At 49.8% G+C, this 111539-nt stretch overlaps 6 protein-coding genes across 8 annotated transcripts; 3 read left to right on the top strand and 3 right to left on the bottom strand.

Moving 5' to 3' along the window:
* The first annotated feature begins 648 nt into the window (after positions 1-648).
* Positions 649-51203, top strand: Itgae (integrin subunit alpha E). The gene is made up of 30 exons (XM_052758607.1): positions 649-1776; positions 11623-11720; positions 12489-12556; positions 12877-12994; positions 13204-13347; positions 14011-14126; positions 14682-14833; positions 15562-15715; positions 16181-16331; positions 16768-16835; positions 17533-17668; positions 18326-18465; positions 18774-18914; positions 19507-19731; positions 20698-20828; positions 22472-22602; positions 24568-24731; positions 26617-26745; positions 32183-32256; positions 35174-35306; positions 36813-36911; positions 37796-37875; positions 38628-38702; positions 40042-40105; positions 40185-40292; positions 44457-44513; positions 44797-44892; positions 46372-46467; positions 49874-49984; positions 50926-51203. The coding sequence occupies exons 1-30, from the start codon at positions 1655-1657 to the stop codon at positions 51016-51018; spliced, it is 3474 nt and encodes a 1157-aa protein (XP_052614567.1). The 5' UTR covers positions 649-1654; the 3' UTR covers positions 51019-51203.
* On the bottom strand, positions 40420-44507 carry Haspin (histone H3 associated protein kinase). The gene has a single exon (XM_052758606.1). The coding sequence runs from the start codon at positions 44265-44267 to the stop codon at positions 42000-42002; it is 2268 nt and encodes a 755-aa protein (XP_052614566.1). The 5' UTR covers positions 44268-44507; the 3' UTR covers positions 40420-41999.
* Positions 51204-65240: 14037 nt separating the features above from the next.
* Positions 65241-75486, top strand: P2rx5 (purinergic receptor P2X 5). 3 transcript variants are annotated; one of them, XM_052758604.1, is made up of 13 exons: positions 65241-65546; positions 68675-68825; positions 69258-69404; positions 69917-69992; positions 70081-70177; positions 70336-70416; positions 70711-70795; positions 71204-71337; positions 71604-71697; positions 71818-71883; positions 73897-73979; positions 74669-74836; positions 75150-75486. In XM_052758604.1, the coding sequence occupies exons 1-13, from the start codon at positions 65410-65412 to the stop codon at positions 75166-75168; spliced, it is 1338 nt and encodes a 445-aa protein (XP_052614564.1). In that variant the 5' UTR covers positions 65241-65409; the 3' UTR covers positions 75169-75486. The 3 variants fall into 3 exon arrangements, with proteins under 3 accessions (XP_052614564.1, XP_052614563.1, XP_052614565.1); XM_052758603.1 differs by having other exon boundaries at positions 70657-70795; XM_052758605.1 differs by having other exon boundaries at positions 65242-65546; positions 69333-69404; positions 70657-70795.
* Positions 75487-82045: 6559 nt separating this feature from the next.
* Positions 82046-82921, bottom strand: Emc6 (ER membrane protein complex subunit 6). The gene is made up of 2 exons (XM_052756157.1): positions 82800-82921; positions 82046-82618 (listed from the first exon to the last, which is right to left on the bottom strand). The coding sequence occupies exon 2, from the start codon at positions 82567-82569 to the stop codon at positions 82237-82239; it is 333 nt and encodes a 110-aa protein (XP_052612117.1). The 5' UTR covers positions 82570-82618; positions 82800-82921; the 3' UTR covers positions 82046-82236.
* Positions 82922-83037: 116 nt separating this feature from the next.
* Tax1bp3 (Tax1 binding protein 3) lies at positions 83038-88413 on the top strand. Its single transcript, XM_052756156.1, has 4 exons — positions 83038-83204; positions 86325-86444; positions 86837-86914; positions 87438-88413. Exons 1-4 carry the CDS (start codon positions 83166-83168, stop codon positions 87573-87575), a joined length of 375 nt encoding a protein of 124 aa, XP_052612116.1. The 5' UTR covers positions 83038-83165; the 3' UTR covers positions 87576-88413.
* A 1245-nt stretch (positions 88414-89658) lies between these two features.
* Ctns (cystinosin, lysosomal cystine transporter) lies at positions 89659-109926 on the bottom strand. Its single transcript, XM_052756158.1, is given in 13 exon segments — positions 89659-90635; positions 90982-91129; positions 91314-91431; positions 92901-93071; positions 94080-94199; positions 94295-94394; positions 95008-95138; position 95218; positions 95265-95368; positions 101731-101815; positions 102824-102902; positions 107796-107875; positions 109444-109926. Coding segments are annotated over 12 exon segments (1215 nt in total). The 5' UTR covers positions 107857-107875; positions 109444-109926; the 3' UTR covers positions 89659-90538.
* Positions 109927-111539: the final 1613 nt, after the last annotated feature.

The raw sequence follows: 111539 nt of genomic DNA, 5'->3' as shown, positions 1-111539 counted from the left end.
AACTGAATTCGGGGCCTCACACATGCTAGACAGGTCCTCTGCCATTGACATTCATCCCTGGTTGTGGACCGGGATGCTGGGATATGTTTTTCAAACAAAGCATAAAACATTGTGGGAAATAAACTTGTCCTGTTATTGGAGTGTGAGTTAGGATGGCCTGTGGGGAGGAATGATCAGTATCAATTTGTTCCACTATTTTTTTTTTTTGGTCTTTTGAGACAGGGTCTCACTATGTAGCTCTGCCTGTAGATCCACCACGCCTGGTTTATCTCCACAGACTTTAACGAAAAGTGTCATGCATATTGAAAAATTAAGAATTTACAAGCTGGGTGGTAGTGTCACGGGCCTTTAATCCCGGCACTCGGGAGGCAGAGGCAGACGGATCTCTGTGAGTTCGAGGCCAGCCTGGTCTACAGAATGAGTTCCAGGACAACCAGGACTGCTTCACAGAGAAACCGTGTCTTGAAAAACCAAAAATAATAATAATAATAATAAAAATTTAGGCATTATATTTATATTTTACAATTCTGAATATTTTTCTATGTGATTCTTCATTTCTTTTTTTTTTAATGTTCAGCCATATTTGATCATTTTTCTTTTTTTTTTTCAAAGATTTATTTATTTATTATGTATACAGCATATGTGACTGCAGGCCAGAAGAGGGCACCAGATCTCATTACAGGTGGTTGTGAGCCACCATGTGGTTGCTGGGAATTGAACTCAGGACCTCTGGAAGAGCAGTCAGTGCTCTTAACCTCTGAGCCATCTCTCCAGCCCCAGTGATTCTTCATTTCTATCTACCCATCCTAGCATGTATGAGAGAGACCCTCATACATAAGCATTCTTATGTGTGCTTAAACATTTCAGTACACATATGGACTAAAGTTCAAAATTTGTTTGTGTTTTTCTTTCTTTTTTGGGGGTGGTGGTTTGAGACAGAGTTTCTCTGTGTAGCCCTGGCTGTCCTAGACCTGGTTAGTCTCAAACTCAGAGATCTACCTGCCTCTGCCTCTCAAATGCTGGGATTAAAAATGTGCAACACCACTCCTGGCCTTTTTGTTTTTTTCTTTTTTTTGACAGGGTCTCACTTTGTAGAGCAGGCTGACCTTGAACTACATAGCACATAGCAATCCACTTGCCTCTGCCTCCCAAGTGCTGGTGTTCCATCATATGAACACACGGTCACTTCATCCACTCTCCCATTTGGCTTGTTTCCAGTTCAGGGTTGTTAAAGAACAAAACTCTATCATACATTCTTTGAAGGTATTTTTTAAGACATCGTGTGTCCTCTTGGATCACTTTGAAGGGGTAGAGGCCTTCTCTGGGGGCTCTAGATCCCTGTTGAGTCTGGTACAGGTCACAGTATGGGCCATGATTTTCACTGGTGTGAAAAATCACAAAGCAGAAAGTATAAGCAAGTAGGTGGTGTTCCTTAGAGGATGTCTTCCCTGAGACTGGAGCAGCTTGGTTTAGAATGGGGACCAGCGCCTGGGTCAGGACCCCCCCCCACCCCGACATCCATTCCCTCTCTAATGGGAAAGGCGTTTGTGGAAGCCTCCTCCGCAGGATCTGATGGGTTGATGGCAGGCACAGGTACAGCCCCAGCCTCAGTGGTGTGCCTGTTCCAGCAGATGTTTCTCTTTTGTTCACAGGCATGAGGCCACTGGGAGCCTTCAATGTGGATGTGGCCTGGCCCTGGGTCACAGCACTGAAGCCAGGCACACCTTCTGTGCTTGGCTCCCTTCTGCATCGAGACCCCAGCACCAATCAGACCTGGTGAGTGGGGCTACCACGGGGAAGGGTGAGGGCATCTTGGGGGCTCCCAAGATGCCTGAGGTGTACCCCAGAGAAGGCTGTCATATCCCACCCCAGAGCCCGGGCAGCACAGCTTTCACTTTGTGAATGAGACAGCCAAAGAGAGAAAGGTGGGGGCTGTGATCCCCAGACGAAACTGTGGGAGTCACAGAGCCCCTGTCCTCTGCTCGTGCAGTTTCCCCTACGCTGGTTAGGGAAGGGACCTTAAATACCACTTGAAAATGAAGTTCACTTAGGGTCTTTTCTGCCTTATAAATGTTACATGTGTTCAACATCAGAAAGCTGGAGGGTGACAATAAGTAAATAAATAACTGAAGGAAACGGAAGGAAAAATAGAAACTATGAGGCTCATCCATAGAGACTAAGAGTCCATCGTTCTGGGGGATCAAAGCTCAGAGGCACCTCACTGTGTTCACTGAGCAATCTTAGTGATGTGCTGAGCCCCGAGCCTCAGTTTCTCCCCTCCGACTGGTGATTTCCAGAACTCACAGGGTTGCTTGTAGGACTACTTGAGAAAATGGACCTGAAGGGCTTTCTTTATACAGGTTCTGGCCAAATTGAGCTATGATAAACATTGCCTCATGTCTTGAAAATATGGTCTGTATCCACCCCTGGCTGAGCAAGAACTGTCAGATCTGAGAGTGCTGTGCTGGTGAGGATGTGGGGAGACAGGAATGTGTAGGAGTGGGTTGCCACTGTTGCCTTGGAGAACAGCATGGTCATGCACAGTGGCCTTTGGCTCAGCAGTTCCACCCCAGGTACCAGCTCTGGAGAGACAGGCCCATGCAAAAGAAAAACAAATGTGTTGCTTGGATTCAACCCAGGATCTTACACATTCTAAGTACACACTCTACCCTGGGAACCCTGCCCCAGGCATGTAGTTGGTATGTTGGGGTGTGTGTGTGTGTGTGTGTGTGTGTGTGTGTGTGTGTGAGTTTGGTGTGTGTGTGTGTGTGTGTGTGTGTGATGTTGAAAATTGAATGCAAGGCCTCAGGAATGCTAAGCCACTACTACTGAGCTTTGCTCCTAGCCCTGACGTGGAGACATTGACAGTAGCGGTGCTTGTAATGTCAAAGACCAGAAGAATTAAACAAGGTGTGACTGTATGAAATCGAAAGCAGGTCATATCAGTGAAACTAGCATTGTGTCCAGCCTGGAAATGTGAGAAGAGAAGGCAGGTTATCATTCACTCCAAATACTGATGGAGCTCCTACTGTGTGCTAAGCCACACTGTGTGCTAGGCCCTGGGAATGGAGCAGTGAGCAGAGCAGACAGACACCCACCACCCACCGCCTTCCGCACCCCAGTCCCTTTGGGTTCAGGTAGCCTTCATGTTGGTCAGGGACATAACAGGTCAAATATGCCTTCTACAGATAGGGGTCATGCAGAGCGCTGAGGCAGGGGCAGATCTAGATAGAGGAGAAACTCTGTATGTACAGTCCTATCTGTGGTGGCCCATTTCAATTTCCTGTTTTTACTAGAGTAACTTTTATAGTTGAGTTGGTTTAACATAGGTTCTTTCTTTCATCCTTTCTTTTTCTTTCTCTCTCTCTTTCTTTCTTTTTTCTTTTTCTTTCTTTCTTTTTTTTTTCTTGAGACAGGGTTTCTCTGTGTTGCCCTGGCTGTCCTGGAATTCTCTCTGTAGACCAGGCTGGCCTAGAACTCACAGAGATCAGCCTTCCTCTGCCTCTCTAGTGCTGGGATTAAAGGTGTGAGTCACCACTGCCTGGCTACATTTGTGTTCTTTTTCATGTTTTGGGACTTGAACCCAGAACCTCTTGCATGCTAAGCAAATACTCTCTCTACCAATAAGCAACATGTCCTATAAGCAGTATTGCCTCATAGTCAGGACCCAGTTATGGTTCTTGGATAGTATATTGTGTCTTTTAATTTAAAGTAGTCATTCTTCCTTTCACTCTCCCCCTTCCACCCTCCCCCTTCCACCCTCCCCCTTCCAACCTCTCCCTTCCACCCTTGTAGGCAGAAGTTTCTCTCCCACCTGCCTGTTCCCAAATACATGCAGCCACTTCTTAAATAATTGACTCTGAGGCTTAATGTTACTTATAAATGCTCAGCTGGTAGCTCAGGCTTATTACTAACTAGCTCTTACACTTAAATTAACCCATAATTCTTGTCTATCTTTAGCCACATGGCTTGGTACATTTTCTCAATGTGACATTCTCATCTCACTTCCTCTGTGTCTAGCTGGCCGACTCCTGCCTCCGCCCTTCCTCTTCCCAGAATTCTAGTCTGGTCGCTCTGCCTATACTTCCCACCTGGCTACTGGCCAACCAGTGTTTTATTAAACCAGTTCGAGTGACAAATCTTTACAGTGTACAAGAGCATTATCCCACAGCACACCCCCTTTTTGGAGGGCGGGGGCTTTGAGACAAGGTCTCACATAGCTCAGGCTAACCTCAGACTCCCGATTCTACTGTTCTGGGATTATAGGTGTGTACCACCTTGGTTTTCCTCTACCTTTTTTTGAGACACAGTCTCTCTGTGTAGTCCGGGCTGTCCTGTAGCTCTCTATGTAGACCAGGCTAGCCTCAGACTCAAAGAGATCCTGCTATATCTGTCTTCCCAGTGTTGGGATAGGTGTATGCCACCAAGCCCAGCCCTCGGCCACTTTTCCCCACAAAGGTCACAGGGCTTGTTTCTGTGCTTGCTCTACCACAGAGCCGGGCTCAAGCCCAGCCTTGGGCCCCGCCCTCCACATTCCACCTCATCTGCTTTGCTGCTTCTCCGTAATCAAGGGTTTATTTATTTTTTATTATATTTTATTTATGTGTTTTATTTTGTGGGAGAGCATGTGCCATCACATGTGTGTAGAGGTCAAAGGACAGCTTGCCAGAGTCTGTTCTCTTGGTCCATCGTGGGAGTCCTGGGGATAGGACTCAGGTCATCAGGCATGGCAGTAGGTGACTTTATCTTGCCAGTCTGTTTTTTTTTTTTTTTAAGAGCAAAAGTGGGGGATGGGGAGCTGGAGAGATGGCTCAGTCATTAAAAGTGTTTAATTCTCTGTAGTTTAATTGACTCTAGTTTAATTCCCAGCCCCCGTGTCAGGTGACTCACCACCACCTGTAACTTCAGGTCCTAGGGGAACCAATTATCCTCTTTTGGTTTCTGAGGTAATTCACAAATACTTACGCATACACACACACACACACACACACACACACACACACACACACACACACACGCACACGCACACGCACGCACGCACGCACACACACACACACCACCACACCACAAATAAACAAGTAAATAATAAATACATCTTTTAAAAAGTAATTTGGAGGAGTGGTGTTGGGAATTAAACCCAGGGTCTCACATGTGCTAGGCAAGCTCTCTGCCACTGAACTCCACCCCCAGCCTGGGAGTTTTCTTTATACCTATTTGTGAAAGTGAGCCCAGGGTTGCAGCAGGCTTTGAACAGAGCCAGGGAAGAGCTCCTGGCTTAGTAGAACTGTTCTGCCTAGCAGGGAGTGCATGAAGATTAGCAGTTAGTGCAACAGTCCCCTCAGCCTTGGACGTTGCCCCGGCCACACCCACAAAGCAGGCTCAGACCCCTTTGTCAATGCTGGGTTTCTCATCACTACAGTGAAAGGACTTAATATCATTGTTTATATTGTCAGTGATAGATTTCTGTTGCTTATAGCCATGCACTCTTAACTGAAATATCAGTATTAAAGTCCAAAATAGCAGGTGGCTATTGGCAAGAATGGCTTTTAGTCGTAAGATCTCTGTTGGTGGAGTGGAGTTCATCAGTAGACTTAAGTGGTAAGGGCAGGTGCATTTCATTTATCCAACAGATATTTATACAGCATCTGTTTGATGCCAGACAAAATTTGTGGGTTAAAACAGAGAGGGGGGTTGGGGATTTAGCTCAGTGGTAGAGCACTTGCCTAGCAAGCACAAGGCCCTGGGTTCGATCCTCAGCTCCAAAAAAAAAAAAAAAAACACACAGAGAGGGAGTCAGGGTGGTGGCACACTTTTGAATCCCAGCACTCAAGCAGAGACAGGCAGAGCTCTGTGAGTTTGAAGCCAACCTGATCTACATAGTGAATTCCAGGCCCTCTAGGGCTACATAGTGAGACCCTGTCTCCCACATCCCCCCAAAAGAGAGTGAGATGTGGCTCCTGTCCTTGACAAGCTGATGGGCTCGTGAAGGATGCAGACAAGTCTCACAATGACAATACCAGCAGCTCTGGTGGGAGCCTGGGGCCTCCGGGAACTTGAACAAAGGTCATCTTCAGTGTCTGTGTCAGGACTGGGGGTGATCACAGTTAGCACCACAGGGTTGAGAGGAAAGAGTCCAGGCACAGAGAAGAGCTTGGCTAAAAGCCTGGGGGCTACCCTGAGCAAGGGAAATGCTCAGTGGCTGAGACTGAGAGCCATAAAGAGTAAGAGGAGAGGTGGGCGTAGTACCTTGTCACTATTGATGGAGGGTCTAGAAGAGCTAGAAAGGTTGGAGGCAGGAAGAGTGAGAATATTGTCAAAAGCTTTTGGCTTTAGGAAGAAGAATTGGAAGTTGATGTTTGGGTCAGGTGTGGTGGCACACGCCTTTAATCTCAGCACTTAGGAGTTAGAGGCAGGCAGATCTCTATGAGTTCAAGGCCAGCCTGGCCTACATAGCAAGTTCCAGGTCAGCTAGAATTGCATGGTGAGATTCTGTATCAAAAAACAAAACAAAATAAAAAAATTGATACTTATTGGGTTTTGGTAATTTTGTATTGCCATAACTCACATATGAAAGTTCACACATGTCAATGTACAGCTCAATGTACTTTTTTTTTTTTTTGGTTTTTCGAGACAGGGTTTCTCTGTGTAGCTTTGCACCTTTCCTGGAACTCACTCTGTAGCCCAGGCTGGCCTCGAACTCACAGAGATCCTCCTGGCTCTGCCTCCTGAGTGCCGGCATTAAAGGCATGCGCCACCACTGCCCGGATCAATGTATATTCTTAAAACAAGCCATCTGTATAAGCAGCATCTGGATAAAAAACACGAGGGCAGCCAGGTATGGCAGCACATGGACACTCTGGAGGCAGAGGCAGGTTTGAGGCCAGCCTGGTCTACATAGTGAGTACCAGGACAGCCGGGGCTATACAAAGAGACCATGTCTAAAAAAGCCAAATCAACAACAACAATAAAGAGCACCAGGAAAGTCTCCTGGGAGCCCTGTGTTCTGCACCAGACACCTCCCCGTCGACAGTCACCGGCCTGCCACCTTTGTGTCTCTGTCGGTTAGTTCTGCCTGGTTTTTAACTTGATATAAAATGAGACAAACAGAACCTACTCCACCCAGCAACCCTCCAACAGCATTGGGTCCTTCAGCCCCGTTGGTGGTGCTGTCTGAGCTGGAGTTTTGCATGGCGTGCACAGAACTGATGGGGAGCGTGTGGGCAATTTGTCGCTTCAACTCTGCAGACAGGTGTATTTATTTCATCAGGCCTACAAAGGGAGGTTGAGTTTGCATTTTGTTTTCCAAATTGTTCGCACTACATAGATGATTTCTAGTCAAGTTATCTATGACCATCTCCACCACCGCCTTCCACCACTACCCCAGCAGGTCCCTTACCAGTCCGCGGCTCACAGACTTAATTCCCCCTTCCTTAGAGACCCAAGGGCCAAGGTGGATGAGAAGGGAGTATTTGCATTTAAAGCCCCCAATGCCTAGAGTGCTGGGAGTTGTCAAGAGATTGGGGACCTAGTGGGGTTCATGGACACCTCCCTGAATACCTGCTAAGGCAGAGGGGTGCTAGGAGGTTTGCAATGTCAGTAGGAGGATGTGGTGGAGACAATTCTGGGTTTCAGTGCTTGCTGCAGGGGGGCAGGAAATGAGCCAATTGACTGGCCCAGCTTGCTGTAGAGAGAGGAACAGGCTGCTATCCACTCCCATCCCCACGGTGAGGGTAACATGTCCCTCTTAACTTTCTTGTACTTTCTAAAGTACGGCGGACTAAGTAACCCTGCCAGTACCCTCGTCTGGGACTGCTGCAGGAGGGTGGAGTGGGATGTCAGCAGGTCTTCCCCCAGAGGATTTGGGGATGGCTCTGGGAAGACAGACCATTAGATCTGAGAGCAGGCAGGAGCTGGATTAGATGTCCTGGGGCTGCAGCCAGTCCAGAGTGAAACAGTGAACCTGGGGCTCTCAGTAGATGGCTGGTCCTCGGCCACAGCTGGTCAGTCTGTGTTTAGCTGGTTGGCTAACCACTGAGTCAGCAAACCTGGAGGCCGCCAACCGTGAAAGGGGTGGGAGCAGCACAGACCGGGCCTCAGGCCACAGAATCGCACACTTGAAAGGTGACTGGCCATCTTGGGGATGTGCGGTATACAGCCTGCATAGCTGTGCGTGTGGTCTCTTGGGAGCTTGTAGCCAAGGTGGGAAGAAGGCTGGATATGGGAGTGGGTATCTAGGAGTTAGGGGCTATTAGAGGCTTGAAGGGGGTCGGGTTGTATCCTCCTTTGGGAAGGTTCCTGTGGAGCTGGTGCCTGGGAAGGTTGTTCTGCAGGAGAAGGGAGTAAAAGGCACCACAGATGGAGGGCTGAAGATGGGGGACAGCCATGCTTTCCAGGTGGTCTGAGAGGAAACACAGTTATGAACACACCTACCATTGGGAGCAGGGGGAAAGGTACAGGGGCCAGGATGGCCTGGGGAGAGAGGCGGAATTATTGAGCAGTGACCTGATTTGGAGACTCAGGCACACCTTGGTCTGCTACCCTTCTGTCCGACCCTTCAGATCAACCCCTCAGCTATTGCCTGTACTGTGTCATGTAAGTCATTCAACAAATGTCTACTGAACCCCTACACTGTGCAAGGCGTGTTCTAGGCCTCGGGAACTGCGTGATGGACAAGGTAGACAAGGCTGTTGGGGAACTCGCTTAGTGGACGAGACAGATGATAAGTAGGTAAATGAAGAGGCAAGCTGTTCTCTGGTGGTTCTGAGCAGGAAATCACGGGAAGCAGGGCTTCTAGGGTGTGAGGTGGGGCTACCTAGAGAAAGCAGTATGAGTGGGTGACAATTAAGCAGGGTACAGGGATGGGAATGAACCACTTTAGGGAGTGAGAGGCCAGAGTTCCAGGCAGAAAGGACAGCCCAGCCAGAGGGCCGGAGGCAGGAAGGGACCAGGACCTAAAGTTTGATAAAGGCCGCAGCACACATCTACAGGTCTTTCTCTGGAGGAGCAGGGCAGGTTGGAGAGGTAGAGATGGGGTCAGATCCTGCCTTGGCTATGGGCTGTGATGAGGGGTTTAAAAAAAAGAAAACAAGGAGGGGCTGGGGAGTGGGTCAGTGGCAGAGCACTTGCCTGGCATGCACAAGGCCCTGGGTTCAATCCTCAGCAACACCACAAAGGAAAAACAGATGCCTGGTCCTTATTCTAAGCTGGGTGTGGTGGTGCACCGCTTCAATCCTAGCACTCAGGAGACAGAGGCGGGTGGATCTCTATGTTTGAGGCTAGCCTGGTCTACAGAGTGAGTTCCAGGACAGCCAGGGCTACAGAGTGACCCTGTCTCAAATAAAAAAAAAAAAAAAGTGTCTAGTGGTAAGAGCTGAGAGAGCTGAGGAAGGAGAACAGCAGCCCAGTCTGCCCCTCCCCTGTGCTGACTTCTCCTCCAGCCCACCACAGCCACATCGTGACCTTTCCAAAGCACAGACTAGTCATGTGCTTCCCCTTTACAAAGCCCTCCAGAGCTTCCTGTCACCACCACGGAGTCCTTGGACTTGGCTCACAACTACCAGGGTAATCTTCAGATCCCCTTCCCTACCACTCTGTCACTCTGTTTCCAACCCCAGTGAGAAGAGCTCACTCACCCCTCCCACCCCCCACCCCCCATCTCAGGCCAGCCAAGCCCCAGGCCCCACGCAGCAATGTGGACAGTGAGAATGTTTAAGCGGACACTGTCCCCTCTGCCATCTGCTTGGACTTGGGTTGGGGGACAAGAGGTTATCTGCTCAGACTGTCTTCATGGGGTCCCCAAAACACTAGTTCTTAGTCAGGAAACACTAAGGCCAGATGGGTCAAATACCGCAGCCAGCTTTGTCCCTCAAGGGACCCGCAGTGTGACAAGTGACTTCCTGGTTCCCTCACTCCATCCCACGGGACAGCAATCTTTTCTAACCACCAAGTGTGCTCCAAACTCTGTCAGGTGTGTGGTAGGCAGACAGGGGTCATAGGCAGTCGGGGGTCACAGGCAGTCGGGGGTCACAGGCAGTCGGGGGTCACAGGCAGACAGGGGTCACAGGCAGTCGGGGGTCACAGGCAGTCGGGGGTCACAGGCAGACAGGGGTCATAGGCAGTCGGGGGTCACAGGCAGTCGGGGGTCACAGGCAGTCGGGGGTCACAGGCAGACGGGGGGTCACAGGCAGACGGGGGTTACAGGCAGTCGGGGGTTACAGGCAGACAGGGGTCACAGGCAGACAGGGGTCACAGGCAGTCGGGGGTCACAGGCAGTCGGGAGTTACAGGCAGACAGGGGTTACAGGCAGACGGGGGTCACAGGCAGTCGGGGGTCACAGGCAGTCGGGAGTCACAGGCAGTCGGGGGTCACAGGCAGACAGGGGTCACAGGCAGACAGGGGTCACAGGCAGTCGGGGGTCACAGGCAGTCGGGGGTCACAGGCAGACAGGGGTCACAGGCAGACAGGGGTCACAGGCAGTCGGGGGTCACAGGCAGTCGGGGGTCACAGGCAGTCGGGGGTCACAGGCAGTCGGGGGTCACAGGCAGTCGGGGGTAACAGGCAGTCGGGGGTCACAGGCAGTCGGGGGTCACAGGCAGTCGGGGGTCACAGGCAGTCGGGGGTCACAGGCAGACGGGGGTCACAGGCAGACGGGGGTCACAGGCAGACGGGGGTCACAGGCAGTCGGGGGTTACAGGCAGTCGGGGATTACAGGCAGACAGGGGTTACAGGCAGTCGGGAGTTACAGGCAGACAGGGGTCACAGGCAGACAGGGGTTACAGGCAGTCGGGGGTCACAGGCAGTCAGGGGTCACAGGCAGTCGGGGGTCACAGGCAGACGGGGGTTACAGGCAGTCGGGGGTTACAGGCAGACAGGGGTCACAGGCAGTCGGGGGTCACAGGCAGACGGGGGTCACAGGCAGACGGGGGTCACAGGCAGACGGGGGTCACAGGCAGTCGGGGGTCACAGGCAGTCGGGGGTTACAGGCAGTCGGGAGTTACAGGCAGACAGGGGTTACAGGCAGTCGGGAGTTACAGGCAGTCGGGGGTCACAGGCAGTCGGGAGTTACAGGCAGTCGGGGGTCACAGGCAGTTGGGAGTTACAGGCAGTCGGGGGTTACAGGCAGACAGGGGTTACAGGCAGTCGGGGGTTACAGGCAGTCGGGGGTCACAGGCAGTTGGAGGTTACAGGCAGTCGGGAGTTACAGGCAGTCGGGGGTTACAGGCAGACAGGGGTTACAGGCAGTCGGGGGTTACAGGCAGTCGGGAGTTACAGGCAGTTGGAGGTTACAGGCAGTCGGGGGTTACAGGCAGTCGGGGGTTACAGGCAGATGGGGGTTACAAGCAGTCGGGGGTCACAGGCAGTCGGGGGTCACAGGCAGTCGGGGGTCACAGGCAGACAGGGGTTACATTGAACTGTTTTCCTGCCTGGAGCCCTGTAGAAGTAGGGGCTGAGTAAGTGCCTTCTCCATAATGCCGAGTCTGGAATCCTGGGCTAGACAGCTGTCTGTCTTTCTCAGGTCTGGGCCTCCTCCTCAGGCAGGAATAGAAAGACAGGACCTGAGCAGGCAGGGAGGGGAAAGGAGCCCTCAGCCAGCCTGTCTTTACTGTCTGCCTTCCCACTCAGCCTCCTGGTCACCAGGCACAGCACCAAGAGGACGTCAGCACCCCTGCATCGATGTGCCATATCCATCACTCCAGGTGACATCGATTGCCATCCAGTAGGTAAGCTAACTCCACCTCCGTAGTATGCTCCTCAGGACACCCTCCTAGGAATCTCACATAGCTCAGCCCAAACCATTCCAATTCCAGTCCTGCTTGATCTAGCCCTACCACCCCTGGCCTCCAGCCCCACAGTGAGCTTCTCTCCCCAACGCCCAGGCCCATGCCACCCACCCACAGCCCAGCCTGCCTCTCCTCATACAGTCCTAATGACAGATCTGGAGCCAACACTCAGACTGTCGTTACATGCCTGACACTCTGTTAAGTAATATATTCCTGTTTTTATGTGTCCCTGTGTGTGTTCACATGTAGATGGGCATGCATATGTGCTGAGGCTTGAGGCTGACTTTGGGAATCTTCCTGGACCCCTCTCCCCATATATGCGTTCAGGTCCAGGTCCAGCAGTCAGCCCCACAACCTTAACTCAGAGCTCACAGGTGCCTTCAGCCTACTGCCCCCAAAACACACACACACACACACACACACACACACACACACACACACACACCCACCAGGAGCCCCTTGAGAAGCCCCAGGTGACAGTCATTTCTGAATCCCCATCCCTGCTATCAAGGCTGGGCACCGAGGTCTTTGCTGAGATGGTAAATAGGGCTGGGCGGGGACTGCATTCTGGCATGCCCAACATCTACTCTGGTCTGTGGAGCCCTCAACCCCAGTGTCTAGAGGCTGCTGACATCAGCAGCCCTGTGCCCCTGACCTTTGCCTGACCTCCCAGAATCCCTTCCTCCTTCCCTGCCTTAACTGTTTCAGAGCACATCCATATGCCGAAGGGCAAGTACCAGGGCGTGACGGTGGCCCGGAACCACCATGGTGTTTTGGTGAGTATGTAGGCAGGAGGACAAAGGGCCTCGGGGAGGCTGGTGTTGGCCCCTGTGGGTGATGATGGTTGTCAATCAGGTTGCTATGATGCCACCTATCTGGTTTGGCCATCTACACAGATGCCAAGTCTGACCCAGTGCCCACGGACTGCATTTTGGACCCTAGCAACTGACTCCTGACCCCGAGGAGGGAGGCAGCGGTTCCAGTGTCCTCTATCTAGTTCAGCCACTGCGTTCTGGAATGGGGGGTGACAGGGACTGTGACTAGGGAATATGGGGCTGACTCGGCCTGCCTGCTCCTTCTTTTTGCCTTCTCCCAGGTATGCATTCAGGTACAGGCCCGGCAGCTCAGCAGTCTTAACTCCGAGCTCACAGGTGCCTGCAGTCTACTGAGCCCCAGCTTGGACCTCCGGGCCCAAGCCAACTTCTCTGACCTCGGTAAGGAATGGAGCTTCTCTGGCCTTGGGCAGCCACAAAGGGATCCAGGAAGAACACTAGCTCACAGCAGAGGCAGCCAGACACTGAGACCCAGAATGGGACAAACAGGCTCAGGGTCCTTGTCAGGACAGAGCTAAGGATGCCTTGGGGGCAATCCTGGTGCGTGGAGGTTTCATCTGACTCTGGGTCTTCTCTGTATGTTCTTAAAGAAGGACTCCTGGATCCAGACACCCATGTGGACCCTGGCGACTACAGAAACAAAGGAGGCAGCATGGGGGAGGATAAGAAACTAGCCAGAGGACCCCGGGCAGTGGAAGAGGAAGAAGAGGAGGAGGATGAAGAGGAGGAAGCTGGTGAGAAGAGGCAGATCAGGTGCCTCCATAACGAACCTCCAGGCTAACGGTCTCTGGGATCAAGATGTGTTCAGATCTAGGAGATGGGGGACAGTGGCTGGGTCCTGAAGATGGGGAACAGTGGTTAGGTCCTACAGGTATGGCCAGTCCCAGCTCCATCTCCTTCTCTTTAAAAACATTTGTTTGTTTGCATGTTTGTTCATTGCGCATGGGCGTGGGTGTGCTCACACACCAAACACACACCTGTATCACAGCACACATTTGGAGGTTAGTGGACAACTTGCAGGAGTCGGTTCTCTCTCTTTACTACATAAGTCTCAGGGATCAAACTCAGGTCCTCGGGCTTGGCAGCAAGGTCCTTTACCAGCTGAGCCATCTCCCTGGCCCTGCTCATCTTAGAGGTGGGGAAACCGAGGCCTCCCAAATGGGAGTGAGTCCCATAGTAGTCAAGAGCCAGGGTCTGGATCTCTCTTTGTCTTTAAGGAAAGAACTCCCATGTTCAGGAGCTTCCCGGCTTCTTCCCTGAACTGAACCATAGGGACTGAGTACTTTATGTATGTGTGTGGGGGGGTGGGGGGGGTGCCTTACAGGGCAGAACATGTTGCCCTTCCTCCTGGCCCGCATCTCATACCCACTCCCCGCCTGCCCCTTTACCTTCACCAGGTACCGAGATTGCTATTGTTCTGGACGGCTCGGGAAGCATTGAGCCCGAAGACTTCCAGAGGGCCAAAGATTTCATCTCCAACATGATGAGGAACTTCTATGAGAAGTGTTTTGAGGTGGGCTCCCTGGAGGGCTGAGCTCTCATCACCTACCACTCATCTATGTCTATGGAACGGCTTCAGAACAACCACCCTTCATTTGCTCATAGCTCTTCAGGTGTTTGAGCTGAACTCAGCTGGGTGACTCTTCCGTCAGTTTTGCCTGGAGCTACCTTGCAGCCATAAGCATCTGTTTGCTTGACTGGGGATGGGTGGTCTGAGATGGCCCTACTCATTTGTGGTAGTTGTGAATCTCCAGAAGGCCAGCCCAACCTTTTAATGCACCAATGCCCCGATATATGCATTTGCTAATGTCCCACTGGACATTAAGAAAGCTACATGGCAGATCCTGTAGTCAATATAGAGGGGTTGTCATGGGGTCGTGGATTCAAGGGGAAATCACTCTCCTCTGCCTGTGCCTGACTACAGATTCCCTTTGCATTAGCAGCTCCTTCTGTCAGGGTTTACAGAGTAGAGGAGTGGCTTCTTCCTGCATTTCCAAGAGAAGCCCGTTGGGATAGGGGTGTCTGTAGTACAGTCTGATGACCCCCTCCATCTCACTCTGCTCTCCAGTGCAGCTTTGCCCTGGTGCAGTATGGGACCGTGATCCAGACTGAGTTTGATCTTCGAGACAGCCGGGATGTTATGGCCTCCCTTGCCAGAGTTCAGAGCATCGTTCAAGTGAAGAATGTCACTAAGACTGCCTCAGCCATGCAGCACGTCCTGTGAGTGGGATGCCTGCTGGAATTCTGTGGCATAGTGTCTGGAGGAGTGGCTGGGTGGAACTGTGGGAGGAAGAGGTCAGGATGCCGAGAAGTGCTGTCACTCCTAATGTGCTGTCGACAATACAAATCTTTGCTTCTTAGGATTTTGTGAGGATTAAAGAGCTAAAATATATACAATATTTATGAAAATGCCTGGTGCATATGTACCATAGAAACATAGATGATACATGTCTGTAACGCCAGCACTCAGGAGACTGAACAGATGTGCCTCAAAACCCCAAAAGTGAGTTTGAGGCTAGCTGACCTACAAAGCCAGGTCCAGGATAGCCAGGGCTGCATAGAGAAACCCCGTCTCAAAAAAACAAACAAAAACCAACCAAACAAACAAAAACAAAAAACAAAAAACCCAAAAGTACAAATTTTTATAGAAGTGAAATAATCATAAAATAAAAAAAATATTTGTTACTCTGTGGCTTGCTGTGAAGGAAAATAAAGAAAAAAAATATTGCCTGCTCTTTTAACCGAAAATTCCATACTGTGTACACATAAAAGGGGCAGCATCCATGCGGCTTATGCCTTGCTGTGTGAAATAAGGGCCAAACCCACCCTTTTCTAGGCCTTTATTCCCCATCTGGAGGGCTCTTTAATTCTCCAGTTCAGGCAGGTAAAAGCTTGCCCAGAGCCCAGACACCCCTTTGGAAGATTGTCTTTATTCTTTCTCTGTTAAGAGACAACGTCTTCATTCCAAGCCGCGGCTCCAGAAAGAAAGCATCGAAGATCATGGTGGTGATCACTGACGGTGACATATTTGAGGACCCTCTCAACCTTACAACTGTCATCAACTCCCCAAAAATGCAGGGAGTTGAGCGCTTTGCCATTGGGGTAAGAGCCAAGAGCTGAGAGGCAGCCCCTGGCTCTGTGTAACTCTGGAGGAGTCAGATGGAGACTTTTGGAAGCAGTATATCCAAACTCTCTCTGTTCATAGACATGCCTCTTCTCCTGACCACCTAGTCCTACATGCCCCCCTCCTTATTGGGTCCTACAGGAGGCTCATCCTGAGGTGGGCGTAGCTCACTGGCTGAGCAGGGTGGGGAAAGCCTGTACAAATGTTCATAGATGGTGCTGAGCTGAGTCCTGCCAGCTAACATGAACAGCTGGCCTTCTGCACAGGGGAGGGTCATCAGGCTCAGTAGGCTGAGGGGTTGGCCTGCATGAGGAGGCCAGGTGTGTCAGGAACACACTGCCCAAAGTGGAGCTTTGTTGGGGGTGAAGGGACAGTGAGCAGGGAAGGAAAGAAGAAGGGAGCAGATGGTGATGGATCTCTCACTGACTGGGGCCTCTGGACAGGTGGGCAATGCATTTGAGAAGGTTAAGACTGACAGAGAACTGAAGCTGATTGCCTCGGACCCCAAAGAGACCCACACTTTCAAGGTGACCAACTACACGGCTCTGGACGGGCTGCTGAGCAAGCTGCAGCAGAGCATCATCCATATGGAAGGTGAGGGCTCCCACAGGCCTTGTGAGAGCCTCCTCAGCATTCGGCAGGATATCCTCCCCCAGACCAACTCCCCCTGACCCTGACCACCTCCCTGAGCCATAGCTATTAATCTCTAAAATGGCAATGGCATCCCCAGTCCTCCTCACCTCCCTGAATCTATGAAAATATGTTGAAGCAATGGTAGAAAAATAATGAAGACCGAGACATAGTCCCAATAGGAGCTTACAGATGAGGAGGCTGAGGCCCAGGAAGAGAGCGTGGACTGCCCAGGCCTAGCCAGTCAGTACTTACTTAAGCATGATCCAGATCTCTGCTCTCAGCTCAGTGCACCAGTCTACCAAATACTCATCCCTTTGGGGGTCCAACTGGCCCCTCCTGGACATACCTCACCCCGCCCGTTGGCACAGAATGTCTCACCAGCCTCCTTGGCTTCCAGGCACAGTTGGAGATGCCCTTCAATACCAACTCGCACAGACTGGCTTCAGCGCCCAGATCCTGGACAAGGTTTGTGGCCCACTCAGCACAGTCTGAGTCCCCAAGATGTGCCACCACCAGGCAATGAGGGGCTCCCGGCTCATAGTTACCCTGTGGGGGTGTATCTAGAGGAGCCACTTTAGAAACAGAGAGACCGTCTGCTAGCTTTCCCTATCTGGACCATTGAGATAGACAAAAGGATGGTGGATTTATTCTAGGAGGTCACTTTGTGTGCCAAAAGGATCGGACCATTCTCTTAGCTATAAGTACTGAGATTTGGCCTTGATGGCAGGCCCACCAAGGTGTGTCAGGAAAGCATGTAGTTTGTGTGGGAGGAGAGGAAGCAGAGAAGGAAGAAGGAAGGGGACAACAGATGGAATGCTCACTACCTGGGACCTCTGTGCAGGTGAGAGCTGAAGTCAGTCACCGCAGTGCAAACGGGACCTCGTCCGCCGATAAGCACAGCACCTCCACACAGCACAGGGGACTAAGTGGGAGCTTCTGAGTACTATCATGCTCAATCATTCTTTTTAAAATGCTCAATATCTGGGTCCCACGGTACCTTCTGGAGCTATGACTACTCAGCAGACTCATGAAAACAGAGCAGAAACCCAGTCTTTGCCATCTCATCTTCCTGGCCACCGAGTGCCCTCTTTGTCCAGGAAGTCTTGCTTCGCTGGCCCCCGGATCACTCCCACTCATTTGATGCCCTCTGGGTCCTCTGCAGGGACAGGTGTTGCTTGGCTCTGTGGGAGCCTTTAACTGGTCCGGGGGTGCGCTGCTCTATGACACACAGCGTGGCCGGGGCTGCTTCCTAAACCAGACAGTCGAGGACTCCGGGGCCGCACAGTACAGCTACCTCGGTAAGGGCAGGGTCTGGTGGATGCAGATGGGGTGAGGGTGGGGCCTGGTGGTGGTTAGGAGGAGAGGCCTCTGGAGGATAGCAGGAGGGTGAAGGTGAAGCCTGTAGGCTGGGTGCGGGTCGAGGGCAGGGCCCAGATAAGGAAGGCGGGGCCTGGATAAGGAAGGCGGAGCCTGGAGTGCAGTGAAACCTAGCAAATGGGTATAGGGTGAGGGTGGGGCCTGGAGCTGGACACTTGGAAGCTGCATTGACCCAGGGACAATGTAATCTGGGACACCGAGGTTGCTTGCTGGTATGCATGTTAGGATTCCTGGAGGAAAGAAGCTATGGTCAGTCTCATGGGTCACACGCAATCAGGCGATCAGACCTCAGTTAGAGACCCTGAGATTGAGAATTAGGGATGGAGAGAGGGTGGCCTTGGGCCTCTGAATAAGAGGGAATTGGGACATCTCTGTTAATAACAGCAGGGGGTACTCCCCATCCTCCATCCTCACATACAGTGCTCGTGTGCTGAAGGGGTACGGTGTACCACACACGTATGGGGACATATGTGTCACTGTCAGTACAGAGGTGGGAACACATGGCTGGGAGGATAGAGTTGGAAGGAGGGACTGGAGGGAGGCAGCAATTGTTTGCAGTCATCCCACTCTGGCCCCAGGTTATTCAGTGGCAGTGCTACACAAGGCCCACGGCTTCTCCTACGTGGCCGGGGCTCCGCGGCACAAGCTCCGTGGGGCTGTGTATGAGCTCCAGAAGGACAGAGAATCCACCTTTGTGCGACGGATGGAGGGAGAGCAGGTACCTCCTGGAGAAGTCACCTTTCCATCAGTAGGAGCCCTGGGGCCCTAGGGAGATGGGTGGATGGGCCCACCCTGGGCAAGGTTCAGGCTTGAGTGTAATTTAGTGACCCTCATATCTGCTCAAATGTCTCCCTCTGTGGAGACTCGGCTGCTCACCCCTAATCCCCTGTGATACCAGAGATCAGATGGATCGGAAAGCCCCACCTGGTGTTCCAGGAAGACCATAAACAGTGGGTCTAGCTCTGATGAGGGTGGAAAGGGGGGTGTCCCCATCCTCAGGAGTGCTGAATTCCTTCTGGGCTGTAGATGGGGTCCTACTTTGGCTCTGAGCTGTGCCCTGTGGATATTGACGTGGATGGAACCACGGATTTTCTGCTGGTGGCTGCTCCGTTTTATCACATCCGTGGAGAAGAAGGCAGGGTCTATGTGTACCATGTGCACGGGCAGGTGAGTGTTCGGCCCCATGAGCTTGCCAAGGCTGTACCTGCTCAGGTAGCAGAGGTTGGATGAGCCCTGGCCTGACGTCTGTTTGGCAACAGTGGAGAGTGACAGTGGGTGTTCAGGGGGCATAGCTGTCCCCTTTTAGACAGCCAGGGAGCGTGGCTGTCTCTCTTTTTTTTTTACCTGGGTGGTTGTTGGTAGCATCTGTCGTAGTTGTCCAGTAGACAGAACACTTGCCCTGGTCTCCCTTGCGCCTCACAGTAACTATGGGAGTGGCTCTCACTCTCACATTACCCACGCGGAGTCTGGGGTTCAGTGAACTAGCTAGTGATGCTGGGTGTGGGAGAGCTGCAACTGGACCTTAGGCCTCTCTATTGCTAATATAGCAACGGGTGAGAACAGAAGGGGCAGGCTCCAGGTCCTGAACTCCAAGACAGGAAGACCCCGCTTTACTACAGGCTCAGGTCCCTTGTCTTTTCTCAGCCTTAGACTCCTGCTGGAGAGTGGGAACCAGGGAGGGAGAATGGCCTCCGGGTGGCCCTGGGATGGTTGCCCTGCACACCTTTCTTGGGGACCGAGCTGTTGGTTCACTTGGCAGGATGCTTCCTTCTCCTTGGCATACACTCTGAGTGGGCATCCTGGCCTCACCGACAGCCGCTTCGGCTTTGCCATGGCAGCCGTGGGGGACATCAATCAAGATAAATTCACAGATGTGGCCATTGGGGCCCCCCTGGAGGGCTTTGGGGCAGGCGATGGGACCAGCTATGGCAGTGTGTACATCTACAACGGACACTCAGATGGCCTCCATGCCAGCCCTTCCCAGGTGACTCTACAGACTCTTTCCTGCTTCTTCCCTGGGGTTCAAGCCTCCCACAGACAGAGTGAGCGGGGCTAGTCAGCCTCCAACCTAAGTGCTGGGCTAGCCTCTGGTGGTAGAGAATGCCAGTGAAGGCACCAGGGGTAGGTGGAGGGTTCCAGACCAGGCCTCCTCCAAACCCTCCAGGAAAGGAGAAGGTGAGGCCTGGTTTACTTTCCTGGCCTGTGTCTCCTCCTTTGTCACTGCTGACCATCAACCTACTTCAGGTTCCCTCCTCTCTGCCTCTCCTTTTGTCTCTGGTTCTTGTCTTATCCAGCACCTCCTTGTTCTGGCTCCTCCCCTTCCCCCTCCTCCAGCTGCTTCCTAAGCACCTCCCCCAAGCTGGTCCCCAGGCCTCTTATTCTTGCACATCTCAGTCCACAAGCCCCTTCTTCCAGAAAACTGATGCTCCTGTGTACCCATCCCCCACTCACCCACACCAGATGCCCAGGATAGCCTCCCAGCACCTTGATACACACTGGGATGCATAGCCTGTCAGCCACCACATCCTAGCAATTCTAGCTCTGCACCACCATCCCCTACACACACCATGGCATCAGCATAGGCCTTCCATCCCTCCCTGGGGGCCCCAGCTCCCACCTCCAGCCCATCTTCTCCCTGTGCCTCCAGGGATGCTTCTAAACTGTGATCCTGGTGAAGTTCCTCTTCCAAAGAGCCTTTCCTGATGCCCCCAGCCCAGCCCGCATCAAGTCTCCGTGCACTCACACCCCTGTACCCCCTTCTACCCCACCTGACCCTGTGCACTGAGCCTTCACTGGGTTCTCAGAGCACTCTGCTCTTCCCCGCCCGCCGCCTGCCGCCTGCCCTTCGGGGCTCCACCCAGATATCGCTTTCCCAGAGACCGTTCACGGCCAGGGTGGGAGGCGGGTCATGCTGCAGTAGAAGGCGAAGCTTCTCTTTCTCCTTCCACAGCGGATCAGAGCCTCCTCTGTGGCCTCGGGACTCCGCTACTTCGGCATGTCTGTGGCTGGTGGTTTAGATGTCGATGGCGATGGCCTCTCTGACATCACGGTGGGCTCTCGGGACCGGGCAGCTGTGCTTCGGTAGGGGTCTTCCCTGACTTCCTGTGACTCAAGCCCCAGCCTTTACTCCTTGGTCGACACTCAGTGGGGGTCCTGCAGATTCCAAGCACTAAGGGAGGGAGGGACTATGGGGAAGGGGCACAGTTTCCGAGGTCTGCCTGGGTAAGTTTGCTCTGCAGCTCTCAACAGTATGACTGGGTGGGCTACTGAATTCTAAGTCTCAACTTTCTTATCTACAGTTGGGAATAATGGCGGTGCCTGCCTTACAGGAATGGGAGGAAAATATGTGAGAAAATATGAGGGGCAGATAGCACAGTGCTGGGGGTGGGAGCTGTGGATTTCAGGGCCCCTGGATTCTACCTTCAGGCAATTTTCAGTCCCGTGGCTAGAGCCCCTGTCTACCCAACACTCTCCAGAGTCCCACACATGTTGTCTGCTCACCAACATCTCCAAGTGAACAGGCCTCCAAATGGAGCACCTACTCTTCCCACCTTCCAATCCCCAGTCTGCCCCTCCCCCTCAGCTCCTGTCTCATCAAATGGCACAGTATCACCCACCTAGAGAGTGAGGATTACATTCTAGGACAGGGCCTGTTGGCATGGGCCTGTAATCTCAGCTACTCGGGAGGCTGAGGCAGGTAGGTCACCAGCTCAAGGCCCTCTGGGCTGCAGAGAACAAAAGCTCTCGGTAAGCTTCCTCTTCATCCTTCCTCCATCCATTTGATTGACTTCAACTCCAAAACACCTCCCAGCACAGGGGGCTGTCATCTCTCTCCAGGACCACCACATAGGCTTGGCTTCCCTGTGCTCTCTTGAGGCGATCCCTCAACGCTACTGTTCTACCCTACTGCTTAAAAACCCTCAGCAGACGGGGGCGGTGGTGGCGCACGCCTTTAATCCCAGCACTTGCGAGGCAGAGGCAGATGGATCTCTGTGAGTTCGAGGCCAGCCTGGGCTACTGAGTTCCAGGAAAGGCGCAAAGCTACACAGAGAAACCCTGTCTCGAAAAAACCAAACAACAACAACAACAACAACAACAAACCACCAACAAAAAACCCTCAGCGACTCCCACCTGAGTAAAACCCATTCCTTGTCACCGCCTCCAGGGCTGTCTGTGATTGGCCCCACCCACCCTCCAGGGCTGTCTTGATTGGCCCCGCCCACTCTCCATGGCTGTCTGTGATTGGCCCTGCCCACCCTCCAGGGCTGTCTGTGATTGGCCCCGCCCACCCTCCAGTCCTAGGCTTGTCACCACAGTCCACTTCACTCACTATGTTCCAGCTCTCTGTCCTTTGTGTTTCCTCAAACAAACCAGCCTCGTCCTGGCATGGGCCCTTTGCACCATCTGTGTTTTCTGCCTGGAATACTTCCTCCTCAGACCTTCACAGAGCTGCCTCTTTCTTGTCACTGGCTTTCACTTTCAAGGCCTCCTTATCAGGGAGTACCTTCTGACCACCTGATCTAAGTAGCCTCCATTTCTGTCTCCTTACCTTATGATGACATCGCCAGCACCTTGTGTGTCTCTATCCCTGTTTATTGGCGGTTGTCTGCTTCCCCCCAAGAGCAAAGCCTTATCTCTTTCCCTACTGTTAATATATCCTGTTGGAGCTGTTGAATGTGGCAGCATCTGTGCTCACTTCTCACGGGCCTCCTCCTGGTCTTTAGCTCACGACCTGTGGTTGACCTGACCGTGTCCATGACCTTCACCCCTGCTTTACTGCCGATGACCTTCCAAGGCGAGATGGATGTAGAACTGTGTTTTGAAGTTGGCTCCTCAAGTGAGGCCTCTAAGCAAGGTAATAGCTACCTGGGTGGTGTTGCAGTCATTCCTGATTGGCTTGTAGGGGTGGTCCTGGTCCCTCTCCTGGAGCCTGGCTCCTGTGTCTTGACTTTGGTTAAATGAATATGCCCCAGGAAGCAGATAAGCTGAGATCGGAGCGGTGTTGGGAGGAGGGGGGTTTCTGGAACAGTATTCAGAAAGGCAGCGGCTGCCCTATCCTCACGTGCTGTTCCCCACCTGAGCATTGCAGGGACCCCAGAGACACTCTCTCTCCACGATTTACACCTTGGAGAACATGCTGGAGGCCTGGCTGCTCTTCCATCCCTTATCTGACACTCCGGGGGTGTGTTTTCAGAAGGACGAAGGCCAGAGGGAGGAGGGCATGGCTGTCACAGCCCAAGTGTCCAGTCTCTCAGACAAAGTCCTCAAGGTTTAAACCTCATGCACAGTTCTAGCGACGGCTCCCTGCAAGTCATGAAGCAGTCCTCTTGGGTGAGGGTCATGAAGACCCAAGGGTAGAAAACAACAGACCTGGCCTGGTATAGAAGTGTGAGCTTGAAATCCCAGCACGTGGGAGATGGGCAGAAGGATCAACAGTTCAAGGTCATTCTCAGCTACATATTGAGTTCAAGGCCAGCCTGGGATACATGAAAGCCTGTTTCAAAAAGGAAAGAAAAGAGGGTAGACTTACTTTTTTTTTTTTTTTTTTTTGGTTTTTCGAGACAGGGTTTCTCTGTGTAGCTTTGCGCCTTTCCTGGATCTCGCGCTGTAGACCAGGCTGGCCTCGAACTCACAGAGATCCGCCTGCCTCTGCCTCCCGAGTGCTGGGATTAAAGGCGTGCGCCACCACCGCCCGGCGACTTACTATTCTTAGGACACAGAGACTATGGAGGGTTTGGTGACACCGGGTAGGTGTCCTTCTCTTGCTAGGTCCTGGTTTCTGTTCTGCACAGTAAGGGACTTGGCTCACGCAATCTCCAAGATAGTTCCAGTCCCGCTGTGCTCAGATTTCATGATTTCACACTCCACTTCCTGTACCTTTCCCCTTCCTCCTCTTCTCCCTCCTCCTTTCTCCAACCTCCCTCCCTCCTCCCCTTCCTCCTCATCTTCATCTCCCCTCTTCTCCTTCTCTCCTTCCCCCGCCCCCTTCCACCTCACTCTCCTGGTTTCTTATTGCTGTGATAAAAACACCATGACCAAAACCAACTTGGGGAATAAAGGGTTTCTTACAGTTTATGGTTTGCAGTCCATCATCCAGGAAATTCAGGGCAAGAAGTTAAGGCAGGAACCTGGAAGCAGAAGCTGTGGAGGGACGCTGCTTACTGGCTTGCTCCTTATGGCTTGCCCAGCCTGCTTTCTTATAGCACCCGGGACCACCAGCCTGAGGTATCACTGCTCACAGTGAGCTGGGCCCTTCATTAATCATCAATCAAGAAAACGCACCACAGGCTTTTCCACAAGCCAGTCTAGTGGGGACATTTTCTCAACTAGGTCCCCTCTTCCAAAGGACTCTAACTTGTGCCAGTTGACATGAAACTAGTCAGCACACCTGCCTAAACTCTCTTTCCCTAAGGTTGGACTTAACCAAGCAATGTGCTAGGTATGGATCCAGAACACCAAGAAACCCTAGCCAGGGATACCAGAACTAATGGGGGTTGGAAATCACCCTCAAAATGATGGTGAATAGCCAGGCATTAATCCCAGCACTTAGGAGGCAGAGGCAGGTAGATCTCTGTGAATTCAAGGCCAGCCTAGTCCACATAGCAGATTCCAGGTCAGGGGTATATAGTGACACCTTGTCTAAACACAAAAATAAAAACAAAAGCAAAAACAAAACCTGGGAGTCTGGCCCCAAGGAAGTGCCCACACACCACAGAGGGACACTGTTCAGCAGGGGCTTACAGAGCCTCAGCAGGCTGGGGCTCTTTGTCTGGGCCTTGACCTTTCCGGCCTCATCAGAAGGTCTGGTCTTCAACCCCAGGCCTTAGAGAGATGTCACTCAACTTCACGGTGGATGTGGATGTGACCAAGCAGAGGAAGAGGCTGCAGTGCGCAGACCAGAGCAACTGTCAGAGCTCCCTTAGGAAGTGGAGCGGGGAGTCCTCTCTGTGTGAGCACTTCCGTCTCATCCCCACGGAGGAGGAGGTAAGTAGAGAATTTAGACAACATCCCAGAGAAGACGTGTGCAATGCAGGACCCTCTCCACACAAATGAGCCAGCTGAAACCACAGCACATCAAGAACCACAGGAGACTGGTAATAGAATCCTACCAGAAATCCAAACCGGGGCGGCCGGGGCTGTGGGCGTGACTCAGTGACGCGGGGAGTGCTTTGCACGCTCTGCGTGTGTGAGGCCCTGGGTTTAGTCCACTGGGAAGGAAAGAGCAAGGGGAGAAGGGAGGAAGAGCAGGAGAGAGGGAAGGCATCTACCAAAACCGAAAACAGACAACGTCCCTGAGCTTCCTAGAGGCTGGACAGGGAGGGGAATGGTGTCGTTGTGTTGTCTAATCTCCTGATAGCAACAGTCAGCCGAAGGGCCTTGAGTGAATCTACATCAGAAAAACGGAATGATTAAAAGGCAGAACTAGACGGCTGGAGAGATAATTTAGTGGTTAGGAGCACTGACTGCTTTTCCAGAGGACCCGGGTTTGACTCCCAGCACCCACATAGTGGCTCACGACCAGTGCCAGGGGCTCCAGTGCCTTCTAGTGACTTCTGAGGGCACTAGGTACTCACATGGAGCACAGACATACGTGCAGGCAAAACACACATACACATAAAATGGATAAATAAATAATCCTTTAGAAGGCAGAACTAGAAAGACCAAGTTATTTTAAAATGTTATTTAGCTGGGTGGTGGTAGTGCTCTTCTTTAATCCCAGCACTCGGGAGGCAGAGTCAGGTGGATGTCTGTGAGTTCGAAGCCAACCTGTTCTACAAAGCAAGTTCCAGGACAGCCAGAGCTGTTAAAAAAAAAAAAGTTATTTAAAAAAAGAAATCTTGGCAAAGATATTGAGAGGCATGGTTTTTAAAAAGTGGCCTTGTTGGAACTCAGATTCTAACAGGTCTTAGAACTTTCAATTATATAGACCATTTGTTTCAGAAAACAAACTTATAAATTCTGCTTTGAATGTACTTTTAGTTGTTACTTGGCTTAGGAAAGTTTCTAGAACATCTATAGCCCTCTAAAAATAAAGGCACAGAGCTGGAGACATAGCTGAGTGGCTAGGAGTGCATATTACTTTTCTAGAGGACCCGAAATTGGTTCCCAGCACCATATTGGGGGCTTTGTAAATTCAGCTCCAGGGAATCCAATATGTCTGGCTTCTTTAGGCACCTATACTCATGTGCACATACCCCATACATATACATAGTTAAAAAATAATAAAATAAATATTTAAAATAGAGCCTAACTGTATTTTTACCAGGCAATCAAGTTTATTTGCTCTCATGTTCAAAGCTGCTTATTTGTTTATTTATGCATTCCACAATGTACATGTGAAGGACAGAGAGCAACCTGGGGGAGCCAGTTCTCTCCTACAGTGTGCGTGCTGGAAATAATTAATCTCAGGTTGTCAGGCTTGGGAGCAACACCTGTAACCTGTTCACACCAGCCCTCACACCAGCCCTCAGTGCTCTTCTTCTGACAAGAAAGCTCCTTTAAACAGAATGTAGCAAATGGCCTCCTCTACCCACCTCCTGTTTTCAGGTTTTACTTCTCACTAGCCCTCCATGTTGGTTGGAGATCTTTGTTAGCTCACGTGGGACCACCACTCTTCCCTCCATGGCTCCTGTCTGCCCTCCACATAAAGTCTAAGTTGAATCCCTTTATACTGGGGTGAGAGCCCCGAGACCCAAGGGTGGGACAGACTGGGGAAACTTCCAAAGCTCTTGGTGGCTTACTTGAGGGCCTGGATCCTTTGGAAGATTTCCTGGTCATGGCTGTCACTGTTCATTTCTTCTTGTCCTCTTCGTCACATCCACCTCTGACCTTGTCTACCTCTGACCTTGTCTTCCTCTGCCATGCACAGCTTTGTGAGGACGACTGCTTTTCCAACATCACCATCAAGGTCTGCTACAAGCTCCAGACACCTGGAGGAAGGAGGGACCACCCCAACGCCATCCTGGACCACTACAGGGACCCCTCTGCCATCTTCCAGGTGACTCTTCCTACAAGAAGGACCTAATCATCTTGGGGGACATCCCACATTAATACTTGCTCCTCAAACTTCAAATATGGTTAGAGTCGGGAGGGAAGGTCTTCAGACTGTGTCAGTGGGGCAGTGGATCCCCTGAGATGGCTGCTGTTCACTGCTCACCGGTGGGTACCAGGTCTCTAGCTGTGGCCCCGGGCTTGTTCACACAGTGTGCTCCCTACACGCTTGGTGACACACATAGATACACTGTGTACTGGGGCTCTCACTCTGCATGGTATCCGAGGATGGTGTGGTGGGTCCCTTGTGGGCACTAGACTGGAGCTGTCCTGCCCCGAGATGCGGAGAGGAAGTTCTTGGACTTGCTTGCTCAGGCCCTGTTCAGAGCCTTCATACTGAGGTGTCTGGCTCACCAAGCCTGCACCTACCTCTACCTTGGTGCCCATTAGTGCGGCTGAGACAGGCAGGTAGTGTCAACAGAAACTCTTCATGATCAAGGACGATAAAAGGGCTAGGTTTTCTAATCCTGTCACACCTAAGGTGACCTCCTCGCCCTTACCCAGGCTGTGGCTCCAAGGGTCCTCCGCCAATCTCCACTTACAGAGTAAAGAAAAATCCATCAGGGACAAAGAAGTGAATATTAAAAAGTAGTAGTTGGCCGGGCAGTGGTGGCGCAGCCTTTAATCCCAGCACTCGGGAGGCAGGGGCAGGCGGATTTCTGTGAGTTCGAGGCCAGCCTGGTCTACAAAGCGAGTTCCAGGACAGGCACCAAAACTACACAGAGAAACCCTGTCTCGAAAAACAAAAACAAAAACAAAAACAAAAACAAAAAAAGTAGTGGTTGGGGTGGAGTCACGATCCTGGTGGGGAAACCCACAGAGACAGCTGACCTGAGCTTGTGGGAGCTCACAGGCTCTAGACCTAGAGCTAGGGAGTCTTCATGGGATGGCCCAGGCCCTCTGCATGTGGGTGACAGTTGTGTAGCTTGGTCTGTTTGTGGGGCCCCTAGCAGTGGGATCAGGATCTGTCCCTGGTGTGTGAGCTGGCTTTTTGGAACCTATTCCCTATGCCTGGCTCAGCCTTGATGCAGGGGGAGGAGCTTGGTCCTGCCTCAACTTGATATACCATGCTTTCTTGACTCCCATGGAGGCCTTACCCTTTCTGAGGCATGGATGGAGGGGTGCTAGAAAGGAGGTGGGGGAGGGAACTAGAGGAGAGGAGGGAGGGGAAACTGTGATTGGTATGTAAAATAAATTTTAAAAATTTAATAATAATAAAAAAAAATGGAAGTTGGGGTAGGTGTGGTGGCACACTCCTTTAACCCCAGGATTCAGGGAGCACAGACTGAAGGCAGATCTCTGTGAGTTCGAAGCCAGTCAATCTACATAGCAAGTTCTAGGCTACCCAGGGCTACATAGTTAGACCCTGTCCAAAATTAAAAAAAAAAATCCAAAGAATTCTCATTTGAGAATAAGTTACAGATCTGATACCCTCACTGCTATAAGCAGCAAAAATATGTAAAGTAGGATTTTCAGCTGATTATGACAAGCTAATAATACCTGGAAGAAGCCAAGGGCCTTCCAGAGGTCAAGCTGAGGCTCAAGAAGTCTTGGTGATATTGGCTTTTGATTATTAGCTGTTTCCCACTATGAATTTCTCATGTGCTATTGTAGCTTTCCCATCATTTATTGGGCACCATTTCCCCTCTACTAAAGTAATATTTAGATAACCTTCTGTGCTGACGGCTATGTGCAGCCAGAACCTCAGTTCAAGCCTCCCTGTAATTATCGTCATTAACAGCATCTGGCCAGGACCATCCCCAGAGGGATGAAAGTATCTTCAGAGATACCTCTGTACCCTCTAAGAACAAACTTAAGCGTCCAGACTATCAGTTTGAGAAGGCCTGGCAGATGTGCTAATTAAGCTTAACCTTCTCCTTTCCAAAGTCTTATCTCTAGTTTTAGATTAATCCTTAACAATTAACTCAGAACTAAAGGGTTCCAACTCACAGGTACATCTATCTGTGATGGAAGTTCCATACCAAGTTGCCTAGCAACCGAGTACACTGGCCAGAAATGTAGGGAGCAGAGATAGCTTGGAGTGATAAGGGTCAAAGGGATAAAAAGGTAGTTTTATTTTCAGAGAAGGACAAGACAAAGAAGAGAAAAGAGAATGGAAGAACTAGACGGGTAAGAACTGGAGAGGAACAAACTGAGATGGGGAAGAACTAGATTGAAGGGCTAGAAGAGAGTACCAGAGGAACGAGATGAAGATGAGGAAGAGCCAGATGGGGAAGAACAAGATGAGAAAGAAGGAGATGGGAGAGGAGCTAAGATGGGAAGGAATTAGATGGATGAGAACCTGGATGGGGTGGAACTAAGATGAGAGAATTAAGATAGAACTTAGAGGACAGCAGATAAATGTAGAGAGAAATCAGGCAAGGAAGGAGCTAGGCAAGAGAACAGAACCGAAGCTGTGTAGATAGGATTTTATCGCAGAGGAATAAAGCAGACTTAAAGACTTTAAAGAGCTTGTTGTACTTAGATTCTTTTCCCGAAAATAATTTTCACTGTTCATAGTTTCTCTTCTGGGCCCCTGGGAAGTATATTATTAAGGCTGATCCTTATAATAAATATACAAGACTTCACCCCCCATGCTCAGTATATACTTCCCCAAAACAAGACCATTCCCTGCCATAGCACAGTGAATGAAATCAGATTAACACTGAAGGAATATTGCTATCTACTCTACAAGTTTATTCATCTTTTTGTTTGCTTTTTAGCAAAAGGAAAAAAAGTTCTGGGGATGTAGCTCAGCTATGTAGAATGTAGAATGCTTGCCTAGGATACATGGAGCCTTAGGTTCCACTCTTAGCACTCAAAAATAACTAGGCCTGCTGCAGCCCATGACTGTAATCCCAGAATTCAGGAGTTAGAGGCAGAAAGAACAGAAGTTCAAGGTCATCCATGGCTGAACAGTGAGACTCTTTATCAATTAACCAATCAATTGATCAATCAATAATAAGATAAATAAATGTAGGATCCTTCATTGTCATTTATTTTAGTCACTTTTGGTGTTTTTTTGTTTGTTTGTTTGTTTGTTTTTTGGTTTTTCGAGACAGAGTTTTTCTGTGTAGTTTTGGTGCCTGTCCTGGAACTCCCTCTGTAGACCAGGCTGGCCTCGAACTCACAAAGATTGGCCTGGCTCTGCCTCCCGAGTGCTGGGATTAAAAGCATGTGCCATCATTGCCCACTATCTCAGTCACTTCTAATCTAGAATGATTGACTTATGTCTTTCCTTGTTTTTATTTTTGTGTTTATTTATTTATTTTGTTTTTTCAAGACAGGGTTTCTCCTGTGTAGTCCTGGCTGTCCTGGAACTCTGTAGAGCAGGCCAGCCTCAAACTATCTACCTGTCTCTGCCTCTCGAGTGCTAGTATTAAAGGCATGTGCCCCCACAACCTGGCAAGGATTCATGTATTTATGTATTTTATGTATATGAGTGCGCTGTCTCCATGCATGCCAGAAAAGGGAATCAGATCCCATTACAGATGGTTGTGAGCCACCACGTGGGTGCTGGGAATTGAACTCAGGACCTCTGGAAGATCAGCTAGTGTTTTTAACTTCTGAGTCATCTCTCCAGCCTTTATTTTTATTTTACAACTGGGTCTCATATAGTACAGGCTAGCCTTGAACTCCCTATATAACCAAGGATGACCTTGAGCTCCAGATCTTCCTGATTCCTCCTTCCGAGTGCTAGGACTACAGGCCTTCGACACCATACCTAGTTTTTGTTTTCTTGTCTCTAAGGACCCTCAGGGTTTGAAGGATGTAGGGCAGCCATGTTGTAGCCTGTCCCTTGGTTGGGTTATTTCTGGTGTTTCCTCATGGTTAGATCCAGGCTGTGCGTTTTGGCAGGTGCATCACAGAAGTAAAGCTTTATCAGGACATCACATGGGAGGCAACCAGTGTTGACTGGGCTATTCCTGCTCCCATTTCCCTTTGTAAATGAGTATTATAGGGAGAAAACTTGTCTCTTTGTAAGTCGTCCATTATTACTGTGATGGTTAGGGAAAGAGATTTTAAAATATTTATTCCATCAATAAAAGGGATGAGGAAAAAGTAGGTGCTGTGAGTATGCAGCTGTTAGCAGGGGATGCATTGCAGCTGGGAGCTAGGATGGGTTAACCCTGTTGTCTTTCATCAGGGTTGGATGGAGGAGGTAGGAGCACTCACTGTGCAAGCCTGATGACCAGAGTGCAGGTCACAGATTTCCTGGTTGAGGGAGAGAAATGACTGCTGAAAGCTGTCCTCTGACATCTCCAGGGCATTGTGTGGCATGCGTGTGCCCACACTCACATACATGGATTGTATACAACATGCAGTAAAAAGAAATAAAATTTAAATTAAAAAACAAAACAAAGCAAAACAGGACCTGGGGCGTGGACTCTGGGTTTCAATCCAAGCACCAAAACAGACGCAAAGTAGACAGCACAAATTTGTTGATCCAGTTAGACAGAGCTCAGAGCTCCGCACTGTGACTTGCAAACTGCATCTTTCTTTTCTGGCAAGTGCATGGTCTCCTTTCAAGCTCTGGGCTCCCTCTCCAAGCCCAGCCCACTGCTATCCCTGCAGAAAGCTGCTGCAGTGATCTCCAGCTGCTGGGGAGCTATAGGCAGACTCTCAAGCTGGAGAGCTGGCTGTTTCCTTTGCTGAAAAAAAACAAAACAAAACAAAAACTAGACTTGGCTACGTTACAACACTTGTTTTTTTTTTTTTTTCCCCAACTCAAACAGATTTTTCAATCTTGAAGAGAGCTTCTGAACCAAATGTGTCTTTTCTTTGTCTGCTTTTGAGACAAGGTCTTGCTCTGTAGCCCAGGCCTCAAACTCACCATTGCGCCACAGTACCCGCAGTGCTAGGATTACAAGCAGATGTGACTCTCCGATTTACTTGTGACATGCATGCAGAATTACAAGGGAAGACTTATCAAGAAGACCGCCACAGTGGGGGAGGGTGCTGGCAAGGATTCACCTGCAGTGTCTGGTCAGGTCCTGTTCCTGCCCCAGCTGTTTCTGCCTACACTCCCAAGGACTAAGGAAGCTTTCCTTCACAAAGGTTTGCCTTCCCAGATGTTGGAGGCAGAGAGATGCACACGATACAAATCCGACAGCATGCCTATCATTCCACAAAGGTCATCCCACATTTGAGCTTGGCTAAAGGCCTAGATCACAGTGTGCCTGTGTTGTCTGGGAATGCCACACACACAGCTCCCTTGGCCATGTGGGCACAGTCCCAGCTGTCAGCCGTCACTCTCTTCGAGCCGTGCTTCTTCAAGCAGGAGGGCATGATAGGCAGAAGTACCCCAAGGAGAAGGTCGGAGTCCGGGTTGCTGGGAAAGGTAGGGCCCCAGGGCTGACTCTGCTCTCTTTGTCTGCATACAGCTGCCCTACGAGAAGGACTGCAAGAACAAAGTGTTTTGCATTGCCGAGGTCCAGCTGACCACCACCATCTCTCAGTGAGTTGAATCTTGTTATCAGCATCGTTTCTGCAGCTCATGTCCTCCCGAGGATTCACCTGGGCAAGCCTCTTACCCAGATCCACGCACATCCCTTTCCCCTTCCCCTCATGGCCCTCAACAGGATTTGGTATTTGTTATTTCAGCCACCCTGTGAGGGAGGCAAGATAAAGATTTGTCTTCCCATTATACAGATCGGGAAACAGTTGAAGTTGTGGCGTTAGACTCTCAGTGGCCACTTGGTGAACCTGAACCCAGGTCTCTTGACCCCCTGGGCCATGCTATGTTCACAGTGATCCTCGCTCCTAGAACTTCCTCTGGTTCACCTCTTGGCCAAATTCATGAATGAATTCATCGAGTATTTCTGGAGTAGTTTTGCTCTGTTCCAGGGGCTCTAGATGCTGGGAAACACCTCAGTCAATGGTACAGACACAAATCCTTGCCCTCCTGGTGTTTAAAGGGAAAGTGATAGCTGAGTAAACTCCAGACAGATGGGATATGGCACCAAGATAAGTGCAGAGAAGGGTGAGGAGGTTTTAAATACGATGGTCGGGGGTGACAGGAGGAGGTGGGTACCATCCGTGTGGTATCTGAAGGTAGTGCAAATACCTGCTGGAAGCAGCCTGGCAGGCGGAAGGTAGAGCATGGATTCCATGTGAAGGGTGAGAGGGAGGGGAGTAACATGGGAGAGGGGAGAAAAGGCTAAGGGGGGTCCCACGGGACCTTAGAAGGGCCTTGAATGTGAGCTGGGAGGCCAGAGGAGCGAGGTGGGCTCACATTTTAAGAGTCTAGCGCTGGGTGGTGGTGGCGCACGCCTTTAATCCCAGCACTCGGGAGGCAGAGCCAGGCGGATCCCTGTGAGTTCTGTAGACCAGGCCAGCCTGGTCTACAGAGCGAGATCCAGGAAAGGCTACACAGAGAAACCCTGTCTCGAAAAACCAAAAAAAAAAAAAAAAAAAAGAGTCTAGCTCTTGCTAGAGCAGTGATTCTTAACCTTCCTAAGGCTGCAACCCTATGTTCCTCATGTTGTGGTGATCCCCCAACTATAAAATTATTTTCATTGCAACTTCATAACTGTAATTTTGCTACTGTTATGAATTGTAATGTAAATAGCTGTTTTTTCCCCGGATGGTCTCAGGTGACCCTTGTGAAAGGGTCATTTGACCTGCAAAGGGGTCGTGGCCCACAGGTTGAGAACCACTGTTAGACAATGACGCGTGTAGGAAACAGGGAGATAATAATCACTAATCTGACAACGAGGGTGCAGGTAAGAGGGTGGTGGCTGAGACTGGCTGGCGGCAAAGACAGTGGTTATCTTTTGAAGTTAGAGTCTTTGGATTTGCTAACAGTCGAGGTAGGGAGCAAGAAGAAGGCCCATCCCTGGCATCTAGAACTGCATAAACCAATACACTCACCACCAGTCCCGGTCAAATATTTAATAATAAGGTCATTACATTTAAATGCATTTTAAAAAAATGTAATTCCAGGGATAGAGAGATGGTCCAGTGGTTAAGAACCCTGACTGTTCTTTCAGAGGACCCAGATTTAATTCCCAGCAACTACATGGTGGCTCACAACTGTCTGTAACTCCAGTTCCAGGGTCCCTCTTCTGGCCTCCCAGGGCACTGCATGCATGTGGTGCACAGACTTCATGCAGGCAAACCCACCCATATACCTAAAATAAAATGTAATTGGAGTTGGGGATTTAGCTCAGAGGTAGAGCACTTGCCTAGCAAGCGCAAGGCCCTGGGTTCGGTCCTCAGCTCTGGAAGAAAAAATAACAAAAATAAAATAAAATGTAAAACAAAACAGTTCCTTAGTGGCACCTGCCGTAGTATTTCATCACACTGAATATCCACATGTGGCTAATGCATCAATAAGACAGTAGGATGTGCACCATCTTTCCAGCACTGCAGATGTTTTATTGCACCACTTTGAATCCACTGAAAGTTCAGCTCCATGATGGCGTTGCTGGAGCTAAGCTGAGTTTGGTTTGGGACATATGGCAGTCTTAAAAATGCCCTCAGTGGCTACCATGTGTGTCAAGTTGCTGATGACCAGTTGTCTGGAGTTGTCAAGGCAGAGTCCCTGTCCTTGAGTGGATCTTTGTAAGACTTCCATTTTAGATGTGCATGATTATGTGGAGCCAGCACTAAGGAATTCATTCAAGACACAGCTGCTCTCAACAGGGACTAAATTACAACCAAGATCTGCCTCCCAGCCAGTTCCTTTCCAAATGTAGTGTGCTCAGCTTGCCCTGTATCGCCCCCTAGCGGCCATCGCCAGCAAGCTGCTGCTGAGAGACTCCACTGTTGCAGTGGGTTTTGACTTCTCTGCAGATGTGGATCCCCTACAAAATCAAATGAGAACTAGACTCGACTACCTGGACAAAGTGAGACTCTGTCTCAAAAGACAAACGTAGACAGGCACTGTGGCTCACATCTAATCCCAGCACTGGGAGGCTGAGGCAGGAGGATGGCAAGGCCAGCTGGGATACACAGTGAGTGACAGACCAACCAGCCTGAGCAACAAATTGAAACTGTTTACTAGCCAACTGCCTAAACTGAGCTAGGGGTATAGCTCAGTGGTGAAGGCTAGTCTTTCGGCTTCGGTTTCCTCTTCTGCAAAATACAAAGTAACTATACTACTTTCTAGGGTAATTCTGAGGATCAAGTGAGCTCACCCGGCATGGCATTTGGTACATGGTAACCACTAAGTGGTTATAATCTCACTAACTGCTCAGTGACTAAGCTGTTAAGGTGGACATGCAGCCAGGGGTTCAGCTCTACTAAAAGGAAGAAAATCTGGGCCTTTTTACAGTTTATCTTGGGTGATAGTTAAGAATGTGCTTTTCTGTAGTGCATGAAGTTTTACAGATTAAATGCACTGCCAATGCTCTCCCCGCCCCCCTTTGCAGGCAGGAGCTGGTGGTGGGGGTCACAAAGGAGCTGACCATGAACATCAGCCTGACTAACTCCGGGGAAGATTCCTACATGACAATCATGGCTCTGAATTATCCCAGAAACTTACAGTTTAAGAGGATACAGAAGGTACCCGGGACACGGCGGCTTGGGAAACACACTGCCATGCCTTTCCCTCATTGCCCACCTGCTTCTCTGCCATCGCCACCAGCCTCCTTCTGCTCCATCCAGTACAGGAATGGCAATTAGACAAATCCTCTACAATTCTGGGCCCTAGAAACCTTCAGTGGTAGTACATAATCACCCCTCCTTGCATACAGTCTTCCTTACCCGGAATTGTGAGAGATGTATTCTAACACCTAAGGAATTGAGGAAGTGAAAATTCTACCCAACTGTTCCCCAGTCACAAAGCCAGCTGCAAAGATGGGCTTGCTAGCAGGTGGATGCCAAGTGTCACAACACTGAGATGTTCTGTTCTCTTAATTCAAAGATGGTCAGAAACTCTGAGGCTTGAAGTTCTTTCGGGAAGTAGGAAACCACCGCGCTCTTGTCTGGGGAATCTAAGTCCCTCTGACAGAGAGAAGTAGATTCAGTGTCCATCTAAGGGACAGGGCTGCAGATGCAGTGTTTCTGGACACACCTTTCCTCATGGAGTGTATGTTAACCCAGTGGGGATCGTGCCACCCCTGGCATCACCTGACCCTTTACTCTGCCCTGCTGTGAGGGTCTCTGAACTGCTTCATCTGCCTTTTTCCTTAACCCCACCCACCCCCAACCCTCGACAACTCTGCCTTTTCCTTTGCTGAGTGAAGACACCCCACAAGACAGTCCTCATTGTAGTGAGTCAATAAAACTTGACTCTGTTGGCACTATAGGTTTGCTGAGAGGGTGTGTGTGTGTGTGTGTGTGTGTGTGTGTGTGTGTGTGTGTGTGTGTGTGTGTACCTACTGGGGCTAAGTTAGCATCTCCTGTGAAAAGTTGAAATTATCTTCTGCCTATCTAGAATGGAAAGGGTGATGGTGTGACTAGCAATGATGGGCCATCTGAGGGAGAGTAGCTCTCTGTGTTTGGTGATGCAGATGGGGAGCCCTGGTAAGAAGGCCGCATTGCAGTCAGTGATTGAGTGCGCACAAGCTTTCCCTCCACCTCATTGTGACACTTTGCATTGGTCCACAGCCCAGTTCCAGTGTCTTCCTCTCTGTAAGACTTTATACAGCCCTGTCAGCGGGAACCAGAGTCTGCTGCTCCTGTGCTTCCCTCACAGAACACTACCCTTAGGCTTTGGGTTCAAACTCAACCCCCAGCCGTGAGTAAGGCAAGGGCCAAGTCTGACACGTAGACAGATCCACGAATGGTTGCTGAGTTGCTGTGAGGAAACTGCTCCTTTTCCTCCTCGAGCATCTTTTGGGGCTGGAGAGATGGCTCAGTTAAGAGCACCTGCTGTTCTTCCAGAGAACCTGGGTTTGAGTCCCAGCAGCTACATGGCAGCTCACAACCATCTATAACTCCAGTTCCAGGGGAATCTGACGCCCCCTTCTGACCTCCGACCAGGCATTCACATGTAGGCAAAACACTCCTACCCATAAAATAAATAAAAATCAAAACCCAAACAAACACCTCCTTCTGTTTTAACAGCCAGTATCTCCAGACATTCAGTGTGATGACCCGAAGCCAGCGGCTTCTGCCCTGGTCGTGAACTGCAAGATTGGCCACCCCATACTCAAGAGATCATCTGTGAGTCTGTTGGGATTAGATGGCTCTCCTCGCCCCCCTGGAGCTCGCAGCCTCACCTGCATCTTTCACCTGTGGTCCCCGTGCTTCCCTTTGCTCTGGTCACCATGTAGCAGTGTTCAGAACTGCTAAGCCTGCCCTGAAATGGGGAACAGTGGGGGTGTAGGGAATAGTTCCTGATGGCCAGTGCTGGCTCTCCGAGGAAAGCAGAGGGAAGTGGGGGTAGTATGGAAGGAATATCAGTCCAAATTATCTTCGTACCGTGCAGCAGCCCTGCTGTACTTCCCCTTACTCGTAGAAGGAGAGTAACGCCGTCTGTTTGGCTCACTCGGTATTTGCCTAGCGAAGCTTATATGAAATAGTGGCTGTGCTACAAAAAACAACAAAAAAACCATGAGAAATGTAAACTGGGTTAACTAGTGCTGCTTAGCCAGGGTTTTGGTCATTGTTCTATTGCCGTGAAGAGATCAGGTGACCAAGGCAACTCTTAGAAAAGAAAGCATTTAATTGGGAGCTTGCTTACCGTTTCAGAGGGTTAGTTCATTTTCATCAAGGCAGGAAGCAGACAGGTATGGTGCTGGAGAAGTAGCTGAGAGCTACCTCCTGATCCACAAGCAGACTGGCCTGGCGTGGGCGTTTGAAAACTCAACACACCCCACCCTCCATCCCTGACCAGGGACATACTTTCTCCAACAAAGACACCTTCTAATCCTTCCCATCCTGTCAGAGTTCCACTCTCTGCCGTTCAAATATTTGAGCATATGGGGGCCATTCTTATTCAAACCACCACAGCCAGTTTGAAACAGTCTGGGCTGTGACTAGTGAGCAGTTTTCAAGTGACTAGTTCCCCCACTCACTTGTTTTTTTAATTTCCTCCTTCAAAACAGGTAAATGTCTCAGTAATTTGGCAGCTAGAGGAGAGTACCTTTCCAAACAGGACAGCAGACATCACTGTGACCATCTCTAAGTAAGTAGTGACTGTGTTAGCAGACTTAGGATCTGGCCTTGGGGGGAAGTCTTGTCATGTTCAGGCCGAGTGCTCTGGCTCTCTCAGGGTTCTGGGAGAAAGGGGGTACCTCACTGAGCCCACGGAAGTTTCCTCTCATCAAAGATACTTAAGATATTTGCATTCACACAAAGGAACACTAGGGTATATTCTGGTGGAACCGGAGTCCTAGTTCTGACCTTCTCAACTCTGATAGAACTCTATCATGTTCTATCATGTTCAAAGGTAGGACAGGGTATGGTGCTAGGAAGGGGTCAAACAAGGTCAATCCTACTCCTGAGGCAATGTCTGAAATTTTTTTTTTTTTTTTTTTTTTGAGACAAGATTTCTCTGTGTAGCCCTGGCTGTCCTGGTACTTGCTCTGTAGACCAGGCTGTCCTCGAACTCAGAAATCTGCCTGCCTCTGCCTCCCGAGTGCTGGGATCAAAGGCGTGCGCCGCCATGCTCAGCATTCTAGAACTAATTTTGATTGCCATGAGTTAGGAGGTGATACTGTCTTCTATTGACAGATGCCAATAACCGTTATTCAGTGTGCAAGACAAGTCCATAACAGGGAATTCTTTGACCCAAAATGTCAAGTATGGAAGCTGAGAAATCCTACTAAAATCAACATTTCTCTAAGTGTGGCCTGCTAAGAGATTCATCTTTGAGATGTTTCTCAGGAAGTCAAGGTAACAAGCAGTTGTGTGGTCAATTAACACTTTTGTTCCCAGTTCCCATGAGAAGTCTTTGGCCAGAGAGACCCACAGCCTTCAGTTCAGGCATGCCTTCACTGCAGTTCTTCCCAGGTAAGGACCCCCAAGGGGTCTGTGTGATGGTCATGCACTCAGGACCGCTTTGGGGACTCTCTCTTGTGGACACAAGTGCCTATCAGGGTGGGTGTGGGCATTGCCCTTCTCTGAGAGGAGGCTGCTTAGTGCCCAGCCTCTCTAGGATACTGTCAGTCGCAAAGGGTAGCCTCCCACACACAAAAAGGGCAGGCTCACTGACTTGTCCAAAATGATTCCCCGCTCAACCTAGACTACAGGATTTCTGGTGGTTAGATAAAAGCTAGCATTCCTCAGGACTTGTGAAACTGGTTCTCATCTGCCAAAAGGAGTCATTTCCCTTACCTCTGGCAAAGGGATATCTGGCTCTCCAATTAACAAACACCTGTGGTGCCTGTCAGCCTATCAAGTCCGTGCTAGAGACAGCCTTGGCAGTTTGGAATGAACTTTTACTTTTCCACCCATGGAGCGGCGGCGGCAGTTTCGGTTTCCTTACTGCACTACTTGCATACATAATGTTGGGTTTTTGAAACACCATAGTGGTCATCAAAAGCACAGTGCCAACTGGTCCTGCTACAAAAGGATGATGCTAGGGAAAGGGGGTGACTGTGGGGCTGGAGAAGGGCTGGGGAGATGGCTCGGTGAGTCAAGTTCTCGCTGGGCAAGCATCAGGACCTGAGTTCAGATTCTCAGCACCCATGTAAAAGTCAGTGATGGGACGCTCATCTGGAATGTCAGTGCTGGGGTGGGTGGGGTGGGAGAGGCAGATCCTTCCAGCTTGCCAGCCGGCCAGTCTAGCTGAAACAGCAAGCTCCCAGGTTCCGTGAGACTGTCAAAAGCTCAAGTGGAGAGTACAGGGGACTTGGTGTTGACCTCTGGCCTGCACATGTGCACCCACAGGCAAGTGCACTGTCACACTCGTACTCACACACATACAAGTTAGAGAGAAGAAGGGAGGCCACTCGAGCAGAGTCCAGCTATAGAGCTTGCAAATATTGTTTTGTCCCAACTGCCTTACACGGACTAAACATTTTGACTTTCAGTTTTGAGTCCTCTTTTTTTTTTTTTTTTTTTAAGATTTATTTATTTATTTATTGTGTATACAATGTTCTGCCTGCATGTACGCCTGCAGGCCAGAACAGGGCTCCAGATCACATTATGGATGGTTGTGAGCCACCATGTGGTTGCTGGGAATTGAACACAGGACCTCTGGAAGAGCAGCCAGTGCTCTTAGCCACTGAGCCATCTCTCCAGCCCCAGTTTGCTATCTGTCTTAGTGTATCCAGTTGGAAACACGCAAGTTCACCCAGAACCAGGAAGGAGCCTCGAGTCCTCACGCATGTCCTTCCTCTCATTGCAGACCGTCAGTGATGTACATGAACACAAGCCAGAGCCCTTCTGACCACAAAGACTTCCTCTTCAATGTAAGTACATAGTGATTACCGTCAATCTAAGGCTGCTAACGCCACTAAGTTTTGACTTGCTGCTCATTTGATTTGGCAGGTGCATGGAGAAAATCTCTTTGGAGTTGTATTCCAGCTGCAAATTTGTGTCCCCATCAGATTACAAACTTTCCAGATTGTAAGAGTGAAGAATCTGACAAAGACTCAGGTATTTAAATGGGTTCCTTTTTTTTTTTTTTTTGCCTCCGAGACACGGTTTCTCTGTGTAGTCCTGGCTGTCTTAGAACTCACTCTGTAGACCAGGCTGGCCTCAAACTCACAGAGATCTGCTTGCCTCTGCCTCCTAGGTGTGAGATTAAAGGTGTGTGCCACCACTGCCTAGCTTTTGTTTTGTTTTGTTAGGATTCTTTTTTTTTTTCCCCCAGACAGGGTTTCTCCGTCTAGTTTTGGTGCCTGTCCTACATCTCGCTTTGTAGCTTTGTAGACCAGGCTGGCCTCGAACTCAGATCCGCCGGGCTCTGCCTCCCGAGTGCCGGGATTAAAGGCGTATGCCACCACCGCCCACATTTGTAGGATTCTTTATCATGATCACATGTCTCTCCAGAGACTACAGATTCTCAAAGGTGTAAAAACTAGAGCTTTAGCCAGGCCTGGTGGCACAGGCTTGTAATTGCAGCTGTCTGTGAGGATGAGGCAGGGAATTTCATAAGTTTAAGCCAGCTTGGCAATGGAACAAGTTCAAGACTAGCCTGAACAACTTAGTGAAATCATGTCACAAAATAAAGAGGGCTGGGGATGCAGCTCAGTGCAAAGCTGCCTGCTATCCTGCACCAGGCCCTGGATTCAAACCTCAGGGCTACAAAAAGTAAAACAGGGCTGGGGGATAACTCAGTAAAGCGTTTGCCTTGCAAGCACAGAGTCTGATCCCCAGAACCCATGCAAAAATGCTGGGTGTGGTGGTATATGCTTGTAATCTCCCTGCTAGGAAAGTGGAGGATCCCTGAGGCTCACTAACCCACAAACCTAGCTTAATCGGTGAACTCCAGGCCCATGAATGACTGTCACAAAGGTGGACGGCATTTCTGATGACACCTGAAGTTGTCCTCTGACTTCTATTTGTCCCTCTGCCTCTCAACCTGTAGCTGCACACAAACCAATGTACATTTAAAACTTTAAAACCAAAACAAACCCAAACAAACCAACACAAGTTTTGGGAGTAAACAACAAGACAACTTAATTATGGGAAAATATTAGGAGTAAGTCTGAAGGAAAATTAATCATTAAGATCTTAAAGCAATCTGTTTCCCCCTTTTATTTGATAAAAATAAGCAAAAAATTCAAACATCAGAGCCATAGAGACATTTATTTCCCTTTTGAAAATCCATAAATTCTGCTTCTGCTTCTGTGTGATTGGTGAATGAATTTGATAAACATTTCCCACACTTCCCCTATGCTGGTCTATACCCCTCCATCTTGGTTTTGACCCTCTAGTCTCTCTCTTTCTCTATCTCTCTCTTTTTTTTTTGGCTCTGTTCTGCTACTCCTTTTTGCATCCAGTAACTAACTCATCTGAGGTCTGGTTCCTGTCCCAGCCTTGACAACAGCATCAGGAGCAGGAAGGACCACAGCTGAGGCCTGGGCTTTCTGACTTCTTTTTGCTCATCCTACATAAGGTATCAAGGCTCAAAACTTGTCCTCTATGTAGTTTATTTTTAAGAACACTTGTTAAAAAAGCAAGTTTAATCATGTCGACAAACATTTTGGTTACCTTTTAAAAACAAGATTCTCTTTTAAAAAGCTGGGCATTTACCTCCATCCTGCTCTAGTGGCAGAGATTAAAAACAGTCCCAGAGGTGTTGAAGGTGTTCTCAATGAGGCTTTGGAAGTGCTCTCAACGTGAGCACTAAGAACCGGCTTACTTAAACAGACTGTGTTGGCAGAGCAGGTCAGTGGCAGAGCTGAAGCTTAGTACAGTTCTGTGGAAATGCTGCAGGCCTTTCTTTATTTGCTTCATGGCTGTGGTCTGACATTTAGTCTTAAAGCTCATATGATTCAGAATCTTGTCTGTGAGGTAATGTAGCCACAGCACATTATTGTAAGGGTGATACTCACCCCAGCAGTTTCTGTTCTCCTTCCTCATGAGCCTGTAGATCTCGAACTGGTAGTCACCTTCACCTGTAAATAGTTCCTCTTCAGTGGAAATATCACAGAAAACCACAATCCCATCCCGCTCCAAGCGGGACAGGGTGTAGTCGATGATGTTGACTTGTAGTCCGTGGGTGGGAATGGTGCTTGTCTTCCCATTGAGGGTGTAGTGGAGCTCTTTGAGGTTGGTTTTCTTTAAGAGCACATTCCCCCAGTGTAAGTCACGGTGCTCAAAGCGCAGCGATGCTTCTGCCACGGCGAGGGATGCGGTGATCTGGTGCAGAATGCTCTTTGCTGCAGCCACGGAGGACAGCTTTGTTTTCATTCGCTCTAAATCAGTCCCACCGAACTCGAATTCCAGTATAATAAAGAGCTGGTCTTCCTGGAAAAAGTCAGGCCGGTCATTTGCAGATTTTTTGGTTGAGTTATAATGATCCCAGGCTTTGAGCAGCAAGGGAGGGTAAGGCCCCTGAACACAGTGTACTGAGTTCAGCCCAATAAAGCCTTCTGTGCGGTTGTACACCTCACCAGACAAGAGGCTCAGCTCTTTGGAGATGATGATCTCTGGTAGGATCTCCTCAAACGTTTTTTGATGAGACCCATTGACTAAATCTGGTCCTTCAATAGCAATGATTTTTAGGGCTACAGGTGTTTGATCAGTAATTGTTTGAAACACTTCCCCAAACACCCCTTCCCCAATCTTCTCACAGTGTTCCAATTTTTCTGTGGAAAGGCAATCATTAAAGGGGATAGGTCCTTCCTGATTACACTCCCCATAAACCTTTTCAGCATAAGATGGCTTTCTGTCTGAGATCTCCAGGGCCTCTAAGGGGCTTAGCAAATACATAGAAGAGGAGTGACAGGAAGAAACAGTACCGCTTGCTCTGTTCATGATAAGAGAGGTTGAATATTCAGACAGGAGGGACCTAGAGGGAGAACTGGCAGTATATTTGCAGCATACCTCTGACACATTAGTTATAATTTTCTTCTTGTGGAAACTGAAGGAGGCTCTGGTTTTGGTCCAAGAACAGGCCTCATGGATATGATTCAAGTCCGGGGAGGGGACTGAATCTTCTCTTTTCTTCTTAGATCGGTGGTAGCGCAGGGCAGACGTTCCCGTTGCTTCTTGCTGTTTCCTCTTCCGGAGTGGTCCATTTCTCTTAGGCCTGCTGACTTGCTCTGGTACACGAAGGTCTTTGCAAGAACTGGCCTTTCCACCGTCCACCTGGTCGGCTCCTTGAGACACAACCTTTTGGCTTGTGGCCCTTCTCTTTCCCATGCTTGCCAGACCCGGGCCCGTTAGGCTGTTTCCCACCTGCTCTCCTCCTCTACACGATTCCTTCACATTCTCCCCATCGGTCCCAAACTCGTAATCTTCTGTGGTCCCTGAGTCCACAAGGCTAAAGAGAGATGACCTGAAGCCGGCTCCGGCTTGGCGACCCATCCCGGTGAACCCACCTTCATCTGTTGCTGCTTCCTGGGGGCAGGGCAGAGATGCTTCGTCCAGGGAGGCTGCCGGGAAGTGGCAGTCGTTGGGGACTGCAGAGGCTGTATCCGAGTCGGGGGCTCCGGGGGAGGTCGGAGAGCTGAACAGGGAGGCACTGGTGCCTAGGTCGTTGCTGTCCCTGGACTGGCTGCACACGCCGAGGTCCGGGCTTAGGCAGCCCAGGTTGCAGCTGGGGAACTGTGGCGGTCGCGGCCGGCCGCACGGGGTGCTGCACTTCTGCGGGGGCCGAGGCCGCAGCCTCTGGGTGGCTGTCAGGGTGCACTGGCGGGAGACGCGGCCCCGAGGTCGCCGGCGCCGTGGGCCTACTGGGCTGCCAAGGAAGTCGGGGTCATCAGGGTCGTCCGGGTCGTCGGAAGAGACAGACGGCGACTGGTCATTGCCGCTGAAGCTGCTGCTGAAGGCGCGCTTCGGATCCGGCGGCTGGAACCATGGCACGGCCGGCCGGCAAGGCTGCCGCTGCGACCTCCGGACGCCCCTCGCCGCGTACGTTCGGAAGAGCCGGGTCCCGGGCTGCGGGTGGGACGCGGCCATGGCGGGTGCCCGCCGATCGGTTCAAACCGAAACACCGCGAGACTTCCGCGAGCGCGCCCGCCGGCCGCTGGGTCCTAGCGCCGGCCCTCGGCGGCGCAGCACGCCGGACCTCCCAGAAGCCGCCAGGGGGCAGGTGCCTAGCGCGGACTTGGAGCGCTCAGGGCGGCTCAGGAAGGGATCTCGTTTCAGGCCCACACTGAGTGCACGCAGAGTCAAGAGCGCGCTTGTGGAAGCGATCCTGTTCAGGTGAGTGAGGTCGGCCTGGAGAGCTCGAGAAAGGGATGTGGGGAGCCCCTTAACAGGGTGACCGCAGAGGTCAGGTCGCAGCTTCTGCAAAGTTCTTTCTGAGACTCTCAGCCTCTCTGGTCCCCTTTGCCATGGTGATCGACACTTGGCTTGGGCGAAGGGGATTGCTCAAACCGCTCACAACTTCTGCTCTGGGACCTTAGATGCTTTATCCTAGATATTTAGATTTTCAGCCCTAATGCGCTAGAAGGGAGTAAGCAAACTCACTTTTTTGCTTTTGCAGTATGTAGAAGAATGGCATTCAGTGATCTGTACTATCACATCTAATAAAGAAAATGTAACTGTAGCTGCAGAGATCTCCGTGGGCCACACCAAGCAGGTACTCTAGACTGCAATGATGCAGATTTGGTCGTCCAACTCTAGGGTCTCTCCTCGAGAAAGAATAATAGCATCTGGAATGTGCCATTCAGAATAGATCGCTTGATTGACTTGCTGTCCCAACCTGCTCTTAGCAAGTACTTAATAGGTATCTTAATCCTGTTCCTCACTAAGATGTGGGAATTACCCGTGATTCCTCTTTTTTTTTTTTTTTTAGGTTTTTCGAGACAGGGTTTCTCTGTGCAGCTTTGCACCTTTCCTGGATCTCGCTCTCTAGACCAGGCTGGCCTCGAACTCACAAAGATCCGCCTGCCTCTGCCTCCCAAGTGCTGGGATTAAAGGCGTGCGCCACCACCGCCCGGCCCGTGATTCCTCTTTGCTACTCCCCACGTGGATCCTAGCAGCAAACCCTGCTATCCTACCTTCAGAATATATTTTAAATCTTGTCTCTCTGCCTCTACTGATGTGGTTGTAATTCAGGTCACCCTCTCTGTTGGGCCTGTTGCATAACCTTGAGCACACTCTCTTTGTCTTGGCTTTTCCCCTAACCTATACAAATAATTCTTTTTTTTTTTTTTTAAAGATTTATTTATTTATTATGTATAGTGTTCTGTCTGCACATACCCCTGAAGGCCAGAAGAGGGCACCAGATCTCATTACAGATGGCTGTAAGCAACCATGTGGTTGCTGGAAATTGAACCCAGGACCTTCGGAAGAGCAAGCAGTGCTCTTCACCTCTGAGCCATCTCTCCAGCCCCACAAATAATTCTTAAAGAGCTGGAGCGATAGATCAGCAGTTCAGAGCGTGTACTGTTCTTGCAGAAGATGTGGTTCGGTTCCTAGCACCCAAATTGGGCAACTCACAACAACCTGTAACTCCAGCTGTGGGGGGATCTGATGCCCTCTCCTCATCTCCATGGACACCTGCACTCACACACACACACATGCCCATATATGCACGTGAATTTTAAAAATGAAATAATTCTTCAGTTAGTATTAGACTGTGCTATCTTCCTTTAAAAACAAAAATCAGAAACTCCAAACAAACAGAAACAGTGCACTTTGGAGTTGGATACACTTAGGTTAAAATCCATACTGCTGCCGGGCGGTGGTGGTGCACGCCTTTAATCCCAGCACTCGGGAGGCAGAGGCAGGCGGATCTTTGTGAGTTCAAGGCCAGTCTGGTCTACAGGGCGAGATCCAGGACAGGCACCAAAACTAAACAGAGAAACCTTGTCTCGAAAACAACAAAAAAACAAAACAAAACAAAACAAAAAAACCAAAAAGAAGTTGGGAAATGACTACAGACTTGTTGCTTGGATAGCTGTGTGGCTGCTGGGACCGTTTACAGAGGCTAAAGGAACACTGGAGAAGGGATTGTATTTGAAGGGAAAGATGGTCGAAACTCTCCAGAAACAACAAGTCCATGTCTAAAACATGTTTTGTGTTCCTCCACACCCCACCTTTCTCCATCTTGTAGTTACTGAAAGATGTAACTGAACTGCAGATCCTTGGTGAAATATCTTTCGACAAATCTCTCTACGAGGGGCTGAACGCAGAGAACCACAGAACAAAGGTAACTCCTGGTTGTTTTCTGATTAGTGTTCTGGGAAAACTGTTGTCGCTTCTGACCTTGGCTACACGACCACCTGTCCTGGTGTCCTTGAGCTTCTGCCTCAGTGTCTCATCTGAGAAATAGCAATCAACAACAGTGTGTACTTAGTTAAAGATTAATTTATTTTGAAAATAGGAAATAGTTAAAACATTTCCTACGTGGGAAGTTATTTTTGTGTACCTATAATGTCTTCCTAGTATGCGATGGTAGTGTCTGTTACAGCACTGAGCAGGAGCATGCTCCCAGTGCCTAATTCTTTTATAGGAGTTAGACTGAGCACTAGAAGTGTTTTTGGAGTTAATTTTCAAAAATGTGGCCAAAGCCAAACTGATGTCTGGGTCTGAGCTAAATGTTCTTTTGCATGTTGCCCTACATCTTCATTTTTTTCTCTTTTTAAATTTTATATGTATGGGTATTTTGCCTGCCTGTATGTCTGTTCACCACATGTGTGTCTGATGCCATGGAGGACAGAGTGGGTGTTGGGGACTGGGGAGATGGCTCATTGGTTAAGAGTGTAGGCTGCTCTTGCTGAAGACCTAGGTTCAGTTCCCAGCACCTACATGGTGGCTCACATCCATCTATGATTCTAGTTCTAGGGAATCTAATGCCCTTTTCCACCCTCCTGTTCTGATGTCAGAGGCTCCAAGAGTGCACATGGTTCACAGACATATATGCAGTCAAAATGCTCATACACATGAATAAGTAAATGATGTTGCATACACCCTGTCCTTGGTCTAGTGTGTCTGATAAGTTCCTGGACCTGGTTTCCCTCATGTCATTTTAATATGCCCATGTTCCCCTACAGTCTCAAATCACCCCAATAAATTTATGTCACCCTTTCTACTTCTAGGAATAAGTGAGTCATTTATCATTCTGTACTTCATGGATAATGCCAGGTGGATAGTGCTGTTCACATGTCCACCCAGGTGTATAGTCCTCCATCTTCAAAACGGAGTCAAACACTGCTCATAAAATGGAGTCTCTCTTGGGGCAAGGCACAACCTGGAAAACTGTTTTATACAGACAGTGTAGAGCAACTCAGAGCAGGGCACAGCCTGATGTCAACACACCCAGCTTATTACACTTGCTCATTTTGTGTGTATAGGTATGTGTGTGAGCATATGCAAGGTATACATGGGACAACTTGCAGGAGTTGTCAGCCTTGAGGGCAGACAACACCTTCACCTGCTAAACCATCTTGCTGGCCTCTGAAGGATTGCTTATACAGAAAATGGTATTAAAGAAACATAAGCACCTTCTTATTAATCACACACTGCCTAGATTCTAAAAAAAATAGAAGTTTATTCGTAAAGTAATATCTCTAAGCTGGGTGGTGGTGGGCGTACACCTTCAATCCCAGCACTTGGGAGACTGAGGCAGGCAGATGGAGTTCGAGACCAACCTGGTCTACAGAGTGAGTTCTGGAAAAGTCAGGACTACACAGAGAAACCCTGTGTCTCAAAAATGAAAACTAACTAAATAAATAAAGTAATATAATTGAACTCCAACCCTCCCAGAAAGGCACCAACTGAAAACTGGTTCCCTCAACCCTCAGTGCGGGTGCAATCTTCTCTCAGTCACCAGCAAAGGAGGCAGTCTGTCCTGACCGGCTCTGACCACCGTGACTCCAGAATGGCAGCTGACAGGATGGCCACTGGACTGTCCGTGTTTCCCACAAGCAGGGGGGCACCCTATGTCCTGCTTCTCCCTTGCCCTCTGCTGGGATAACTTTGACTCACTTTGGGGAGAACCTGTGCATTTAAAATGGGGCAAAGGGGCTGGAGAGATGACTCAGAGGTTAAGAGCACTGCTTGCTCTTCCAAAGGTCCTGAGTTAAATTCCCAGCAACCACATGGTGGTTCACAAACATCTGTAATGAGATCTGGTGTCCTCTTCTGTGTATACATAATAAATAAATAAATCTTTAAAAATAAAATAAAATAAAATGGGGCAAAGGAAGAAGACCTTGAGAAATAGAGATGCTGTTTCCACTGCAGTCTGGGCTATTATGCCCCTGGCGTGGTGGGGCCTCCTTCATTCATCAGCCCAGGTTCCAGAGTCCTGTCCCCGCTCCCCTTGCCTTCCACTCTTGCATTATGATCACAGCTCTGTTGCTGTCCCACTCCGACTCTGTTGCCTTGTTTCCTTCCTACTTTCAAGGTCAGAACTTACTCCTGTGAAGTTCCGTTTACCTGTAGCTAAGTGTGGTCCAAAGGGCCCGTCCTGACCCAGTCACATTTATAACTTAGCTGGGAGAGGCCTCAAGGGTGAGTTGGGTAACTCCCTACCCTGTATGAAATCTCTCCAAAGCATGCCTGACCTTGGTGCCTAGGCACTGGCCTGAGGGGAACTCAGTGTCTTGCAACGGGGACTCAGGATGACCCTCTGGCTCCAACTGTGTCCTGGCAGCACACTCTGGCCACTACCCAGGAGGGCCAGGCCCCTGTTAGGAAGTGTATCCATAGAGCTTTTCAGCATGTCAGGGCGAGAGAAGACTCCTGAGCTGCTGAGATCCTTGGGAAAACACCTTATGGGGATGATTTCTTCCTTCCTTCCTTCCTTCCTTCCTTCCTTCCTTCCTTCCTTCCTTCCTTTCTTTCTTTGTTTCTTTGTTTTGTTTTTTTGTTTTGTTTTTTGTTTTTCAAGACAGAGTTTCTCTGTGTAGCTTTGGCGTTTTTCCTGGAACTCACTCTGTAGCCCAGGCTGGCCTCAAACTCACAGAGATCCACCTGCCTCTGCCTCCCAAGTGCTGGGATTAAAGGCATGCGCCACTACCGCCCAGCGTGGGATTGATTTCTAACAGAAGAGCGCTGCAGTGCCATGGGTGGACCCATTTTTGCCCTTACAGCATCCCCGAGGGCTGCACTCAGCCTGGTGAAGAACAGGGCAACCCCTGCCAGACATTTCTCGTAGGAAAATGTATTGCCAAAGACTTTAGGCATTTGTGCGAGATTTAAAAACATCCATCAGACTTGAGTTGAAAAGGACTTGGAGATCTTTAAACAAGGATTCACTTTGGAGACAATGACCATAGGAACCATGGACACAGATGGGCACAGCTGCTGTAGAATTAATGCTGTGAGAGCATCCTCAGCCTGGCAGACCACCTTTGGGACAAGGTCACATCCCCCGATGACCTAGCTCATTGAGATCAGAAACCAGAATAGTTTCTTGTGAAGTGCTGTGGCCATCAGATGATTTTGGGTGGTGGAAAATGCTGTGTCAGGGAATGGTCAGCTTTTTGCCGCCATCAGTCTCGATCAATATGCAGGTTGTTACCAAGTCCTTATCTTTTGCTCCTTAAAATAACATGGACGCTCTTCCTCGCTTGCAATTTACTGACTTGTTGGACCATCTCTTTATCCAGATCACTGTCATCTTCCTGAAAGATGAGGAACCCTACTCTTTGCCTCTCATCATTGGCAGCAGTATTGGAGGCCTCCTGGTCTTGGTTGTGATTATAGCCATTCTGTTCAAGGTCAGTTCTGCTCGTCATATTTGTAAGAAGAAGGCACGGGGCTCTCATACTGGTTTCAGTACCTTTGAGGACAGCTAACTTCAGACCTAGTGCATCTATCTACCCTGGCCTTGTGGCCTCTTTTCTATATTGCTGAAGCTATACATCCTGTGTAGACAGATAAACCTGACAGTTTCTCTCTGGGCGGGGAAAAGCCTAATTGAAGTATTTGAGCACAGAGAGCTATTCCTAAGACAGATCTGATTGTCACCCCTTTTAAAGTCCTTGGCTTGCCCTATCTCAGAGTCCAAACATGCTCAGTGTTATTTGAGGCCTTCTACATCCTGGTCTCTCTTTTTTTTTTTCTCCAGACCAGTTGACTCATTCCCTAAATAGGTTCAGACTCTCTGTTGGGGCATGTGTGACTGCTCTTGCTAGGAGTGCCGGTTCCAACCCTCTCACCCTTCACACAGCTCCCCAGGAAGCTTAGCCAGGCTCCTGGATGCATGTGCTGGCTTCCGGGCCAGGCCTGAGAGCTCCCTTCTGACAGCCTTACAGGTGGCAGCCATCACACCTCAGTCTTATTTCCCCGTCTTCCTAGATCCTGAGCTTCTATAGGAGGTTGTGTACAATCCAGGTCTTTAGCATGGCGGGCTGTCCTGGGCCTTCTCCCAGAAAGAGGATTAGATCCATCCTGCACGACCGACCGACTCCATAGCACTCCAGTTAGTTGAAGGTGTTTAAGTGCTCTGGCATCCCCCCGCTCTTGTTGGGGGATGAACACCAGGAAGGCAGCACTGAAGGAGGGACCCAGAGGATGAAGAAAGCTCAGAGGAGGGCAGAGGAGGAAAGAGAAGCCAGAGGCAGAGGTCTGGAGCTGTTTACGGCAGCCCGAAGACTGTTTGTAAAGCAGGCGGCTACCTCAGGTCCTTACGAGGCTCCCTTCCTCCTCATTGTTTCAGTGTGGCTTTTTCAAGAGAAAGTATCAGCAGCTGAACTTGGAGAGCATAAGGAGGGCCCAGCTGAAGGCGGACAGTCTGCTGGCAGAAGATTAGAGCCCTGCTTCAGTCTCGGAGCCTGGACACCCGGTGTCTGCCACATACTCTCCTTAGGACGACCTGGGAACATCGAACAAACGGTAGTGTTGTTCACGGCACACATTGTCTCCATAATGTTGGTGCATTGTGCAGAAGGGAAACTTGGACACATTTTCTTTTAAATAAATTTACTTTTACAGCAATGCCTCTAGTGTGTACATATTTCCCACAATTTGCCATGTGTTTGATGACTGATAGACCAAATTTCTATTCCTATTAAAAATATTAATTAAGCCGGGCGGTGGTGGCGCACGCCTTTAATCCCAGCACTCGGGAGGCAGAGCCAGGCGGATCTCTGTGAGTTCAAGGCCAGCCTGGACTACCAAGTGAGTTCCAGGAAAGGCGCAAAGCTACACAGAGAAACCCTGTCTCGAAAAACCAACAACAACAACAAAAAACAAAAATATTAATTAAATTGTTTTTTGTTTGTTTGTTTTGTTTGAGGCAGGGTCTCTCTACATAGCTCTGGCTGTCCTGGAAGAACTCACTATATAGACCAAGCTGGCCTTGAACTCATAGAGATCCACCTGCCTCTGCCATCTGAGTGCTGGGATTAAAGGGGAGTGCCACCACACCCAGCTTGACTCTTTTATATTCTTTTAAGCAAAGATTTATTTAATTTTTATGTAAGTATATGTGTGTATGCATCTGTATGTATTTGCACTTGTATGTGTATGTGGATTGGTTTTGAACTCAAGAGATTCCCCTGCCTCTGCTTCTTGAGTACTGGGATTAAAGGCGTGCACCACCAAGCTGGGCCCTTATCTGTCCAACTTACTGTACTCTTTAAATTATTAGTATTAGTTTATTCAGTATACTGCAAGAGAGCAGTGGCTTGGAAATCCACTATTTTAAGGTAGGTTTTTCAGTTGGTTCCCCGGTTTCCAGGATCCAGTAGCCCAACACAGGCAGAGTGGTCACTAGATGCTTCTCCTGCGCAGGGCCTGGGGTGAGGCTGGACTGACTAGCTGTGCCTGTCTGGAGCCCTGCAGACCCTTGTCTCTTGGAGCCTCTCTCCTGTCTTTCCATTGTGAAGTCTGAGATTAAGGCCGGAGTGCCAGCAGGAAGAGAATGCACCGGCCCGCTTTGGTGCGTCAGATTACTGACATGTTTTTGTTTCCCAGCTGACTGCCAGCAAGAGTCAGGGACTGAGGGCTTGGAGAAGTTTGCCTCCTAGATGAAGGAATTAGGCTGGACTCAATTCAGTAGATGGCTGAGGGTTGAGAGAGCGCCTCAGTGGTCAAACAGGATTCCTAGGAGCCTGCGGAGGACCTTGCACAGCTTTATGGGTCAGCAGAGAAAGGAACTTCTCTAGAGACAGATAGTCTCTCAAGAGTGTTTGTCTCAGCCGGGCGGTGCACCTTTAATCCCAGCACTCGGGAGGCAGAGCCAGGGGATCTCTGTGAGTTCGAGGCCAGCCTGGTCTACAGAGTGAGGAAACAATTTCAGGAAGGAGAGACTGCAGGAGAGACATGTGGGCTATGACTGTTTCCCTCTCCCCCCATATAAAGACTAGCAGCCAGTTTTCCCCCCTGGAAGACCCTTTAGTTACACTCAAGAGAGAGATTTCTCCTTGCTGTGTGCACTAATAAACACAGTTCCATCATGAAGGGCAGACTCTGGTCTATTTCTGTCTTTTGTCTTAATGTTGCCTCAGAAACCTAACAGGGATGACTTTGAACTCCTGCCTCTGCCTCCTGACTGCTAGAGCTACAGTTGTGCTCTATTGTGCCCATCTTTCCTTGTATATTTCTATCTTAAAAAAAAAAGATTTATTTTTATTTTATGTGTAAAGTTTTTGCTTATATGTATGTATGTGTGTATTATGCCACATGATGCCTTGTCTCCACATAGGTCAAAAGAGGACATAAGATCCCCTAGAACTGGAGTTACAGCCAGTTGTGAGGCTTCATGTGTGGGTGCTGGGAATTGAACCTGGGTCCTCTGAAAGAGCACCTAGGACTCTTGGCTTCTAAACCATCTCTCCAGTTCCCCTTTATGTGTTTAAATACACAAACACTTGTAAAGAGAAAAATATATTAATATATAATAATCAAAATACTTCTTAAATTGTATGCATAAAAATTTATTAATGCATTAAAACAGCAGATCTCGTGACTACCTTACTTTCAGAACAGTGATGAGCTTCAAATGCACTTAGACATACCTGAATGGAAAAAAGAAATGCAAAGGAAAGGACATGAGGAACTTTATTGTAGATAAAAGGGAGAGCATAGCCAGAGGCAGACACATCTGGGAGAGTCCAGAGTGGTCATGACCCTGAGCCATGTAGGGAGTGGAGAGGGGAAGGGAGAGGAGAGAGAGGAACCAGGAGCAGCAGCCAGGAGGCCAAAGGTACAAAAGGGGGAGGGTAACCCAAAATGGCTGGATTACATTGGGAAGGGCCTCTGGGGAAGGGCTGCCCAGCTCCTGGGCTGGAGAGTTCAGAGTAGGGGCCAGGGTATGCCAGCTATACCCTGTAACAGGTAGGGACTGAGGAGGGATGCTGGGCGAACCTGGCAGCCAGGTCTGCTTTGATATGTTAAATAGGCACCTCAGCCATTTGAAACCTGACAATATCTGCAATGGGTTTAATGTGAAAGGAAAATGGTCATACTTTCTGTTGGTAACTGGATTACAGGTACCACTGCCTACATCCACAGTTGAAGTGTTACATTTCAGTCAGACCACAGTACAAAGAGATGTCTCATTGATCCAGTCTCATTGATCTCCCACTCTGGATGCTCTAGTCCCATTTAAGGAAGCATGCTTCTTTTATCTGTTTGATTTCCTGAGATGGGCACTATGTAGCTCAACCTGGCTTGGCAAGAGGGTCTCGAGTTTTGATTTAGAATTTAGAGACCATCCTGCCTCAGATTCCTGAGTGCTGGGCTTATAGCACTGTGGCACCACACCAGGCCTCAGGTTTGTCCCTCATGTGGTCTTATTTTGTTTTAAGGAGAAGAAAACTTGTCCAAGGTCACAAGTCTAGTAAATGGCAGAGCCTTTGTTAACGAAGATACTTGAGCTGGATATGATGGTACACACCAGCACTGTCAGGCAGAAGCAGGCAGAGCTCTGTGAGTTCAAGGCCGATCTGTTCCACATGGTGAGTTCCAAGCCAGTCAGAGTTACATGGTAAGACCCTGTCTCAAAACAAAACAAAGTGAAAAGTATTTAGACCCAAAGTCTAACGCTTTTTCCATAAAAACCTCACTGTGGACTGGGCAGCCCCAGAGTGGAGTGGCGTTTTTCAGTCCTGAATGGGCAGAAGTAGAGTGCAATTGTTTGGGTCCCTGCCTTCATTCACTCCTGAAGGCAGGTGCTATAGCGCAGCCTGGGGCATCTGTGGTTTTGGCACACACTCCAGGTGATGAGGGTGTAGATATATTCTGGGAGGATGCTAGTTCCGAGACCAGAGTTTGTGCATATCGAAGCTAAACTGTACCTAAATTGCACAGATCCTGGCAGGGAATTTAGAGAAGGAGGCATATACCCGCGAAGCTGTGAAGGACTGAGGTGGGATCCATCTGGGCACACATGGAAAATGAAGACCATGAGAAGGCACACATGAACTGATTGGGCTGTAGTGTGTGAATCTTGGGGAATATGAAGCTGAATGTGAAAATGTCTGAGGAGCTACAGACACCTTGACTTTTTAAAAACTAATTAATTAGTTAGTTAATCCCCCCCCCACCAGAACACAGTTTTCCCCTCACTCCTTCCTTTCCTCCCAGCCCCCCCTCCCAATCCCCATTCACTGCTTCTCTTTTCTCTTCAGAAAAGGGCAGGGCTCCCATGTATATCAGCCAGCCATGGCATATCAAGTTGCAGTAGTAAGACGAGGCACCTCCTCTCCTGTTAAGGCTGGATGAGGCAACCCAGTAGGAGGAAAGGGTCCCAAAAGCAGGTAACAGAGTCAGAGACAGCCCCTGCTCCCTCTGTTAGAAGTCCCACAAGAAGACCAAGCTGCACAGCTGTAACAGATGTGCAGAGGGCCTAGGTCAGTCCCACACAAGTTCTCTGGTTGGCAGTTCAGGCTCTGTGAGTCCCTAGGAGTCCAGGTTAGTTGATTCTGTGTGTTTCCTTGTGATGCCTTGATATTTTATATGAGGATTTCACACTCATTCTGGTTTTATTACCACTCTAGACCCAGGGACTAGAAGCAGGGATAGATGTGAGAAACTCCACACGGGGAGAAATCACTGCAAGGAGAAGAGAGCCAGTTCCCCTTTGAAATGTGCCTTGTGGCCTTGGCTGACTCCAGTTTGGATCTTTGTCTTCTTTAGTACTCAACTGGCAGTCATATTTTGTTTCTTTGTTTATTTGAGACAGGATTTTCCTTTGTAGCTCTAGTTGTCTTGGAACTCATTATGCAGAGCAGACTGGTCTTGAACTCTCAAAGATCCTCCTGAGTACCGGGATTAAATGCATGCACCCCCACATGGGGCCAGTCATGTATGTTTTTAAGTGTTGGGTACCTTTGGTTAGTTTCTCCTCAGATCAGCTACTGGAACTTAGTAATAATAAATACCAGCCTGTCAATTACGATGGCTTGTGGTCACAAGTATGCTTCCCACAGCAAAGAGCTTCCTTCTGCTTCTTGACTGCAATTAAGGAACATTAACAACAAATTTATGAGGGCCTGATGAGACGGCTCGGTGGGTAAGGGTGTGTGGTGGGTGGGGTGGGAATCCCTGAAGGCTCTGTGCTCAGCAGGGAAAAGATCCGGGTGATGTAAGAATGAAACTCCGTTCGGTCTGACTTAGCAGGAGCTGGGCCAAACTTCTAGAGTCTGATCCCAGGTTGTTCATTTTAGCCATATTTAAGCACAGCATACTTTTGGGGGAAAAAAAAGGTTTTCTGATGACACAGTCCAGTGAGTATGACAAAGCTGAAGAGATGTTTACATTGGATTTTCCCCCATGAAATAGGGTTTCTCTGTATAGTCACAACTGTCATGGAACTTACTCTGTAGTCCAGGCTAGCCTGAGTTCCACTCAGAGATCCCCCTGCCTCAGCTTCCTGGCTGCTGGGATTAGTGGCATGTGTCATCACCACCTGGTTGCACTGAAACTCTTTACAAAGTACATCTGACTTCTTTCATAAAGATGGGTACTGTTGACTCAGATATAGTGCTCAAGATTTAGGGTCTAGGGAGAATGACTGAGGTAAACATAATCCCTATGGCAGACAGGATTGGCCTGACCCTAAGATAACATAGAAGTCACTTAGGCTGTTGTGAAGTACAAATGACATCTCTCACAAGGACAGGTTTAATGGATTTAGAAGGAATGCTCAAGATTTGGGGGAAAGGGTCTAGGATAAACAAAACAAATTCTGGGGGATAAATTCTGGCTTTATAGATAGCAAAAAATCACCAGGTTGTAAACTACAGTCTTTCCCAGCATTTGTAGGAAACTGGTAAACTTCCTTTGAAGATCATCCTTCCTTTGACAAAACAAATAAGTCTGGCTTTTCCATGGTTTATCTGTGTGCATAAGGGCCTCTTGCCCTGTACAAGGGTGCTTGCTGCCAAGCTTGAAACCCTGAGATCGATCTCCAAAACCCACATGGTGGAAAAAAAGAACAGATTCTTCTAACCTCTACATGTGCACCATGGTACGTGTACACACACACACACACACACACACACACACACACACACACACACACACACACACACACACACACACACACACACACACGGCGGGGGGGGGGGGATGCAAAAAAATAATTACCCCCACCACACACACACAATTACAAGTTCTTCCATGGGTCAGAAATACCTGCTATAAAATGTGCTGGTCGCCGGGCGGTGGTGGCGCACGCCTTTAATCCCAGCACTCGGGAGGCAGAGCCAGGCGGATCTCTGTGAGTTCGAGGCCAGCCTGGACTACCAAGTGAGTCCCAGGAAAGGCGCAAAGCTACACAGAGAAACCCTGTCTCGAAAAACCAAAAAAAAAAAAAAAAAAAATGTGCTGGTCATAGCAGGACCTCTCAGAGCAAAGGGAAAATTAAAGAACAGATTGCCCTTGGTGAACCCTTCCATGCCATGCCTTTCTCACACTTGGCCCTGGGCCTTCTAGGATGCTTGGATCTCTGAAGGAGAGTTACATCACCTTGGGTAGAGTTACATCTACCCAAGGTTGCCTTCAAATCTCCTACCTCCTGGCCTCGCCTCTCCTTGGGGACTGGGAACTAGAGCTCATTATGTGGAAACAGCATCTGGACTCTTCAAGATCCATGGCCTGTGAGATTCGTGCTTTGTTTCAGGTTTCCTTCGATTTTATGAAGAATGTTTTTTGAGATTGAGTCTCTTAGGCCAGGAGGAGGTTTTAATTCACTCTCCCTAAGGCTGAAGGTAGGAGGAGACCATGTGTCTTGGAATTTGTGGATGTGATCAAGTGATACTTCCAAGCCACTGATGGAAGCAGTGATGTTACTGGCTTACTTCCCTGAAGTCACCCGCCTGCAGCTGGTATTTTTCTGCTGAACCCCTGGAGAAAAGGGAGCTTTTCTTCCTTCTTTCCTTTCTTCCTTCCTTCCTTCCTTCCTTCCTTCCTTCCTTTCCTAACAATTTTTAGAAATATTTGTTTCATGTGTATGAGTGTTTTGCCTGCATGTATGTATGTGCCCCATGTGTATGCCTAGTGCCTGCAGAAGTCAGAAGAGAACGTGGGATATTTTGGAACTGGAGTTATGGATGGATGTAAGGCACCATTTGGTGTGCTGGGAATCAAACCTGGGTACTCTGTAAGAGCAACAAGTACTTTTTTTTTTTTTTTTTCCTGAGACAGGGTTTCTCTATGTAGCTTTGTGCCTTTCCTGGATCTTGCTCTGTAGACCAGGCTGGCTTCGAACTCACAGAGATCCACCTGGCTCTGCCTCCCGAGTGCTGGAATTGACGGTGTGCGCCACCACCGCCCGGCTACAACAAGTACTGTCGAGTCATCTCTCCAGTCCCCAGTTGCTTTTCCTGATGGAGGGGTCATTCTCTTGCCTCACATGGCACCATACCTGAGGGAGCCTGTGTAAAGAAGCTGTGAACTTACTGTGAAGTATGGATGGGGCCGAATGCAGAATGTTCTTCCCACAAGGCAGCCTTCTAGAAAGAACTGCATAGACTATGATAAGCGAATGCACTTGAAAGCAAAGGTATGAAAGGAATGCCCTGGCACGTCCACATTATCTCTGCGGGAAAGGGAAGGCCTGGGAGGTTCTTTGCTCGTTCACATGACCAAATATAATATCCATAAGACATAACACCAGGTGTATTCCCTAGCAGTGACTCTACTTGCTTAAGCTAACTAGTTGTAGGCATCACCTTGGGTATTGGTTACTTCAGTAATAAAAATGAGAAGTTCCCTGTTTGCTCAAATGTCTTGAGCCCCCTGCTTCCCCTGTTCAAATCTTCCCAATTTCCTTCGATCCATGAAAGTGGTGGGTCGGCAGTACTTTCTCCTCCATGACAGTAGAATTTGCAGTAGGGAGAGAGAATGGCGAGGGAAATGCGCTGCTCTCAGTGCCCAGGCCCCAGTGTGTTTCCTTGGAGTGGGGGAGGGCTCTATATGGTGTCACCATGGTTTCTTTCTTTCTTTTAAAAAAATAATTTAGTTATTTTCATGGTGTTTTACCCGCATACATGTCTATGTGAAGATGTAGGATGCCCTGGAATGAGAGTTGTAGACAGTTTGTGAACTGCCATGTGGGTGCTGAGAATTGAACCTGGGTCTTTTGGGAGAGCAGCCAGTGTTCCTAACTGCTGAGCTGTCTCTCCGGTCCCATCACTATAGTTTCTACCTGTCCCAGGACTCACAGCTGAGCAAGATGATACCAGCAGCTGGTCCAAACCACAGGGAAAATAGACTTAAAAGGTGCCAGGTCTTAGGAGAAGGGAGATGATAGAAAAATGAAAAGGCCTGTGGAATCTGTGTTCTAACTCCCCTCACCACACAGTGTATGTCTGAGCTCATCCAACCAGACGCAGGCTTGTGAAACAGAGCGTTGCTCTGGCTGCTAAGCTGGTCCTTGACTCCTGGAGACTGCAGTCATTGGAAAGAGGCATGGTGGGCACTTAGTGGGAGGAGGGGGTGAAAGGTGAGAAGGCAGGGAGGAAACTTGGAAGATTAGCCTCACCTCTGACCCCTGCCCTGACTCCAGAAGTGACATTTTCCTGTTCCTAGGAGCAGTGGGAATTGCTTCACAAGGTGTCTATCCTCTTGACTCGCCTCCCCCTGGAAAGCCTGGGGGAGATTCCTTTCTCACTGAGGACCTCTACACAACTGGGGAGGAAGACCGTGTCTGTGGGACCCTGGCCCCAGAGATGAGCTCCCTCCGTAGTGACAAGACAGACATGGATGCTGTACATTAAACAGCCTCCCAAAGAACGTGAACTGAGAGCCCCAGTGAATGGTCCAGATCTTGCTTCAGCAAGTGTGAAATGGGCTTTGCAAGGACCTTTATGGTGGGCTTCCCAGGCCCTTGGGCAGGATTCAGGAGTGGATGCACCTGGGTCTAATTCTGACACAGAGGCTCTCGAACAGTATGGTCACGGGTACACCTAACCTCTGAGAGGAAGTCAGGGTAGGGATGGTTCCAACCATTTGGGGGAGGTGGTGAGGATTCAGCTAGGCAAGGAAGGCATTTACCAGGGCTCTGCAGGTACTGAATGCCCTGAGGAACTCGTTATGACAGTAGTGACAAGGATTATTTTACCAGGGCATTGTGGGACTCTGAGACTCTTGACATGGGGCTAGTTAAATCAAAGAAAATTGTTCCTCAAAGCAGGCAAGAACTAGGGGTGGAGCTTTCAGTGTGAGCTTAATATTTGCAAGGCCTCAGGTTTGAGCCCCAGCCTTACAAAAACTGCCACCAAAAAGAGAAGAAGATGAGGAAGAAGAGGAGGAGGAGGAGAGGGTAGCAGGTAATAATTCTGGAAATGTCCTCAGGCTTTAAAAAAAATTATTTACTTATTATGTATACAATGTTCTGTCTATCTGCATGCCAGAAGAGGGCATCAGCTCTCATTATAGATGGTTGTGAGCCTCCTTGTGGGAATTGAACTCAGGACCTCTGGAAGAGCAAGCAGCCAGTGCTCCTAATCCTCTGAGCCATCTCTCCAGCCCATCCTCAGATTTTTAATATCAGTGTGATGACTACAGCACTCCTCTCCCCTTTGGGCACATAGGGTACTAAGTCTGAGCTTGTGGGCACGGTGAGTTGGCCTCAGGATGTAGAGGTGGAGTCCAGATACTCTAGGGCCCAACTTATATATATATATATATATATATATATTTCCCCCCACGTTATTTTAACTAAACCTCAGGAAAAAATATGGTCCACACTGCAATGTCAGATACAGGCAAACACTTGAAACATTAGCTACCCTGACTTCTTAAATACACCCTGAGATTTTATTCTTTCTTTTTAGATTAAATTTTATTATTGATTGATTGACTGTATGTGCGGGTGCACACTTGTGCTGTGGTACATGTATAGAGACTACCAGCAGGGACTGGGACCGGTTCTCTCCTTCCACTATGTGGGGCCCCAGAGACTGAACTCAAATCAGCAGACTCGGCAGTAGGCATCTTTACTCACTGAGCCATCCTGCTATTCCCCGCCCCCCCCCCCCCCCCCTTTTTAAGCTGCAGTAAGCTGATCTCATGTCCAGCCAAGGGGTATAAGAAGGAGGCAACCCTTTCCTCTCTAAATTCCCTTCAAGGTCTCCCAATCTTCTGGATAGTTCTGTCAGAAGTTGTAACCTGCTTTCAGCTGTGCAGCGCATGTGTAGGAGGGCAGACAGAGCAAGGCTTCTCTCTCTAAAGCCAGAGTGGCCGTTGTGACAGGCCAGGGGGCAGGTACCTGACATTCTGGCCTCTCCAGCAGCATACAGTAGATTACTGGAGTTGTCAGGGTTAGAGACTCGGCCCTGGTGGCCTTAAGGAGCTAGCCTTGACCACCTGTCCTCAACAAGCCTATGAGACAAGTTAAAGTGAAAAGCAAGGGACAATGTATTCAGTGAGGAACAAACAAGAGATCCAGTAGCTCCCAGCCTTCCTCCATGATGCTAACAAGAGGTTTAGAGAAAGTAGGAGTATGCATCACTAAGCCATCCCGGTCAGGCTATGGTCCTGCCCTCCGCCGATCTTAGCTGTCTCTCCTGCAAGGTAGCCTGAGAAGCTATCAGAACTGTGTGAAATCTCTTCCTGGATGATGCCTCTAGCAGACACCAAGCTTCAGCCTTCCCTTTCTCCCAGCATGAGGCGCTGGGAACCAGTTCAGTCGTCTGATCATCTGAGGGAGGGCACAAGCATCTCTTTAGAATATCTCCCTGTCATGACATTTACATTAGGTGCCCGGTAAAGGTTTGAGCAAGAACGGAAGCAGCAGTGGGAAGAAGCATGTGTGGGTGCATGCCTGACATCCCAGTGCTGAGGAAGCTGAGGCAGGAGGATCACAAGTTTGAGGCTGGCTTGGACTACAGAGTGAGACACAGTCCTCAAATACTTCTACCACTGGACCTAATCTAGTGGGCTCTGCTCTGTGTCTTGGGGCTTTAGTACACAACAGGGCATCTCTCAATAAACAGGCTGTAGTGGGACCCCGAGTGGGGAGTGGAGAGGCTCAACACAGGCACTTTCCTCTTGTTCCCCGCGCCCCCCTCTCTGCATGCCTGTGTATGCATGCACACACATCTATGCAGGTGCACTCATGTGTATGTATGTGTGCATGGCGTGTGGAGGTCAGAGGTGGACATCAGGCATCCTCTTTTATCGCTCTCCTCCTATTGAGACAGTGCCTCTCACCAACCCTTGAGCTGTTTCAGCTAGACAGGCTGCTCAGTGAGCCCCCGGGATTCATCTGTTTCTGCCCACCCCTGTACTGGGGTTACAGGGAGAAGTCACATGCTATCCCAAAGATCCTAGCTAATGCAGGAAGCAGGTAATCACTTCCTCAGAAAGGGTTTGTTTGTTTGTTTCTTGAGACGGGGTTTCTCTGTGTAGCTCTGGCTGTCTGAGAACACGCTCTGTAGCCCAGGCTGGCCTCGAACTCACAGAGATCCACCTGCCTCTGCCTCCTGAGTGCTGGAATTAAAGGTGTGCACCACCTCGACTGGTGGTCTTCAGTCTTTTTAACCCAAGAGCGCAGGTGCAGAGGGGCCACCACTTCACAGTGAGGTTGAGGTGGGGACGACTGTGTACCTTGCTGGCTCCTTAGCAACAGGAGGAGTAGCACCTGTTCTTTCTCTCCGAGGGTGATCTCTCCGAGTGGCTGTCACTGCCCAGGATGAACCCTTCATCCTATAAGTTCAGGGCAAGATCGTCAGATGTGAGATCCCTGTGTTTCTATGACACCGTCTTGATGTTTCAAGCAGCTGGGCTGTGGGCTATGGGATGCTGGCCAGATGAGTATTTCTCAGGGTTAGATGTTAATGGAAGATCTCCACCAGCTCTCCAGCTGGGAACAGCTACCTTCCCACTTCACCACCTTATGCTGGAGCAGAATTTCAGGTGGTGGGCATCTGCAAGGGTGTGAGATCACTTCGTGGTGGCTGTTTCCCCTTCAGGTCCTGGAGAGCCGTTCTAGGGGAGGGCTGAGGTGGAGGCGGCAGAAGATAGGATGCCTTCAGCTTTGAAGGTCATGACTGGGACAGAGTGGAAGGTCCAAGTTTAAAAGAAACCAAGCCCAGGCCTGTGTAGTCCTTTGGTTAATATACAGAACTAGCACATGGCAGGCATGTCGATGGGTCTAAGACATGGGATTATCCAAAGCAAGACCCCCAACCTCTTGGAGCTTCTGGCTTTGTGGGGGGGGGGCACAGTAAAGAAATCAGTGAGATCATCTCAGATATTGAGAAGTGCTCTGCAGGTGGCCTGGCATAGTAGCACACGCCTTTAATCCCAGCACTCGGGAGGCAGAGGCAGGCAGATCTTTGTGAGTTCGAGGCCAACCTGGTCTACAGAGCGAGTTTCAGGACAGACCAAGGCTACACAGAGAAACCCTGTCTTGAAAAGAAAAAAGAAAAAGAAAGAAAGTAAAAAGAAAAAAATGCAGATCTCTATGTCCTTTCCTAGAATGAATGGGAAATTCAAGGGCAAAGCCCGGAATATGTCCTTTTTAATTTTAATTTATTCTCTTATATATTACATCCCAACCACAGCTTGCCCTCCTTCCTCTCCTCCCATTTGCAAAACCAGAGACCTTTTCCCTGAGATTATGACTATTATTTAGTTTTGTTTTGGAGACTCGGTTTCTCTGTGTAACAGCCCTGGTTGTCCTGGAACTCGCTCTGTAGACCAGGCTGGCCTCAAACTCACAGAGATCCACTTGCCCTTGCCTCCCGAGTGCTGGGATTAAAGATGTGCGCCACCACTGTCCGGCTTTCCCTGAGACTTTTGTTTTTGGAGATCACACCTGGTGGGCTTCAGCATCACTTCCAACCTCTAGAGTCTAGTTTCAGAGAGTGAGCTTCCCACTGAGAAGGAGAGCCAGGACCAGGGCCAGGAGAGGAGCAGGGGTGGAATGCTGAGACAGGTACAGAAAATAGGTATCCAGTCCCTTACCCCTCAGCCCTGGCACAGAGACCCTCACCACACCCAACCTGTAAGCATTGCAGCTCAGATGGAAAGGGATCCTGACAGTCGGGAGCCAAGGAATACCACAAGTTACTGTAAGTGTAGCAGTTTAGCCCTGCTCCAGGGAAAGGTTTCCCCAATGTAACAACTCTGCCTGGGCAGGGGAGGGTTTCCCCAGCAAAGTTGTTACAGTTATATTCCGGTTCCCAGAGTGTAAGAACTCTGCTCTGCTAAGGGAAAGTTTCACCAGCGAAAGTGTTACAGCCTTTGTCTCCTCTGCTCCACCCAGGTTCCATCTCTGCTCCCGTAAGGCAAAAGAAGGTCGTCACCCAAACTTCATTCAAGAGATTTATCTGGAGGGAGGAATCCAGGAGGGTGGCTGCCTCTGCCAGGGTTGAAAAAGGCAGCAGCAAACTGAACAGGTACAGGGCTTGTACAGGGCTTTTTAGGGGTAGGGTTTTCCAGGGAGAAGATTTTCAGGGTGAGAATTGGTTGGATTTCAATCCCTGGATTTGGACAAATTCAGATTGGGTAGATTTTATGCTCAGGGATCGGTTGGTTTTGTGCTCAGTTGGTCAGGGACAGATTTGGCTCTGGTTTCAGCGCCAAAAGACTAAAAAAGGCCTCCCATTAAATCTTTCACTGGCCCTTTTCAGCCTTTTGGCTCTAGTTTTAGGGCCAGGGTGTGTTTCTTTCACTGGCTCTGGTTCTAGGGCCAAAGTGTTTCACTGGCTCTGGTTTCAGGGACAGGGTGGGTTTCTTTGGCTGGCCCTTTTACCCTACCCAACCCCTCAGTACACACACAGCCTATCACCACACAGCCCATCACCACAGCCTCTCACCACACGCAGCCCCACAGTACACACACAGCCCAGTAATTTCTCACTACACGGCCCCTCACTGCATAGAGACTCATACTACGGGAAGCCTCTCATCATACAGCCCTTCACTACAGCTCACCCAGTCCACACCAATTCCAAAGCTCACTTCCAAGGGACCTCTTCTCTCTCCCTGTTTGGTTCAGCCTCAGAGGATGGCATTGAACCCAGGTTTTTTTGGGGTGTGGTGGGGTAACTATTCTGTCTCCAGGCATGTTTTAGGGCCCCAAAGCCTTAGTGCCCTGGCTCTCCCTACCCCACCGTACCTGACTGGGACCGCTGGTCCCTGACACCAGTAACATGTTGGATTTAAACCCGCAGTCGCAGAAGTCTGGAAAATACCCCCTTGATAACCGCAGACACAGGCGGCCAGGGACCTACAGGCTGTCTGACAGCGTGAGTAGCGAGGCCAGGGCAATCGGGCAAACCAGTCATTACTAGTGACTGTCTCTACCCATCTTCCTACACTTCCTGCGCTCTGGGTCCTTCCGGAATCCTGCCTCTGTTTCCCCAGCCGGTTCCCCTTGACTGAGTCCCATGGGAGGAGGTAGGGGCGGGAGAGACGCCTTGGAAAGCACCTTCTCTCCTTCCTCGCCTCCGCACTCGGTGCGCGCGTCCTTGCAGGCCAGTGGCCGGAGGCACAGCTCAGTGGTGTCACCGGGTCAGTGGAGGTGGCCGCCTCCCAGGCTGGGCGCTCGCCGCAGTCCGGCTCCCCGCGGCGGCGGCGGCGGGGTCCTCCCGGCCGCCCGGTGCTCGCGCCCGGGTCTGCGCGCCCGCCCTCCGGCTCACGCCCTTTGGAACCGCGCGTCCGGGACTGCGGCAGCGCACGCATCGTGCTCGGCTGGCCGCCGGGCGGCAGGAGGCGGCGGCGGCCCGAGTGAGCCGGAGGCATGGGCCAGGCGGCCTGGAAGGGGTTCGCCCTGTCGCTGTTCGACTACAAAACCGCAAAGTTCGTGGTCGCCAAGAGTAAGAAGGTGGGGCTGCTCTACCGGGTGCTGCAGCTCACCATCCTGTTGTACTTGCTCATGTGAGTCTTCGGGCACTTTTGGGAAGCCAGGGGGATGGGGAGGGGAAGGTGTAGAGACAGGGGCCTTAGGGAGTCGGCCCTCATGGGCCCTGGGATGTAAGGTTGGGAAGGTGAACACTATGTCTTGAGAAACGTGGGAGGGGCGGCTGGGTACCTTGATTTGAAGCTATTTGTAGGGAGCCCCTTCTCCCAGGACTGGAGCGCCCAGTATTACAGTCATGGCTAGGAGGCAGGGATGCCAGGACTTTGGGCTCAGCTGCCCCCAGAGGCCTCCCTGGGCTCTGGCCTGACAGCTGGCCTGGGCACCCAGCAGGTTATTTATAAGCACGGAGCATCACTGGCTTACTCTTGGTCGGGCCAACTCATCAGATTGGCATGTTCTGGAACTCAGGGTTAGCTCACGGGAAACGCGGGCGGCCTCTCCAGTGTCCAGCTGCTCCACTGTCCGCCTGTGGACATCTCCTCACCGAGCAGGATGTGGGCCCACCAGCCCAGGGGCAGCTTGTTGGAGGTTTAACAGCTAGACCTTGGTCAGAGCCCTCCCTTGCTCCGAGGAAGAGAAGACACAGGTGGAGAGCGGCAGCCACTGAGAACAGCGGCTAGTCACTCTGTTTTCTAATAAATGGTGTGCAGTGATTGCTCCTGGGAGGGCAGTCCTGACCTAGCCTTGCTGCCTTCTAATGGCTGCGTTTCCCCGCGCCCCCCACTTTCTTCTTTTTGGTTTTTTTTATTTTTTTGAGACAGGGTTTCTCTGTGTAGCCCTGGCTGTTCTGGGACTGCTCTGTAGAGTAGGCTAACTTCAAACTCAGAAATCTGCCTGCCCCTTCCTCCGGTGTGGATAATAGCTGCATTCTTAGCGTTTCCTGGATTTTAGCACCAAGGCACTTGGCAGTGTCCTACCTCAGGGTCTTTGTACTGCCTTTCCTCAGCCACCACGGTCTTTCCTTCCCTACTCGGCGACACCACTCCTTGTCCAGGTTTGAGTGCTCCGGTGACTCCTTCTCTGTCCCTCCCTGGCATAACCATGGCCAATTTGAATGGTCATTTGCTCAGTGTCTATTTCTATCTCCTTGTAGTCTTGGGGATGCCATGATGGGAGGGACTGGTGTCACTTCACTTGGGAATAGGTACGAAATGAATAAACAAATGCTGAATATTTGCTTACTGTTTTGGATTGGGCCAGGCCTGGCATTTCTCTGCTAAAATGGAAGGCTTGCTCAAGAATCACTACTTTCTCAGAGCTCCTTGAAAATGTGATAGCTTAGGGTTGAGGCTTCCCTATCTCTGCCCCGGAAATGAGGAAGTGGACACATGTTGGTTGACACCTCCCTGACTCCCTGGAGAGAGTCAGCCTACCATGCCACTCACTGCGTGACTAACCTGTAACCCTAACCCTAAGCTGGCTTCTTCCTCTTTTGACTGATTTCCCCAGCCTCACCAAGATGGGTTTAGCTGGATATCTAACTACAGCAATAAGCTGGTGAGTTCTGTGCATGGAGCTTTTGCTCCGAGTCAGGCTCACTGTGCTTAGCATTTGACAAGGGCCATCTCATTTAAAAAGTATGTCTTCTTAGGGGCCGGAGCAATGTTTAGGTGGTTAAGAGTGCTGTTCTTTTAGGAGTTCAATTCCTGGCTGATTGGCTTACAACCCCTGTAACTCCAGCTCCAGAGGATCTGACTCCCTCTTCTGGCTTCCAAGGGTACCGGAACTCATGAGCACACACAAGCACATGCATACAATTTAAGCATATTTACCTTTTTAGAAAGGTGTGATGGGCACACACCTATAATTTTAACCCTCGAGGGGCTGAGGTTGGAGGATTGCTGTGAGCCGAGGCCAGCCTGAGCTGCACTTTCATGATAGTGTCCTTTAATGTGCAAACATTTTTAATTTCAGGAGGCCAAACTTCTTTGTTGCTTTGGTTTGGTTTTGCTGGTTCATTTTTTTTACATTAATTTTATTTGTGTGTATGAGGATGCATGTGCAGGTGCCCATGGAGGTCAGAGGGTGTCAGGTCCCCTGGGTCTTGAGTTTGTTACAGGGGGTTATGAATAACCTAATGTGGGTGCTGGGAACCGAACCCAGGTCTTCTGCAAGAGCAGTAAGTACTCTTAACTTAACCACTGGGTAATCTCTTCAGCCTTTTAGTATTTTTATTACTTTATTTATTGTGTATGTGTGTGGACAAGCATGTGGAATGGCACACATGTGGAAGTCTGTTTTCTCCTTCCACCATGTGTGTGAGATCAACTCAGAACATCAACCTCAGAGGCAAGTGCCTTTATCTCCTGGTCCGTCTTGCTGGCTTGCTTATGTTTTTAGTATACAAGAATATGAGATTTCATTTATTTACTTTTTTATTTGTTTTTTTGAGAAAGAGTTTCTCTGTGCAACAGTCCTGACTGTCCTGGAACTCACTTTGCAGACCAGGCTGGCCTCAAACTCACTGAGATCCCCCTGCCTCTACCTCCTGAGTATCTCCCTCTTGGATTTCCTTATTTCTTTTCTCCCCCACCTTTGGTATTTTGTTTTGTTTTTGGTTTTTTGAGACACAGTTTCTCTGTGCAGCTTGAGAGCCTTTCCTGGATCTCACTCTGTAGCCCAGGTTGGCCTTGAACTCACAGAAATCTGCCTGCCTCTGCCTCCTGAGTGCTGGGATTAAAGGCGTGCGCCACCACACACCTGGCAATTTCTTTCTTTTTTAGAGATACTAATTTTATTATTTTTATGTATGTGAATGTTTTGCCTGCATGTATGTCTGTGCACCATATGTGTGCCTGGTCCCTGTCCTTGAGGAGGTCAGAGCTGAGATTGTAGTTACAGATGGTTATGAGCCACTAAGTAGGTGCCTGGAATGGGAAAGGGATCCTCTGCAAGAGCATCAAGTGCTCTTAACCACTGAGCCAACTCTCCAGCGTCAGATTTTGTTTTAAAAGGTAGTGTCTCATCCTGTAGCCCAGGTCGGCCTTCAACTGTCTATCTTCCTGCTTGAGTGCAGTAACGCATGCTGTGGGGCAGGTGAATCCTGAGCTCTCAGTACTACCAGCCTAGGACTTACTATGCTTCTCACTCCAGCCTGGCCTGGGTAGCCCTGTGATGATATCCACCTGTTGTCCTATTTCTACAGATGGGTGTTTCTGATTAAGAAGAGTTACCAGGATATTGACACTTCCTTGCAGAGTGCTGTGGTCACCAAAGTCAAGGGTGTGGCCTACACCAATACCACTATGCTTGGGGAACGGCTCTGGGATGTTGCAGACTTTGTCATCCCGTCTCAGGTCAGATCACCACCCGGGACCTGGGCTGGTGAGGTGTGGCTTGGGGTGGGTCGCACAGGAAGTACCCAGGCAACTCCATCAATTGTCTCTCTGGCTCAGGATACAGACAGAAATCCTAAATGGTGTCCCTGCCTCCTTTTCTGCACCAGGCCTGGCTTCTCTTGTCCTCAGTGATCTGTGTGTCTGTTGAGACTACATGGGGCCAGAGTGACCTGGTACAGTGGCCCTGGGAATAGCTCCCCAGCTTGTTCATGGCTGCCCTGGGGTAGAACCAGGCTGAGGACAGGACAGAATTGTGGGGTGAGAGTGCTTGGGGTTTGCGAAGCTGTAAGTTACCCACCAAAGGATATCCACTTGGAAAGTGTGGGATCATCAGACAGATGGACAATGCCCCTCAGTTTTGTGGTCCCCATTGTTCCCAACCCCATGCAGAGGTCCACTCTCACCTGGCTGACTCTTCCCCGAGAGTCCAGGAGGAGATTCCTCAAACTCTGTCTGGCTCCTCAGGGGGAGAACGTTTTCTTCGTGGTCACCAACCTGATCGTGACTCCTAACCAGCGGCAGGGCATCTGTGCTGAGGTTTGATTTGGCATGTGTGTTGGGGAGGGGTTGGAAAGCCCCCCAGCTGTGGTCACAGTCCTCCTGAAGCTGGGGCTTGGTTTGCTATATATGTATACTGCATGGTACCCACGTGGTTTGGGGGAGAGATGGGTTTTCTAACTTTTTTTTAAGTTTTATGTTTTCATTTATGATTACTGCCTACTTGCATGTGTGTGCGTATGCGTATGCGTATGCGTGTGTGTGTGTGTGTGTGTGTGTGTGTGTGTGTGTGTGTGCATGTGCATGCCATGGCGTGTGTGTGGAGGTCAGAGAACAACTCTCAGGAGTTGGTTCTCTCCTCTCACCATGGTCCCCAGGCTGCCAGGCTTTCATGGTGGATGTTCTTCCACCACTGAGTCACCCTGCCAGCCTGAGAAACAGATTTTCAAAGGGCACGTGGCCTCAGGCTGGGGAAGAAGCCCTTTTCTGTCTCTGATGGGACCCAGTCCTGGCCTGGGCGACCCCTGGCAGATCCCTTCCTTTTCTTGCAGCGCGAAGGCATCCCTGATGGCGAGTGTTTCGAGGACTCTGACTGCCATGCTGGGGAGTCTGTTGTAGCTGGACATGGTGAGGGCCTGGAGCGGCTGGGGCTGGAGCAGGGCAAAGAAACCTGGGCAGGAAGGTCCACGGCATTGTCCCTGTCCCTTCCCTGCAGGACTGAAAACTGGTCGTTGTCTACGGGTCGGGAACTCTACCCAGGGCACCTGTGAGATCTTCGCTTGGTGCCCAGTGGAGACAATGTCCTCGCCCACGTGAGTGGCCCTGGCCTGTGGTCCTGGAGGAGCTGCCTACACAGTCTTACACAGTGGGTCCCACCTGAGGCCAGAGGCCTGCCCACTCCATAGGTCTAGGGGAGTCATAGAGGGCAGGGGCAGGTCTCCTGCTCAGGCTGCCCTGGCCTGGTTTTCAGGGATCCCCTCCTGAAGGATGCTGAAGGCTTCACCATTTTCATAAAGAACTTCATCCGCTTCCCCAAGTTCAACTTCTCCAAGTAGGTGGGGCTTGGCTCCTGGATGGGGAGGTGGGCTGAGGGCCCTCCCTGTGGCCTTGCCCAAGCTGTGCACGGTGTGTATACATACATGCATGAGCAGGGGTGCCCTTTTCTCTGCTCGGGGGTGGGCTCTGTTCTTGAGGGGACTAAGATACAGTCACACCTGGCAAAGGTCCCATTGCCTCCTGGGTCTGGCCCAGCGACAAAACGTCTCACCCTCCCATCATGGCTTCCTCTTAGAGCCAATGTGCTAGAAACAAGCAACAAAAATTTCCTGAAAACCTGTCACTTCAGCTCCAAGAATCTCTACTGTCCCATCTTCCGACTGGGATCCATTGTCCGCTGGGCAGGGGCTGACTTCCAGGATATAGCCCTGAAGGTGGGTGGTGTGTGGTTCAGGCAGCTCTCCCCAGGAACCTGGGCTCTGCAGTGAGAAGGTGAGGGTGGAGGGGCATCAGGTCCGGGGTGGCCCTGCAGAATCACTTGTCCCCAGGAGCTTACTGTTTTCAAAATTAGTTGTGACCAATGGCCTGGCTCTATCAGGCACTCAGTGGGGATAGGTGGGTGGGTGGGGCTGACGTGGCACCTGCTGGGTAGGTGATTCCAGAACATCATCAGAAGCAGTTGAAAGGAGCCCCATGGACACATGCTGATTTGTGTGTCAAGTGTGGTCAGGCCAGCCCAGCCAGCTGACCTCTGGCCAACTTGTCTGGCTCTCATAAAGGGCTGCCCCGTGACTTCTGTCCATCTGCAGACAACTAGCATTCGCCCTGTTTCTTGTGTCAAGGGCGGTGTGATAGGAATCCATATCGAATGGGACTGTGACCTTGATAAAGCTGCCTCTAAATGTAACCCACGCTATTACTTCAACCGTCTGGACAACAAGCACACGAAGTCCATCTCCTCTGGGTACAACTTCAGGTAACTGCTGTTTTTGTGCTGCCTGGTGACCTTGACTCTATTCTGTGTTCTCTGCTGGGTCAAGTCCACCAGTGTTCTCATGGTCCAGGGGTTGGCATGGAGCACCCTGGGAAAACCCTATCTTTGTGTGTGCCTCAGTTCTGGGCACACTCCTAGAGCTGCTCTAGGACCCCTGGATTGCTGAGAATTTCCCAAAGCAGCCACTTTGTGCTGCAATGGAGAAAAGGTAGAGGCAGATGAGCGTCTCCAGGGCCCTGTCTCCCCAGGTTTGCCAGGTATTACCGTGACTCTAATGGGGTAGAGTTCCGTGACCTGATGAAAGCCTATGGCATCCGCTTTGATGTGATAGTTAATGGCAAGGTATGTAGATCTTCTTCCCATTCCAGGGCCTGGTGGTTGCTGGGCCAGGGAGGTTGGAGTGCCCCTTGGGGATCCAGCGGTCCACCCTGCCTTACTCACCTGGTGGTTTCTGTTTCACAGGCAGGAAAGTTCAGCATCATCCCTACAGTCATCAACATCGGTTCTGGGCTGGCGCTCATGGGTGCTGTGAGTACCTCCTCTGCCTTGCTGGCTTCCTAGGGGAAGGGAGGTAACTAACTGCCTGGGAGGAGCATGCTGAGCACAGAACACAGGAGGGGCTGTGAGGTCACACTCCCCCAGAGGACACTGACTGCCTGTAGCTCTGACTGTGAGCTTGAGTGGAGTGTGGCACAGGGAGATGGTCCTCCAGTCCTGGTGTGGGCTGGAATCTTTGGGATTCTGGGTCTAAAAAGCTCCATCTCCAGTTCTGGTAATGGGAAACTGATTAGGCTATGCCACTTTTGAGCACTGTTGACATCTGGGGCCAGGGGCGTCTTTGCTTTGCTTTACCTGTGGAATGTGTTTAAGTGAACTCCTGGTCTTTATTCACCTGGTCTCACTCCACCTGAGAACCTGCATTTGAAAGGATGAGAGGCAGGAGAGACAGTCTTGTAATCCTTTGGAGTGGGTGTTTAGCCACCCGTAGTGGCTTCCATGGTAGGAAATGGCTGGAGTCCAGGGAAGGACTTCCTGCAAATGCCTGTCATACCCTTGGTACTTCTGGGAGGAAGTTGAAGGTGGGAGTTGTGGGAGTCATTGTTGGGGGCTCACACCAACAACACGGCAAGTTCCCTGCCAAGCCTTCCAGAGGCCTCTCCTCTCCTCTCCCTGGGCAGCCCAAGAAGCCACTAGAGGATTCTGTCAGGGCCCAGGATAGACTTTGCACTGAGACCGAGAAGCCTGTCTTCTGGCATGTAAGCAATCATACAGACAGAACACTATACGTAATAAATAAAATAAATCTTAAAAAAAACCAAACAAACAAAAGCGTGATCCTTAACGATGAGCAGTGCATTCTCCAACCGAGGGCACTCAAGAGGCAGAGGAATCTCTTAGTTTGAGGCCAGCCTAGTCTACTGAGCAAGTTCCAGGACAGCCAGGGCTACACAGAGAAACATGGTCTGGAAAAACAAAACAAAACAAAACAAAACAAAACAAAACAAAACAAACAGTGGTCCCCAAGTGGAGTGTTCCTGACTCAGGCAGTCATCGTTAGGGATCCCTGGTTGTGCGCATACATAGCTCCCATACACTGTAGGTAAAGTCTGGAAGTCCGGGACACAGCTGTGAAATGAAGGCAATAATGCAGCGAAAGGCAATAATGTAGTGAAGGCTGAGGGAAGAAGTAGGAGCAAGGAATCGATAAATGACATTTCTGGAGTCTGGGGAAGACATGCACGCTCCACTCAGGCCCGCCCTCCTCTGCCTTCAGGAACACCTCTATTCCTGCGCTATAGGTATAGTCGCCCTCTGCTGGAGAAGACAGGCATTACATACAACCTGCCCTGATCGGAAGCCTGTGTTCAGGGATGATTAGTCTGCTCCAACTGGGTCTGCTCAGGCTTCCTGGCTTTTCCTGACCGTAGTTGTAGCGTCCCTGTTGTTGAGGTTAAGATGCCCGCCAGCCCATCTTCCACTGGCTATCAGAAGGCTCTTTCCAAACGATCACAACTGCCGCTGTCATGCCTCCCCACAAAGGACTAGGGCCAAAGCATTCTCAGACACGCTGGTTCTCGCCCCCACCGGAAGCATCTTTTGCTCTTGCCCCACAGGCTCTAGGCATTTATTGGTGATGACAAGTCGGCTTCTCCCTTTGCCATGCAATTCCAGGCCTCCAGTTCAGCTCCCCAGGCTGAGTGAATACTTTTTTCCACCTGCTCCCAATCCCGTTCCCATTGTAGGACTAATGGTTCTATATCACAATCTACTTGTCTCCTGCAGCCTAGGGGATCCCCAGTTCTCTGTGGTCCACATCCTTCTGGCACCCTAGTGCAAACCTGGCAGGTGGTAGATTCTTAGTGAGAGGAGCTTGATCCATGGAGTCAGGCCTCAAGCCCAGATCTAACCTGTGTCTACCACGGACATCACCCCTTTCTGGGCTGTGTCTTCCATGTTCAGGTGGTGCCCTGCTCCTGAGTTGTCGTAGGCGCCAAGCATTATGAAGCTAGGATTCTGAGTTAAAGCTTCGAACTCTTGCAGGGGGCTTTCTTCTGTGACCTGGTACTTATCTACCTCATCAGAAAGAGCGAGTTTTACCGAGAAAAGAAGTTTGAGAAAGTGAGGTAAGTTAATCTCCCTCTCCCAGGCCCAAGGAGCACCCCGGCCCCTGTCTAGAGCCTCATCTAAGCTGGTCCTGGGTTGGGGTGTGTAGGTGGTATGCTATGTGTACCTGCGTCACAAGACTGGACTTGGTTCAGAAGACCTGGGGAAGAAGATGTCCCCCCAAGTCACACGGCAGAAGATATTTTTACAGGATCTATCTTAGTGGATGATGTTAGACAAGCCCCATGACTCCTTGAGCCTCAGTTTCTCCATCTTCGAGATGAGAACACTGGCTTATACAAAACGGACTTGGGTCTAGACAGATGCCTGGGGTTGAAGGAAGATACATGTGCATGTGTGTGTATGTGCTCTTAGTATCGGAACACAGAACACAGCATGGGAGGGTGCTGGGTCTGGGGGGACGGGAAGGGAAAGGGGTTCTGGCCTTGCCCTTGGAGGAGGCATTTTGGAGGATCTGGGTCCAGAGTGAGAAATTGGGTCAGGAAGCATGTGCTTCCTCAGCCCCAGCAACCTGGACTGTGGGTGCCGCGTGGACCTGTGTGATCTGTCTGGGTTGCCCACGGCAGCCTGAACCCAGCTGGTACAGCCCCACCTGGCCACAGGCTGCTCTGCCGGAGGAAAGAGAGGCCAGCTGGGAGTGCAAGTCTCTGTCAGTACCCCAAGAAGGTTGTGGCCATGTCTTCTCCAGGGGTCAGGAGGAGGAAGCTAATGTTGAGCTTGAGGCCAACGAGATCGAGCAGGAGCTGCCAGAGGACAAGCCTCCAGAAGGGGTTCAGCAGAATGAGCACCCCCAAGAGCTGGCCCAGAGTGGCAGGAAGCAGAATAGCAACTGCCAGGAGCTCTTTGAGCCTGTCAGGTGAGGGACTGTGGGACAGCTGGCCAGGGCCTGGCTTCTGTAGAGGGGGCTACTTGGGATTCACTTCAGAGGGTGTTCCCAGGCCTAGGATGGTCTTTCTCTGGCCCCCAGTTTTCACTCTTTGCTAAGGTTGGGTAGCCTCCCGCTGGGAGCTGGGTCATGTGGGGTGAGCTGAGAAATTCCCTGGGATGGAACAAAAGAGAGAAAGGTGGAAGCTGAGGGCTGCAGCAGGGGGGCCAGACTGAGGGACCCGAGCCTAGCTCTCCCCTGAGCTGTCACTGCCTGGTCACCCACCTGAGCCCCTCACCTGCAGGTCCACCTTGCTTGTCTAGCACAGCCTCCTATTGCTGTGGGAGATCCTGTGCTTCCCAGTCCTCAGCGTGAACCTCGTCGTGCATCGGAGCTGCCGCTGGGACAGTGTTTCTCCTCGGCTGTACCTGCCTGCTCACTGCCAGAGAGAGGCTGCGCCTGCCGCGTACTCTGCCTCAAAAAGGCCATGCCCGAAAGAGTTCCTGGCAGCCCTCTCTCTGCCTTCTGTGTGCACCCCTCCCCCAAGGGCCGGCCTCCAGGAGAAAGCAGCCACAGAACTTGCAAACAGTGAAGACGTAGCCAGCACTCTTGGCAGAGAACCGATTCAAAGCTAATGGGGCCAGGACAGACCACAGCTCTGAACTGGGAAGAGGCATCTTGGTGCTTGCTCAGGATGGGGCTTCTGGGAACAGGCCCACCAACCCCACCCAGCTTGGGTGGGATCCTGCTGGAAGTTTTTTATTGTGTGGAGGGGAGCCTCCAGGATGGCCAGAGCGGCTCAGATGCAGAAAGGAGGCCCTGGGGCAGGCCCCCAGGGAGGGGGCAGGCCCCCAGGGAGGGGGCAGGCCAGGGGCTTCAGGGGTAGAATGTTTACATACCCCGTCTCTGCACCCAGCCAAACATTCATTTATTCATACAGGCAGTCCACATCTATGGGTGCATGCTGCACTTTAGTCCTATCTGAGAGGCTTAAACAAGATGCTGACCTGGCCCCAGGGTAGGGGGCACACATGTAACTCTCTCCAGAGACATCAGCTAGCCCCAGCAGCCTGGTCTTCCTCCAGCCTCTAGCCAGACTCCTGACAAGTCTCTGCAGAGAATGATAGCTGCTCAGGAAAAGCTGCTGGACGACATCCAGGGGACATTTAGCCCCACCCCCAGATGTAAAATTTAAAGGTGGCCAAGGCGGCACCTGGAAAAGACTTAAGGGGAGAGCAAACTCCAGGGTCTCCTGGGCAAGATTCGGGAGGAAATGCAGGTAAGCCACTCGCCGGTTCTAGCCCCGCCCCGCAGCCTAGGGCAGCTCTGGGAAACCGACATGCCCAGGTGAGAGGTGGACTTGACTGTGCAGTTTAGCTCTCGTGCTGTTTGGGGGGTGGGGGTGGGGCGCTGGGAGTCCCTGATTGACTTCCTGCTCTCAGAAGTTCAGCCTTGAAGTGCTAATGAGATAAAGGATGACTTTCACTGAAAGGCTGTCCCTGACCTGTGTGTCCCGTTCCTGCCCACTGCATGTCATTCCATGGAGCTCGAGCTTTGAAGTGGGGTCCATGGACCACTCTCCAGAGAGCCTGACAAAAAGCAAGGTTGCAAGCCTCTCCCTAATCCTCCCCACACAGAGTTTCCCCGAGATCTCAAAGTGATTTGCAAGCACATAGTTAAATGTTAGCTTGGGTAGCTGACAGGGTACTAGGTCAGACTTACACATGCTGCCCTGAGGCCAAGAGGGTCCCTCTCCCCTCTCCCATCCCTCCCTGTGTTTTTTTTTTTTTTGTTGTTGTTGTTTGTTTGTTTTTAAAGACGGCATTTCTATGAGTCCTGGCTATCTTGGAACTCCATGTAGACCAGGCTGGCCTCACACAGATCTGCCTGCCTCTTGAGTGCCAGGACTGAAGGTGTGTGCCACTTTCCTGGTTTCCCATCTTCACTTGGAAGACAGCAACATGCTCGGTTTATTTAAATTCAAACGTTTTGATGAGGTAATACCTAATCTAACTCAAAATTTAAAGATTCACAAGCATAGAAGTAGCCAGGCATGGTGAACAACTTGAGTCCCAGCACTTGGGAGGCAGAGGCAGATGGGTCTCTGAGTTCAAGGCCAGCCTGGTCAGTGGAGCTAGTTCTATGCCAGGGAGGGCTACATGGTGAGACCCTGTGTTCGTTGTTGTTTTAAGACATCCTTTTCTTTTGCCCTCCTTTATCTTTCTGAGGATCCATCTGGCTGTCCAGTCACTCCCTCAGGAAATGGTCTATTCCTGTAAGACCAAATTCCCTGTCAGAATCAGACTCATTTAATTTAATCAGACACATTTAAATACAGGGCTGGGGAACTAGTGAGCACACTTTCCCTTACACCACGGAGGGCTATCTGGAAAAACCCAAGGTGAGACACCCAGAGCTCTTCATCTGTGGACCATTGTCAAGTGTCAAGTTCTGCCTCGACGTGAGTCCCAGCTGCTGTCTAGGGGCTTCTCTCAATGCTGGGAGCTCCTCTCTGGAAAGCACCACATGCCAGGGACAGTGAACATCCTTCTGCTGGACCCTTGCACGTGGTAATCAGAAGGGGCCTGGTAGCTGGGTGAGGCGCTGCACACCTGTAGACCCAGCATGTGGGGGTGGGTCACCGAGCTCAGGAATTTCAACCTGGGTAACAGATAGTGAGGTCCCCTTCTAAAAATGGGTGGAGGGGTGAAGGATGGCTCAGTGTTAAGAGCATTGGCTGCCCTTTCAAAAACTGGGGTTCAATTCCCAGCACTCACATGATGGCTCGCAACCTCCTGTAATTCTAGTTCCAAAGGAACAGATGCCCTGTTCTGGCCTCTGTGTGTACTAGGCATGCACTGGTGCACAGACATACTGCAAGCAAAACACCCATACATATGAAGAGGCAGGACAGGTGGATCTCTGGGTTAAGGATAGCCTGGTCTACAGAGCGAGTTCCGGGACAGCCAGGGCTCTGTAGAGAGGCTGTCTGAAAAAAACAAAAATAAGTAAGACAAAACAAAATGGGGTGGAGGGGAGAGTTGCTGCCCCTGGGGCAGGAGTGGTGTCCAGAGCAGGACCTCTTCCATGGAAGCAGCTCCCGCACCTTTGGTTGTCTGGGGATGCCACCAAGCCATTGTGCTTTCTGAAAATGAAAGACCAGGTGATCCACCCAGGCAGCGGACTTCCCTGTTAAAGTGACCCCATCAGGTTACTTTTATGTTCAGGAGCAAAGAAGAGGGCCAAGGGTCATGGCTGTGTAGAGCTTGTCCTGGCTCTTCCTACTGTGTTGAATGGCTTGGGGACAGTCAGACAACTCACTCTGTATCAGAATGAACATGCCTTTTACTAGTTACTGTCAGTAAGAACCGAGTTCATGTTGTGTCCTGTTCCTGTCAGGTGTTAGACTGAATTGTGACCGACACTGGTAAGCAACACACACGGCCGCTGCCCCCACATGCTTCCAGTCTGGTGGGTGGCGAATCTTAACCATGAAGTGGTCACACTTGTCATGAACTAAAGAGGGTGCTGGGGCAAGTTTCAACCTGGAACAGCGAGAATAAGTATACTCAAGGGAGTGATAGTTTAAATCTGAGAGGTTAGGAGCCACCTGCCTAGGTGACAGGGAAGGAAGGGAATCCCAGGTGCTTTGATGTGGAAAACAACCAGGAAGGCTGTCACTGCCATGGTCAGTGTGAGGTGTTTTTTTAATCTATTGGTCTCCATTACACTCCACTGCCTGACAATCTGTTAACCTGTTGTTCCTTCTCGGCCAGCAAAGTTAGCTAGGTCGACCTTGGATCGTTTTAGGAGGCTCCAAACTTAGAGAGGCCAGGGATCTTATTACAATTTCTCACAGGGATGCCCACTCTGCCAAAGTTGCCTTGTGGCCCCCTTCACCCCTTACTTCTTTCCTTCTGCATAACCTTGATATAAGGCAGCTCATCTATCTTATGGGAACCAGCTGCCTAAATTAAAACAAAACCAACCAACCGAAACCTCCCAGGATCTTCCTCTGTAGCTCCAGCTTGCCTCAAACTCTGGATCCTCCTATCACAGCCTCTGCAGGTGGAATGAGGCTTCTAACTCGGGAAGTGAGTTGGGAAATACTCCTAAACTTTGGGGAAACACTATTTTTCTTTCTGGGCACTGGTTGGCTTATTGGCTACAGCCCTAGCCCAAGAGCCCCTTCCTATTCTGATCTTCCAGGATCTGATGAATTATGTGTCAGTCTCTAGCCTAAACTGGGCCATCTAGGATTGTCCTACAAGTTATTTCATACCTTTGGGAGCATCATGATGTGGGCCAACTGATATACTGGGTGCTATCAATGTGACTTGGGAATCAGCCAGGAAATGGCAAACTGCTGTTCCTGACGCTGGGGTCATGGCTGCCTTTTGCCCTCTCTCTTCCCATGGGTTGTTCCTCTCAGTGGGGAGGCCATCATAAAGGTGGAACATGCCTTGTTCCAGGTGTTTGAGCTGGGGACCAGAATCCCTAATCATAGCATCTTTCCATCTGAACAGGGCACCTCTTAGCTTTACTCATCCATCCCCCCCCCCCCCCCCCCCCCCCCCCCCCCCCCCCGGGACAAGCACTCTTCAGAGGGCGACTCTTCCCTTCAGCCAGCACAAAGTCAAATGGGCCAAGATGGCAGGCATTTTCTGGGACCTGTCTGACATATGTATTTTTGGACACTTATTTGGTTCTAAAATAATAAAAAGCATCAATTTTAAATGTGTCCCTCTTTTTTTTTCCCCTTCATGGTTACCCTATGTAGGGGAAAAATGTAAGGTTAGACCAAAGAAGGCAGACACAAGCAATAATAACAAATGTATTACATGCCTTGTTACCACGCAGATTCAAATCAAAGCATAGGGTTATTTTTAAATTACATTTGTGTGCATGTGTGTAGGTGTGCATTTGCCTCAGTGTACTTGTGAGGGTCAGAGTCCACTCTTCCCTTTGACAATGTGGGTCCTGAAGACTGAAATCAGGTTATTAGGCTTGGCAGCAGATACCTGCTGAGCTATCCTGCCAGCCACAAGGAGACTCTTTTTTTTTTTTTTTTTGGTTTTTTTGAGACAGGGTTTCTCTGTGTAGCTTTGGAGTCTGTCCTGGAACTTACTCTGTGGCCCAGGCCAGCCTCGAACTCACAGAGATCCGCCTGCCTCTGCCTCCCTAGTGCTGGGATTAAAGGTGTGTGCCACCACCGCCCGGCCTCCAAGAAGACTCTTGAAATGAACAGATGCTAAAAGACAAGGAAGGAGATGGCTCAGTGGTTAAGAGCACTTGCTGCTCTTCCAGAGGACCTAAGTTCTGTTCCTAGCACAACTGTAACTCCAGCTCCAAGGTAGCTGACAACTCTGGCCGCTGTGGGCACCTGCACTCATGTGCACATACCCACTAACATGCAGACACATATACCTACACAGAACTATGAATAATAAAAATTTAAAAAACAGACTAGAAAGACAGTGATATAACTACTACTTCTCATTGGATAACTGCTGAGAAGTATTTGAAATTAACTCTGCCCTACGAGGATTAAATCTGCTCAAAATTGGCAAGAACATAAAAGTAGTCATTGCACAGTTTTATGGCAGCAAATGCTTGCAACAAATTTACTGTTCAACAACAGGAAAATCATTAAATCAAGTCAGGAATCCATCAGGAATGAGCCCTTCCTTCCCACATAGAGAAGCTCCTACTCTATAAACATGCATGTCAGGATCCTCAGGAGACAGCTCTTTGGGACAGGAAGGTAAAGCTGTGACCTCAGCTTCTTGGCATGAGATGCAAGCATGTGGTCCAAACAGGATTCAGGACTGGGTGCTTGAGCCATCTACAGACCATCTACACTCTGGGAAAGAGTTCTTATAATCGCTTTCATATCCCTTTCTTTTTTTTTTTTTAAAGATTTATTTATTGATTATGTATACAGTGTTCTACCTGCACATATGTCTGCAGGCCAGAAGAGTGTGCCAGATCTCATTACAGATGGTTGTGAGCCACCATGTGGTTGCTGGAAATTGAACTCAGGACCTCTGGAAGAACAGCCAGTGCTCTTAACCGCTGAGCCATCTCTCCAGCCCCCGCTTTCTTTAAAAAAAAAAAAAAATCTAAAGCCAATTCACATTGCTCCTAAAATTTTCAAAGACTTCTCCTAAATGCTCATGGAGTCAAGGCCAACTTCCTCCCAGGGCCTTCTACGATTTGGTCAGGACTACCTCTTGGCCTAATAAAAGGCCACCATCCTTCCTGCCTGTGGCTCTTCTACATGCTTTTTTCCTCAAAGCAGCCCCTTCCCTTATTTTATTCTGCTGTTATTTAACCTTTCAGTCTCAGGCATAATGTTATTTCTTCAAGTCTTCCTTGACTCCATTTCCAAACCTAGTCTAAACTTGGTGCTTCTGTGCATTCTTTCATGGCATCTATTATAATCTGTAAAAGCAGGTAATGCCAATCTCCCCAGTTAGACTATAGATTCCATGTGCATCATGTTCACTACAAGTCTAACACAATTGTATTTTTCAGTTAATCATGTATTTCATTCTAAAACCCTCCTTCCAAAGGGTTAGGAATGAACATATAGTCAGAGGCATTACACTCGAAACAAACTCATTTGATTAAATGTCCAAATAACCTATTTAATCGCCGCCACAGGACACATTTTAGAAAAATAGCTTGCATTTTTTCTTATAGGAAAGGTAACTAGCTGTGACCAGGTAACTGGGACTTAACTGATTTCATTCATACCGGAAAGCAGTGGTTAGTGGGAAGTGATGCTGGACAGGTACATTCATCCAATACAGTACAAGCAAACAGCCTTGTAACCGGACCCTGGCTCTGCCTCTTCCCAGATGAGCCACCCCAGGCAGAGACATCTAACCTCTCTGGGCCTCAGGTTCTTCATCAACAGAAGTTTAACAGTAACATCTCCATAGAGTTATTGCTAGAATTAAAACATACCCGATGCAAAAAGTACACAGCATAATGCCCGCACACAGAGAATGCTTAGTATCACCAACTGTCAACAGTCCTTAAGATGAACGTTATGTTCTCTCATGTAAGCCCTTTGGAACCACTAGGTGTAAATCCAAGACAATTACAGGCTATGGCCTAGTGCCTGCTCTCCACGGAGCAAAGTCTGGCGACTTCGAACAGTGGCTCAGCATCAAGGTAGGCAAGAACTCGACAAAGTGTCACACTTCATTTAATCTAAAGAATATTACAGGCTCTCTGTCTTCAGATATAAATTATAACAGTACAGAACAAGCAGCGAACTCAACAAACAAAAAAAAACTAAGTAAGTCTACACGGTGTTAACTGCCGGCAAGAGTCCTGCCAACCTTTTTTCTTTTCTTTTTTAAGTCACCCCTGCCCTCATTTCAGTAGACGTGCACCATGCCATAGAGGAACGTCCAGAAGAGGACGTAGGTGAAGAGGCCTCCGATGAGGCCTCCCGTAAAGAGAGGTCTTCGTGACTTAAAATATTTGTTCCACCTCCTTCCCGCCTTGAGAATCAGGAGCAGGGAGAGCAGGACGGAGGCAAGCAGGTAGAAGATGAAGCCGTAGAGGCCGGTGAGGCCGAGGATGCCGGCTGTGGCCCCCGACAGCGCTGACACGGAGGTCCGGCAGTAGTCGAGGACCGCGGCGTTGCCTCGGACGGCTGCCTCGCTGATGAACGGCGGCCCTTCCCGCTTGGCCACCACCGCGGCCATCGCACCCGCCGGGGCTCCGCTTCTGCCTTCTCGCGGCCTCAACGCGGAACTGCGGAGAAAACCAAGTTAACAAGTGGCGCCCGAAGCCCGGCGAGTTGGGCGCGCGGCGCCTTCTTCCCCCTCCGACACCGCGCCTGGGCCTCCGACCTCCACGCGACGCCGAGGCTGAGGCCCGAGCCGGCCTGGGACGGCAGCACACCCGCACACGCCCGGAAGGCTCGCCGAGTTACCTGGAGCACAGCGGCACACAGTCCCTCGTGTCCCCTCAGACAGGAAGCAGCGGAGCGTCCCGCACCGCCATCTTGCGCCGGGGGCTGCTGGGAGGGCTCGGCTTGCGCAGGCGCACAAACCCCGCCCCGCCCTCCCACGCTTGCGCCCCGGGCACGCTCCCCTCCGGCCCCCACTTCAGCACACAAGTCCCAGGACTCCCGCAAGCCCATCAGCGCTCCGGCTGGTGATTGGCTGGAGGCTTGTTAAGTATTCATGAGGGGGCGGGCCGAGCAGGGCTGCCCTTTGTTAACCAGGGAGGGCGCGGCCGTGGGCATTCTCGCTGCGGGTCTCACCGGGCGCTGTGGGCTTGTCAGATTTGAGCCGAAATGTCCTACATCCCGGGCCAGCCTGTCACCGCCGTAGTGGTGAGTGCGCTCGCGCGGGCTCCTTCTCCTCTTGATTCACCCCATTTCGCAGAGCGGCAAACTGACGTCTAGACAGGCGGAGAAAAAGCATAGGACCCGGGGCTCCTGCGTGCATTCCGGGGGCCAGAGCTCCAGCTGCAGTTTCTGTTGAGCAGTGCTTGCAGCCTTCCCCGGCCAGGAGAGGTGGCTGGGACCTAAGAGCCTCCCGAGACCCTGAGCAGAGGCCAGATCCCGTGCACTGCCGCCGCCGGATGGCTACCTTTTAGAAGGCGCGGACTGGGAGGACGGAGGAGAAAGGCTGGTCCTTGGGAGTGTTAGGAAACTCCCCTGTCCTGGGCCTCCGTGTCCCCAGCTGGGCGGCCGCGGGGGGCGGGCGCCGACGTCCGTGAGTGAGTCGCAGCCTTTGGAATGAGGAAGCGTTTCCTCTGCTCCAGCCGGCACACTGCCGCCGCCGCCGCCGCCGCGCCGTAGGAGATTGAGGGGGTGGGACTGGCCAGTTTGTCCTAGCAGCCCCTTCCCCCTTCTCATCCGGCCTAGCTCTGGGGACCGACCCCTCGAGAGCCAAACTTAGTTTCCAGAACTTTTCGGGATACTCAGCCCCTTGGTTCAAAGTGCGTGTTCTTGTGCATGACACTTGATGTTCCAGAAATTTCCAGGGTCGCCTTCTGGGGTTTGTCTTGTGTATCAGTTGCAGTTGAATAGGCAAAGGGAAGAAGGGGGAGGGGTGTAGATCTAAGCACCAAGGTCATGGTCTGATGGGGCCTGCCGTCCAACCCAGAGGCAGAGGTGGGTAATGCTGAATCCTACCTCCGAGAAGCATCAGTGCCCAGCCATAAAGGAAGCTTTCTGAAAGGACCCAGATCTCTCCCCAGACTGGGCCTCACTCTTAAGCCCTAGCTGGCCTTGAACTTCTGGCAGTACTCCCGCTTTAGCCTTCCAGGTGTTGGAGTTACAGGTGTGAGTCAATGTTCTCTTGGCCCCAGAGTCCTAACTCTGGAGCTGTAGGGACGGGTCATGTTAGATGGGTGTGCTGGAGAGCTCCCAAAGTCAAGAGGGTGGCAGGGGAGGGTGAGCTTAGAGCTCCGGCTCAGGCCTGGGCTAGAAGGAAATATTGCTGAGCCCGTGTACAGCTTCCTGGTTTTCACTCCACTTGCACCAGCCTGGTTTTTCTAGGATCTTTCCCTAGCTGTTCCAGGAAGGAGTCTAGGCTCGACCCTGTGTGGAAAAGAGAGGGTGTGAGTCAGGATCTAGGGAGAGACCCTTTGCTGCCTGATTTCTCCCTTAAGTCAGTCACAGGGCTTTGTCTCCTTTTGCACCTTGGTGGGCGTGAAGGGACGTGTGTGTGTGTGTGTGTGTGTGTGTGTGTGTGTGTGGGAGTAGGTCTGCAGGAGCTTACACTTTCAGTCAGGAAGCCCCAGGTGAATGGGCCTTAGGCATCATGTTTCTTTTCCTCTTCCCTCTTGTCAGGCCAGTCAGAGTCATTCTGAAAGCCGTGGAAGTTCACAGTCCTCCAATCCTAATGCCAGGTGCATGCCTGAGCATAAGCAGGCAGACCTGGCCTCTTTCCCGGTCTTGGATTGCTCATGGGGTGGAGATGCTTCCCTCCCAATCTTACCCTCTCAAGTATAGTTAACATCCTGATTCTGTTACAGTCATTTTGGCCTCTCCCCTGAACTCTGGCCCCAGAGATCTGCCTTCTGGAAACCTGTGCGGATGGCTCCTGACACTCCTAACTACTGACACTGTGTTCTACCTGGGTCCCCAACTGCGTGATGGTTATGTTCATCTAGATTGGTTCTCAATCTTCCTAATGCTGCAACCCTTTAATACAGTTCCTCATGATGTGGGGACCCCCAACCCTAAAATTATTTTCCTTGCTATTTCCTAATTGTAATTTTTGGATCTGTTATGAATCGTACTGTAAATACCTGTGTTTTCTGAAGATCTCAGGTGATCGTGAAAGGGTCGTTCTCCCCTAAGGAGTTATGATCCATAGGTTGAAAACTGCTGATTTAGACAGATGACAGGGTGCTCTGCTCCACTTCCTCAGGATCAGTCTTTGTCTGTGGATCATCACTTATAAGTAGCTCATGTCTTCAGGATTCCATTATCCCACCCATGAGAAATCCACTCCTCTACCTACCACTCTGGTAATCATTCTAGCATCAATACCTTGCCCTGCTCCTACCTCTTTTTTGAGTTCCAGTAGGTTCAAGATCGAGGCCAGGTGGTGCACTATCATTTTCAAGGCTGGGTGCAAATGATCCATCCTTTGTTGAAGCCTTCCCAAGTCCAGAAAGTTACTCCTACTTCTTTGTGTTAAAATTCTCAACTTCCCAAGTCCAGAAAGTTACTCCTACTTTGTGTTAAAATTCTCAACTTTGGGGATAACCTCTGGTAGCTGGAGGATGCTTTCTGAGGGCTCTCAAAGGAGCCTGCACAGTTGGTGACCCCAACCCCAGAGCATGCTGGGAAAGCCCTATGATACTATCTCTTATATAATCCCGCATAAGAACAGGACCTAAGGACTAGAGAGGATATGACTTGGCCTCCACCCCACAGTCTCATCCTTCATCCCATCTCACCTCCTGGTCCTGTGTCCTGTGTTGTGCACACCAGTCTCCTTGGCCAGGAAGCCTTTCTCTTCTCTTCTATGCAAGTTTCTCCTCTACTTCTCCCATGCACCTCCTGGCTTTCATAATCTCGATAGGGCTTGCTTGGCAGTCAGCAATCTGAGCTGCCTCAGCAGGCATCTGCATCCTCAGGGCTTTATCTGTCCTCTTCTGGGTGCTCCCTCCCCAGAAAGATGGGTGTCTTTCCTATAGCAGCCACAGTACCCTCTGTTTCTTGGGCCAGGCTAGGCCCAGAATACATTACTGATCAAGGATGGGAAATGGGCGGGGAAAGTTGCAGGCAAAGGGCTGTGTGTGTAGGGGTTGAAATCCAACCACCAACCTCCCGGACAGGTGTCTGGTTGGATTTCTGCAGAGAGCCCTCAACCCCAACCCCTTGGCATGGTTTTAAGCTGACCCTGCAGCCTGAGGTTACTGCTGGGCACAGAGATCAGATCTTTCTTCACCCACCCGCCCTTGACCCTCAACTTGCTTTTCCTTTTACCAGCAAAGAGTTGAAATTCATAAGTTGCGTCAAGGTGAGAACTTAATCCTGGGCTTCAGTATTGGAGGTGGGATCGACCAGGACCCTTCCCAGAATCCCTTCTCGGAAGATAAAACAGACAAGGTGAGAAAGACTAGGGTCTCAATCCTACCCCACCCCCCCTACCCGCCCCATGGGGCACAGAAGCCTGAGGTGGCAGATTTTTCTTCCTGGGCCTGTGTGGAAAGAGCAGACCTTTTTGTTCTTCGACAATCCTAAATGATCTGGTGGGATTAAGTGGAAGGCATGCGGAGACAGCCTGGAGGAGCAGGAGGTGGCCATCAGCATGCTGGAACATCCCAGGGGCAGCTACACTGGCCCCTGGCTGTCATGGCACAGTCCATGCCAGCTGAATGTATTGGTGGGATAGGTGGGCACAGGGACAGAGGAGTTTCTGAGAGTCTGTCATGCTGGGCTCTGTCAGTAAAGGGCCAATCCAGTGACCACAGGGCTTTACCTGGGTTGTCTCTTTCCAGGGCATTTACGTCACACGAATATCTGAGGGAGGTCCTGCTGAAATTGCTGGGCTGCAGATTGGAGACAAGATCATGCAGGTATGGTTGTCCCAGAGGAGGAAACCAAGATTTGGGTGAGAGGGGCTGAAGCATTTGGGGTTGAGGGCTGATCCAGCTTCCTAGAGGAGCAACTCATCGAAATGGGTTTCTGAAGCCATGCTGTTATTGCCCCTTAAGGAAGTTGGTTGTTCTGTGTGCCTCTAGAATGCTGGGCATCTCTGTTAGGGGATATTAGCTTGGGGCCTGCTTGGATAGCCTGAGCTCCTCAAAACCCTATTTCCAAATTCTAGAGCAGTGGTTCTCAACCTTCCTAATGCTGTGACCCTTTATACAGTTCATGTTGTAGTGACCTCCCACCATAAAATTATTTTCATTGCTGCTTCCTAACTGTAATTTTGCTACTGTTGTGAATCGTAATGTAAAATATCTGATATGCATATAGTCTTAGGTGACCCCTGTGAAAAGGTTGTTCAACTCTCAAAGGGGTTGTGACCCACAGGTTGAGAACCACTGTTCTAGAGGGCAGAGAGCTGAGGTACCCCGTGTTCTCTCCTTGGGCCAGGTGAACGGCTGGGACATGACTATGGTCACCCATGACCAGGCTCGGAAGCGGCTCACCAAACGCTCGGAGGAAGTGGTGCGTCTGCTGGTGACTCGGCAGTCTCTGCAGAAGGCTGTACAGCAGTCCATGCTGTCCTAGCAGTCAGCCAGTCTTGACTTGTAGCCACCCACCTTTTTGTATAATGACAACACGTCCACGCTCTCTCTGTATCTCGTTCTGGCTTCTGCTGTGTGCTGGGCCCCAGCCCTGAGGGCTAACAGCTGATCCCAAGGTCCAAGCCAGCTTTCCTACCCCTCAACCCCCGTCTGAGGCCATGGGACCAGCTCTCTCTCTCTCTCTCTCGGATGCTGAGGATTGGAAATAAGGGCTTGGAGTAGTATCCAGTCTGCAGTGACCATCGGCTAAGCCTGGGGCTGGGCAGTCAGGAAACACCTTCTGAGAGCTGCCAAAGCTTGGAAATGCCAGGTAGGGCCATTTTTCCCGATTTGCTATGGCTGAAGGGCTTGGCCCTGCCCTTCCTCAGTGCCTCTCTCCATACTTCCTCCATCACGAGGCCCAGCCTGGGGCTGGACTCAAATATGCCAGAGACTTTATGAAGGCCACCTGGATGGAAGAGGGCAGGCTCCCACTACCTTCATTTCCCTAAGGGGTACTGGCCTATCCAGGATCTGTCTGCTTAAACAATTTATACAAGTTTCAAGACCGACATTTCAGGGCAGCTCTCAGGATTGCCATTTTTTTCTCTACACCTGTGGGTTTAGCTTTTGTATTTTTTAAGTCACAACTTTGATACAAAGTGTTTTTATCTTACTGAATTGAAAAGCCAATTCTCCTTTTGAATTTAGCTTACTAATTCACACACCTGGAAGCAGCAACTTGTAGCATGTGACTAAGCCAGTTGGTTACTATGGAAATGGGGCAGTATGATGCTACCCCATGCTCAACACTTGTGCCCAATAAACAATGCTGGAATTCACTGGGGGTTTCTGCTGAGATGGTGGGCAGGCGTCTTGGAGGGTAGAATGAAATAAGTCCTTTGATTTTAAAGATGGCTAGCCTGTCCCCTGCTGTTCTGGGGGAAAAGCACAACTCCTTGTAGGCCTATTTGCCTGGAAGACATATCTCTGGTGGTACCTCAGAAGCCTCACTGGGAGCACGCTGTGGTTTGCAGAGACCACATTTGTGGAAATGCTTGGAAGCACTTTCCCTGCAGCTGTGGGAAGTCTGCAGTGTATTTTCTCGTGGGTGCCACTGTAGAACCCTCATCTGCCTCTTGTGCAGCCTAGCTTCAGTCTCCACTTGAGAGGAGCCTCCTGGGTACTCGGGTTTATGGGAAAAACTCAGATGTTGACAGGGCCGAGCTGGCTAGTTGGTGAGCTGGGAACTCTGGGCAGATGCCGCTCAGGGGCTTGCTTAGCACTGCCAAATCAGGAAGTGTAAAGGAAAGCCCAGAAGGCTGGAGGTATGGGTCAGTGATAGAGCGCCTGTCTGATTGCTCAGGGTCCTGGGTTTGAGTCATAGCACTGTCCTAAAGAAAAAGTCCAGAATTTAAAATCTGTTTTTAAAGCGTAAAACACCCAATAACACTTTTCTCCCCTCCTGGTGCTGTTGAACCCAGGGCCTCAAACCTGCACACTAGGCAAGCATTCTGCTAGTGGGCCACATCCATCCGTGCCTTACCCTGAGAAAGTCTCTCTGTGTTGTTCAATCTGGCCATGACCTTGTGTTCTTCCTGCCTCAACCTCCTACATAGCTGACATTGCAGGTATACTACAGTGTCCAGCCCAATAACACATTTAATTAAAAAAAAAAAAAAATCAATAGGTGAGCTGTGGGCTTGGCCGGGCTGCAATCCTGACTCTAGGAAACAGGACTTTAGAGATGTTTCGGCCTACAGAGTAAGATCTTCATCACCCCTGCTTCATGCCCCACCCTGAGGTTCCAACCCCTGCTCACATCCACAGCCTGAACATGCTGATGGGACCTTGGTACTGGCAGAGAAGGCACTGTGAAACAAACCTACCTGGCTCTTGTTGGGCAGGGATCTTGAGCCTGAGAGGGCTTCCCCGATCCAGTGTGGGTCAACATGCAGCCACCTCAAGACAAGGTACTCCACAACCCTATGCATTTGTTCACATAGGTAAGCAAAGGTCCTCCAAGCCCAAGGACTTGGTTCCAAAGGTCAACATAACTGCCTTCTGCATCCAGTAAATGTTCCAAGTGAATGTAAACAAGCAACCTTTTAATTAAGGACATATACTCCACCAAAATGAAATAAGACAAGAAAAAAAAATACACAAGAATGAGAAATACAAGGGCCCCTCAATATTAGTTTTATAGAAAGCAAAAAGGACAGATTGATAAATTCAAGGCACACCCTGGTTCCTTCCCCATCTGGCATAGGAAGGACAGTTGGGAGGAGAAGGAGGCTAGGGATCAGGGTGGGACTCATAAGCTTTATAGGAGGTGAGTTCCTGTTCTTCTGAGGCTCCTCAACAGCTAAGAAATAGGAGTTCTAGTTTGGGGATAGGGGAAGGAGGCGTAACGCCCCACCCGGGGGTTGGGGGGAGTACTCTTACTGCTTGGTTGACTGATGGGTTTCTAAGGCACATGCTGGTACTATGTACCTGCTCCATAGGTGTACTGTTAGGAGCAGTGGGGGTGAGGTACTTAGATGGGGCTCCTTCTGACTCTCAGAAAGTAGAGGTAAGAAAGAGGGCGAAAGAAAACAAGCCATTTCAAAATATCCCTCGGGGATTAAAAAAAAAAAAAATCAAAAAGTTACTGTGATATCTGTCTTTGTATGTAACAGTCCAGAGGGCAGCAGATCCACTTCACACTGATCTGGCAGGCACCTCAGAGATCAGAAATATACTTTACCAGGCACTGGCCCGGGTCACATGTTCTACAGTTACTGGAGCAGTTGTAGAGAATGAGTATCAGAAATGTGGCCTTCAGAGAAAGGACCCCAGAGCCTCACCCCACAGTCCTCTCCCCTCCACCACCAGCATCAGCACCTTCCAGTCCATTGGCCACAGCACCTGGCTGCTTGGTTCCAGTGAGCACAGTGGTGGAAGCATCCTTGGCTCCCAGCTGCAAGGTTAGCCCTTCAAGCTGCTCCTAGAAACACTGGTAGTTTGGGGCAACGCCATCGGCTGCAAATTTGGTGCCCAGTTCTGTCTGGGTTGGCTGTCGGACCTGTGTGTGCTGCCTGTGAAGCCTTAAAGAAAAGAGATGGCATATCAAGATGCAGGAGGGCTGGGTGCTTCCCAGCAGGTGGCTGGAACTTGAGGTTGGGAGAGACCACCTCAAGTCTGGCTTTCAGTCTCCAAGCAGTCAGGTGTCTGTCCCAGGGAGGGGGTCCTCTATGGCTCAGGAAGGGCCTGGGGTGAAGGCAGGCAGGCTGAGTTTAAGGCATTTGGCCCTTGAAGAGAGTGCTTGCTTCTCTGTCGGCATACTGTACCAGCCCTGTACACCGACTGCTTCTCTGGCCTTTGCTGGACACAACTTTTCCTACGAGGGCCCAGGCCTTGGCTGTTTGTACTGGGTCTCTGGGTTCTAGTTCAGCTGGTCATACCCCGGTTTCTTTCTGTACAAACAGTAGTGCTGGATGAAGAAGACAACATCAAAGAAGATGGTAAAGACGCCAAGTCCGAACTTGGTTGGGTCTCCAAAGATCAACGTCCATTCGTCTGTGAAAAGCCAGAGGGGGCAGAATCTGGTTTTAAGCTGGAAGCTTCTAAGACAGGTAGATGTGTGTGTGGGGGGATGTGAGGCCCCCCATTTGCCCAGGAAACTGCACGACTAGGGATTCCCAGGAAGCCCCCTCCTCCCGTGCTTTCCCTCACTGGGTAGGAGCAGCTTTGGCAGACTCACCATTATTGTAAGACTGGAGGAACATCTGGAGGAGGCTGAAGCTGCCCCCTGTGAAGTCCAGGAGGACGCCTCCAATGCTCCAGCCCTCAGTGCTTTTGTAGTAGAAGTTCATGTAGGCCTGGGGACAGACAATGCCACACATGCTTGTGACTGCTACTCCAAATGAGATCTGCTGATTCTTCCCACTCATGTACTAAGCTTAGGGCTCGAGAACACAGTGACCTCTGGGCTTCGACAAACTGGAGCCAGGCAAACAGTCTGCATGCATGGGTGGGGGTGGGGGAATGCTGCCTAGCTTCAACCTCTTAGAGCAGGCACAGACCTCTGATTTCTAGGTTTTTTTTTTTTTTTTTTGAGACAGGGTTTCTCAGTGTAGCTTTGCACCTTTCCTGGATCTCACTCTGTAGCCCAGGCTGGCCTCGAACTCACAGAGATCTGCCTGCCTCTGCCTCCGAGTGCTGGTATTAAAGGTGTGCGCCACCACCACCTGGCTCTAGTTATTTTTTTTAAGCCAGTGTTTCCCTATGTAGCTTAGGCTGGCCTTGAACTCATGATCCTTTTGCCTCAGCTTCCCGGGTATTAGGATTACAGGTGTGTACCACTAAGTCTGACTGTGACTCTTGATTTGTCACAGCTCCAGGGATTCTGTCCCCATCTCAGCCTGGACTCCACACTATTTAGGAGTGTGGCTGGGAGCCAGACTTTCTGGTGTCGGGCTCCCTTGGAAAAGCTACTGAGTCCTTTACTTCTTCAGCTGCCTATAGAGTGGCCCAGCTGCCACCTCTGCTGGGCCTTCCCAGTCTCTTGGGCATTCCCCTCTTCCTGCTACCCCTTACCACAGAACCTGGTCCCTCCATGCAAATTCCCTAGGACCTGGCTCTAGCTACCCAGTTTCTCGATTTTCAGCATGCTCAGCAGCCAGGTCTCCCATGCAGGCTGCCTGGGCCTGAAATAGCACTCTCTATAGTCTACAGAACTCTGCTTTTCCCCTCAGGATCTCCCCCTGCCTGTAGCCAGTGTAACTTATCTCTAGCCCAGTGGATACAAGACTCTCAGCACTGAGGCTTCATTGCCGGGAAAAAGTTCAAGGTGGCTCTAGAATTCTTATGTGGATGTCATTTCTTTACACCAGGCCTGGAGCCAGCATGCTTCTTAGGGAAGACATGTTTGAGTCTAAGCCCCAGGACCTGGATTGAACTGTGAGAACTGGGGAGGGGAGCATGCTGAGGGACCTCCCTGGAGAACATCTCTGCAAAGGAGAAGGCCACAGTGGTCAGCTCACTCCTCTGTCTGATTTTTTTTTCTGATCCCCTGCCACTGGTCCTTAGGGATGGCTATTGTGGCAGGCAGGCAAAAGAGAGAAATCCAAAGTTATTAGGAAAGACACGTGAGTCTGGCTCCAGGAAAGGGCAGGCAGTGGTACCCACTGGCTCTTTGCCATTCTGGGTTTCCCGGCTTCTACTATAGCTTTCCACTCTTGTCTCCTTAGCTTGGTAAAAGCTGCCCCATGTGAGCAGGGCCTGGGCTCAGTACCTCTTGCTGCTCACACTACCAGCCATACGGAAATGCAGGAAGGCTCTGGAGTACCTGTGGAAAATACTTGATCAGTGTGATGACGAGCTTGATGTAGGAGAAGCAGAAGAGGAACTGTAGCCATGTGGTCACACCGACTGCAGCCACAATCATGGTGACTAACACAAAGAGCCACGCGAGTACCAGGAAGCCAACAGAGGGCCACGACACGCGCTGGTTGCCTCGCTGAGGATGAGACAAGGGTTGGGGTTTGTAGACGTGGACTCAGGTTGCTTCACGGTTTCAGGAGGGATGGCTTTGGACAGGGGTACAGGATGGGTGGGAGGGCAGGGCTGGAGGCAGAAGCCTGGCCTTGGTGTAACCTGTGTAAAGAGGGGGCCAAGAGCATTGGAGCTGTGTCGGCACAAGGCCGGGGCAGGAGACCAAATCCAGAGATTGTGGCCTCTGTCTGGGTGGTGAGTGAATCAAACCTGGGCTGCGGTGAGGTGTGGAGTCCTAGCACCAGTCAATCTCTCCTGCTCCATCCATGCTGGATCCTCCGGCCCCTACCGACCAAGTTCCAACTCCACGGAGCTGGACACCTCGGAGCTCATTTGGAGGGAGCAAACCGTGCAGGGGCATACACCCTGATGCTGAAGGCCCCAGACCTCACCCAGCCCTGATGTCAGCTCATTCCATGATGTGGATGAAACCTGGGGATACTGGAATCTGTCCCCCACTCCAGCTTTTTTTTAGACATGGCCCCAAATGAGGCCCCTTCAGCGGAGTGTCTCATGGAGAGGTGATGGTACAGCTGTCACATCTGGGGCGCTCCTGTGAAACACTGGGTCTTTGTAAAGGTGCCTCCATTCCACGCTAAGACCCCAGATAGTTTTTCAGTGGCAGAGCTGAATCCAGGTTCCTCCTGACCTCCCAGGAGCTGGCTCCCCACTGGTACCCCTAACCCTGGTCATTCCCATCTACAAACGTTTCCCTCACACCATGGTGAATGATCCTGCCGTCCCCTTTACCAAGAACCTCCCTCAACCTTGGCCCATGAAAACACCATTTTCCTGACACCTTCTCTCAGTTAAGCCAGGGACAGGATAGGAAAGTCCACACCAAATCCACTCAGCCACAGAAGGCTGGGGGCCATCATGTTATCATCATCCCTTCAGGGCATGTGGGTAGAGTGGGGTGAGGGTTGGCTTAGGACATCAGTGGCAGGCCAGGTCACCAGGCCTCACTGCCTACCTCATACAGGCAGCATTGCAGGATAATAATCAGAGTGAGGGCGACTGCATGTAGGCTGAAGAAGACGTCATTATTGTTGACTGGGTTCACGCCGTTGGGGTATTTGAGGAGAAACTGTTCCTGTTGGGGGAGGGGGTGAGGAGAAGTTGAGAGGTGAAGAGAAGCATGGTCACCCAGGGGCTTGGGTGGGCTGTAGGGAGTGAGCAATGCTGTACCTGAATGTAGGGCACCCACAAAAGACCGATGTTGAAAACACTGTAGGCCACGAAGCCTGTCAAGTTCAGGGCTAAGAAGTCAAAGCTGAGACCAACGACACTGCAGGGGGGCAGAGGGGGAAGAGCAGGGCAGGGGTAAGGCGGAGAACCCCTGGGATGGGAGGGGGCACAGCTCCTAGTGCATGGGAAAGGCGGCCTCAGCACCATCCTTGGTGGTCTATTTCCGTGGCTGATGCCACCCACCTGGCCTTCTTGAGGGCCAATCCCCTCTCACACTCCAGAGGCTTCTCCTGGAGGCCTCTAGGGGAGAGACAGCACCCACTTCCCTGGCTCACTGCTTGGCAGTCCCCTATGAGACCTGAGACCAATGTGACAGTGTGAAGAGAGGAGAGCTATGTCCTTGACTGACCCCAGGCCTACGTTGACTCTGTCTTTAAGTCACAGCAGAAGTGCTTCATTCTGGGGCTGAAGGCTGCATGACATGATGCCCAGCCTTCCAGGGCCAAGGAGCTTTAGGGCAGAATTTCCCTTACCCAGCCCATCTTTGGTTTAGTTGAGAAGCTCCGTGTTCTTGTTCCCATAGGGAAGGGCTGAACTGGGCAAGGAGCCAAATCCCCACCTTGCTTGTAGGCAGGCAGACACAAGTGTAGAGGGGTGTGTTTCCGCAGCCCCGCAAGGGTCTGCAGGGAACAGCTCTAAGCTGGGCAAGTTACCTTTTCCGCCTCCAGTTCTGGATCACCTGTGGGTAGAAGGAGACGGACCACGCCATGAAGTAGATCCAGCCAATCACCTGGTTTATGATGCTAACGATTCTGCTGTGGATCACCAAGAACCGAATCCTGGGCTAGAAAGGGATTTGGGGTCAGGAGGCACCGAGGTAAAGCTTTTGGAGGAAGCCCTGATACACATCTGTGCCTGGCCACCCTTCCTGCTATATGAGGCCACAGGGTGGGGGCGGATGTCAGCCTACCAGGTCTGGTTGGAATGATTTCCGTGCAGATAAACAGTCACTTGTCCAACATTTTGAGAAGTCACTTGGAAAGAGGCATTCTTCTCTCCGGGAGGCACTACGACCTGTCAGGAGGACTGGATTTGATCTGTGGCCATGTATAGTTAACAGGATCTGGCTCCAGGCCGTGAACCAGGGAATGGGAGCAGGGACATATCAAACTTGGTTCTGCTTTCTGAGAACTTACTAACCAGGCACAAGAAACACTGGGCCAGCCAACTTAAACCCCACCCTGCCATGTTTCCATCTAGCTTTCTGAGCAGAACCACAGGCTGGTCCTTGGCCTTCCCTGGCTAACCACTGAAGGAGTGTAGGATAAGCCATGCTATCTCAGTCTACTCATCTGTACTTGGCGATAACGCCAGTGCCTACCTCGCAGGGCTGCTTTGGATGAATTGATGTCCCTAAAGCTCTCAGTGCAGAGCTGGGCACATGGTAGGCTTCCTACGATGACTGAACTGTGAGAGCTCTATTATTTCTATTTCCATTACTGTGATGCTCAGTGAAGCTCATGAAGGATGTTTCCCCATGCCCCACCTCATTGCCAAACAACAAAGCAGCAGAAGTGGGAACACAAGATGCTCTTGTGGTCATTTCTGCTTGATATTTATCAGAAGCCTATTCCTGGAAGATGGGCCTGGAGCCTGCCTGTGCCATCTGATTTTTTTTTTTTTTTGTCATTTTCCTGCCACACTGAAATCCCCTCAGAGAAGCAGGGAGCTGGATGGCATCTTTATGGTACCAAACTGTCCCACTTTCCCTTATAACACTCCATGTTATATATAACACTCCAGGTCCCACCCTCAACCCATGTTGTAAGTACCACATGGATGTGGCTCATTAAACCAACAGCGGTTTTTCTCTGGTTTTCTAAGAGTCTTGCTATGTGGCTCTGCCTGGCCTGCAACTTACTGTGTAGTCCCAGCTGGCCTCAAACTCATAGAAATCACCATCCCTCAGTCTCCTGAGTGCTGGGATTACACAAGTCACCACACCTGCCTACACACACACACACACACACACACACACACACACACACACACACACACACACACACACACACACACGGTTTTGCTTACACAGCACAATCTGGTCTAGACTTTGAGACCACCTGCTTTCAGATGCCAGGCTAGCAGGGCTTTTTTTTTTCTTTCATAAAAACAGGTTATAATTTAAAAGTCCAGGGTTATTTTATTTTTATTTTTATTTTTATTTTTTTTTTGGTTTTTCGAGACAGGGTTTCTCTGTGTAGCTTTGCACCTTTCCTGGGACTCACTTGGCAGCCCAGGCTGGCCTCGAACTCACAGAGATCCGCCTGGCTCTGCCTCCTTTTTTTTTTCAGGGTTATTTTAAACAGTAAAATATTTTCTCTGTAGAAAATAGTATAAATGATAACATTTCCCAATAAGCTCTTTTAAGCCAAATGATAGCTGAATTATACATATTAATTAGATTCGGGGATACAGAAGAAACCTATCTTCATCCTAGCAGGGCTTCTTACTGAAGACTTGAGGCCCTGCCAGGTCGATGCCCAAGTCAATGCCAGCTGTTTTATATTTCCTGCTATTGCTTTGAATCACCAGAGTGTGGTCCAGGAGACAAGATGAACCCTATGCCTACAAATGAGGAAAACACTGATTGGCTGAAGTCCTTGACCCAATGCTTCTAGGCTGAACTCCCAGACCACCAGACTTCCAGGTTCTGACCATTGGCTTCTTATACCACAGGTACAGGACAAGAATGCGCTTAGCTTTGGACAGGGAGGACCAGTGATGCAGGAGCCTGAGAAAGGGGGTTCAGGTGTTCATAAAGACCATCTTCCGCCGGGCGGTGGTGGCGCATGCCTTCAATCCCAGCACTTGGGAGGCAGAGCCAGGCGGATCTCTGTGAGTTCGAGGCCAGCCTGGGCTACCAAGTGAGTTCCAGGAAAAGGCACAAAGCTACACAGAGAAACCCTGTCTCGAAAAACCAAAAAAAAAAAACAAACCATCTTCCAAAAATGGTTTGGTTTTGACTCCCACCGCTAATTAAAAAAAAAACAAAACAAAAAACAACCAGGTCTATAATACATATACAGAAAAGTACACATATCACAGCTTGATGAAGTGTCTTACACGCTACACACATTCAGCCTCCAGATCAAGAAATGTGCATTTCCAACACCCCAGAAGCTCTGTTCTGCTCCCCCCACCCAAGGTCTTTTGACCTTGAGGATAACCACTGGCCTGACACCATGGATTCAAGGAACCTTACAACCCATATTTTGTGTTGGGCTTCTTTTGCCTAATATTCTTGACGTTCATTTATTTTACAAGAGGATACCTTTACTTTGATGTCTACACCTAAACTAACTGATTGGTGTCTGTTCCCCTTAGAGTCCACATGTGACCTGCAGATCAAACAAAGCTTAGAGGCCTTGCACCAGACTTGCTCTTAGGACTGTGTCTCTCCTTGTGCTGCATGCTGGCCTCAGCCTTCAGGCCCCGTGTGTGTGTGTGTGTGTGTGTGTGTGTGTGTGTGTGTGTGTGTGTGTGTGTGTGTGTGTGTTCGCAGTGGTTAATACTGCACAATGCTACCCATGGGGATAAGGGTGTATAAGAGCCACCTCTGATAGAGGGTCTCTTTAGTGGGATACTCTGAATCCCCTCTCACAGCTATTTGCTTGCTGAGGAGCCCAGAACTGATTTGTAACCCATTTCCACAGCCACCCAGGGTCTTTTGAATATCAAGGTTGTCCCTGCAATTTTTTTTCTTGTGGCCCTTCCCCCACCTTTGTTATTGGGATGGATAAATAAAAATTGTGTATGATAAAGTGTGATGTTTTAATATATGTATTCATTGCAATATAGATAAATTGAGCTAATTAACACCTACTACCTTACATAACGTTCTTTTGTGTGTGGGGGAGCAGGGGATGGGGTGGGAGGGGTGGGAACATTGAAGATCTAATCTCTTATTAGTTTCAAGTATGGGCACAAGTCCTTTAACATCAGGATATACTCTAAGATGTCAGGAAATTTCAGAGTCATACGAAAACTGTAATGAGTATGTTTGCAAATAAAGGTGGCTATGACATCATTGGGTAATATGACCTTATGAAACCACTGTCCTATACATGGTCCTTTCTCGACCAAATACTATTATTTGATACATAATTATATATAATACTTCATTGTTAGTAATAGTCACTATGGCCTTCAGACTTATTCATCCTGACTGACTGTCATTAAGCTTTTGTTTCTTCTTTTCTTCTTTCACTACTGGGGATTGAACCAGTGCCTGTGCATGCCACCAAATGCTCCACAACTGAGGGTTTTTTTTTTTTTTTTTTTTTGAGACAGGGTCTTTCTATGTCATCCTGGCTGTCCTAGAACTTGCAATGTCTAGGGACCAGCCTTAATATTATATATCCCAGGGGCTCAGGAGAGAGAACTACTAACGGTGAGGACAATTTTCAGGAAATAGAATCTCAGCACACCAAGCTCTATAGTCCACTTGCTTTAATTCCTCTGGCATAACATCCTTTATACCCAGCTTCAGTTCTGTTCTCATGTCTAGCTCCTTTCTTGGCTGATTTCTCTCTATATTTATCTACTGTTTCCTCTAAGTTCTATCTTAATTCTCTTGTCTTAACCCTGCCTCATCTAGGTCCTTTTCATCTTGTTCTTTTTTTTTTTTTATTTTTTTTTTGGTTTTTAGATTTACCTATTTATTTATTTATTTATTTATTTATTTATTTATTTATTTATTTATTTATTTATTTATTTATTTATTATGTACACCGAAGAGGGTGCCAGATCTCATTACAGATGGTTGTGAGCCACCATGTGGGTGCTGGGAATTGAATTCAGGACCTCTGGAAGAGCAGTCGGTGCTCTTAACCTCTGAGCCATCTCTCCAGCCCCTTCATCTTGTTCTTACCCAGCTAGTACTTCCCCATCTGACTCTTCCTCATTTTCCATCTCGTTCCTCTGGTACTCTCCTCTAGCCCTTCAATCTAATTCTTTCCCATCTCAGTTTGTTCCTCTCAAGTTCTTACCCATCTAGTTCTTCCATTCTCTTTTCTCTTCTTCGTCTCTCTGTGCCCTGAAAGTCCTGGTATATAAAGCCAGGCTTCCAGGGTCAAAAGGAGGGGTGATAAGAATCACATAGGGAGCCAATAACCGTTAATTATCATTTGCAACCCCAAAGGGAAGTGACTAATGGGGAAATGAATTAACTAAAGGCTAAATTCGGGTAATATCTAAGAAGAGGGAATCTTATGTGCTCAACTATAGTCTTAAACGTGATTAATAGAAAATGTTAAGAATTTGTAAGTTGCTAGGTCAATGGGAGAAAATAAAACTGTCTTCTTTTTTCCTGTGGCTCCTATCTGTCCAAGCTATCTGCCGTTTTTCTGCAGGGTGGGGGAAAGTGTGCTCAGTCGATAGGCAACCTGTGTACAGCTAGATGCCTCTGGTGATAGTTAAAGGGAGATCTGGAACTAGAGGTAAGGTTTGGGAAAGGAGGAAGTAAAGCATATCCGCCAGGCCTTCTCAAATGGGTAGCGTGGATGCTTAAGTCTGTTCTTAGAAAGTATGGAGGTATCTCTGATAAAGTACTTTCCTCCATCTGGGGATGGACCTGGCCGGATGCTGCCAATGATGATAATTACAGGGAGGCTTGGACTGGGGTTTGGGCTGAGCATAGCTGTCAGCACAGAAGGTTATCCAAATATTCCTAGAAGTGGTTAGGTAAGGAGTTAGCAGTCTATAAAGTTAGTAAGGCTGTAAGAAAGGAGGGTCCAAGCTGAATTGTGTAAAGCTATTACTTAACGTCCACCTGACCTAGGTGGTGTCTCCTTGTGGAATTTACCTTAAATCAGGAGACTTGCATGTGGACTGTTATTACTGCAAGTCCTTGAAAGTGGCCAAGGGAGATATCTGATTCCAGAGAAAGCCTTTCCTGAGGCAGTTCTCCAAATACCTGGAATGTGTATGTCCAGAGAGTGATCAGTCCACACTGTTAGCTCTTCTTAGGGAAAAATCAATTAGGAAAACTATGAAGGCACACATGACTTTCATAACAGAATACAGCTGATATATAACAAGTCAAGTAACACCAAAAACTCCTTGGGATTTGGCTTCCTCTGGAGGAATTCCCTGGTTCCTCCAGGTAGTGACTTTGCCATAACCAGCTGAGTTCTTATAATATATTCCTGCAGCCCGCAGCAGCAATGCAGACCAGGCTGGCCTTGAACTCACAGAGATCCACTTGTCTCTGCCTTCCAAGTGCTGGGATTCTACCACTGAGTTCTAACTCCAGCTTTTTATTTCCTATTTTTTATTTTGAGATAGGTCTCAACTATTTTCCCAGGCTGTCTGTGAACTTGTTCTGCAGCTCAGGCAGCCCTTAAACTTTTGATTCTCCTGCCTCCAGCCTCTCAAATAACTGAAATTATAGGCCCACCACTGGCTTGTTTTTATAAACCTTGTTTATTTGGAATTGATGCTTCCCTTTTGAAGTCTTATCTAGCCGAATGACAACTGATTTACATTGTTGGCAAGGTAGAAGCAGGAAGATAAAACATAAAAAGCTATGAATGATCATCATTATTATACCAGAAAGCCTCAGAGACAGAGTTATGTAATTGACACCCAACCACCACCAACGTCTCAGAATGCTGCTTCACAAACTTTAACGTGGACCCCTATCATCCACAGACCCTGCTAACAAGTAGACTTTGAAGCAGTAGGTCTGGGATAGGGCCTGAGATTTTGCGTTAGAAACACAAAAATTAGACAGTCAGTCTGTCTCTCTCTCTCTCTCTCTGTCGCGCGCGCACGTGTGTGTGCACACACACACATACACTCTCTATTTCCTTCCTTTCTTTGCATGTGTATGTGTTCGTGTGTGTGTGTGTGTTCGTGTGTGTGTGTGTGTGTGTGTGTGTGTGTGTGTGTGTGTGTGTGTGTGTGTGTATGGTGGTAGCAGGGATTAAACCTAAAGCCTCGTGTATGCTAGGTAGACTCTACACATTGAGAACCCCCTCAATTTCATAAAATGTTTTAAAGCAAGGCTGAAACTTCCTATCCAAAGTTGTGGCAGGCCCTTAAAACATTCTCCATTCTCAGAATCACCTTTGCCTTAGGCTTTTTTTTTTTGGCATCTGTCTATACACCGTACCTTATTATTATTAGCCATGGTTAGGCTGTAGGATTGGAGCCCTGGAAACTACTCATCTCAACTTGCATTCATCTTGTGAATCCTTCACTCAAACTACACAGCAGAAAACACTCAACCTTAAAGAGACCAACAAAGCCCAAACTATGTATTTCTAGGATGGAAATGGGGGGTGGGGTAAGTGACTTTTTTCCCACAAGCTCTTAATTAAAATGTGTTCTGTTGCCCAGCACTGCCTTAAGCATTAATAAGGTCTGTTACTTACTTCATCAGGAAGCTCCAGAATAGTGAGATTTTTTGAATGAAATGTGATTTCAAAAGTGATCACCAAGGTTGTATTTAATGGATGCCTAGGAAGATAAGAGTCTGGTTACTGTTGGGAAGTTGGACCCTGTAAGATATCAATCAACCCTTGGGATTTCATACCAGGCCTTCCTTTCTGGAAATCAGGATCTGGAAGGGCAGTGTGCTCAGACTGCACATCCAGTCTCCAGATCAAGAAACAAGCATTTCCAACACCCCGGAAGCCTTGTTCTGCTCCCCTCCAGTTTCCTGACCCCAAGGATAACCACTGGGCTGGCATCATGGAGTTGCTGTTTTTATATTTTGTACACAAAGAATCTGACAGCCCAGAGTTTTTTTGTGTTCGACTTCTTCTGCATGATATTATACTTTACTTTCATTCATTTCTGTAAGAGAATACCTTTACCTAGATATTTGCCCCTAAACTGGGAGAGATAAGAAGTGGAAGGAACCATGTTCCTGCTTTATTAGGAGACTAGCTGTTCCTTTGGGGTAGGGTAAGAACACAAGATGGTGGAATTCAGGCTGTAAATAATGGGGGCAAACAGAGGGGACAGGCCAATGGCTCTCTGCCCCAGTAGGAAAGGCTCCTTTGGTAGCGTCAGGTCTGAACAGTAGGTGCCAGCAAATAAGACTCTTAAACAAAGGCAAAGTATGAGCGGGGCATGTGGGACCCCTGGATATTGTCACTTCTGCTTTGGCAAGTGACCTCAGCTGTGCTTTGTTGGTCAGGAGTTCAGCTCCTTGCCCCTTGATTTTTAGGGGCTCTGCTCAAATGTTTAGTCTTGGAAAGGGTCTTGAAGTCAGGCATCACCTGGGACCACCTGAAGACTCTTCTTGCTAGAGGAAACAGCTCATGTTTCTAGGGAAAAGTGTCCTTCTTTTCCTCCCAGTGGAAACAAGGACTCTGTAGGTGTTTGACTTTGGGACCCTGCTCTGTAGTCATGGGCTTGAACCACTCTTTTTATGTCCTACAACAAAGAGGCAAAAGCATCACACCGGAAGTATATGCAGACTGTTCCAGGGGTCAGTGCCGAGTGGGGCTGAGGACTTACCCAAGGGTGATGCTGACATTGGTTGAACTGCCATTTTCCAGCTTCACAGTGGGAGGCACACTGAGACTGACGGTTGACTCTGGAAAGATCCAAGTCAATGACATGAGTCCCCAGGACAGAGATCTCAGCCCACAAGGGGGAGTGGGCACCAGGCCCCTGCCATCTGAACTCACTAGCCCTGACTCACTGACTGTCCTGCTTTCTAGGTGTACATCCAGACTGACATTATGCTCTTCCCATCTCTGCACCAGGGTCAGACTGCCACAGTTTAGAGCAGGAAGTGCAGGAACTTCCTCCTCCTTCCCCTCTGTGGGCAAGCTGAGTTCTCCAGAAATAGTCTGGGAACTACAGAGCCCAAAAGTTATAAAAAAAGAAATTCAAACCAACATCTGTGATTATAAAGGGCAGACTGGAACCACCTCTGCAGATAGACAGCACAGAGGTCCCCTCTGAAAAATTGATCTGGTCTCATTCCTGGAGTCTGAGATGGGCACAAGGCCCAGATAACATGCTTCTAAAGAACCACCTGAGCTTTCCTGAAGACTCAGCTCAACCCATGCATGGTTCCCTTCCTGAGACTGACTGTCTGTTTGCTAGAGATCGGAGGACAGTGGTGAGGGACATACACTTTCCACGATCAGGGCTTGCTTCTTGGCATTAAGATGCTAACTCAGGAGAAGGTGGACAAACAGGGCCCAGGGTGAGGGAGGAAACAGGCTTGGGTCTTAGAAAACCATTTTGGGGTGAGGGCTAGGCTGGGAGTACAGCTCAGAGGTAGAATGTATGACTGGTGAGCATAAGACCCCGAATCTAATCTTCAGCATCAACAAAACAAAACAAAACACCAAGAGAAGGAAGGAAGATCATTTGGGGAGATCAAATAACCCAGCACACTGTGGTCACAGGGCATGGCTGGGTAGCTTCTTTGAGTAATTCCTGTGTTCTTTGGACAGCACACCGCCCTTGTCATCGTGTCATGCCCAGGTATACTCAAAGCTTCATGGCATACCTGCCCATTGTGAAGGCCTAGACTTGACTTTACAGGCTCTACCTTAGGGAAAGGGCCACCATCTCAGACCACCTGCTGTACTCAGTTCCAGGAAGGCCCTCAGGAATGTGCCATGACAACTGGAATGGATACATAGCAGTATCCTCCTGTAGACATCATGTCTGCAGTTTAGGCCCTTGAAGATATCTAGATAATCTTGCTGAACAGTCCAGATAATCCTGTTCAGCGGGTTGTGGTTCCGCGCCAAAAGTCTAACCCAGTGGTTTCAAATGCAGTTTCATGCCCAAAGACTAGACCAATAGTTAAAAAAAAAAAAAAAAAAAAAAAAAAATCACCTTGCGCCATATCCCTTCTACCCAATTCCCAGTTGCCAATTCCTGGCTTGTGGTTTTTCCCTATAAAAATCCTCTACACCTGGGCTCATGGCCGCTGTCACCTTTCCTTCCATCTGCTGTGCGGTGGCCCAGGTTGAACCTGAATAAAAGGACCCTTATGTGCTTGCATCGGAAACCGGCTCCTTGGTGGTCTCTGGGGGTTTTGAGAAATGGGTACAACAGCATCTCACCTCCCCTGCCTCACAGACTTCAAGGACAGGCACATCCCAGAAGTCATGATCAGGGATCCAGACTAGGAGAGGGAAGGGTATCTTAGGCAGCAGAGGAAGTGCACCATCTGGTGAAGATGGCTCTCACAGGGATAGAAGGTGCAGGCCTCTACCCAGAACCCTCCACAGCAGAAGATGAAGAACTAAGACCCGAAGTTTCAGAGCTCAGGTTGGAAAGAATGCCAGTGTCACCTCCCCCGACCCCCTCAGCTGGTTTCTTCCCTTGGTATTTCCACTGCACGGACACTTCCTGGGAGAGTCACCTTATCTCCCAAGGTGTCACTAGCTTGAAACTCAAACACCTGGGCCCAGCTCTGCCACATCTGAGCTGCTTTCTTCAGCTCAGTCCCCATCTATAAATGCAGATGGCGGCCTCCCCAAGGTGCAAGTCTCCCAGATGTGACTCTTCAAAGTACACAGTCTCTAGTCCCCTCACCCAAGTGGATTCCTCAGATCAGATAGGTTGCTGTAGCCTCAGGGTCTGGAGGCTGCTAAGCTAACTCCATCCTGACTACTAGGCTAACTCTGTCTTGCCTGCTTTGCTAGCAGTCTGAAGCTTTGTTCTGGGCTTGTCCAGCTAGGGGAGTGCAGGACTTCTATCCCAGTCTATGAAATTTTATTTACTGCTCAGGACTACATCAGATAAGTAAGACCCAGAACAAGGCACTGCTCAGGGCAGGCACATGCATGTTGTGTGTGTATGTGAAGGCACTTAAAGGGATGTCAGGGAGTTAGATTTTCCAGTCTTTGTATATTAAAGTAGGAAGACAGGAGCTTTCAAAGAACCAGATCTGAGAGTGTTTACCTCCTCCTCACTCAGCACTACGGAAAACACTAGAGCCCAAGCAAGTGAGAGCCTAGGCTCTGAAGTGACAGTTCCCTCCCGGCTTTGAGAGCTCCTAGCTGTGTGACCCACAGAGGGTACGTGGCAGTTGAGCCTACAGCTGTGGAGCCTCACCTGGAAGTGGGTGGACTAAGACCTGTCTCACAGATACAATGCAGAACGCTCAGCAGCATGCTTTCTGCTTTCTGCAGGGCCTCTGTGCCAAACAGCCGTCAGCATCTACTACCGCCATCACTTGACAGCTGCACAGCGTTTTTAGTCCAAGACAGGAGGCAGCTGGAAGCTGTATCATATCCTGGGGTAGCGTGAGCCAAGGGGAGACCACCTTGTTTCCCCTAACGCGAATCATCAATCTCCTCTCCTCTTCCCTCTTTGTCTCCCCCCACTCCCGCCGCCCCCCCCCCCCCCCCCCCCCCCGCGACTGGGGATTGAATGTAGGTCCCCACACACACCCCGCACATGGGCTCCATAGTCAGCCCTTCTTAGGTTCTACTTTTGAACTTTGAGATAGGGTCTCCTTAAGTTGTTCAAGCAGCCTTCAATTAACTTTGTCCCCAAAGCCTGTGTAGGTCTTAAACTTGTGATCCTCCTGCCTCAGCCTCCCAGTAGCCAGGATTATAGATCTAAGCCACTGCTACTGGCTGGTACTACCTACCTGTACCCTAACTCATCCCAGTTATTGCTGCTGGCACACGTACTTATTTATTTACTAAGCGAGGTCTCACAAGTCTGCCTGGAACACAAGGGCACTACTGATCTTCCTCTCTTAGTTCCGGAGTGCTGGGACTACAGGTACGGCACCATTTCTGTTGTTCTCTTCGCCCCCATTTTATAATTATCACAATAGGCAATGGGCATTTTCAGTCCTATTTTAAGTCAAGGAAACTCCCTCCAAGAGGGAAGGAGCCCTGCCCACATAGCTAGGGAGGACTGAATAAGGATTCAAAGCTAGGCTTGTTGGATCCAAAGCCCAAGTTGTTACCACTAGGCTGCACTGCCACAGACTCCCCTCAAAGAAGTCAGAAGCAACTAACTCTGGAGGCCTCTGTTCTTGTGTCATCCTTGATGCTGATACCCCCAACAGAAGAAAAGTCCAGCAGGTTCTCAGTTTTATGGCAGCTTCCACGGCTCCTTCATAGAGATGGTCAGGAGAAAGAGGCAAAGGGAACGGAGGCCCTGTTCCAGTTCTAGCTTATCTGTGAAGCTTTCTACCCTGCCTGGGTCTCAGTTTACCCTTGGTATAGTTGGAGTACTAGCAAGATTTTCCATTAACTCCTGGGTAGTATTCATTATGTATGCTCATGCACACATGCACACACAACCACATGCACTCAATCCCCAGAGAGCTGACTCAGTAGGGTTCAAGTGCGGCTGTGGCATCCCTCTGGAGAAAGGTGGCATGACCAGGCCTCATGGTCTGAGTCCCTTCCTCATGCCTGCTTTTTTTCCCCCAGAGATAACATTTCTATAAGGTGTGACTGCAAAGGAACATGACTAATATTTACCAAACCTGGATGAGCTGATGAGATGACCAGTTCTCTAGCTATCAAGAGGCCAGACAACCAAATGATGTAGCCAGTGTGTGCAGCTTTAGGGAACATGTGTAGGATTTCTAGTGTTTGGCCCAGGTTTCTGGGGATTGTCAGGGACTTTAAAATACATTTGCTTTGGAGTAATGACCTACCTGATGATTAAAATGGGCCTGGGCACTGTGAATACTAAACAAAGCTATTCATAAAAGAAGGAATTCCAGAAATGTCTTGGGTATTTGAAGGATGACAACAGCATCTGAAGGGGTCCTCTGACAAGGATGTATAAACCCCACTAGTGTGCTTTCTGTGTGGCTCAGGATGCTGCAACCAGCTCCAATCTTCTCTAAGGGGAAGGCATTTTTTCTCTTCAACATGGGGCCAGGTAGAGTTGTCTTGCATCTGTGCCTGGGAGAACCAGGTACAAGACCTCCTTTGTGTCTTCCAGGATCCACAACTCTCTCCAAAAGGTCCAGAGGGCAGAAGCACAGCTGCTCTTTACAGATAACTATCCCAGCTTGCTGAGGCTCTGAGAGCCAGTTGTACAGTCTGGCTAAAGAACCAACCATTATCTGTGCCAATACAGAGAAGGCAAGAGGGACCCCAGGGTAAAAGGCCAGTTATGTTTAGGGCCGTCTGGTTCTCTGTAAAATGTCCCTACACCAGACCTGGATCTGGCTACCTCTCTGGTGGGAGGCTGCCCATAGGTGGCCTGGACAGCACTAAACCTTTGGTGACAGAGAGGTCAATCTTTCTACTATTCCCCTTTTTAAAAAAATTTATTTTGTTTTATTTTGATTTTTCGAGACAGGGTTTCTCTGTGTAGCTTTGCGCCTTTCCTGGAACTCACTCTGTGGCCCAGGCTGGCCTCGAACTCACAAAGATCTGCCTGGCTCTGCCTCCCGAGTGCTGGGATTAAAGGCGTGCGCCACCCCCGCCCGGCTACTACTTTCCCTTTTTACAAAGCTGAGACATCACAAACTTACCACATTTCTCTATGAACTTCAAGAGGAAAAGGGTCAAAAGAAACATCCAATTCCTCATCATGTTCTTTGACTTCTCCGAACTAGGAAAAACAAACAAACAGCAAGAGAGAGGCATGTTAAGGTTGAATTAGCTCAGTTCTTGGTAGACAGCATGCTACCTGAGCCATGACAGTGGGACAGTTCATAAAGGACTTCTTCTTCACAGGCTCTGTGACCTCTGACCTCACAGGCTTGGCATCACAACCTCTGAGAAGGAGACCCCAGAGAGGACTTATCTTTGTTTCATGTAATGGGCAAACCTGTTCAGAGCAGCTAAGTGGATTGTGTAAAGCCCTATTCAGAGGAAGTGAGCACAGACCCATACTGTTCCCTCAATTGCTTTCTACAACCTAGTTAACAGGGAAAAAGAATGGAGTTTAACTGGCAGAGTGGTCTTCTCTTTTGAAAAAAAAAACAAAAAAACAAAAATCCATCTCTTCTCTCATTTCACTGAAGCGGATACAGCCTGTGAAATTCAAACACTCTGTCAGCAGAAAGTCCCCCAGTGCTAAAGGCTAAGACATCTGGAAGGAAAACCCCAGAACAAATGGAAAAGGAGTTGACAAGGTGACCACAATGCTAAAATGATCAGATTGGTTAACCACACAACTAGGCTTGTAAAAAGTTATAAGACAGAAACAAGGCATTGGCCATGCCCTTGGGTGTGTGTGTGTGTGTGTGTGTGTGTTCTAACCATCTTCCAGGCCTCAGTAAGACGGTACACTTTCAAGAGCCTTTAGCACCCCCACTCAAGAACCAGAGATCTCCCGTGGTAGCTTCCCTTTGTCAGGTGTCTGAGGTAGTCCTGCTGTTGGTCCATAACCTGGAACATCCTCAAGAGATAACATAGTTTGGACAAGGAATGTTTCCTGGAAATGGACTGCCCAGGTCTCAGGATTCCCATTTACTTGCTGTATGATTTTGGAATATTTCTTAACCTATGATTCCTCATGGGGGAACAGGGACAGTGGTAACTGCACCACAGAATTAAAGTGAGATGAAATGTAAGGCGAGCATTCTCAAAGGGGTCTAAAATAGGCTCTTGGGAGTCTGAAAATATCTGTAGTCATTGTTTCTGGCTCTCCCAAAAGCCATGATATGAAAAACAGAGCTTATCAGCTGTATTAAAATTTTAAGGAGGTGGACTGATAAGATAAAAAAGTTGAGAAACAATGATGTAATGTTATTACTACTACCACCCAAGGCAAGACCCAAGTGTCTTCTCTTTCTCTGGCCGAATCAATAGGAGCTTCTGGAACGGTCCTAACAGCATCTAACTTTTTTTCCCCAAAGCCACCTGCACATTCCCACACCAGATTCAGGCGGCACCAGAGGAGGCAAGCAAGGGGTTCCAACTGCAATCGAATAGTGTCACCCAAACTGGCTGGCAGCCGGTACCAGTGCTTTGCTCATCGATACCCTCGTCCTTCAACCTGGGGTTGTGCAGGCCTGGGTTTGGGGCCAGAGGGTAGAAACCCAGCGTTGCTGAAGGAGGCTGGACTCGCGGCAGATTGCTCCTCTGAGGTGCCAGGCTAGTGTCAGCGGGGGTGGGTGGGGTTTTAGTCCTACCGGGAAAAGGGGAGGCCGACCCGACGCCCATGGTTCTCACCTGACAGCCTCCCAGGCTCAGCGGACCGACCTCGCCCGAAAGCAGCAGCAACCTCGCACCAGATGCCGCTTCAGAATATGAGGGACACTTTGGGATCCGCTGACTTTGTGTGAGGGCGGGGCCAACTGTCACCTGACCCGAACCACCTGACTTAGGGAGCCGAGAGTTCCGTGCGAGGAGCTCTGGAAGTTGTAGTTTTCACGAGTCAGAGTCGGATAGATGAAGCTGGGTAGGGTTGAGGGAAGGGCGGAAGGGCGCAGGCGCCTTGGCAGGGACGGGGGCACGGATGTGAGGGGAGACCTAGTCACTTGCAGGGGCAGCAGGGCTCTCGGAGCCTTTGTCAACTCTCGGCAACTCGGCGCTCCTTGGCGAAGATTCTCCAAGGACCCGCGGCGCTGTCCCGTACCTTCAGCCCACTAGGTCCCGCCTTCTGTCGCCTCTCCACCAATCGCCGGGGGTCGCTGCGTGTAGGCGCCTGCCTTTCTTGACCAATGGGAAGATAAGAAGTCGCCATGTGGCGTGCGGCTGAAAGATTGGCAGGGAAGCCCCGCCCCTGCGCTGCCCTCCCCGGTGCAGAGTGCTGTGGCTAGCGAGCTGCTCAAGCCACCCGACCTCCGCTGTCACCGCTGCCATGGCTTCGCGACCCGTCACTCTCGGCATCGACTTGGGTACCACGTCCGTGAAGGCTGCCCTGTTGGAGGCTGCACCCGACCACCCAGCCGGGTTCGTGGTGCTGGCCACCTGCACCCGGGCTGCCCGGGCAGAGACAGAGAGCACGGCGGCCGGGCCCCAGGTGAGGCAGCACCCTGGAGTCGCCGTCCCCGGACGACACTGGCGGCATCCCGGGCAGCACCTTTCCGCGAAGATGTACCCCTGACTGTCCAGCTTGTCTGACCTCCGCCTGCTGTCCTTTCCTCCAGGGCCTTGCAGCCTGCAGCCGCTCAGGCTAAGCCGTTAGGTTTTCCCAGGGAGCTTTCCCACCTGCGGGCACCGATCTTCCCACCCTCAGGCTTCTCTGGCGGCCCTGCGGGGCTGGAACCCCCTACTCTCTACTCATCACTTTCTGTACTTTGACCAAAGAGGAATCGCTTTCAGAGTAATAACCACAGGCCTGACTATCACGCTTGTTGCTCGTGGCTCAACATCTGCCCTGTGCCCTCAAGTTCAGGCTTCGTTTTTTTACCCCTTAGGCGGGTTGGGCTCTGGAAATCAGATGTAGAATTAGGTTTACCTTGATCCTCTCACTCCGTAGAAGTGAAAGTAACAGAAAATTTCACTTGGTTACTCAAAGAATTCCAGCCCCAATGAGAGATCTCTGGAGCATTGTTGTCAGAGGGTAGGACTGAGATAAGTGATTGAAATTTTAAAATGATCAGACTGATAATTATACACCACAACCAATCGCTTTTGAAAACTAGAAGATAGAAAAGGAGACATTCAGGGACCCACAGGATGGCTCAGCAGGTAAGAGCAATTGCTGAGCAAGCCTGATGACTCTAATTCCATCTTCAGAACCCACCATGGAGGGGAAGAACTGACTCCTGAAAGCTACTCTCTGACGGCTACATGTGCCCCACGACAGGCACGAGTCTGTACACACACATACACACACACACACACACTATATATATATATATATATATATATATATATATATATATATATATATATATATATATATATATATATATATATATATATATATATATATATATATAATACACTATATTATATATAGTGTACATGTATATATCGTATATATGTATACACACATATATGTACACATATATTTAAAACCCTATGAATTAAGGACAGTGAACTCTGTTGAGAGATGATGTAAGTAGGCTCAGAACAGACATCAAGCTTCAGACTCCAGTCCTGTTAGTTTCCTGAAAAGGGTCAGTTTATAGTCTGTGAATTTACAGAAATTAATATCAAGGTAGAGTGTAACATCTCTTTTTTCTTTTTTTCTCGGCCTCAACTTATTCCCTCGTCTAAACTAGGTGTCCACTAAGGCTTCTTCCAGCCAGAAACTTGGATTGAATGCAGTACCCCACACTTGAGCCTTGTGTCTCAAAAGCTCTTGCCAAGGGTCT

The sequence above is a fragment of the Peromyscus californicus genome, unplaced genomic scaffold (genome assembly GCF_007827085.1).
Source record: "Peromyscus californicus insignis strain IS unplaced genomic scaffold, ASM782708v3 Scaffold_3__1_contigs__length_106647218, whole genome shotgun sequence".
NCBI lineage: Eukaryota > Metazoa > Chordata > Mammalia > Rodentia > Cricetidae > Peromyscus > Peromyscus californicus.
The sequence above is the reverse complement of the archived record's forward strand: the minus strand, read 5'-3'. Positions and strand labels throughout refer to the sequence as shown.

Excerpts from the sequence above, each read along its gene's own strand:
- Itgae (XM_052758607.1), top strand. The coding sequence starts at position 1,655 with ATGAGGCCACTGGGAGCCTTCAATGTGGATGTGGCCTGGCCCTGGGTC. Across the intron at positions 15,716-16,180 it reads TTGAGCGCTTTGCCATTGGG|GTGGGCAATGCATTTGAGAA; the intron begins GTAAGAGCCAAG and ends GCCTCTGGACAG. Across the intron at positions 26,746-32,182 it reads ACCCCTCTGCCATCTTCCAG|CTGCCCTACGAGAAGGACTG; the intron begins GTGACTCTTCCT and ends GTCTGCATACAG.
- Haspin (XM_052758606.1), bottom strand. The coding sequence starts at position 44,267 with ATGGCCGCGTCCCACCCGCAGCCCGGGACCCGGCTCTTCCGAACGTAC.
- P2rx5 (XM_052758603.1), top strand. The coding sequence starts at position 65,410 with ATGGGCCAGGCGGCCTGGAAGGGGTTCGCCCTGTCGCTGTTCGACTAC. Across the intron at positions 69,405-69,916 it reads GGCAGGGCATCTGTGCTGAG|CGCGAAGGCATCCCTGATGG; the intron begins GTTTGATTTGGC and ends CTTTTCTTGCAG. Across the intron at positions 70,796-71,203 it reads TCCAGGATATAGCCCTGAAG|GGCGGTGTGATAGGAATCCA; the intron begins GTGGGTGGTGTG and ends TCTTGTGTCAAG.
- Emc6 (XM_052756157.1), bottom strand. The coding sequence starts at position 82,569 with ATGGCCGCGGTGGTGGCCAAGCGGGAAGGGCCGCCGTTCATCAGCGAG.
- Tax1bp3 (XM_052756156.1), top strand. The coding sequence starts at position 83,166 with ATGTCCTACATCCCGGGCCAGCCTGTCACCGCCGTAGTG. Across the intron at positions 83,205-86,324 it reads AGCCTGTCACCGCCGTAGTG|CAAAGAGTTGAAATTCATAA; the intron begins GTGAGTGCGCTC and ends TCCTTTTACCAG. Across the intron at positions 86,915-87,437 it reads TTGGAGACAAGATCATGCAG|GTGAACGGCTGGGACATGAC; the intron begins GTATGGTTGTCC and ends TCCTTGGGCCAG.